This window comes from Dermochelys coriacea, chromosome 11, assembly GCF_009764565.3.
Source record: "Dermochelys coriacea isolate rDerCor1 chromosome 11, rDerCor1.pri.v4, whole genome shotgun sequence".
Classification (NCBI taxonomy): Eukaryota; Metazoa; Chordata; order Testudines; family Dermochelyidae; genus Dermochelys; species Dermochelys coriacea.
The window spans coordinates 1,267,969-1,385,977 of record NC_050078.2 but is presented as its reverse complement, the minus strand read 5'-3'; the positions used below and the strand labels follow the sequence as shown (position 1 = coordinate 1,385,977).

At 61.7% G+C, this 118,009-nt stretch overlaps 6 protein-coding genes and 1 long non-coding RNA gene across 16 annotated transcripts; 4 read left to right on the top strand and 3 right to left on the bottom strand.

Annotated features, from left to right (window-relative positions):
* The first annotated feature begins 318 nt into the window (after positions 1-318).
* On the top strand, positions 319-11,238 carry ZFAND2B (zinc finger AN1-type containing 2B). Of its 8 annotated transcripts, none has more exons than XM_043504765.1 (11): positions 1,319-1,434; positions 1,480-1,500; positions 2,528-2,607; positions 4,249-4,343; positions 5,474-5,605; positions 6,673-6,824; positions 7,508-7,627; positions 7,822-7,891; positions 8,591-8,667; positions 9,231-9,310; positions 9,677-11,238. In XM_043504765.1, exons 3-11 carry the CDS (start codon positions 2,553-2,555, stop codon positions 9,724-9,726), a joined length of 831 nt encoding a protein of 276 aa, XP_043360700.1. In that variant the 5' UTR covers positions 1,319-1,434; positions 1,480-1,500; positions 2,528-2,552; the 3' UTR covers positions 9,727-11,238. The 8 variants fall into 8 exon arrangements, with proteins under 8 accessions (XP_043360701.1, XP_038278502.1, XP_043360700.1 ...); XM_043504769.1 differs by having other exon boundaries at positions 1,357-1,435; positions 9,231-9,309; positions 9,682-11,238; XM_043504768.1 differs by having other exon boundaries at positions 1,359-1,435; positions 9,234-9,310.
* A 1,936-nt stretch (positions 11,239-13,174) lies between these two features.
* On the top strand, positions 13,175-19,055 carry LOC119863467. Its single transcript, XM_038421987.2, has 7 exons — positions 13,175-13,783; positions 14,951-15,160; positions 15,702-15,872; positions 16,478-16,609; positions 17,110-17,282; positions 17,878-18,132; positions 18,566-19,055. The coding sequence occupies exons 1-7, from the start codon at positions 13,393-13,395 to the stop codon at positions 18,758-18,760; spliced, it is 1,527 nt and encodes a 508-aa protein (XP_038277915.2). The 5' UTR covers positions 13,175-13,392; the 3' UTR covers positions 18,761-19,055.
* An 801-nt stretch (positions 19,056-19,856) lies between these two features.
* Positions 19,857-44,498, bottom strand: ABCB6 (ATP binding cassette subfamily B member 6 (Langereis blood group)). The gene is made up of 20 exons (XM_038422506.2): positions 44,464-44,498; positions 41,259-41,790; positions 39,052-39,189; positions 36,559-36,748; positions 33,603-33,695; positions 32,716-32,908; positions 32,151-32,272; positions 31,763-31,872; positions 31,423-31,488; positions 30,948-31,073; positions 30,696-30,772; positions 30,179-30,242; positions 28,008-28,093; positions 26,169-26,226; positions 25,783-25,887; positions 24,180-24,354; positions 23,579-23,691; positions 22,893-22,987; positions 20,712-20,780; positions 19,857-20,242 (listed from the first exon to the last, which is right to left on the bottom strand). The coding sequence occupies exons 2-20, from the start codon at positions 41,772-41,774 to the stop codon at positions 20,101-20,103; spliced, it is 2,538 nt and encodes an 845-aa protein (XP_038278434.1). The 5' UTR covers positions 41,775-41,790; positions 44,464-44,498; the 3' UTR covers positions 19,857-20,100.
* A 7,352-nt stretch (positions 44,499-51,850) lies between these two features.
* Positions 51,851-66,032, bottom strand: ATG9A (autophagy related 9A). Its single transcript, XM_038422298.2, is given in 16 exon segments — positions 51,851-54,870; positions 55,553-55,695; positions 56,253-56,475; positions 56,961-57,078; positions 57,784-58,001; positions 58,401-58,649; positions 59,278-59,457; positions 59,887-60,040; positions 60,567-61,315; positions 62,412-62,553; positions 64,230-64,391; positions 64,799-64,863; positions 65,498-65,541; positions 65,932-65,967; positions 65,970-66,002; positions 66,005-66,032. Coding segments are annotated over 16 exon segments (2,550 nt in total). The 3' UTR covers positions 51,851-54,864.
* Positions 66,033-67,401: 1,369 nt separating this feature from the next.
* ANKZF1 (ankyrin repeat and zinc finger peptidyl tRNA hydrolase 1) lies at positions 67,402-82,588 on the top strand. The gene is given in 28 exon segments (XM_043504762.1): positions 67,402-67,499; positions 70,025-70,171; positions 71,707-71,771; positions 71,773-71,802; positions 71,804-71,818; positions 72,508-72,556; positions 72,559-72,609; positions 74,120-74,169; positions 74,172-74,324; positions 74,900-74,957; positions 74,960-74,985; positions 74,988-75,016; positions 75,595-75,664; positions 75,666-75,749; positions 76,456-76,459; positions 77,652-77,845; positions 77,847-77,878; positions 78,229-78,329; positions 78,708-78,737; positions 78,740-78,784; positions 78,787-78,846; positions 79,139-79,264; positions 80,141-80,465; positions 80,871-80,986; positions 81,329-81,477; positions 81,599-81,669; positions 81,869-82,002; positions 82,041-82,588. Coding segments are annotated over 27 exon segments (2,298 nt in total). The 5' UTR covers position 67,402; the 3' UTR covers positions 81,990-82,002; positions 82,041-82,588.
* Positions 82,589-82,726: 138 nt separating this feature from the next.
* On the bottom strand, positions 82,727-105,688 carry GLB1L (galactosidase beta 1 like). 3 transcript variants are annotated; one of them, XM_038421701.2, is made up of 16 exons: positions 105,542-105,688; positions 104,819-104,991; positions 104,006-104,156; positions 102,687-102,747; positions 102,236-102,330; positions 89,023-89,203; positions 88,186-88,244; positions 87,707-87,828; positions 86,848-86,888; positions 85,611-85,729; positions 85,180-85,254; positions 85,014-85,103; positions 84,722-84,835; positions 84,203-84,334; positions 83,727-83,942; positions 82,727-83,460 (listed from the first exon to the last, which is right to left on the bottom strand). In XM_038421701.2, the coding sequence occupies exons 1-16, from the start codon at positions 105,593-105,595 to the stop codon at positions 83,233-83,235; spliced, it is 1,911 nt and encodes a 636-aa protein (XP_038277629.1). In that variant the 5' UTR covers positions 105,596-105,688; the 3' UTR covers positions 82,727-83,232. The 3 variants fall into 3 exon arrangements, with proteins under 3 accessions (XP_038277629.1, XP_043360696.1, XP_038277636.1); XM_043504761.1 differs by lacking the exon at positions 85,180-85,254; XM_038421708.2 differs by lacking the exon at positions 104,819-104,991 and having other exon boundaries at positions 105,542-105,631.
* Positions 91,334-102,189, top strand: LOC122457999. Its single transcript, XR_006277813.1, has 3 exons — positions 91,334-91,603; positions 100,740-100,742; positions 102,179-102,189. It is a non-coding gene; the product is annotated as an uncharacterized LOC122457999 (long non-coding RNA).
* Positions 105,689-118,009: the final 12,321 nt, after the last annotated feature.

Genomic DNA, 118,009 nt, shown 5'->3' with positions numbered 1-118,009 from the left:
TTGGAAACGTTGGCAGCCTCTACTCTGCAGTGGCCTAAGATGCTCTAGTGTCAAGTCTCTCCTTGACTGACACCTCCGCAGTCTTTTGACGTTCTGCTGGCCAGGAAATCCCCAGGACAGCCGCTACCAGCCTTGAGAAACTGCTGTCTGGAATCTGGGCCCTGTGCCTGCGGGGCCCGGGCAGGAGCAAGGCTAGAGCTGCTGAGATCTGACTCCAGTACTGCAGCCCTCTCCCCTTGCAGCTAAGGGAGCCTGGCGGGTACAAGTCTCCTGCTAGTTAATGTGCATCTCTGGGGGGTAGATAGAGCACTGGGCTGGGACCCAGGTGCCCTGGCTTCTACTGGCTCTGTCAGTGGCCTGCTGGGGCAAGAACAATTATCTTCAGGACTGGAGAAGAGCAGATATAGCCCCTATCTTTAAAAAGGGGAACAAAGAGGCCCTGGAGGTTATAGACCAGTCACCCTAAGGTTGATACCTGGAGAGAGACTGGAACAAATGATGAAACAGTCAACTTGTGTGCACCTTGAGGCTAACTGGTTTAGAAGGAAGAGCCAGCATGGCTTTGTCTAGAACAAATCATGCCAAACTACCTTGATTTCCTTCTTTGGGGGGGTACTGGCTTAGGGGAGGGGGGGAAGCAGCAGACATCATGTCTTGATGTCAGTAAGTCTTGACACAGTCCCACGTTCTTAGAAGCAAACAAGGGAAATGTGATCTAGATTAATTTACTGCCAGGGGAGCATAAGAACAGCAATACGGGGTCAGACCAATGGTCCATCTAGCCCCATGTCTTGTCTCTGACAGGGGCCAGTGTTGGATTCTTCAGAGGGAACAAACAGGGCATTTATCAAGTAACCCATCCCTTGTCAGGCAGAGCCAGCTTCTGGCAGTCAGAGGTTTAGGGACACCCGGAGCAGGGCGTTGGGTCCCTGCCCCTCCTGGCTAATAGCCGTTTCTGCACCATCCTCCATGAATTTAGTGAAACCAGTCATAGTTGTGGCCTTCACAGCATCCCCTGCCAGTGAGTTCTGCAGGTTATTAGCCCCAGGCTGGGGGAGCCCTGCCCTGGGCCTTATTTGCCCCGGGCTGGGTGTTCCTGGCGGGCGGGCGGGGGCTCAGGCTGGCCCCGCCCGGCTTTGGTCTCTGTGACAAGGGGTCACGACCCCTTCCGCTCCCCCAGCGGCTGGGCTCGGCGCCGGGCCGGGCAGCCGGCGGGGGAGATACGGCGGGCGCTAGGACCCGCGGCGACGCGAGGGAGCCCCGCTGCCCCTCGCCCCGCCCACTCGCTCAGCGCCGGCGCAGCCCCACCGCGGGGCGGAGCCGGGAGCGGACGCGCTGTGGCGTGTCACTGACGTCATCGCGTCCGCCCAGCGGAAGTCGGCGCGAGCCCGAGCTCAGGCGGGGACGGTTCCGTATCGGCCGCCGGGCGGGGTCCCCCCCCCCGGTGGGTGCCCCCTCCCCCCATAACTGGCCGCCCCTCCCCCCGAGCCTGCCCCCCCGGTGGGTGCCCCTCCCCCCATAACTGGCCGCCCCTCCCCCCGAGCCTGCCCCCCCGGTGGGTGCCCCTCCCCCCATAACTGGGCCCCCCCAGCCTGCCGCAATCCCCCCCATAACTGGGCGCCCCTCCCCCCGAGCCTGCCCCCCCGGTGGGTGCCCCTCCCCCCATAACTGGGCGCCCCTCCCCCCGAGCCTGCCCCCCCCGGTGGGTGCCCCTCCCCCCATAACTGGGCGCCCCTCCCCCCGAGCCTGCCCCCCCGGTGGGTGCCCCTCCCCCCATAACTGGCCGCCCCTCCCCCCGAGCCTGCCCCCCCGGTGGGTGCCCCTCCCCCCATAACTGGGCGCCCCTCCCCCCGAGCCTGCCCCCCCGGTGGGTGCCCCTCCCCCCATAACTGGGCGCCCCTCCCCCCGAGCCTGCCCCCCCCGGTGGGTGCCCCTCCCCCCATAACTGGGCCCCCCCAGCCTGCCGCAATCCCCCCCATAACTGGGCGCCCCTCCCCCCGAGCCTGCCCCCTCCCCCCATAACTGGGCCCCCCCAGCCTGCCGCAATCCCCCCCATAACTGGGCCCCCCTCCCGCCGAGCCTGCCTCCCTGGTGGGTGCCCCCTCCCCCCATAACTGGGTCTGCCCCCCTGCTGGGTGCCCCCTCCCCCCATAACTGGGTGCCCCTCCCCCCGAGCCTGCCCCCCCCGGTGGGTGCCCCCTCCCCCCATAACTGGGCCCCCCCAGCCTGCCGCAATCCCCCCCATAACTGGGCGCCCCTCCCCCCGAGCCTGCCCCCCCCGGTGGGTGCCCCCTCCCCCCATAACTGGGCGCCCCTCCCCCCGAGCCTGCCCCCCCCCGGTGGGTGCCCCTCCCCCCATAACTGGGCCCCCCCAGCCTGCCGCAATCCCCCCCATAACTGGGACCCCCTCCCCCCGAGCCTGCCTCCATGGTGAGTTCCCCTGTCCCCACCTGGGTGTCCCCCGCCCCCTGAGCCTGCTCCCCCTCCCCCACTCCCCTGCCCCTCTTACTCTCTCTCGCTGCCACAGGGCACCCGGCGCTGGCCCCCCCGCCATGGAGTTCCCGGATCTGGGCGCGCACTGCTCCGAGCCGACCTGCAAGCGCCTGGGTGAGGCCCCGACCTGGCTGGGGGGGGCAGAGCGTGGGACCACCTGCCCCCCCTTGGCTGCTTCTGACTCCGGTGGGGCCGCGCTGGCTTGGTCAAGTGGGGTTGTGGCTGTTTATTGCCCTGCCACAGCCCAGTGCCCTGCAGCATCGCGGCCAGGAGCCAGGACTCCTGGGTACTCTCCCCGGTTCTGGGAGGGGGGCAGGGTCTAGTGGGGGGCTGGGAGCTGCAGCGGAGGTGCACTCTCTGCAGGAGCGTTGGGGTCGTGTGCATGGTTGGTGGCGTAGTAGCCGTGACTTTCTAAATTTCGTGTCTTTGCTTACTTGGTTGCCTTAGTCCTTAAAACCTCCTGACAGAGGCTGTGGGCCCCGTGCTTTGTTACAGTGAGGGGGCGCAGTGCATTCTGGGATGGGAGCAAGGGGCAGCGACCTATGCGGTTCAGTCTGTCTGCAACCCCCTCGGGGAGCAGGGGGTGATTGGAGCCCTGCATGCCAAGGGCCTAGGGAGCTGGCGATGTTGGCATGCCCACCTCAAAGCAGGTTAACAAGTGCCTTTCTCAGAGGAGTGGTCTGGTGCTAACGAACTGGCCACAGCCCTTGTTTGTTACCCATGTGTGTCTCTTTTGGGCTGTGTCCCAAGTGTTCAGACCGTTGGGGGATGGCGGGGACCAGACAAATGATCAGTCTGACTCCTGGGCACAGAGCCCCGGTCCCTCGGGGGCTTGTTAACTGATGGTCGGAAAGCTTTGTAAGTGCTGAGCATCGTCACATGCCAGGGCAATTCAGCCACGCAGCTTGTGAAGTGCATGTGAGGAACAGAAATGCCACCTTAGTGTCTGGGGTCTCCATGCCAAGGAGAACATGAAATGGCTGTCAACAGGTGCTAACTGGCTAGTCCAGGGCTTGCTCCCGTGGCACCTGGCTGTGTCACAGAGCTCGCTTTGGGGTGGGGTAGCTCCTTTGTGGGATCGCTCGTGCTGTGGGAGCTTGCTCGGCTTTGCTCTCTTCTCTCACTCGTACTGCTCACGGGCCATTGAGGCTGCTTCTGAGTGCTGTGTATTGATTTCTTAATGGCTTGCCTTCTGCCGCAGAGACCTGCAGATCCCATTGCTGCTTCTGCTCAGTCTGTGCCCCCTTCGTATTTCAGTGACTGGCATCGTTCGTCTCCTCATTGGGAGGGGGAAGGGCGGGCGGGTGCTGAGGTTACAAACCCTTGTTGTCAAGAGCGTGTAGCTTTGACATTAAAACTGTCTCTCGCTGTCTCTCCTACCACGGTGACTGTTTCGGGGTCGAGTCCTTGGCATCCCTGAAGGAGCGTGAAGAAGCTGGGCCTTCGGCTTGCTAGGAAATATTCTGGCTCATTTAAACAACTTTGAAAAGCTACAAACATTTCCTGCAGGCCATAAATGTGGGGTTTGTTTTTAAACTGGAGCAGTGCATGCTGGGAGTTGTGGTCTCCGGGAGCTTTAGCTACATATGGAATGGCTCAGTCTGTGAGTTGCTGCAGGCCTGTGACCCTGCAGGCTGTCCCAGGCAATGCGTGGCTGGGTTGTGCCCTCAGGAGCTGGCTGGCCCCTGGGCTGTGCAGTGGGAAGCGCTGACTCTGTAGCCCCTGACCTGCCTGCTGTCTCTCCTGTCTTGCCAGACTTTCTCCCTCTGAAGTGCGACGCGTGCGAACAGATATTCTGTACTGACCACATCACCTACACTCAGCACCAGTGCACCTCTGCCTACAAGAAGGTAAGTGGGGAGGGATGGCTGGGGCCTGGCTCCATGCAGAGTAGATACTACCTGGCAGCCTCATTCTGAGACCTGCTGAGCAGCTCCCGGCGAAACCTCAGGATCAGGCCCCACACGTGCAAGTGAAGCCTCGGACGAGGAGCGATTGGAGCCAGGGGAACTGCCTGGTGTGTAGCTGTGCCTGGCTAGTCTGAGAGCGAGGCGAGCTCGGCCGGTGACAGAAGAGCGCTGGGCGTTCCCTGGAATCCATGTTGCAATCCTCCAGCAGCCGAGCCCAGCAGAGGTGGCGACGTCTGCCAGGCCAGCTGAATGGTTTCTAGAACCCCAACGCTAGGGGATGGAGGGATCCCAGCAGGGCTAATGCACGTGGACTAAGGAAAGTATCTAACGTCGTCTCTGCTGAACTAATTCCCATGGGCTTGGCTCAGAGCGCTGCCCGCGGAGTTAGACTCGGAGCAAAGGGACTGGCAACGAGCTGTTGCTTGGCTCCAGGGAGGCGCTGGTGTTAGGCTGGGGGCGGGGGGGTGTAAAGCTATGTGCCCCTATAGAGTAGATGCAGCATCCAGCTTCAGAAGGAGTTTTTCCATCCCCTCCAAGCAGCGATCTTTCCTTGACCCAGCTGGAGCTCCCTCAGGCGATGTGGCTGCGGTGTTTGGCTGTGGGTTTTTACACCCCTGAGCGTTTAGTGGCATTTCTCCGTGCAGCCCAGGCCCGAGTTGCGTTTCACAAGGGATGGGGTAGCAGCTCCGTTACTTGGGGTCTTTAACCCAAGCCTGGCAGCTGCTTTGCAGGCTCTGTCCTATCTCCGCTCACGTGGCTGGGTGAGGTTCTGTGGCCTGTGTTATGCAAGGGCTCGGGATGGATGGTCAGAACCATTCTTGGCACTTTAACACCTGTTTGTGGCCTGTTCCCTTCACGGATTAACAAGCTGCCAGCGTTCCCAAGGGTGTGGCTGTGCCCCGGGCCTGCCTGCTTAGCAAAGGCAGAAATAATCTGGAGGGTTAGAAAATACCACAGGAGAGAACCATCATCTGCAAGACAGCTCCTGCCCCTGGGGGGAACGGAACAGCACAGACTGGCCTGGGGTGGGGCTGGGGAGCGTGTTCAGCCTGGCCTCTGGTGTTTTGCAGGACGTGCAGGTCCCCGTGTGCCCTCTCTGCAACATCCCCATCCCTGTCAGAAAGGGGGAGATGCCTGATGCGGTGGTGGGGGAGCACATCGACCGAGACTGCAAATCTGACCCCGCCCAGCGCAAGCGCAAGGTAGGAGGCTGTGACCTCGCTGCTGCCTGGCCCTATGGGCCTGTATCTCCAGGGCGTGGAGGGGGGGTCTCTGGTCGGCACTCACCTAATGCTGGCTGGGCCCGTTGAGCCAAGTCTGCTGCTCTCAGCTGACTCCCCAATGGGCCTTGGGCTAAATCACATGAGCGGCATGGTTCAGCGTGGTCTGGATGGAAATGCTGGGGGCTGTAAATCAGGATGGAGGGGTGCGGGGGCGCTGGGGCCGGTGGTGTCCAGGCCTGGAATAGTTGGGGGGGCTGTGGGTAGGGTTTGGGGGGCAGCCAGAGAGCTGGGTGCGGGAAGCCTAGGCCTGGAACAGCGGAGGCGAGGGGCTGTGGGTAGGGATTGGGGGGCAGCTGGAGAGCTGGGTGCAGGAAGCCCAGGCCTGGAACAGCTGGGGCGGGGGACTGCTGCCCTGACAGGAACTGAGGGCCCTGGCGGAGCCATGAGGGAGGCGTCACAAGATCTAATGGAAGCTACAGTTAGAAAAATGGATCTTGTTCTGAAGCAGCAACTTCCCCCCTGGGAGGGCGACTTGTCCCCTGGAGGCCGTGACAGGAGCCTGGACCCAGCCCAGGACGGCCATGAGCTGCTGGGCTCCGCAGCGCCCCTTACGCAATGGCAGAGGACAGGTGCTCGCCGCAGGAGTGCCACGCCAGTCCGATGAGGGGAGCAAAGTAAGCCCTTCCGGCCTTACCGCCGTGAACCTACAAGCTGGCAAAGCCCCTTCACGCTGCAGCACTTGGTCTGTGCCAGCCACTCGCTGGCACTAGAACTGAATTCCCCAGAGAGCAGTGTAGCCGGGGGGGCCCAGGAGCTGGAGCTGGGACGCGGAGACCTGGGGTCTGATCCAGCCTTACTGCTAGCGTTAGAGCTCCTGGAATGTACATCGCCAGGGCTCCATCCACTTAGTGAACCCACAGCAGGATTGGAGGTGAGGGGCAGCCCAGACGCTGCTGCTGGGCTGCTCCGTACCAGTCGGGGACAGCTGCAGGGCCCTGTGTGCCGCGAGCTCACAGAGGGTCACTGAGTGCCTTGTCTCTGGTTAGATTTTCACCAATAAGTGTCTGAAGCCCGGCTGCAAGCAGAGGGAGATGATGAAGGTGATCTGTGACCAGTGCCACGGGAACTTCTGCCTCAAGCACCGGCACCCCCTGGATCATGACTGCAATGGGGTGGGGCGCCCCCTCTCCAGAGCCGGGTAACGGGAGCCGGAGAAGTGCTTCGCCAGGGCAGAGTCATGCTCACCACAGTGATGACAACGGGAGAACTGCATAAGCTGCACTCGCCCTGCCTCGTGTCTCAGCTCCCCCTGCCCCAAGCCAGTTGGGTCTGTGCCGGGCACCCCAGCCCTCCCCCCCGGTGCCCCATGCCGGCTGGGTCTGCCCCAGGCACCCCAGCTCTGCCCTGCGCCAGCTGGATCTGCCCCAACCCTTGCGCTTTCCCCCTACGCCTGCTGGGTCTCCACCGGGTGCTCCAGCCCTGCCCTGTGCTCTGCGTTCTGCTGCCAGGAGACCTCCTTGCAGACCTGCTGCCGCAAGGTGCAGAGGAGTACGTGCCCCTGCCCTTGATGCTGGTCTGCGGTGCAAGCTGCAAGCACGTCCGATGCGCCCGCTGTTCTCTCCAGCTCCTGTTCTTAGCAGGTCTGCTTGTGGGGCCTGACTGGCCTGGGGCACCACTGAGTGACTGCCCACAGAGCATCGGGATGAGGCTCCATGCGGGAGATGAGCACACAGGAAGGCAGGAAGGATGTAGGGCCTACGGCTGGGGCTGAGTACCTGAGGGAGGTGTGGGGAGAGAGAGGGCTCCAAACCCCCTCCCATGCTGCGCCCCCCCCACCCCCAGCATGGGGAAGCTGTTACTGATGGAGATTGTCTGTCACAGACATGCTGCAGTCGCGAGAGCCCAAGCCACCTCCTCTGTGGCAGCCGGGACATCGAGTAGAGGAGCTTCCAGACCGGTGACCCGGCCGGCAGCCGGCCCCCTTGCTCCAGCCTCAAGCAGGTACGGTGATGCCCACCCCTCCTCTCGCCCCCAGGGCCGGGCTGCGGTGGTTAGATCCAGCAGCCCCTCCAGAGAGCTGGTGTGTGGAAATCCCCCACCCCCGGGACTGGCACATCTCCTTGGCCTGTTGGGGGCATTGGCCCCCGTGCTGCTCCGCGTATTAGCATTAACCCTGCTCCTCATCTTGCACCCAGAGGCAGTGTGATGGTGGCACTGCCACCCAGCAGCACCTTGTCCCCGGCCGTTGCGCTGCAGAATGGACTGGTGAGTGGCCCAGCGCGAAGATCTCCCCGTGGGTGCCGTGGCACGGAGAACTGGGTGCCCAAGCTCCCAGGCTGTGCAGCCTCATCACCCCGTGTGTGAGGTACCCGGCAGAGCGCCAGGCTGGCGGTTCCCAGTCGTGTGTCGGGCACAGGAGCCCTGTTCTGGGCCAGCTCTGTCACCCACCTCCAAGATGGCAGAACCAAGCCCAGCGCTCCCTGTGTTGGCGCTCGGCTATGGGGCCCCCGTGTGCTCAGTGGGGCTATGATGGAGCTTGCTCCGCTGCCTGCACGTGAGAGCCAGGGCAGGCCTGGGCTCTGCTGGAGGCTCCTAGGGGGCCTGGCCCGGTCAAGGCAGCTCTCCCCGCCCACCATTGTCTCCCTCGCTCCGTTGTCTGAACGGGGAGCGTGTGAAAGCACCAGCCCCTTGCCACTGAAGTCAGGCCGGAAGAGTGCGAGGAGCTGCTTGGTGAGCCTGTTCCCCCACAGGGGGAGAATGGGGCGGGGGCTCTGAAGCCAGATGCCTTCCCTCTGACCTACAGCTGGGCCTAGGGTGGGAGGTGGGCCCGAGACACACCCCCCATGACTGAGGGTGAGGGTAGGGCTGTCCCCTGCAGCACAACCTGTGGAGCTTGGTCCTGCCCTGTCTCCAGGGTGTGGCTAAGCTGGGCAGTGCCATGGGCACACCCCACTCTCCTTTCAGAGTGAAGACGAGGCACTGCAGCAAGCCCTGGAGATGTCCCTGGCAGAATCGGCACCCGGCTCGGCACGGGCACTCAGGTACAGTATGGGGCTGGCGCAGCACCTGGGCCTGGCTGTGTTGCAGCTGGGTGTGCTGGCCCTGCAATAGGGTGCTTGCTGGGTGGGGCATGTGACATGCTGATGGTCACCTGAGAACTGCACCACACAGAGCCTGCATAGGGCACCATTGTGGGGGCGAACTTCCAGGAAGGGGCCAGAGGCTGGGGAGGGGCCGGGTGCATTAACTGGCCTGGGCTGTGATCCCTTCACATCTTGACAGCTAATAGGCAGGAGGAGAATGGGCCAGGACCTGAGAAAACCCAGGCTGCTGCAAGGAGTGGTGCAGTCCAGCAGGTGGCGCTCTTTTGAGCCTCGTTCTCGGGTCCGGTTCCAGGGGTTCTGTATGCGGGGGGCTGTCTCTGGGGCAGGCCTCGGCCTGGCTCCGTCCCAGCTGGGACACCTGCAGCCTGGCTCCCGAAGTCCCCTGTGCTGTGTTTGCTCGGGGATTGTCCCAAAGGCTCCCCCAGCCTCAGCTGCTGTGAGCTGTCCCTGGGGCGGCGCGGGGAGTGGTCTCCTGCCCCTGAACAAACCGCTGTCTCCAGCAGCCTGCAGGAGGAGGAGGACCTGGCCCTGGCGCGGGCGCTAGCCGCGAGCGAGGAGGAGCACCGGCGGCGGCAGCAGGTGAGCTGAGCTGAGCTTCTGGAGGCTCCGTGCTGAGGCCGGGCAGCTCAGCTCTCACCAGGTTCTTTCCCGCTTCTCGGCACTGGGGGCTGGAGCTCTGCAGCCCCGCTTCCAGGCTTAAGTGAGCCAAGGCAGGACTGTCCCCGGGGGGCAGCCTGACCTGGCTAGGGGGGCCGAGCCCCTGCCAGCTCCAAGGGGCAGCAAAGGGGAGGGCTCAGCCCTGCTGGGGCAAGCTGTGTTGATTGCAGCAGCCCCATCCCTGCCCTGGAGGCCCCTGAGTGCTGCTGGGGCCTGCGTGTGCCAGCCGTGCGGCGGGGCCTGGGGCGCTCGCTCACTCATGCTGTGTTCACATCCAGCGTTTTCACCTTGCAGGCCCAGAGCCGGAGTTCAAGGCCATCGGACTGCAGCATGTTCTAGGCTGGGAGCTCCACTATGCCTAGGGCCTGCCCGCAGCACTGGGTACCATCGCCCAGCTCTGCCAGGCAGGCCCTGTCCGAGTGCCACCTGCAGAGGGCCAGCAGGGGCTTCTCCTGCCTCTTCCACAGCTAGAAACAATCAACCCAACGCTGGCTGTGCCTGCTCCCTGTAGGATAGACCGTCGCTGAACAGCGAGCTACCGCCGTCACTTTGAGCTGCACTGGGCTGCCTCAGGCCACTGCCGGTTCCCACACACCAGAGCCAGCTGCAGCCGCGGGTGTGAGGTGCGCCCTGCAGCTGCCGTGGGCATTGTGCCTCAGTCCCTCACACACCTGCCACAGTGTCAAGAGTGGGGTGAAGTGGGGGGACTTCTGGCCTGGAGGTGGAGCATTACCCCTGGGGTGTCTCGACCCCAATACCTGCGCTCTGATCCAGGCTGGGTCATGTCGGCCCCCTGCCCCACACATTACAAAGGGGCCAGGGCAGCCCCTAGCTCAGGGCTGCCCTGCACCGCATGGGAGGGGCTGCTGGATGTTTTAAGGGACCTGGCTGCTCTGCACTCTTCTCACTTCCCGCCCGAGGCTGCCTGGGCCAGAATTGACCCCCACCTCTTCCCCCTCCCCAGGTGCGCCATGGAGGAGGGGTGGTCATAGCTGGGTAACACTAATTTCCCCCTCAGTGGGGACTCAGCCCTGTCCCTGTGGGTCCTGCAGCTGCGCTCACTGTGCTGGCCACGCTATGTAGCAGAGTCCCCTGCCCTGCAAGACCTGGCACCTTCCCTGCATTGACAGCCCCTGTGAGTGACTCCCTGCTGTCCTACAGGCAGGGCCCAGCTCTGGGGCCAGGCCAGCCTTTCTCAGCCCCTCTCCTTAACGCCTCAGATGCTGGATGTGGGGGAGGAAGCCAGGAAAAGCAGCTGCCCTATTTCCCATGGGAACACGGCCTCTCCAGGCCATGATCATGGACTGCCCCAATGCCACTGCTAAGAGCCGCCCCCTCCCCCCCCAACCCAGCCCTTGCCTTAGGACATCACCTGACCTTGAAGTGGAGCCCTGGTGGAGCATCTCCCCTGGCGATAGGGACCAGGCCTCTAGAGTCTTCCCCAGAGCAGCCCCTTCTAGTCCTGCTGACTGCAGGGCTGGGGCCGGCCTGGCATGAGGCCAAGGCCCTGCCAGCAGGCTGCTGGAGGGGGGGGCTCTCCTCAGCTCAGGCCTTTTGCCAGGCTTTGCTGCCTGAAGTGCTCAGTGCAGACACTTGGACATGCTGGAAGCTGCTCCCCTCCAGCTCTGTGTGCACAGGGCTTTGGGCGCCGCTGGGCCTTGCTGCAGCCATGGCCATGTGTGCTGTACGGGGTACCAGCTGCACCCTCTGCGGCCGGGCGTCTCGCCCTGAGCTTGTGGCTGGGCCGGCTGCGGCACTCAGGAGCAGGGGTGGCGAAAGGTTGCTCTCTGCAGGGCTGGAGCTGTCTGGCTGCTAAGTGCTGCCTGGAGGGAAATAAAGTCCTACCCAAAAGCAGGGTGTCCGTGGTCTCTTTCTGGGGGGAGGGACCCTGCCCTGGGCTGTGCTCACAGTCCAAGAGCCTGAATCCTCTGGTCCCAGCACACGTACCATACAAGGAGCGCCTGGCCTCCTGCCTGGGCCGACAGCACTTGGTAGGAGCCATGGGGGTGGTAGGAGCTGGCCTGAGGCCCCAGCTCTCTGCAGGCCGGCTGCCAGAGCAGCTGTGGGCCCTGCACTGGGGCACTGTCCCCCTCCTGCCACCCCAGCTCTGGGCTGGGCTGAGGTGTTGGCTGGGAACTGGGGTCTGACTCCAGGTGTCTGTGGGCGAGGCCAAGGAGCAGAGGCTGCGTCCTGGCCCATTCGAGCAAGGGAGGGGGCTGGGCTGGGCCCAGATCTCCCCTCCCTGGCCCTCAAGGCCTGGTCCCTTCTCTGCTCAGTAGGGGGTGCTGCTCCTGGCCTAGGCTGTAGCCTGATGCCCCAGCCCCTGCCCCTGAGCAGCCCCTGGCCTGGGGGTGCCATCCGTGGAGCCACTCCCACAAGGAGAGTCACTTTGTCTCCTTGGGCCTCAGCCTGCAGAAGCTGGGCTGGGCAGGCTCCAGTGGCTGGTGCTCAGGAAATGTCCCAGGGAGCGTTTCCGGCCCTGTGGGGAGGGAGGAGGGGACACCGGCAGCCCCTCTGAGCAGCTTGTTCCTGTTAGGGCTGCAGGGGCAAGCGCAGGCCTCCCCCCGCCCCCATGCAGGGCAGCCCTCGTTGTGCAGGGCTGGGGGCATCTGCTGTCACGGGCAGCCTGGCGGGCCCTCTCCAGGAGCAGGGTCACTGACCCTGGGGCAGGGCCTCTGCCCTCTTTCTCCTGAGCGCAGCTACTGCCTGGCGGTACCAGAGGATCTCCCCCAGGGCTGGGGCTAAGAGCGCTGGCTCCACCAGCTCCGCGCTGCGGCCTTGTTCCCTGCCCTGGGCCTGCGTTGTACGAGTCAGCGCTTGGCCCCACCAAGCTCCAGCCCTGGAGGAAGAGTCCCTGCCTGGGTACTCACACGGGCGTTTCTCAGGAAAGTGGGGCCAGGGCTCTGGACTGCCAGGCCCCGAGGTGCTGGCTACAGCCACCGCAACGGGCAGGGAGCACGGAGCTGGCCCCGTGGGAGGCCAGAGGCTGTGTGTAGCTAAAGCTGACAAAGCCAGAATCAGGTCTGAGGACGAGGCTGTGAGGATGGGCAGCCACGGGGCCCCTGGGTGGGCAGCCGGCCCCTCCAGGCCTCACCTGTTCCAGTCACCCCAGGGTGGCTGCTCCTGCCCCCATTGGTTAGTGATAGGCTGGTGTCGAACTGCCCCTGGTGGAGTGCGGTGCCCCTGGGGTCCCCAGCCAGCACTGGCAGGCCACGTACAGCCAGCTGCCCCTGGCACCCAGCGCTGGAGGGCAGAGAACCCCAGCAGCCAGACTGACTTGCTGCAATGGCGGATCCTGCCCCTCCAGAGCCTGGGGCTGCCACCTCCTGCAGCCCCTGCACGGGGCGTCCCAACACCTCCCACCCTTCCTGCCAGTGGCTGCTGGGTGCCGGGCTGGTTGGTGTCCAGCAGGGGGGAAGCCACTGCCAAGACTGCCCCCCCACACTCCTGGGCTCTCCTCCCCCCGACCAGTGCCCCTCTCACCCACCCGCACCCCCTGCTGCCCCAGCCCTGGGTTGAGCCCCCCCTCCCCCCCGCGCACCAGACCTGGCTCCCCATCCCCCCCCGCAGCCCCTTCCTACCCCAGCCCTGGGTTGAGCGAGCCCGCCCCCCCCCCGCGCACCAGCCCTGGGCTCTCCCCCCGCCGCTGCCAGCCCCGGGTCACTGGTGAGTCGCTCCCGGGGCGGGTCATCAGCATCCCGCTCATGACACGAGCAGGGACCGAGGCTGCCTCCACCCGACTCCTCCCCAACGCCCAGGGGGCCCTGACTCCGCCCGCTCCCCCCTCGCCTCCAGCCGGTCCGGCGCTGGCAGGGTCGGGGTAAGCAGCGGGGCTCCCGGGCCGCGCCGCAGCCCACGGTCCCTCCCGCCTCCAGGAGCGGCCGGGGCCCGGAAGGGCAGAGCCCGGGAGACCGCCCCGGCAGGGCGCTGAGGAGCCGGGGCAGAGCAGCCCCGGAGAGCGGGACGCGGCCCCGCACGGCTGCGCCCCGGGCACCGGTCCCCTCTATGGCCCCGCTGCTTCTGCTGCTCCTGGCCGCCCTGCCGCAGCCCCTGGGCGGCTCGGGCCGCTTCGCGCAGCCCCGGCTGCGGCGCTGGGGGGCGGCCGCCCTGCGGCACCTGCAGGCGGCTCCGCGGGGCGGCCCCGGGCCCGAGTGTCCCGCGCTCTACGTGTCGGAGCCCGCCCGGCCCGGCCACAAGGTGTGGGCGCTGCTCCCCGACGGCTCGGGCGCGGCGGGCGGCGCCAACCGCAGCGGCCCCGGGGCGCCCCCTGCGCACGACGCGCTGCTGCTGCTGGACCCCAGCCCCGGGGCCAGCTTCGGCCACCCGCTGCGGCTCTTCCACCTGGACTTCGGCGTCAGCCCGGGGCGCTGCCGGGGCCCGGACCGCGTCTACCTGGGTGAGCGCCCGGCCGCCCCGCGTCCGCCCCTCCGAGCCCGGACGGGCCCCGCGTCCGCCCCCCGGTCACCGGCCCCCTTCGTGCGCCGGAGCCCGGCTCCCCGCCCCGCTCCGAGCCCGACCGCGTCTGACCCCGGTCCCCGAACCAGCCCCACTCGTCCCCTCTGTGCCCCGCTCCCGTCCCCGTCCGAACCCGGCCCGGCCCGGCCCTCTCCGTGCCCGGCAGCGCCCGCGGCCCCTTCTCTGCCCCAGACTCGGAGCGATGGGGCCGATCGCGGGCGCGCCCCGGCTCGGGCAGGCGGCCCCGGGGAGCGTAGGTTCGCTAGAGCCGCCGGAGCAGCCCCCTTGCTCCGCCCCGCCTGTCTGGCATGGGGCAGCCGGGCCCCGTCCGGACACGTCCCGCCTTCGCAGAGGGGCTGGGGCCACGGCGAGAAATGGCCCCGTGTCCTGCCCTAGGAGCTGGCCCCGGCCAGTGGTGGGGCTGGTGCCTGTAGCCCAGGGCCTGGGTGTGCGCAGCCTGCGGCCGCTGCCTTCCCCTGGGGCTCAGTGGGGGGCTCTCCCCTGGCAGTCAGGGCGCGCCCCAATGCCGGTGGGGGGGGCCCTAGGGGGCGCTGTGCACAGGGAGCGGGAGGGGGCTCAGTGGGGGGCTCTCCCCTGGCAGTCAGGGCGCGCCCCAATGCCCGTGGGGGGCCCTAGGGGGCGCTGTGCACAGGGAGCGGGAGGGGGTTCAGTGGGGGGCTCTCCCCTGGCAGTCAGGGCGCGCCCCAATGCCCGTGGGGGGCCCTAGGGGGCGCTGTGCACAGGGAGCGGGAGGGGGCTCAGTGGGGGGTTCTCCCCTGGCAGTCAGGGCGCGCCCCAATGCCCGTGGGGGGCCCTAGGGGGCGCTGTGCACAGGGAGCGGGCGGGGGCTCAGTGGGGGGCTCTCCCCTGGCAGTCAGGGCGCGCCCCAATGCCCGTGGGGGGCCCTAGGGGGTGCTGTGCGCAGGGAGCGGGCGGGGGTTCAGTGGGGGGCTCCCCAGTGCTCAGTGTGACGTGGCCAGTTCTGCCCTGCGCAGTGACCGGCGCGATGCGTCCCGGGCTCTGGCTGCGTGGGTCAGTGTGCCCCTCAGCGCGGCCCCCCCGTCCTGGTGCGCTCAGCCCGGCCCCACAGCGTGCACTCGCCCCACAGGCAGCTACGAGTGCCTGAGCCTGGCCCTGCGGAGCCGCTGCGAGAACCGGACCAAGCGGCACGGGCGCGGCGGGCAGGGCAAGCGGGAGGCCGCCGGGGCCAGGCGCGCCCGCCGGGAGGAGCCGCTGGCGGGGCTCTGCGAGATTCACTTCCTGCCCTTGGTGGTGGCGGCGCTGGACCCCCGGCGCCAGCAGAGGCTGCACTGTGTAGGTGGGTGCGCAGGGACCCGGGGGCGGCAGCCAGGGGCCGCTCTGGCACCCCGAGACCGGGGCTCAGCTGGACTCCCCTGCACACGGCATGCAGCGCCCCACACTGCCCCAACCGGGGCCCTGGCCCCTGGGGCATGGGGCCCAGCCCAGGCACCCACCCCAACCCGGTTACTGGCCCGGGACCTTGCCCGCAGGTGACGGGCCCAGCTCTGCTAGTGGAGGAGGCTGTTCCCTGGGCCCCTCCACCACGCTGCCCCAATTGTTCCTCTGCCCCATTCTGACTCAGCCATTGCAGCTGCCATGAGCCTGTGGGTGCCCTGCCCCGCCTCTGTCTGTCTGTGGGCCCCGCCTCTGTCTGTCCATCTGAGGGCCCTGCCCCACCTCTGTCTGTCTGTCTGTGGGCCCCGCCTCTGTCTAGCCGTCCGTCTGTGGGCCCCATCTCTCTCTGTGGGCCCTGCCCCACCTCTGTCTGTCTGTGGGCCCCACGTCTGTCTGTCCGTCTGTGGGCCCTGCCACATATCACCTGTTGCTTTTCCTCGCAGAGCTGCAGGGGTTCAGCCCGTGCCCTCAGCTGCTCCCCATCGTCAGCCCCAGCCCCGCGGCTGCTCCCTGCGAGCTGGACAAGAACACTCGCCGGTGCCACCGGCAGCAGCTGCCCTCCCACAAGTCCTGCCGCATGTACCAGACCTGTGACCACGCCGTGCTCATCTCAGGTGTGGCCCCAGGGTGGGGAATGGGACATGCTCCTTCCGCTTTAGGGAGCTCTGATCCAGCCCCAGGGGGCAGGGAATGGGACCCTCTCCTTCCTCTGTAGGGGGCGCTGGCTCTGATCTGGCCCCAGGGCAGGGACTGGGCCATGGGGCCTTTCCCCCCTGGGTCGTCAGTCTGGCTCCAGCCCCATAGGCCGGGGGTGAAGGGCATTTCCCAGCTGGGGGCCCCAGGGGCCCTGTGGGAAGGGGGTAGGGCTGGGGTGTCTCCAGGCCAGTTCTCTATATCAGCCCCCACGGAGGCACAAGGCTGAGCTGGGCTCATTCCCCTGGCCATGCTGGAGGGTGGCTTGCCCCAGCTCTGGGGCTGAATGGGGGTGGGCCGGCCCAAGGGCCCTGAAACGGGGGCCCTTGCCCTCCCCTGGCGCCTAGGGGCTGAATCCTGCTGCTGTGACCTGGGTGCCCCGTCAGAGTCCCTGAACGTGCACTGTGCCACCCCACCCATTGGCAGGTGCTGCCAGGCTCTGGCCCCTCCCTTAGGAGGTGCCCTCTCCCCGGTTCCAGCCAGCCGAGCCCCATGCTGCCCCTAACTCTGCCCCCGCCCCCCGCAGGCGGCTGGCAGGAACAGATCACTTACCCCCACCACGCCCGCAACCTGCAGCTCTTCGCCCAGATGCTGCGGCAGAATGGCTTCCGGCAAGAGCACATCAAGGCCTTCTTCGCGGGCAACGGCCAGGCACCAGGTCAGGGTGCGGCCCTGGGGCCTCGAGTGACTCTCCGTCGGGGGGGGTACCATGCCATGCGGAGCCCCTGTGAATCACCCTCTGACCCCTCCAGACCTGGCCCCGACGCCGGGTCTCAGTGCAATGCCACAAGGGGCAGGGGTGGGGGCAGAGACCCTGTGGACTGGGCCCAAGTGAATCAAGGCTTAAGGCACTGATTGGCACAGACCCCCCCCGTGCCCTATGCTCTGCAGGTTGACCAGCTCCTGCGGTGGGCACCGGCCTTCTCCCTCCACCACTCAGCTCTAGACTGGGAAGAGAGGTGGGGCACGCGGAGCAGAGCTGCACCCAGTTGAAGGGGGTTGCACTTGGTGCCAAAGGAGGAGGCTCGGTGGGGACATGGGCCAGAGGGCAGGCCCCAGGGTGTGGTGACAGGGCTGGGGCTGTATCGGCAGGCAGGGTGGGAGGGGACTGGGGGCAGGCGCTGCCCGTGGTCTCACTGAAGGGTTCTCTGCCCCCAGGGGCCGCAGAGGTGGGCGACGTGTATCCGGCCACGGAGAAGCGGCTGATCCGCAGCCACCTGGCGCTGGTGTGCCGTACGCGGCTCTGCGCCGACTCGCTGGTGCTTTATCTGAACAGCCCCACCCGGAGCGACGGCACCATGCTCCTGTGGGACAGCAATGAGAACGGCATCGTGAGTGGGCACTGCGCGGGCATCCCCCAGCTGGGACCCCTGGGGCCAGGGGGTGTGGGCAGGGGAGGGCCTGAGGTTCCCGTCAGGCAGTGCCTGGGGGAGTCAGCCCGAGGGAGCCCTGAGCCCCGTATGGATCCCGCAGCAAGTGCTGCTTCCCATCACGCCACTATGCCCTCGCCCGGCCCCCCGGGGCAGTGGGGGCCTCTGAAGCCAAGGGACGCAGGGTGACTCCTCAGCTCTGTGCAGCTCCCTGGGCAGCCGGCTGCAGCGCTGTCCCTCCGCTGCCCCTGGGTCGGGGCTGAGAGAACTGGGCCCCCCCGGATCTCCAGATGGAGGTGAGCTCGCTGCCCCCTCGCCTCTGATCTGCTGCACTTCAAAAGCCCCAGTTTGGCGCTTTCATCTCGCTGACTGGGAGGGACCCCCCTGTCTAATCCCCCCTTTCAAGTGCTGGGCTACTGGAATTCCCTTGATCTCCTGCCTGGAGTCTTCAAGCAGCTGGGGTGTGTGTGTGGGGGGGGCAGCGTCGTCCCCCTCCCCTTTGTGCTGCGGGCAGGTGGGGGAAGGGCACTGACTGGCACACTCTGCCCCCCCGCAGGCCGACCCCAAGGAGCGCTACCCTGTGGCCGAGCTCCTGACGGACCTGGAGGGCTGCAACGCCCGCAGGGTCTTCCTCTTCCTCGACCAGAGCTACCCGGGCCCGCTGGCCAGGAAGCTGCTGGCGTCCGGGCGGCACGGGAACGTGGTGCTGGTGAGCAGCCAGAAGGGCTCCGACGTCACCCGGGGCTCAGCCTTCAGCGAGTTCTGGGCTGGGCTGCAGCCTGACCAGTGCCTGCTGCAGCACCTCCGGCAGGTGGGTCCGTGGGGCGGGATCCCGAGGGAGATGCCACCGCCGGGCAAGAGGCACCAAGCCCCACAGGAGATGTCTGTGTCACACCCTCTAGGCCCAGGCCCGCCTTCGAGCTGCCCCTTGGGCATGCCGGGGGGGTGGTACCAACCTCTAGCATGCGGGGGGACGGCTGGTGCAAGTCTGGGGCACTGACCCCAGGGGGTGCCCCCTCCATGGGGGCTTGGCACAAGGAGCAGGTGTCCGCGAGTAGCTTCTGGTTTCATGGCTGCAGAGGCAGGTGCCCAGACTGGGGCTCAGGAGAGCTGGGGGCTGCGCCGCGCTGACCCAGTGCAGCACCGGGGGGTAGCGCTGTTCTCCCAGCCTTTGGTCACTCACGCAGGCTCTGCCCCCCCAGGAGCCCCCCCTCGGCCCTGACACTGCCTCCCTTGCTCTCCAGGAGGGCCCGCAGGCAGCTGGCTCCTCTCCTGGGGCTACGCTGCAGCTGCTCAACGTGACCCTGGCTGGGGCGCCCTGCCACAGCACCCCACCGCTGACGGAGGACGAGCGCAGGCGGGAGTTCCTGGGCTGCCAGAACCTGCCCACCATGCTCTGGTACCAGGCCATGCACACGCAGCGGCAGGACGACGACTGAAGCCGGGTCCCCTCCCTGGTTCCTGTTCCCTGCTGGGCAGGACTGAGCCCCCCACGCCCGCCCAGAGCCAGCCGCAGGGGCTGTGGCCCCTCCCAGGCTGGCCGGGCATCAGCCACAGCCTCCCGCAGCGCCAGGGCCAGCTGGGATGAACAGGCAGGAGCGGGGTCTGGCTAAAGCTGCGATGGGGCAGGGCAGCGCTCGGGCTCTGAAAGGGCCCCCGGTGTGTGCCAGATGGGGGCAGACAGGGACCCACTGTCCATAACCTGCTCCCTCAATAAAGACTCAGTTCTGTCCAGCCATGTGGAGCTGTTTAACCCTCTCAGCGCCTGCCCCTGGACGCCGGGGTTCTGCCCATGCGGGCATTCCTCCTGCACAGCTGAGAAGTGGGGGGTGGGCAGGACTCCTGGGTTCCATTCTCCGCTCCCCCGAGGGCACTGTCCCTCACTTACTGGTTAACATCTGAAAAGCACTTTCAGGTACCGATTGTGGGGTGTGGGTTGCTTCTTCCACGCTGCTCCTGTGAGAACTGCACAGTCAGCTCTCGCTGGGCACCCCCAGAATGTCTGGGGCAGGGACCCTGAGCACGGCGCTGGGATGACATGCTGAACTCCCCCCGCGGGCTGAGTGCAGATTCTCCAGGAGCATGGTCTGAAGCTGGGCCTGGCCTCCCCCAACCCAATCCAGAGAGTTGGGCCTGCCCCCGCCCCAGACAACACAGAGCCGGAGCCCAGAGCTGGCCACAAACAGTTTACAAGATTCAGCAACAAAACGTCAAATCAAAACCTAAAAAACAACCAACCCCCTGCTCTGCCCCCCTGGTGCACTGCCCCTTAGTGCCCCACCTCCAGGGCTCTGTACTGGGTGACAGCACCACCTCCCACCCCAGTGCTGACGGGAGCCTCCCGTAATAGAGCGGTGCCCTGGGTCATGGCCAGCCGAAAGGGCTGCCCCCCTCCCCTGCCCATGGGCAGCCTGGCTGTGCCCATGTAGCCAGGGCCAGCTGTGGCAGCAATGCTGGGGGCGTGCAATCCCAGCATGCAATGCTCTGCCTGCTGCAACGTCACCACCCATGCCACGGGTGGCTGGAGGTCGGGCCGTGGGCTGCCTGTGTGCCCAGCAGGGATCACAGGGGGTCTCTGGGCCACGATGCGGCTCGTACAGCAGGAACAGTGGTGCAGCCCCCTCGCTGCAGGAAGATGCCACAACTTTGAAACAAGCCAAGATAACAGCCCGGGGGACCTGGCGTACAGACCAATGCCAGTGCAGCAAACTACAGCCACAGCGTGGGGGCAGCACTATGCCGCTGGCACTGCCCGAAGTCCCCTGGCTCCTGCCTGCGCTCACGGCCGCTTCCTGGGGGCCGCCGGCAACTTCTCAGTGCTGCAGTCCTTGCTCTCCGTGTCGGAGTTGGATGCGTCCCCAACCTGCTGCTGCTGCCACATGCCGGCGTAGACGCCTCCCTTCTGCAGCAGCTCCTCGTGCCTGTGGGGGAGTCGGGGCTCAGGGGGCTGCAGCTCCTGCCTGCCCTGCCCGGGCGCTGCCCGGCCCCTCCTCTGCCCACTGCAGCCTGCGCGGCCCCCAGCAGCTCCCGTCTGCCCTGCCCTGCCCTTCCCCCAGCTCCACCCCCTGCAGCTCCCGCCTGCCCTGCCCCGGGCGCTGCCCAGGCCCTCCTCTGCCCCAGCCCAGGGGCCAGCTACCCCCCTCTACACCGTGCCCTTCTCCCCGCTGAAGGGCTCTGCCCAGCCCAGGGCACATTGCAGCATCTGCATGGGACCCATTGGCAAAGGCCCCACCCCCTCCCATGCTGTGACCATCCCACCGGGCAGGAGCTGCCAGCTGCAGCCAGCATGGCACCCGGAAGGGAGCAGCCAGGCACCTGGAGCCAGCCCAGGGGCAGCTGCAGCTCCCAGGGTGGGAGAGGGACCCGCCTGCGGTTGCGATGGTACGTTACCTTCCACGCTCCACGACACGCCCATCCTTGAGAACCAGGATCTGGTCGGCATTGACAACCGTGGAGAGCCTGAGGGGGGGAGGGAGGAGGAGACAGTAGGTTACCAACGCACGAGCAGAGCCCCCCCGTGATCCTAGGCGCCACCAGCCACACCTGCCCCAAGATGCCCAAGCTCCAGGGCTGACAATGCTCCCATCCCGCGTGGCACAGACCGGGAGTCGCTGGCAGCGAGCCACGAGGCAGCCCCGGGGCCAGCAGCTGCTTGGGGGGGGCAGCCACGTGGAGCGAGTGGAAAGCTGGCCGCGAGCACCACCACAAACAAGCCACTCTCCTCGCAGGGTGACCGTGGGAGGGGATCCCTCCAGCCCTGCTGTCCCAAAGCCATGCGTAGCCCATGGGCCTGCAGCCACAGAGCCCCGCGCCCGCCCCGCTACAGAACCAGGGTCAGAGCTGGCACTTTGATTTCACAATGTGCCCAAGCGTGACAGAGCCAGAGCTGGCTGCCAGAGTCTGCCGAGAGCCTGAAACCGGGCCTGGTCGTGCGTGCCCAGGGCCGGGGGTGTAACCGCCCAGCGTCCACCCTGCTCCAGGCAGAGCAGTAACAGCTGCAGGTGCCCCCATGCTGTGGGGCTGGAAGCGCCGGGGTGCCCTGCACAGGTCATAGCCCCCAGCAGTGAGGTGCCAGCCAGTCCTGTGCCCCAGCCCATCTCGCCACCCAGAGCATTGCTGGCACTCCCCAGCCCATCACGCCTGTACTGCCCACCCCACCCAGTCTGCCCTTTCAGCCCTGCACCAGGTGCACCCCGCAGAACTCTCTGGTCCCTTCCTGCACCACCCCCTCCCCACACCGCCACCAGTGCCAGCCTTGCCCACCCCAGCTCCCAAAAATGGGCGCTGCGATACCACAGGAAGTGCAGACACCCCCACCCTCGTGTGGCCACGGGCACCAGCACCACCAGCTGCTCCGCCCCAGTGACACGGCCTCCTGCGGCCGGCACAGCCTCGCCGGCTCCAGGACCCAGTGCTGGTGCCCGGCAGCTGCTGGCTACAGCTTCCAGCCAGCCATGGCACAACGACGCCACCAGTCACCATCACCACGGACAGGGCACCCCCCGCCTCTCCCACCAAGGGCCAGGGCGGGACCCTGCCCCATGCTCTGGGCTGTGGCTCAGGGCTTCCTGCCCGCTGCTCCTACCTATTTCCTTTGTTCCCTCTCCACTGAGCCCCCCCACCCCACCCACCAGGGCACTGTGCCCCCCAGGGCAGACACTGCAGATGTACCCAGCACCCGCAGAAGGGCACCACTCCAGCCCGTGGCTCCCTGCTAACACGCCATGTCCCAGCTCCATGGGAGACCCCATGCAGCCAGGCCCAGCGGCTTGTGGGGTGACGCTCCCTCCCCTCCTCCCCTGGCCAGCACACGGCGTGGGGCCGGGCCCGGTGGAGAGGGAGGCCCTGGCAGGGTTATGGATCCAGGGACAGGATCAAAGGGGTCTGGCTCCTTCTCAGCGGGCAGCCAGGCACCGCCCAGCCCAGCTCACACCATGTGTTTCTCATAGGAGGTGGGGGTGGTGACAGCTGGGTTCTGTCCCCCCCCCACACACACACACGGGAGCCCCCAGCAGACACGGAGCTTTGGGCAATGCTGACCCCACCCAGGCTGCTTCCAGAAGAATGGGGGCTCCAAGCACCCCTCTTCTTCAGCTGCTCTCCATCCATTCACACCAGTGACAGCCGCGCATGGGAGACCCCTCCCCAGACAGACACCCGGGGGCAGGGGAAGCGCAATGCCAGCAGCAGAGCCCCAACCAAGGCACCGACCCGCCCCTGACTCACACTAGGTGCCCTGTTCCCCCAGCCTGGCGGGACCCGCTGACCCCTGCGCCACTCTCCACTCTACAGGGCTGTTCGGAGGCTGTGTGCTGCAGGGAGTGCCCCCCCCGCAGTCAGTGCTGGCCCCAGCGTGGTGCTAGGGGGGGCTGTACTGCAGGGAGGGGTCACTAGGGGGTGCACCCCCCGCCGTCAGTGCTGGCTGTGGCACAGCAAAACTCTCACTACACCCCCGGCGTGTGGTGACAGCCCCCCAGGGAATTCCCCCCCCCAGCCCTTGGGCCTGCTGAACTCCCCCCCCCGCCCCCCCCAGATCCCCACATCCCGCACAAAGTCCTGCCCCGCCCTCACCTGTGGGCGACGACAATGGTGGTGCGGTTGGCGCAGACCTTGGCCAGCGAACCCTGGATGTTCCTCTCCGTCTCGGTGTCCAGCGCCGACGTGGCCTGCATGCCAGGTACAGCGTGTGGCAGGGGCAGCGGTGCCAGGCTGGACCCACCCTGAGTCTCACTGCCCCACTCCCACACCGTGCTGCAGCCACCCTACCCTACCAGCCAGGGTGCCAGGCAGCTGGCAGAACCTGCCCACAGTGCTGCTGCTCAGCGCCGTGAGCAGGGCAGGCCCAGGCCAGCGGCTCGGGGGCCGGAGGGGTCGCCCCCCAGTAAGGACAGGTCGGCCGCCGGCCCCAGGCCTCGCTCAGAGCTGGTGCCCCGAGGAAGGCGAGTGGAGATGTGGGGAGTGCGAATGACATGGGAGGGCAGCGGGGCACTCGGGGGCCTGGCCTTTGCTGGTGGGGAAGGGGCGCGGTGGGGGGTAGCGTTTGCTGATGTGGGAAGGGGAGGGCCCTGGGGGATGAGGGCTTGTGTTTGCTGATGGAGGGATGCGGGGTAGGGAGGGGCAGTTGATTGGGGGTGGGGAGGAGGCCCCATGTTGGGAAGGGAGGGGGCAGGGAGGGGGGCTGATGAGGTGACGGGGGACAGGGGCCCGTGGGGGGCAGGGAAGGAGCCGATGGGGGACCGGAGGGGGTCCCAGGTTACCTCGTCCAGCAGGATGATCTGCGGGCCCTTGAGGATCGTGCGCGCGATGGCCACTCTCTGCTTTTCGCCCCCACTCAGCTTCAGGCCTCGTTCCCCCACCTGGGTCTCGTAACCTGTGGGGTGCAGAGCCAGACGTGTGGGACCCGGCTCCCCGCTGCCAGTGCCACGGGGTCGCCCAAGCCTCTCCTCCTCCCTCACTGTGAGTGCCTGGCCTGCCCCACGGGCCGCTGCGCACGCCTGCCCCTCGTGGCCCCCAATGCAGCGGCGCCATGCCCAGAGCCAAAGCTCGCCCAGGCCAGCCCCCCTGCTGCTCCCCTGGGCACTAGGTAGCCAGGCAGGGGCAGCGCCGCCCCCCAGGAGTGAGGAAGGGAGTCCTGCCCCCTGTCCTTGGGCTATGCCCCAGAGAAAGCAGCTGGCACCACTGTACCAAGCTGAGCACCCGGGAAGGGGGCAGGTTAATGGCATGTCCCAGCAGGCCCGCAGACCACGCAGCTCCCCTGGGCCGGGTCCAGGGGCTCCAGTCCTGGGAGGTGGCGAACCCACCCCGGGGGCCGGGCGTGCTGGGCAGGGCCCTGGGGAGGCCGCGGCGGGCCAGACTCACCCTCGGGGAAGGAGAGGATGCGGTCGTGGATGTCGGCGGCGCGGGCTGCCTGGCGCACCTCCTCGTCGGAGGCAGTGGTGCGCCCGTAGCGGATGTTGTTGCAGATGGAGTCGTTGAAGAGCACCGTGTCCTGGGGCACCACCCCGATGTGGGCACGCAGCGAGGCCTGTGTCACCTGCAGGGCAGCCCCGGCCGTGCCCCGTCACCGCGGGCACCAGGGCAGTGCCAGGCTCTCCTGGGAGCTGCCGAGTCAGCCTTTGCCCTGCTCCTCCCGCCGGCCTGGCCGAGCCCGGAGCCCTGGGAAGCCCCAAGGCACTTGGTCCCCCATCCCCTTGCTACAGTGTCAGGTCCCCCACAGGGAGGCCAAACTCGCCGAGGCCCCCCAGCCGGTCCCCCGGCTCCCAGCCCCCTGCCTTAGCCTGCCCACGGAGCACAAATGAAAGGAACCCCCTCCGCCCGCCGTGGGGGGCTGCAGTAACACGGGAAGTCTTTGATCTGGCCCCCGCAGCACTTCAAAGTGCTTTCCTTTGGTGCGTAATTGAAGCCAGGCTGGGAGCCGGGCTGCCCATTAGCCCAGGAGGGCTGGCCTCTGCCCCCGCCCCTGCTGGAAATGGGGGGAGGGTCCCACAAAGCAGGCCGAGTTCCTGGGGGAGCACATGGCCCCCGACCTGCCCTTGGCAGGAGAGGCTCAGACCCCCTCCTGGGGTCCCCGCGGTGCTGGCACCAGGGGCTGCGGGACAAACCCAGGGGCCGAGATGGGGAAGGCCTGGCAGGTCCCTCTCGTCTCTGGGCTGCCGCTCGTGGCAGGCTCCCTCCCTGCCAGCGCTGGGCATGGCTAGGCCTGGCTTGTCCTAAGCAGCCTGGGGGCCGGGGCTCCTGGCCGGATCCACCCCCTCGGGGAGCCAGGGGCTGTCTCACCCCCTGCAGGCCGGGGCTCCCTCCCTCCCATGCTGCCTGGCACAGGCCACTCTGGGGCCATGCCCAGGGCGCGTGTGGCCAGGGGCGGCTGCACCTCAGGGCTTGCGGGTGGGTGCGCGGACTCTCCCCTGGTGCCCGCGAGCGGCAGGGACCGTGCGCCAGCCCTGAGCCATTGGGGCGTCCCCGGCTCTGATCCCACCTCGGGCCCTGGGCATCCCACGAATCCAGCCCCGGGCAGGGCAGCCTCAGACCCCACCACGCTGGGGGAGCTTGGTCCAGCATTGCTGGATGATGGCAATTTCACACGAGAGAGCAGTGCCCTGCCTGCCCCCCAGGCACCCCCAGCGCTGCCCCCTCACGCCCTGCCAGGACCCTGCCCCCTAGGCACCCCCAGCGCTGCCCCCTCACGCCCTGCCAGGACCCTGCCCCCTAGGCACCCCCAGCGCTGCCCCCTCACGCCCTGCCAGGACCCTGCCCCCTAGGCACCCCCAGCACTGCCCCCTCACGCCCTCCCTGGACCCCGCCCCCCAGGCACCTCCAGCGCCCCTCATGCCCTGCCTGGACCCTGCCCTCCAGGCACCCCTCACGCCCTCCCTGGACTCTGTCCCCCAGGCACTCCCAGTGCTGCCCTCTCACGCCCTGCCGGGACCCCGCCCCCCAGGCACCCCCAGCGCTGCCCCCTCACCGTAGCAATGTCCTGCCCGTCGATGCGGATGCAGCCGCCCCACACATCATAGAACCGGAAGAGCAGGCGGATGATGGTGCTTTTCCCTGAGCCGGACGGACCCACCTGAGCGCGAAGAGCACAAGGGTCAGCAGGCCAAGGTGCCGCCCCATGCGCTGGGGGCCGGGGGCCCAGAGAAGGCACCGGACGGAGCAGGGCAAGTTCCTGAGTAAAGGGAATACGTCGTACGGAGACCCCCGTATTCCCGCTCACTCTGCAGACTGGCACGGAGGGCGCAGGGCAGGGGCAGAGGCAGGGGCAGGGTGGGCAGGCTCCAAACGGACCAGTCCCTACAGCCATCGGCCAACCCCACCCCACGGATCCCAGCGCGAGGGTCCCGTTCTCACCAGGGCAAGGGTCTGTCCGGGCATCGCCGAGAAGGAGACGTCCTGCAGGATTTCCCTCCTGCGGGCAGAGAGGGGTTCAGCTGCTTCCCCCCCAAATTCCCCCCCAGCCTTTGGCACGGGGCACCGTGACCTCACGCTGGGGCTGTACGGCCGCGTCCTGCCCCGCATAGCGGCCTCCACCCCGCACGCCCCAGCCCCGTACCCGCCCCACGGCTCATCCCCACTCCACCCCGCACACCCCAGCCCCGTACCCGCCCCACACCTTCCTCCTCCCTCCACCCCGCACGCCCCAGCCCCATACCCACCCCACACCTTCCTCCTCCCTCCACCCCGCACGCCCCAGCCCTGTACCCGCCCCACGGCCCATCCCCACTCCATCCTGCACACCTCAGCCCTGTACCCGCTCCACACCTTCCTCCTCCCTCCACCCCGCACGCCCCAGCCCCGTACCCGCCCCACACCTTCCTCCTCCCTCCACCCCGCACGCCCAGCCCCGTACCCACCCCACACCTTCCTCCTCCCTCCACCCCGCACGCCCCAGCCCCGTACCCGCCCCACGGCTCATCCCCACTCCACCCCGCACGCCCCAGCCCCGTACCCACCCCACACCTTCCTCCTCCCTCCACCCCGCACGCCCCAGCCCTGTACCCGCCCCACGGCCCATCCCCACTCCATCCTGCACACCTCAGCCCTGTACCCGCTCCACACCTTCCTCCTCCCTCCACCCCGCACGCCCCAGCCCCGTACCCACCCCACACCTTCCTCCTCCCTCCACCCCGCACGTCCCAGCCCCGTACCCACCCCACACCTTCCTCCTCCCTCCACCCTGCACACCCCAGCCCCGTACCCACCCCACACCTTCCTCCTCCCTCCACCCCGCACGCCCCAGCCCCGTACCCGCCCCACACCTTCCTCCTCCCTCCACCCCGCACGCCCCAGCCCCGTACCCACCCCACACCTTCCTCCTCCCTCCACCCCGCACGCCCCAGCCCCGTACCCGCCCCACGGCTCATCCCCACTCCACCCCGCACGCCCCAGCCCTGTACCCGCTCCACACCTTCCTCCTCCCTCCACCCCGCACGTCCCAGCCCCGTACCCACCCCACACCTTCCTCCTCCCTCCACCCTGCACACCCCAGCCCCGTACCCACCCCACACCTTCCTCCTCCCTCCACCCCGCACGCCCCAGCCCCGTACCCGCCCCACACCTTCCTCCTCCCTCCACCCCGCACGCCCCAGCCCCGTACCCGCCCCACGGCTCATCCCCACTCCACCCCGCACGCCCCAGCCCCGTACCCGCTCCACACCTTCCTCCTCCCTCCACCCCGCACGCCCCAGCCCCGTACCCACCCCACACCTTCCTCCTCCCTCCACCCCGCACGCCCCAGCCCCGTACCCACCCCACACCTTCCTCCTCCCTCCACCCCGCACGCCCCAGCCCTGTACCCGCCCCACACCTTCCTCCTCCCTCCACCCCGCACGCCCCAGCCCCGTACCCGCCCCACACCTTCCTCCTCCCTCCACCCTGCACACCCCAGCCCTGTACCCGCCCCACGGCCCGTCCCCACTCCATCCTGCACACCTCAGCCCTGTACCCGCTCCACACCTTCCTCCTCCCTCCACTCTGCACGCCCCAGCCCTGTACCCACCCCACACCTTCCTCCTCCCTCCACCCCGCACGCCCCAGCCCTGTACCCGCCCCACGGCCATCCCCACTCCACCCCTTACGCCCCCTCCTCCCTCCAGCTCTGATCCCTGTACCCATCCATCCCCACTGCACCCCGTAGTCCCCATCCCTGCCCCACCCCCGATCTCTGTGCTGGCTCCATGCCCCCCATACCCGTCCATGTAGCTGAAGTGCACGTTCTCGAACTCAATGAGCCCCGAGCGGAAGCGAAGGTCCCCTGCATTCACCTCGTCCTTCACCTGCAGGACAGAGACACGCGGCTCACAGCCCTGGCCCCCCTGGGGATGCTCCGTGCGCAGCCGCTCCCCGGACGCGGTGGGGGGAAGGGAGCGCAGAGCAGACCCCTCACTACAGCTCTGTTCCCTGCCCCCTGGGCCCCAGGCGGAGCAAACGGACCAGCGCAGGGGGATCAGAGCCCCCAGCCGAGCCAGAGGAGCTGCCTGAACGCGTGTGTGGGGGTGATGGCTGGGGGGAGTCACCCACATCTCCTGTGGACAGGAGCAGCTGATCTGCTGGGGGTGGGGCACCCACCTCCTGGGGGAGAAACTGGGGGCAGGGCAGGGGGTGTGGCCCTCCTGGGGGCGGAGCTGAGGGCAGGGGGCGGGGCACCCACCTCTGGGGGCAGGGCAGGGGGTGTGGCCCTCCTGGGGGCGGAGCTGAGGGCAGGGGGCAGGGCACCCACCTCCTGGGGGAAAAGCTGGGGGCAGGGCAGGGGTTTGGCCCTCCTGGGGGCGGAGCTGAGGGTAGGAGGCGGGGCACCCACCTTCTGGGGGAAAAGCTGGGGGCACGTCAGGGGGTGTGGCCCCTCCTGGAGGCGGAGCTGAGGGCAGGGGGCGGGGCACCCATCTCCTGGGGGAAAAGCTGGGGGCAGGGCAGGGGATGTGGCCCCTCCTGGGGGCGGAGCTGAGGGCAGGGGGCGGGGCACCCATCTCCTGGGGGAAAAGCTGGGGCAGGGCAGGGGATGTGGCCCCTCCTGGGGGCGGAGCTGAGGGCAGGGGGCGGGGCACCCACCTTCTGGGGGAAAAGCTGGGGGCAGGGCAGGGGTTTGGCCCTCCTGGGGGCGGAGCTGAGGGCAGGGGGCGGGGCACCCACCTCCTGGGGGAAAAGCTGGGGGCAGGGCAGGGGATGTGGCCCCTCCTGGTGGCGGAGCTGAGGGCAGGGGGCGGGGCACCCATCTCCTGGGGGAAAAGCTGGGGGCAGGGCAGGGGATGTGGCCCCTCCTGGGGGCGGAGCTGAGGGCAGGGGGCGGGGCACCCACCTTCTGGGGAAAAGCTGGGGGCAGGGCAGGGGTTTGGCCCTCCTGGGGGCGGAGCTGAGGCAGGGGGCGGGGCACCCACCTCCTGGGGGAAACGCTGGGGGCAGGGCAGGGGATGTGGCCCCTCCTGGGGGCGGAGCTGAGGGCAGGGGGCGGGGCACCCATCTCCTGGGGGAAAAGCTGGGGGCAGGGCAGGGGATGTGGCCCCTCCTGGGGGCGGAGCTGAGGGCAGGGGGCGGGGCACCCACCTTCTGGGGGAAAAGCTGGGGGCAGGGCAGGGGTTTGGCCCTCCTGGGGGCGGAGCTGAGGGCAGGGGGCGGGGCACCCATCTCCTGGGGGAAAAGCTGGGGGCAGGGCAGGGGTTTGGCCCTCCTGGGGGCGGAGCTGAGGGCAGGGGGCGGGGCACCCACCTCCTGGGGAAAAGCTGGGGGCAGGGCAGGGGATGTGGCCCCTCCTGGGGGCGGAGCTGAGGGCAGGGGGCGGGGCACCCATCTCCTGGGGGAAAAGCTGGGGGCAGGGCAGGGGATGTGGCCCCTCCTGGGGGCGGAGCTGAGGGCAGGGGGCGGGGCACCCACCTTCTGGGGGAAAAGCTGGGGGCAGGGCAGGGGTTTGGCCCTCCTGGGGGCGGAGCTGAGGGCAGGGGGCGGGGCACCCACCTCCTGGGGGAAAAGCTGGGGGCAGGGCAGGGGATGTGGCCCCTCCTGGGGGCGGAGCTGAGGGCAGGGGGCGGGGCACCCATCTCCTGGGGGAAAAGCTGGGGGCAGGGCAGGGGATGTGGCCCCTCCTGGGGGCGGAGCTGAGGGCAGGGGGCGGGGCACCCACCTTCTGGGGGAAAAGCTGGGGGCAGGGCAGGGGTTTGGCCCTCCTGGGGGCGGAGCTGAGGGCAGGGGGCGGGGCACCCATCTCCTGGGGGAAAAGCTGGGGGCAGGGCAGGGGATGTGGCCCCTCCTGGGGGCGGAGCTGAGGGCAGGGGGCGGGGCACCCACCTCCTGGGGGAAAAGCTGGGGGCAGGGCAGGGGATGTGGCCCCTCCTGGGGGCGGAGCTGAGGGCAGGGGGCGGGGCACCCACCTCTTGTTCCTCGTTGAAGAGCTCGAACATGTTTTCCATGTCGATGAAGGAGCTCTGGATCATCCTGCAGGCGGAGGACAGGGCAGGTAAAGATGGGACAGGGGGCCACTGCCCCACGCAGCCCAGACGTTCCCACCCCCATGGTGTGAACTGCCTTGGTCACACCTCGAGGGGGATTTCACCAGGGAAGTGCCGGCAGCAACAGGGTGGGCTGGGCAGACCAACGGCCTGACCCAGTGCAGCAAGAGGCGGGGCTAACAGGCCAGATGGACCAATGGGCTGATCTAGTGCAGCAGGAGGCGGGGCTAACAAGCTAGATGCAGCAATGGGCTGATCCAGTGCAGCAGGAGGCGGGGCTACTGGGCTATATGGACCAATGGGCTGATGCAGTGCAGCAGAAGGCGGGGCTACCAGGCTATATGGCCCAATGGCCTGGCCTAGTGCATCAAGGGGCGGGGCCACAGGCTAGCTGGCCCAATGGCCTGGCAGGGGTCGGTTTCTCCCACGCCAGCATTACCTGTAGTAGGTGCCGAACCAGTTGAGCGGCGTGTAGAGCTGGATGATGTAGGTGCCGAACAGGACGAAGTCCCCCACCTGGCAGAGACGGGGAGAGATGCCCATCAGAGCTGGAGCCAGGGCCCCCACCCCTGGCACCCAGTTGGGGGGCAGGGGTCGGGGGCACCCAGCCGACCAGGGGCATCTTGTCCGCGGGGGCTCGCAGCCCAGAAGATGCCAAGGCTCCGGGGGGCACAGGCTGGCCCAGGCTCACCTGGAACCTCTTCTCAGTCACAAAGTAGGCGCAGAGCAAGGACCCCGCCAGCAGCCCCAGGCCGATGGTCAGGTTCTGGGTCTGGTTCAGCAGGCCCAGCGAGGCGTTGACCTTCCACTCCGAGACCTGCCGGGGGGCGGTGGGAGGGAGCGTCAGGGACCCCCCAGCAGGCTCAGGGCCTCCCTTTCCCCCAGAGTCATGTCCCCAGCCATAGGAGTGCCCCAGGCTCAACCCAGTGCAACCCCCCAGGCCCGCCCCACCCCGCACCGCTGAGCTGCATTTGCCCCCTCCATGCATCTGCTGGAAACCCCATGGGGGTGCAGGCAGCTGGGGCTCCCCTTGCAGCGCTGGGGTCATGCTTAGCCCCCTGGGGCTGTCAACTGCCCCGTGCGAGGCCCCTCCTCAGCGCCCATCCCCCAGTGCAGGGCGGTGAGGGGAGCTAGGCACAGGGATGGGAGCCCCCCAGCCCCAGCACCTGGTACTTGAGGATGGCGTCATTGAATCGATTCACTTCATAGCTCTCCGCGTTGTAATATTTCACCTGAAACACATGGAGCCCGGGCTCAGTCCCAGCCCCTGGGCACAGCCTACCCCCTATGCCCCAGGGCTGAGAACCGACCCCCACCCGCCCCCAGGGCTCAGCACTTCCTTCCTCTGTCCCACCTGCCACTTCCCCATGCCCCCTCCCGGGAGAGCCTCCCCCCCAGAACCCGCACAGTCTGTTAGCACCTCCCCAGAGCTGAGCTTCCCCCCGCCCCAGGCCGGAGCTCGGCCCCCGGGGTGATCTCCCAAAGGCCCCACCCGCGCGTCGGTACCGTCTCGAAGTTGAGCAGAGAGTCCACGGCCCGGGCCTTGGCCTCGTTGTCGCGGGTGTTCATGTCCCGCCGGTACTTGGTTCTCCACTCCGTGATTATGATGGTCAGGGCTATGGGGGAAGCCACATGTCACCCCATCCTGCTGCCCACCCGGCCCCCCACGCCCAGCCCCTCGGCCACTGCTCCCCCAGATCTGCACCCCAGGGTCACCGAGTGCGGGTGGGGGAGGGATCCCAGCACAAGCCCCCTCAGGCAGTGCCCCCCCTGCCTTCCCGCCGGGACGAGCCAGTGCAGGGCCCCCCCCCGCTGCCCTCCCCCTCCCGCCAGGCCAAGCAGCGCAGGGCCCCCCCCCGCCGGGCCAAGCAGCACAGGGCCCCCCCGCACGCACTCAGGTAGAGGCTCATGCAGACGAAGATGATGAGGCCGAACCAGAGGCTGAAGGCCGAGCTGAAGTAGATGATGCCGATGACGATGTCAGCGATGGTGGGGAAGATGCTGAAGATGATGTAGCTGTGGGGGGGAGTGGGGGGGACACAGGAAGGGTCACGTCAACCCAGGGTCACCCCGCCCTCCCCACCCCTACCCCCTTCCTCCCGCTGTCCCATGGGCCTCTCCACCCCCCACCTCCTCTGCCCTCCCCATCCCCCCACCCCCATCCACCTCCCCCCACTGCCCCACAGCCCTGCCCATCCCTCACACCCTCATCCCCATCCCCTACCACCCCGTCTGCCCTGCCCATCTCCCTCTTCCCCTACCCTGACTCACCATCACCCACCACCTCTCCCTCTGTCCCATAGACCTGCCCCCACTTTATCCCCTTCTCACCCCCCACCCGGGTCAGCCCTGCTCCCCTCCCCTCCTCCAGGAGCCCTCCAAGGCTCAGCAGCCACTGGTGAGCCTGCCGGGCAAGACGGGGGCTTTGGGGGTGGCTGCAGGAGGCCCCCCCGCGGTACCTGAGCAGGCTGTTGACGCTGCTGGTGCCCCTGTCCACGCTGCGCAGCACCTCGCCTGTCTTGCGCCCCAGGTGCCAGCGCAGGGACAGGCCGTGCAGGTGGGCGAAGAGACGCACCTGCACCTGCCGGTTGGTGAACTGCTGCACCCGGATCCACAGGAAGGTGCGCAGGTTGCTGATGAAGCCAGTGGAGCCTGCGGTGGGGGGGGCACGAGATGGATCAGTGGAGACCTACCCCGCCCACTGCCCAGCACCGAGGGGCACGGCCAGGGCAGCAATGCAGTGGCACCCAGAACCACCCCCTGGGCGTAGGCCTGGAGCAGCTCCCCCCAGAGCCCTGAGCGCCAAGGGGCCCCTGGAAATGCCTAGACACCTGCCCCCAGTGCCCAAACCCCTGGCACCCAAGGGGAGCTGGGACCCACCCCAGGGCCCTGGCTGGCCAAAGCAGGGAGGGGCTGGGCCCGAGCTGGCTAATCTGCTCCCTCTGCTGGCCTGTTCCAGGGAATGCCCCCAGCCCCACTGCTGCCCTCCAGCATCCCCCCATCTCTATGCCCAGCACTGGGTCAGCAGAGCTGATGCCCACGCCCCTGCCAGGGCAGCCCCAGTCTCCACAGCAGCCTCCCGCCTGGCAGGGCAGCACCCGGAGAGGGCACGCGCAGAGCCTTGCTGCCCCCAGGATTGCCCAACGGTCTGCCCCCTGCCAGGTCCAGAGGGTTGAGGGGCCGAGCCGGGGATCGTCCGTGGCTGGGGGCTAAGGATGGCTTGTGTGCAGGGCACTGCCCGCTACCCTCCCACGGGACAGCATTTCACCATCTCCACCAGCCCCGCCCCCCCGGGCCTCAGCCCCTGCCTGGAGCCCCCCCTGCCCAGCCCCAAGGCGGGTCCTACCGGCGCCTCCACCCTGAAGAAACTTCAGGAACACGTAGGTGCAGATGGTCCAGGCGACTGTGTGCCAGGCAGTGCCGTCAGTCAGCTCGTTCACTGGGGAGACGGGAGACCCGGATCAGAGCGCTGGGGGCGGGGGCGGCTGGCACCACCTCCCTGCAGCTGCGGGAGGGAGCTGGGGCCTGCGTCGCACCCCAACCCCCCCCTTGCCGTCCCTCCCCCAGCTTCTCACAGTCCCACTCCCCCCTTACGTGCCAGGGTGCCACTGCCCAGCCGGCGCTCTCCTGCTACAGCCCCGCCAGCTCCCGGGGCAGGGGCCTGGGATCCATCTGCCCCTACCTCAGTGGTGCTAGAGATAACCCGCCCCATGCCGCGAACACCAGGCAGCAGCACCCAGGGCTGAAAAGCAGCCTCTTCTGGGGTGGGGCACGACAGCCACTGTGGGCTTAGAACAGGTGAAAGCAAATCCTGGGCTCCTTGGCACTGCGGCAGGCCGAAGGGGATTGCTCATGAGGGGACACCGGGGCCAACAGAGACCCTGGGGAAAGGGCCCCGGGCTGGGCCGTGAACACAGGGGGCTAGTGGGGCAGGAGGGGTCTGGCGTCTGTGGGCTCGTTATCATGGGGCAAAGCTAACACCACTGGGGCAGGGAGGACTCTCACCGGGGCAGCATCCTCCCAGTCGGGCACAGGTCAGGTCTTGCTGGGGGTGCCAGGCTCAGCCCCATGGCAAAGAGTCATTCGGGGGGAAGGGACCAGGATGGGAGAGCCGGCCGCTCACCCCACCCTGGGCAAGGGTGTTCCCGGTGCTCTGGGGCAGGATGGGGGCACTGAAGCATAGACCCACCGCAGACTGAGTCAGCAAGGCCCAAGCCCTGCTCCCCACAGGTATCCTGTCCTGGGACGCCCTTCCACACCCCACAGCCCTGGCACCAGCCCTGCCCCCCAACCCTGGCCTGGGCCCCAGCCAAGGCCCCAGCCCTGCCCCCCCCACCTTCTACCCAGGGTACTCGTTCCCCACCCATGAGAAACGTGTCAGTACATACCCAGCCCCCCTCCTGTCACTCCCCCCCTTTCCTTGCCCCCCCAGCAACACCCCCCCCCATTTTAAGGTAGCTGCAGAGCCTGGGGGTGGCAGGGGCCTGGAGCTCACACAAAGGTCCCTTGTTCCTGGCTTGGGCTTGGTCTGCCTGAGAAGGGGAGAGGGCTGCCCTAATCCTGACGGGGGGGACCCCTGTGGGGGGCGGCACTGCTTCCCACTGCTCAGAGACGGGTCCCTTGCCCCCAGCCGTTCCTCTCTCCAGCCACCTTGGACCGAACGGCTGTGGGGAGCCTGGGGACAGGCAGGGACACCACCTGCCGGCTCCAGGTGGGGAGAGGTCGGGGTGTCTACCCCACTGCATGTAACCCAGGGGCCTGGCAAGAACACAGGGGTGGCCAGAGGACACCTGCAGGGGGCAGCCAAGCGCCGGGTCTGGGCAACCTGGGGCCCAGCTCCCCCCAACACCCAGGGGAGCACCCGCAAGGTGGGCCTTGGGGCCCCGTCCAGCACAGTGCAGGGCTGGGATGCACCCCAGGGCCATGGTTGGGATGGGGAGCCAGGACTGCAGCCTCTGGCTTGGGGCTGATGGGAGCCCACTGCATAGCCCCTGAGGCTGGAGAGCAGCATCTCCTCCGGCCCCCCAGTAGTGGGGGGGAGGGGGGCAGGCGTTTTGTATGCAGGCCACGGGCCGTTCCCTCCATTCAGACCCCACATTATCCGCCCCGGAGCCTCCTGCCAGCACCGCTTAGCGACGCCTTTGTAAGTCTAAAAGTCAAGGCTGAAAGGCAGAGTCCAGGGCCGGCCTCTCCCATTCTCAGGGCCTGACCTAGCGCCGGGAGCTGGCACCCGCACCGCCCGCCAGGGCCTGAGAACCTGGCACACAGCAGCCCTAGCAGCTACAAAGGAAGGGGCCCCGCGCTCAGCCAGCCCCAGCCCCACAGCAAACGCAGGGACTGGGGCTGCCTGGCACCTTCCAGCCTGGCACAAATCGGAGCCACTCGGAGGGACTTGGGGCAGCACCAAGTGTGGAGCCTGGAGCCCATCAGCCAATCGAGTCAGGGCGTCGGGCCGAGCATCCTGCTTCCCTGAGCCCCCTGCAATCGCCACTGGACACAGACCTCTCCTTCACCTTCTGTCCCAGCCTGCTGTGCCCCACTCCAGAGCTGGCTGCAGTGGGGGATCCCTGTATAAACAGTGCCCTCGCCCCACCCCAGAGGTGGTGCAGCTCAGCGCTGGGGGAGGGATCCCTGTGTGACAAGGGCGTTGGGTGCCTGCGGGGTGAATGTACCAGAGAAGCAGCACCTGATGGATGGTGCAGGAAGGCAGGTCCCCTCTCCGCCCCAGGGCACACTCTCCTGCCAGGCCGGAGCTGCTGCCTCCGTCCCACAAGGCCCCTGCTAGGACACCCGCAGCGGGCTGGGCATACAGTGGTGCCAAGCTGGGCCCCAGGGGCCTGCCCCAAGCTGGATGCAGGGCAGGGATTGAGCAGCGCCTCCCCGTGCTGCACCGGATCCTGGCTGGCCCACGGCTGAGGGCAGCCTCCCCCCAACCCCGTCAGAGCAGGCACCAAACACTGGGCTCATCCCAGGCCCCCCATAAAACCCCATAGGAGAGCACCCCCTGGTGGAAAAGTCAAGGCACTGCCCAATACGTGCCGCAGCTCCCCTCCGCACAGGGCCTCTGCCCAGGGGGCGGCAAACAGAGCAGGGGCCACGGGAACCAGCGTGTATTGGAGCAACGGGGGGGGGAACCCCTGGGCCTGGCCACCAAACATCAGACACCCCTGCCACACCTGGTTCCCGGCAGCCCATAGCTCCACGCAGCTGTGTCTGCCAGAAGGGGACACTGGGCAGTGCCAGCCTGCCCTGTGCTGGGGGTGTGACCCCTTCCCCTCCCGGACCCCTGCCGCGGGCCTCACCGATGTTCTTGTAGTAGATGGGCACGAAGACGTTGATGACGCGCTCCAGCCCCATCAGCACCATGCAGAACAGCACGAGGCCCTGCAGCAGGGGGCTGCCCCGCGGCCACACATACTGCACCAGCAGCCGCAGCTTCCGGCCCAAACCCTTCCAGGTGGAGTGGCTGCTGCGGTCACCTGCCAGGAGGGGCTGAGATGGAGAAAGGGGGTGAGGAGGGGTGTACGCCCAGGGGGATCCGTCCCTTCACCCCCGGCCTCAGAGCACTAAGGGACTGGGCATACCTGGGCAGGGGGGCAAAAGCTCCCAGCCCTGGGGTGCTGATCCCATTGGGCTTGGGGTGAACCTGGCACAGGGTGAACCAGGCACTGGGGTGTGGGGTGAACCAGGCACTGGGGCGATCCTGGCACTGGGGTTGGGGTGAACCTGGCATTGGGGTGATCCTAGCACTGGGGTGTGGGGTGAACCAGGCACTGGGGCGATCCTGGCACTGGGGTGTGGGGCAAACCAGGCACTGGGGCGATCCTGGCACTGGGATGTGGGGCGATCCTGGCACTGGGGCAATCCTGGCACTGGGGTGTGGGGTGAACCAGGCACTGGGGTGTGGGGCGAACCTGGTACTGGGATGTGGGGTGAACCAGGCACTGGGGCGATCCTGGCACTGGGATGTGGGGTGAACCTGGCACTGGGGTGATCCTGGCACTGAGATGTGGGGCAATCCTGGCACTGGGGTGATCCTGGCACTGAGATGTGGGGCGATCCTGGCACTGGGGTGTGGGGTGAACCAGGCACTGGAGCAATCCTGGCACTGGGGTGTGGGGTGAACCAGGCACTGGGGCAATCCTGGCACTAGGATGTGGGGCGCAGATGCTCCTAGGCCTTGGAGGAGGAGGCCGAAGTGTGAGTCCTGCGGCTTATATGGGGCCACCCAAGGGGGGCAGTGGGAATGTGGAAGGAGGAACCCTGGCACTGGTGCACAGCGCCCCAGGTTTGTGGGAGGGGAGAGGACTGATGGGGGGCCCCCGACCCCAGGGGTACGGACTGTGCTATGCTCAGGCATGGGGGAGACTGGGGGCCTGACCCCTGACCCCAGGGTTCCGATCCCGCAGCACCAGGGCAGGGAGCCAGAGTCCGACTGCCCCCCTGCTGGCGATGCTGCAGTGAGCCAGGGGGTGCCCCGACCCTGGCAGCTCACATCCCCTGCCAAGGGACAGGCCAGCACTGGGGAGGGGGAGGCCGGCTGCGGGACACGGCAGAGCCAGCAGCACCATCTGCTGGCAAATTCACTCCTCGCTTAAACCCATTCTTTGCTGGGTCACGTTTACACACTCGATCCAGACCCTGCCAGGGCGAATGCTGGGGTGGGTGGGTCCCCACGCCCGGGCACTGCGGTGGCAGGATCAGGGCCACAGCTGCCTTCCCACCTTGCTGCTGGCTGCCGTGGTGGCCCCAGGGCAGGAGAGACGAGGTGGCTAGGGGAAGCCCTTCTCGGCCCAGGGCCTGTGGGTGGAAGGTGCCCGTTCTCGAGCGCCGCAGAGCGCCAGGCCCGGGACAGGACGGACCCTCTGCTTCCCTCTTCGGGCCGGAGGAAGAGCCCCGTGGAGCTCAGCAGCTGGGGCCAGCAGGCGCTGGGCCGAGGCAAGAGATTCCCTCCCCTGCCTTGTCGCTTGCTCTTTGCTCAGTTCTGCCCAGTGGGCTCCAGGGGCTGTGCGCGGGGCTGGGCATAGGGCAGCAGGAGTGGGGCTGGGGGCAGTGTGGATGGAGTGCGGGGCTAGGTGCAGGGCTGAGTGTGGGGCAGTGTGGATGGAGTGTGGGGCGGGGTGTGGGGCAGCAGGAGGGGAGTAAGTGTGGGGCTGGGCTAGAACACGGCATGTAGCCCTCCGGGCTCTGGGACGTGCTCGGTGCCTACACTGTGGTTTATAGCCCTGCAGCCGCAGCCCCTGACCTGGGCCAGCCGTGGGGTTGAGTGCCATGTGGAAGCACCCTACTAAGGGGTCAGCTGGCAGCTTGGCTGGGGGACATAAGCACCTGCTGTGCACTGAAGCTGGCAGGATTCACGCCCTCAGGAGGGAGCTGCAGCCAGATGGCAAGGCCGGGTGACCGGGACACACTCAGAACCATCAGAGCTGGCTGTCAGCAGCACCAATTCCCGTCCTGCAGGGTGCAACTGCCCCCAAAGCCTGGGGCTGGGTAGGGTTCAGCACCCAGGAAAAGTGCAACCTGTCCAGGCTGGGCTGGTGCAGGGCTCCTCCCTCTGGCCTGCTCAGTCCACACCCTAGATCCTCTCCAGCTCACAGAGCTGCTCCTATCTCCCTTGTGCCCAAGTGGGGCACTGAGCCACCACCCCAGGGAGCTGGCATGACCCACAGAACCCTTTCCCAGCAGGATCGACCCCTCACAAACCACTGTGATAACCCAACACTGCCTTGTCCTGGTGATGCCCCTCGCGCCCCTACAACCCACTCCGGACACCTGCGAGGGACTGGAGGACCCACCTGCCTGTTCTCCACATCGCGCTCATCCTCGTTCACCAGCAGCATGTAGGGCTTGTGCGGCAGCCCAGGCGCCTTCATCCCCAGCACGAAGAGGGCGAAGGTGCAGACGTACCGCAGCACCCACAGACTGAACTGCACCTGGATGGGAGCCACGGATCAGCCACCTGCACCCCCGAGATCCCAGCCCCCCGCAGGCCGGAGCCCTCAGCTTCGAGCCAGGTTCCTGGAGAGCAAGCCGGGGACTCAGAGACAAGCGGGCCCCCCGCAGCGCCGGGAGGGCCCAGGTATGTGGGCAAAGGCAGGACATTTAGCTGGGCTGGGTCGTGCCTGCGTAGATGGGCTCAGACTGGGGGGGGCGTCTCAGGGTGGCAGGCCCATGAACCAGGTGAGAGGAGGCTGTGATGCGAGCCGGGCTCTGGAGAGAGAGCAGCTCTCACCAGGGCCAGACAGAGAGGGGGAGACGGAGCCCAAACGGTCCTGCCGCTGGCCGGTCTGGCCTCGTCCGTGCCTCCACTCCCCTGTGCTGACCCACGGCCTCCCCAAGCTGGCTTCAGGGCACTAGGAAGGGCCTGGCGCTGCTGATGCCGGTGCACGGGTCCGGTGCAGGGCGAACGTCTCCGACCACAGTCTGCGCTCGCTGGGCAGAGCTGACTGGCCAAGCAGGAGGGCTGGGGCCAGCTGCATGCCCTGCCCTGAGGGGAGTGGGACCCGAGGCCTGGCACACTGACGGACCCTCCAGGGACTCTTCAACAGCCGGGGATCATGGGGATCCGGGACCAGGTCCCGGGGGGCACCAAGAGGTGGAGAAGGGGGGTTCATGTCATGTCCCGGCTGCTCCCCTTCTAGCTAGTCTCTCCACTCTGTGTCCGGTGAGGTCTGGGAGCTCCAGGATCTGGGGCGCTGGGCAGTCACCTCCCTCCCAGAGCGGAGAGGGGTCCACGGCCCAGGCTGGTAGGAGCCATCCTCCCAGGGGCGGGGGAGCTGGCCAGCCGGAGCTCTAGGACGTGGCTGGGGGCTCCCCTCACCTGGGAACTGTACCCCTAGCACCCCACAGCTGCCCCGATTAACCCCCCCATGGCTGCCGGGTGAGGCTCGGGGAGAGTAGCCGGGGTCCCATCCCTGGAGGAGCTGTGGTGAGTGAGGGGCGCCGAGATGAGGTATCGGGGCTGGGTTGAAGTGGGGCAGCTGCCTGGCTGGGGGGGATGAGTATCTAAAGCCCCCCCTTCCCCTCTGAGCTACCCCCATCTGCGCAGTGGGGCCAAAGAGGGATGAGACAAACATCCCGACCCACGGAGGGGGAGGCAGGGCCTGGGGGGTTCATACAGCACCACAGAGCCCCCCCACCAGCCTGCGCCACTGGCCCCCGGGGCAGGATGGGCTCCCTGAGTGACTCAGCAGGACACAGCCAGTGGGAGCCCGGCCCCGCCCCCCGGCCGGCTCCACCCCACCGTGACTCGGCAGAAATCCCAGGGCCAGGCAATAGAGGCCACGGGTGGGGCAGAGAAACAGGGGCTGCCTCTCCCCAGGGTCCGCAGGGTAAACGCCCTGGAGGAGGAGATTCCAGGGGGCTGAATTATGAACAATACGGACCGGAGAGCAGGACAAACTCCCCAGCCGGGAGGTGGCTCCCCTGGGACTGTCCCCACGGGAAGGGCCGGGGCCGGGGCCGGGGCCCTGGCATTCAGGGCTTTCCAGTCCGAGCTGTGGACAGCCCTCCCCGCAGCTGGATGCTGGCAGTGACTGGCCCAGTGCCACTGCAAACAGCTGCCCAGTGAACAGCCCTGGTAACGGGGAAGGGACATCTGGGACCAGCCCCCCAAGATCTCACTGCAGGGCTGCCTGGGGAAGGGGGTTCAGAGGCAGCCAGCCTGGCAGATGGGGGATCCTCCAGTGCCCTGGCATTAGGGGCTGGACCAGCCAGTACCAGTGACATCTATGGGGCCAGGTGGGGCTCCAGACCAGCAGGGCTCGGCTCTGCCCTGGGCTCAGGGGGTGCAATCGATGGGCTAACTGGACTCCACCTCCCCCCCGGGGCATGCTGCACCTGGCAGTGCTCCCAGGGCGTGGGGGCCCAAACCAGACCCTGCTCAGGCTGGGGGGAGGCTTCCTGTCTCTACCCAAAGAGGGACTGGGGTACAGCCCTGCAACAGCCCCAAGTCCCCCACTCCGGGCTCCATCAACCCTCCAGGACCTTGCCCCCCACCTACCTTCTGAGGGGCATCTCCCAGGGACCACCACCAGAGGGGGCTCCTCCAGGACACCAGGGCCAGGTTCTCGGCAGCAAAGGCCAGCGCCCAGAAGAGCAGCAGGACGGTGCCGTGGCCTCTGGTCCTGTCCTGCGCCAGCACCTGGGTGTGCTCCAGCCGCAGGAGGCCGAGGGAGCAGCCCCAGCCCACAGCCGAGAGGCAGCCGTACAGCACCGAGTAGCCGGAGAGCGGCCCCGCATCCAGCGCCTGCCACAGGAGGGCGCCGAGGGGCTGCACCGCCAGCAGCAGCGAGAGCAGCACCTGCCCGTGGTAGAGGCGTGAGCGGGGGATGTGCTTGGGCTCCATGGCGCGGCCAAACCGGGCGTAGCAGCCGTACTGCAGGGCGCCCAGCAGGAGGCAGACGCTCAGCAGCACCGTGGGCACCAGCGTGAAGTAAAAGCAGGGGGCGAGCCCCTGCTGCGTCCATGCCTGGGAGATGGTGCCGTTCCCCGGGCAGTAACTCCCCAGCACCACCATCCTGCCGGCCGAGAGGCTGCGGAGACACAACGGCACAAACACAACTGCTCAGCAGGGTCTGGCACCGACGCGAGCTGCCATGCACCAATGAATGCTGACACAGCTGTGCACAGACACACGTGTGAGCACCCATGCACCAAGGTGTGCAAATACACACTGACAGCTGCACACACACACACACACACACACACACACACACACACACACACACTGATGTTCTATTCTAGGTAGGTTCTCCGACCATGCTCCTCACCCCAGCAACTCAGCCCCCAGGAAGACAGGCTCCGTCAAGAGTGGGATGCAAACACAGGCATGCACAGCACAATGGATTACAGAGTAGCAGCCGTGTTAGTCTGTATTCGCAAAAAGAAAAGGAGTACTTGTGGAACCTTAGAGACTAACAAATTTATTTGAGCATAAGCTTTCGTGAGCTACAGCTCACTTCATCGGAAAATGAAATACCGTATTTGTATGTTGGCATCCGATGAAGTGAGCTGTAGCTCACGAAAGCTTATGCTCAAATAAATTTGTTAGTCTCTAAGGTGCCACAAATTCTCCTTTTCTTTTCACAATGGATTAGCAATCCAGGGCTGCAACCGCTCAGCCATCTTGTCTGAGGGGTGTGCAAACACACACAGACGTGCAAATACAGGGCCACAAGCCCATGCGTGTGTACAGACCCTTGCACTGTGTGTTCAAATCCCCAAGCCAGTGCCCAGCCACACCCCTGGAGGGATACAGTTCCCTGGATCTCCCTCCCCAGCAGCTTCCTGCAGAGATTATGGCCTGGGCCCATCTGAAGGCTGGGATTCCCAGCAGCCCGCCCTAGACACAGCACTGGTCTGGTCTGGCCCTGCACCAGCTCAAACCCTGCTGGGACACAGGCTGGGAGGGGCCTGGTAATCAGAGGGACGTGGTGCTCCGCACTGGTGCCGGGCATGCCCCTCAGGGGGCTATAAACCAACACGACCCCCCAGGAGATGAGCTCCAGAGGCGGGGCCTTGCACTTCTCCGAGGCCAAGGCTGAGTCGTGGCCATTCATCCAGTGACCCCAGCCGGGCAGCGTGCCCATGCTGGGTAGGGGCAGGGGGCTGTGTTCCCCCAGTGCAGCCGTACCGCCCTCTGGGTATGTACCCCATAATTCTCTGTCCAGTTCCCCAAAGCAATGGCTCCTGGGAGGCCTTGGAACTAGGGCTGCCCATTAATCACAGTTAACTCAAGCAATTATCTCAACACAAATTAACGCGATTGAAAAAATTAATTGCAATTCATCGCAGTGTTAAACAATAGAATACCCATCAAAACTGATTATAAATATTTGTGGATTTTTTCTACATTTTCAAGTATATTGAATGCAATGACAACGCAGAATACACAGCGTACAGGGCTCTCTTTACATTATTGGTTTTGATTACAAATATATGCACCATAATAAAGATAAACAAAAGAAATAATATTTTTCAGTTCACCTGGTACAAGTCCTGTTGCGCAATCTCTTTGTCCTGAAAGTGCAATTTACAAAGGTGGAATTATCTTTGTTACATAACCGCTCTCAAAACCAAAACCATGTAAAACTTCAGAGCCCGCAAGTCCACTCAGTCCAGCTTCTTGTTCAGCCAATCGCTCAGAGAAACAACTTTGGTTACATTTGCAGGAGAAAATGACTTGTGGACAATGTCACCTGACAGTGAGATCAGGTGTTCGCATGGCACAGTTGTAGCCGGCGTTGCGAGATATTTACGTGCCAGATGCGCTAAACGTTCCTCTGCCCCTTCGTGCTTCGACTTGCAGATTGCACAGTCTTCTGTTTAATGTTTTTTACAGTGCAACTATTTGTAATAAAAAACAACATAAAGTGAGCCCTGTACCCTTCATATCCTGCGTTGTCATTGAAATCAAGATATTGGAAAACATAGAAAAACATCCACAAATATTTATAATAATTCAATTAAAGCTGCGATTAATCACAATTCATTTTGTAATCGTTTGACAGCCCTAGTTGAAACAAATCAAAGCAAGCTGGCAGCGGGTGCAGGTCTCCAGCTGAGCTCCGAAGGGGGCACGGCCCTGAGCACCCACCCACCCACATGTGCGATTACACACTGCCCCGGCCATGCTGGCAGGCAGGGGGGGGTCCCTGCACGGGGGCGGGGGAGGAGCGGAGTGCAAGCTGCATACACCAGAGGTCCTGAACCCCCCGGCACCATGAGGTGCCCCACGACCACCTTGCCCCACGGGGGCACCTGTGCACCAAGCGTTCTGCAAGGGGCGAAGGGGAGCACAGGACCGGGGCCCACGGCTGCAGAGGGGCAGGGGGACCCGGGTGGGCAGAGGACCAATGTTGGGCAGCCAGGGGGGAGGGAGGTTCAGGCTCAGCCACCCCCAGTTCCCTCCGGCCCCTTCACACCCTGGAGCCCCGAGAGCTTCCATGGGGGAGACCGGCCTCCTCAACGGCCCCCCCATCTGTCCCACATGGGGGGGACCGGCCCCCCGGCCTCCTCAATCCCCCCTCCAGCCCCACGGGGGGGGACCGGCCTCCTCAATCCCCCCCCCAGCCCCACATGGGGGGACCGGCCCCCTGTCCTCCCCCGGCCTCCTCAGCCCCCCCACCAGCGGCACATGGGGGTCAGTCCCGTCACACACACCCCACCCCCGGCCCCACACGGGGGATCTGCCCGGCCCCTCTCACCTGCCCCGCTCCGGCTCTCGGCTCCCGGCTCCCAGCCCAGCTGCGCACACGCTGGGCCCTGCCGGCTCCCGCCGGGTCCTAGTGCCCGGACGGCCGCTGGCCTGGCGTATGGACCCCCCCAGGGACCCCCCGGGCTCCCCTGCACACTCTGCCCAGACACCCCGGGACCTGATCCCCCCGTGCCCCACCCCCCCATCCCCGGGACCCTCTGCCCAGACACCCGGGACCTGATCCCCCCTGTGCGCCACCCCCCATCCCCAGGACCCCCAATCCCCCTGCACCCTCTGCCCAGACACCCCGGGACCTGATCCCCCCGTGCCCCACCCCCCCATCCCCGGGACCCTCTGCCCAGACACCCAGTACCTGATCCCCCCTGTGTCCCACCCCCCCAACCCCAGGACCCACAATTCCCCTGCACCCTCTGCTCAGACACCCTGGGACCTGATCCCCCCGTGCCCCACCCCCCCATCCCTGGGACCCTCTGCCCAGACACCCGGGACCTGATCCCCCCTGTGCGCCACCCCCCATCCCCAGGACCCCCAATCCCCCTGCACCCTCTGCCCAGACACCCCGGGACCTGATCCCCCCGTGCCCCACCCCCCCATCCCCGGGACCCTCTGCCCAGACACCCAGTACCTGATCCCCCCTGTGTCCCACTCCCCCATCCCCAGGACCCACAATTCCCCTGCACCCTCTGCCCAGACACCCTGGGACCTGATCCCCCCGTGCCCCACCCCCCCATCCCTGGGACTCTCTGCCCAGACACCCGGGACCTGATCCCCCACGCCGAAGGCCGGGGGTGGGGTTGTACACAGTAATGCTTGGACAGAGCCCCCAGTGCAGGTCCCAGCTGTGCTTGGGATGGACTCCAGCGGTGCAGGGCCCCAGCTCCTCAGGCTTCTGCTGCCAAGGCCCCACAGCAATGGCTGGGGGACCCCAGGGCTGCTCTCTTGGGCCTAGGGGCAGGACGTTCTCCGGGAGCCCTGCGCAGGAACCAGCCTCTTCTCTGAGCCCATTTCCAGGGTGGTGGAGCCCGTGTGGGGTGTGTTTGTTCAGCCAGGCTGGGGCCCAGCACAGCGACCTCTCCCTCCCAGTGGCTGAGCTTTGGAGCTGCTTGCGAGCTGGGCGCTCAGCTGGCCTGACTCCTGGTGCTCTGTGGGTGTTTGAGCTGCAAGGGGGGCTTTTGGCCCCTCAGCTCTTTGCCCAAATGACTCCCAAATGCCTGAGCGAGGCTGAGGCAGCCCCCACCCAACCAGGAGAGCCAGGACCAGCCGTGGGGGGCAACACACAGAGCAGCCCTGGACCCTGCCCTAGTGCTGTCAGTGCAAGGTTCACAGCACCTCGGAACTACGAGTGAACTGAGCCTCACAACCCACTGGGTTGAGCCAGGATCTCCAGCCCATTGCACAGATGGGGAAACTGAGGCACAGAGTGGGGGAAGGGGGCCAAGCTCACCCAGGAAGCCAGTGGCAGAGCCAGGATTAGAACTCTGTGTCACGGAGTCCCCGGCCGATGCTCTGGAACTGCTCCCTATGAAGCCAGGCAGGACTCTGGGGGAGTCTCCTCTCTGGGAGCAGACTGTCTGCAGGGCAAACAGCTCATCCGGCTCCCCCCTTCCTGGGTCTGACCTCAGAGCATCCAGCATCTTCTGCGCTCCATGCGCTTCCCACAGCCAGTCCGCCCAGGCGGGGTCTTGGGGAAGCCAGAGGGTCCTGCCCCCCAACTTCGCAGTCAGAGGGAACTCTCAGCCAGCCAGTAAAACAGAAGGTTTATTAGATGACAGGAACATGGTCTAAACTGGAGCTTGTAGGTACAGAGAACAGGACCCCTCAGCCAGGTCCCTCTGGGGGGGGCAGGGAGGCCAGAGCCCCATCTGGGCCTCCCTCCATTTCCGCAGCCAGCTCCAAACTGAAACTCTCCTGTCCCTCCTCTGGCCTTTGCTCCTTTCCCGGGCCAGGAGGCCACCTGATCTCTTTGTTCTCCAACCTCTTCAGTTGGCACCTGGGGGGGCAGGCCATCAGTGTCCAGGAGACAGGGTGTCGGCCATTCTCTGTGCAGACACCATCACTCTGGCCCTCTAGGGCTCTGCCACAATTACACCCCCTGATCCCCCCACCTGGATACTTAAGAACTGCATAGGGGAAACTGAGGCACTCACACAGTATTCAGAGAAAACATTAAGAACATTCCCACTTTGTCACACCCTGATCTCCCAAATTCTAGTGTCCCCTGTCCCCACCCGGTGCTCTAACCATTTGAGACCCCTCCCTTCCCAAAGCTGGGAATAGAACCCAGGAATCCTGGCTTCAAGTCCCCAGCCCCCGCCACCCAACCTCAAGAGCTGTAGATGTGTGTGTGTGGGGAGGGAATGGGACTTACCCCCTTTGTGTGTCCATTCATACCAAGCCACCCACAACCAAGGTGTCTCATTGACACTGGTGCAGGGCCAGATTAGCGCACAAGGCAGCAAGAGACTCCCCTGGAGCGCATTGTAAACTGGTTAACACCACGGTGCAGCCTGCCTAGAGAAGCCCTGTCAGCTCCCTGCTAGCCAGCCCTGTGCTTCCCCCAGCCCCAGCTGACCCAGAGGGAGGCAGCGGCCCCAACTCGCTGCAGTCACAGCAGGGAACAGCTGCGATCGCCCTGTGTCATCTGAAGGGAGCAGGGTGCAGAGCATGTGGGGAGAATCCCTGGTGCCACCTCGCCAGCTCCTCAGCTGCAGCGCGACACCTCCAAGGCTGCATCATTGCGGCGCGGGACAGGGCCGGGCCATCACCCTGACCTTGTGACCAAGCATTGTAACAAGGGACTCCCAGGAGAACTCGGGATTCCCAGCTTCCAGGCCCCTGCTCTACCCACTAGACACCATTCCCTTCCTGCTCAGCCTGGCAAGCTTGCTGGACAGGAACTCACATGTAGGTAATTCACCCCCAGTTCAGGGGTGGGCTGAGGGAGGGCCCATGTGCTCACGCCTGTGGGCAGAGGGACAGAGCCAGGGACGGCAGTGGTGAGGGCATGGGCGAGCATAGCCAGCCGTCTGTCTGTCTGTCTGCTGGGGAGGGGCTGGTTTTGCTGCTCCACTCTGGAGGAAGTTCAAGGAAGGAACGCAAAAAGCCAGGGAACGGGGGGGGGGGCGGGGGGTGATAGGGTTAGGACTGGGCTTGGAGGATGGGTGAGCAGGGAGAGCACCACAGCGTGGGTGGCCCCCAGCCCTGTGCCCCTTCATGCATCTGGCCAGGGCATCAGCAGTCACCAGGGAAGTCACACCAAAGCAGAGAACTGGTCTGGGGGAAGGGCTCCTGGTTAAAGCAGATCCCAGCTCTGACCACCCTCCATTGATCCCAGCCAGTCAGCTGCAGCGCCTGCCCCACTGACACATCCTGCCCACCGCAGGGTGAGCCAGCGGGACCCACACACCCTCCTGCAGAAAGGTCACCTAGGGCAGGAGGCACCCAGCCCCTGCCGGGCTCTCTGCCAGGGTATATTTAGCTGCTCTGCTCCTAAATGGCAGGCCCAAGGCATTGCTGCAGTTTGTGTCTTGTTTAGAGACAAGGGACTTTGGTGTCAAGAGGGTTGTGTGCCAAGCAGCCATGCCTCGGACTTGGGAATCCTCCCGCATGGGGCCACGACAGCGTGTTGTGCCCTGCACCTGGAAACGAGGGAATCCCGATCGCATGGCATGGACACACCTTGGGCCACGTGGAGGCAAAGTCCAGGCTCTCCTCCCTAGGACCATGGGTAATCAGTAATGAGACCAGCCTGGAAACCAGACCCACCCCCTCCTCTCAGCCCCCTGAGGGCCTAGACCCCACCACGCGGCGTCCCCGCTGAATGCCCAAAATGTCCATCGTTGGGACATTGAGGCACGAAGGGTCTGATTTCCAAAGATGCTCAGTGACCTTAAGCAACCCGGCCCTCCCCTTCCGGGAGAGAGGAGAGCACAGAAACAAACCCCTCTCCTGGGGGGAACTGGAAATTGATGCTGACTAGATGTTGACTGGGACCACCGTGAAACTGACTCGTCTACTTCCACCCTTCAGCCCTGGTGGAAAGAGGTAAGCAGAGGTCACCCTGAACAGCAAGCACTGTCCTGGGCCTCCCCTGTCAGCAGGGTGCAGGGAGGGGATTTGGGTTTACTTAGCCCTTTGCAGGCATTATACGGCATCATCCCTATAGCCTCTGAGCAGCGATGAATATTAACAGAGCTGGCAGGATGTTATATTGGTGCCCAATCCTTTCCCTTACGGAGAAATGCCCTTGTGCAGAAGCATCAGGACATTGTCTAACGCCACCAGCAGTTCATATTTGGTCTGTAGGCCCCGCCCCATTCAGTGCACAGATGGGACACGCAAGGGGACTTACAACTGCGCGGGCAGCTGCTTCTCTGCCATCTCCCCACTTTCGAGTGCTTGACCTTGACACCCACCGAATGTGCTTTTCGTGGCGGCTTTGTGTGGGTGTGTTTTTAACCATGACGCTGCCCTTGCTGTGGCGGCTGAGGAGGCAGGGTGGAGAACACGGGTGGGTTAATGCCTCTGCATTGGCAGTGTAATGAAAACAAGAGAAAAGGAGGTGTGACGAAACGGGACTGTTCTTAATGTTTCCTCTGAATAGTGTGGGGTGCCTCAGTTTCCCCTCGGCAGTTCTTAAGTATCTAGATGGTGGGATAAGGGTGTATGATCGTTGCAGAGCCCTAGAGGGCAGGTGTGTGCAGAGGTCTGGACACAGAGAATGGCCAACACCCTGTTTCCTGGCACCTGATGGCCTGGCCCTTCCCCCCTGCAAGGTGAGAGCTAAAGGGTTGGAGAACAAAGGAATCTGGTTCCCACCTGGCCCGGGAAAGGGACAAAGCCCAGAGGAGGAGGGGCAGGAGGGGGAGGCAGTTGGGGGCTGGCTGGGGACGAGGAGTGAAGTGCAAATGTGGTTATCTGGCTCACTGCCCTCCAAAATGGACCCAGCTGAGGGGTCCTGTGCTCTGCACCTACAAGCTCTGTCTTAGACCATGTTCCTGTCATCTAATAAACCTTCTGTTTTACTGGCTGGCTGAGAGTCACGTCTGACTGTGGAGTTGGGGGGCAGGACCCTCTGGCTTCCCCAGGACCCCGCCTGGGCGGACTCGCGGTGGGAAGCGCAGGGAGGGGCAGAGGATGCTGGATGCTCCGAGGTCAGCCCCAGGAAGGGGGGAGCCGGGTGAGCTGTGTCCCCTGCAGACAGGCTGCGCCCAGAGTCCTGCCTGGCTTCGTAGGGAGCAGTTCCAGAGCATCGCCCGGGGACGCAGGGACGGGGGGCAGCAGCCGTGTGCCTCCTCGCAGGAGGGCAGGTCATTGGTATGTCTCTTAGTTAGCTGGCAGTTCCTGGCTGGTGCTTGTCACTCTGCAAGCTGAGCCCCCCAGACGCCTTGCCAGGGGCCCATTAGCACCGAGGGATCAAGGGACGGGCCCATCAGAGCAGAGACTAGAAGGCAGCTCTCTGGCCTCCCAGACCTGCTCCCATGAGCCCAGCCTCCTGCTCTCCAGCGCTTAATGGCCAGCGAGCACCTCAGTGCTGTCTCGTTATGAAGTAAAGAATCATTTTGTGTTGAAGCAGCTTAGCCTGCAAGAGATCTGGGTGCAGCACTGGCCCTCAGAGCTGGACAGACAGACAAAGACCCATCTCTCCTCCTTTGGAGATACAAAGCTCATGCTACTGGCCATAAAAATCACACTTACCTCTGAGGAAAGGGAGGAGGTTTAAAGACACCCACCTGTGAGAAAGTGGGAAGATTTGTACGAGTCCTGTTTGTGCCTCAGTTTCCCTCCTATGCTGCATTACTACTGTTTGCTCTGAGGGCAGGCTAAGAACCAGGGGTGTGGGTGTCTGGGGCTAGGTCCCCCCAGCAATGGAGCATTTGAAAAGACCATGGTAAGTCCAATTGCCCTGACATTGACACCTAGCAACCAAGGACCAGGGGGCAGGTTTCCCCACCGCTCCCCAGGGAGGCTGGGCAACATGCCCCAGCTGGAGAAGAGGCTGGGAGAGGCGGGAGATCAGAGCTGGCTGCTGGCAGGAGTCGGGACTCACCGGGTGTCTGGCCAAGGAGGTCAGACAGACAGAGACAGACGGAGCTTGAACAATGGGGTTCACTAGTGTGGCTGGGCTCTGGGCGACCAGCATGGACTCTGCTTTAGCCTTCATTCCAGGGGCTACCCAAGGCCTCCCTGAGCTGGGTCCGGGTAACGGCTGACCCACGTGTTCTGCCCACACCATGCGAGTGTCCCTGCAGACGCCAGGCGAGTGCATTAGGCCCTGAAGAGCAGACAAGTCTCCGGTGGGGCCTGTCGCTGTGGGACTCGATGCCCTGCCTGGAGCTCACAGGGGGGAGCAGGGGGCCTGCAGGCTCAGAGGTCCAGCCCCAGGAGGCGATGAAGCTGTGGGGCTTCCCCTGGAGACACCCCCAAAGGGTCTGGCCCACTGAATGGGGCCTCCCCGAGCCCTTCCAAAGCTGTGGCTGTGGCCCCACTTGTGCGGGTCGGTGACAACCTGCAATCCTCATGCATTGCTTCCCAAGGGAAGGGAGGCTGCTGGTACACAGATCTGTGCCTTCAAGAGCAGCTGGCTTGACGAACGAGAAAACAACCTACTCGAGAGCATCTCCGCCAGGCCAGGCCTTTGCAGGAGTCCAGCGGCAGCCCCCCCAGCCCCGCCCCACTGATTCGCCCTGGACCCAGCTCAGCCAGCCTGTGAGGGTGCCAACAGGGTTCTCCTGAGTACCCGGGTTCCCAAGAGCCTCCTGGGAGCGGCTCCCATCACCTCAGTGGGGCCGTTGTGCCCTGCACCCACTTCCAGTGCACCCAGCCCAGTACCTTGAGCTGCCAGGCTGGGCCCGGCCAGGCTTTCCTTCCCCACATGGCCTCCCTGAGGCTGCCCTTCCCCTTCCCCTTCCCCTTCCCCATAGCAGTGCTGCTCCCTGCAGGTGCTATATGCCTAGGCTGTCAGGGAGTGGAAGAGGAAGGGGGCTGCAGTTTTAATTGCCTGGCAGAGCGGCCTCAGCCTGCATACCGAGCACTGGCTGGGCCCCAGGAAGTGGTCCGGCCTGGCCCAGAGCCAGCGGCGAGCCAGGCCCCGCTGACCTTCCCTAAGCAGCAGGCTGAGAGAACGGGACGGGCCCCAGCCAAGCTGGGCTCCAGGGCACAGACTGGGCCAAGGTTTCTAGCTCTGCCACCCAGGGCAGCAGGTCAGAGCCCCCCTTTGCTCCCTGTTGCTGCAGCTCTTGGCTGTTCCTGCAGGGGCACAGAGGGCTTGATCAGGGCTCCAGCGCTGGGGGCACACACCCTGTGAGCACCCCGACTGGATTCCCAGTACCCAGGGTGAGCAGCTTCCCCTTGTAACACAGGTCCAGACACTGGCGTGAATGAAATGCCCCCTCTTTATTAAATAGCTCTACAGCGAGGGGCGCGAGCTTGTCTAGCCAGCACATTCCCAAAGCGCTCCGCGCCCGCACGCTCCCCGCTGGGGTCACAAGTGGAACGGGGGGTGGGGGTGGGCAACTTGCCATGCATATGGGCACACAGGAGACGGACAGATACAAGCACAGCACATGGCAAGGTTCTCTGGCTGCTCCAGGCCTTGCCTCCCTGCCCCCGCCTCTAGAAGCTGCAGCTGCCAGCCCCCCCCCCCCCCCGTTCAGAAAGGCCCCGCCTTCCCTGGGGCACAGAGCTCTCCGGGGGAGGGGGGGCTGCAGTTCAGGCTTGGAGATGCTCTAAGAACAGGAACTCTGGGCTGTGAGCATCGGTGGTGGTGGTGGTGGGGGGGACGACAAGCTCTGCCCAGCCAGTTTGTACAGAGCACGGCCGAAGGGGTGACCCATGGAGACAACATTTCCCAGAGTGCACAGCCCCAGCCAGGGCCACACTGGGCCGGAGCCAGAACTAACGGCCCAGCCCGCTGGGGGCTGCGCCCTGGCCATGCCAGCCGGGAGCCTGAGCTCTGTCTGTTCTAGACCCCAGGGCAGAGAGGGGCCTGGCACTGGTGTGCTGGAGACTTGCCCTGTTTCAAAGGCCACTGAAGCACTTTGTCCCTCATTAAACCTGTAAAGCACCAATAGGCTGGGCTAGTAAAGCTCAGGGCTTGCACCACAGAGAGGCAGGGGGTCCCAAGCCCCTTCAGAAGAACCGGGTGGGGGTATTAAAGGAACAGGTAGCAGAGTTCCCCCACTGCCGGAAGTCAGTGCACTGCCCCACAGGCAGGATGCCAGAGCAGGCTGGACTGCAGGGGAGCCTCCTCCTCAGCCCTGCTTTACAGAGTCAGCCAAGTGATCTGCCCCAACATCACACAGCAAGCCAGTGGCAGAGCTGGGGAGAGAACCCAGGAGTCCTGCCCCCCAGCTGTACAGTGCAGAGCACCATGGGGCCGAGCCCGAGCACTGGCTCGGGCGAGGGGGCGCAGCGGTTGGGCTCTTAGGAGGGGGCAGCGCTGTGGGAGCAGGGCGCCCCGGCCTGAGGAGCGGGGCTGGGGGGCCATGCGGGCGATTGTCAGTTGTGGATGCAGGGAGAAGGGGTTAGCAATCAGCCTGGAGCTGCGGCTGCGGCTCAGAAACCCTAGGAGAGCTGTACTCCGATGGCTGAAGGCTCCCACTCCCCTGTGCTGTGATTGGCCGCCCTAGTGCTAATAATTTATAACGAACTCCAGTAGCGGGGGGGAGGGGGGTCCCTGGACCTCCAAAGTCATGCAGGGAGGCAGCAGTACAGCCCACCCTTCCCACCAGCCACCTAAGGGGGGGGGTCTGGTTTGCCTCTCCCCCCTGGCCCCAGTTCTGCCATGGAAACTGGATGCCTGGTGTCTGCTGGCTCCCGCAGAGCCAGCTCCAGCTTGGGACAGCGGCTGCAGGGCCACTAGCCGGGAGGGCACCAGCAAGGGGGGAGGGGGTCAGAAGCCAGGAACCTGGGGCTGGAGAGCAGCCCTGAAACCACAGCACTGGCCCCACTGGGCAGACAGACCAGGTGTAGCAGAACCTCCCCTGAACCTGAAGGCCGAGTGCACTGGGCAGAGTCGGGGAAGGGGAGAAGGAACTGGAGTTGCCCCATGGGCTCAGGGGCTCTCGGGGCCGGGGAGGGGGGGACTAGCTGAAAAGCTGAGACGGCCTGGAGGAGATCCCCTGGCAGCAGGATGGGAGCTGCTGTTTGGCACTGCAACAGGGCCCTGCTAGTGGCCAGCAGCAGGGATAGGACTGCCGAGGGGACGTGATCCTGGCCCAGGGACCATTCAGAGGCACAGTGTGGCCCCAGCTAACCAGCAAGGGGTCCTGTCAGATGCTAGGAGCCCAGGCCAGACTTCCCCTGGGGCTGGGCTTCCCCATAGCACCAGGGAGGGGGAAAAAGGGGGGACAAAGCTACTTTAGTCACCTGATTCTTTCCTTTGACTTGCTAGGTTAGTGTTGACTGAGAGGAGTGTGCCTCTCCCCGCCCCGGAGGGGGGCTTGGTGTAGTTCCCAGAGGGCCAGGGCCAGTATCAGAAGCAGCCCACTGGCTGGCAGGTTCAGCAGAGAGGCCCTGGAGATGGAGCTCCCCTCTAGCCCCGAGAGAGCAGGGCTTTGGCATGCTGGAGGGGCAGCAGGGGGGTTCACTTTGCTGCTGGCCAAGCTGTCTGCGCTCTGAGGCTAGAGGAGTTCAGCTGCCAGGACTCACGGACAATAGCAGCAAATGGGGCATGGAATCACTTAGGGGGAGCACTGAGCCAGGAGCCGTGGCCCCCCTGCACCACAGACAGGACAGCTTGGGGCCAGAACACACGGAGCTGCATGGGCTTTGGGGGAGGGCACGGCCTTGTAAAGCCCGAGCCAGTCCCTCTCCCAGCAGGGCTCGGACCCCAGCCAGCTCGGCCTCAGGGGAAACCAACTCTCCACCCTTGTTACAAAAATAGATTTAGATGCGTCCCTCCCCCCGCAGGAACCCGGGCTGGGCCGGGCCGGCTGCAGCTCGAAGTGCGTCTTTATTTGGACTGTGGAAGAGGCGTCACGGGCTCTGCTCAGGGACTCCACAGTAGCCTCTCCTGCCGGCAGCCGAAAATCGCGGAGCTCCCCCCGCCAGCTGCCGGTTGCTGGCCTCTCGCAGGCTCTGCGGTGCTCCGTGCAGCTCTTGCCGATTCCGACACGGACAACACATATGCGGACATGGACACACGTATGTACTCACACACGCATTCACCCAACAAGAGTCAGAGTGACGTTGGCTCGACACACGTCTGTACAGAAGCTTCCACTGCAAGGCGCTGACGTGGTGGTTCTGTCCCTTCGGCATGAATGCCAGCGCTAGGCACCTCTGCCCGCCCCACCTCTGGGGGACAGGGGAGGGGATCGGGACCCCGGGTCCTGCTGCCCAGGCTGCTCCAGAGTCCAGAATCCCATGAGATCCTCAGCCCCCAGAGCTACACCTGGAGGAGAGAGTCATGCTGGGTCAGGCCAGTGGCCATCCAGCCCTGCGCCCTGCCTCTGACAGGGGCCGGGGCCAGGTGCTTCAGAGAGAATGAACAGAACACAGCAACTATCGAATGATCCAGCCTGTCACCCACTCCCAACTTCTGGTAATTAGAGGCCAGGGACACCCAGAGCAGGGGGTTGCATCTCTGCCCATCCTGGCTAATAGCCATTGCTGGACCTATTCTCCAGGAACTTATCTAGCTCTTTTTTGAACCCAGTTATACTTTAGGCCTTCACAACATCCCCTGGCAAGGAGTTCCACAGGTTGTCTGTGTGTTGTGTGAAGAAACGCTTCTTTTTGTTTGTTTTAAACCTGCTCCCTGTTAATGTCACTGGGTGACCCCTGGCTCTAGTGTTACGAGAAGGGGTAAACAACACTTCCCTATTCACCTTCTTCACACCAGTCATGATCTTATAGACCTCTACCAGAGCCACCCTTAGCTGGCTCTTTTTCAGGCTGAAAAGTCCCCGTCTTTTTAATTTCTCCTGGGGAGAGAGTTACTGCCACTGGCCCGCCAGCAGTCCCAGCCCCACCCCACCCCATCAGGGCAGCACTCACTACCCGGGTAAGCAATGCCCTGCACACACCGCTCCCCCGCAGCAGAGCTGGGCACAGGGCAGACGCCTGGGCTGTACCTTGTGTATCTGAGGCGGAAGCTCATCCTCCGAGCTCTCCTCTGGAACTGGCTCTGGGTGTCGCACCGACTGTCCGTCCTCAGCCCAGCCCCCGAGAGGCAGGCGGGAGAAGTGCGATGGGGCTCTGTGCACTGTGCCCGGATCTGCGGCACGGGCACAGAAGAGTCAGCAGAACGTGTAGATGCAGGTGAGACAGGCTCTGGTGCCAGCAGGGCACACCAGTCTGGGGGCTCTAGGCCAATCTCTCCAACCCCCCGAGTGAGGGAGGGACTGTTACTGGATGGGAGCCAACATCTCTCCGGTAGGGGCTCCTCCCCACAGCACGCAGGGCGACATGGGAACATCACGGCAGGAGCCTGTGCCACTCTCCTCAACACATGCACTGCCAGCCAGGGATAAGCAGGACTCAGGGCTACCGCGCAGTGGCACCTGCCAGCCACCAGCCCCAGCCGATCTCCTGGCATGTGGGGGGGAATCTCCAACACTTCGCTGGCATTTAAACAATGACCCAGCGCCCCGACGATGACAAGCCAGCACGTGGACCCATGGCATGTTCCGAAGGCAGCGCTGCCAGCGCCCCTTGGCCAGGGAATACGTTGAGCGGTTCCCAGGCTCCACCTGGAGTGGGGGACCCGTCTGGAGGGGAGTCCCACAGCACGAGGCTGCCCCAGCCGTGGCGCCCAGTGGCCCCAGCACGTACCTGTGATGCCGCCGTATCGGCGCTGGAAGCCCGTCTGCAGGGTGGCCGACTCCTCCACAGCCTGGCGCGGCGAGGAGAAAGGGTAGCTGGCAGAACGGGGGATGGCGGTGGGGCCACCCTTCTGAGCATCCGGCTCCTCCGGGGCACTCTCCCCGCTCTCGTCGCTATCCCGCCGGTGCCACACGTGCCGCTCGGGCTCTGTATGGGTGTGCTGCTTGTGCAACTGCGCACAACACAATGGGGCAGGTCAGACAAGCACGGAGAGGGACAGAGCCATGGCCCCACCCCACATCCAGCCTGCAGGAGCCCAGGGCGAAGCGGCTCAGCTGCCACGGCCCCATGGCAGCCCCACAGTAGTTCTGGCTCCTTCCCTCTCCCCCTGCACGGCCAGATACCGGCACCGCTGCTCCCTCTGCAACTCCAGTGCAGGATGGGGGCCATTCTGTACTAGCCCTAGCCCTCCCGCGCTCCGGGGTGGCGCATGGGGCCCTGCAGAGCCAGCCAGCACCGCAGAGAAGGATATGTGCCTGGCTGTCTCTGCAGGACCTCCCTTACCCCCCGGGTACAGCACACCTCTCTTCAGCTGTCAGGCCGCCCTGCATCCCCAGTGCTGCAAGCTTGCCTCGGCAGGCAGACCCCCACACGAGCTGCCCTCTCCCGCCCTGGCCCCCGGTGACTGAGCCCTGGCCTGGGGCACAGGCTGCTCACCTCGTGCATGTAGAGCGCATGGAGGCTCATCTCCGTGGAGGCGTATTCCGACAGGATCAGGCTCTGTAGCTGGGCCTCCCAGGCACTGCTCCCTGAGCTCGCTGTTCTGGCATCTGTGCTGCAGCCGGGACACAGAGAAGGGCTGTGGGAGGTCTGCTGCCCGGGGCGAGGCCCTAGCAGGCCCATGGGATCCAGCACAGCCCTTCTCGAGCCAATCGGGGATGTGCCCCTGTCCAGCCCCACTGCACTGCTGGGCTACGGGGTGTCCCATGGTGCCACCTCACCCACTCCCTGCACTGGTTCAGAAAGGGCCCCCTCTGCCCAGGCATGTAGGCTTTGCTCAGTGGGGTCCAGCCCCAACACAGGCACCCCCCAAGGGCCACAGATCCCCAAGCAGGGGACTGACAGCCAGGGCCCGAGGCGGCGGCAGTGTCCCATTGCAGGGGGTCAGGAGCGCTCCAGCACCCCGTCCTGGGGTGGAGAAGTCACTTACGGAGCCAGCCCTCGGGGCAATTCCTGTTCTAGTCATCTGTGTAACCTGCTCCATTGCAGGGGAGGGCTCAGAGCAGCCCAGCTTCCCCGCCCCTGCAGGGACTCATCCCCAGGCACGTGGGTGAGGAATGAACCGCAAAGCGTGGCAGCAGAAGGCGTTGTGAGCTGCTCTCAGCAGTGCCCAGGGGCAGCATGGGCCCAGGGAACCAGGGGAGCAATCCCTTCAGTCTCAGACTCACGAGGGGCACCCAGCACCTCAGGAGCAGGGCCTGGGCTTCGCAAGGTCCCTGATCACTGAGCAGGTGCCTGGCGCAGCTCAGCAGACTCTTACCCAGAAGCTGTCATGGTGCTGTGGGTCCGGGGTGGTGCCCCCTCCACATGGGACCCGGACGTCTGGAAGCCGCTGTGACTTTGCTGGGCTGACTGCAGTGGGGAGAAAGAGCGTAGGGCAGAAGCCACCTCGGAGAGCTGGCGGGAGGCCTGCAGCTCGTGGCTTGCGTACCCCAGTGCCGAGGAGCCCGCGATCACGTTGGCAATCAGGCTGTGAGGCTGCAATGAGAAGTGGGGGAGTCACAGCCCTGGACAGGCAGCCACCAGGACAGGGCCCCTCCCCAACCCAGCTCCCTGGGGGCACTCCAGATCCTATAGCCCCCCATGCTGCAGGACAGAACCCCAGAACACCTGACCCTGCACGGCAGCCCCTCCTGCCTGATCACGGGCCAGAACATGCCGACACCCTCAGAGACGGGCCCAGCCCTCCCTGGAAACCCAACCCCCAGCCCAACCCCAGTTCAGACCCAGCAAACTCACTGGTCTGGCCACCTGAGCCAGCCCCGCTGGGCTAGCTAGACAATGCTGGGCAACTGCAAGACCCCTGTCCTCCAGGCAGCCTTGGAGCACCAGAACCCTTCCTCTCCCGCCCACCCGCGACCGCTGCAGCTAGGGCACCTCGGACTCTGACTGCAGGGACTGGATGGAGGTGAAGAGGGTGTTGTTGTCAGGCAGCACGGCCTGCTGGGCCAGTGCCACGCTGCTGTCGCGCAGCACGCGCTCCTTGAGGAAGCCGATGAAGGCCGTGCTCTCGCGCGGCGGCTGCCACTTGGGGTTGGTGATGGCGAAGTGCATGAGGGACAGCTCAGTCTTGCCATCCTCGGCCTGCTGGTAGATGGAGGCCTCGGTCTTCCCCGCTGACATCCACTGCAAAGCAGACAGGCAAGATGAGGGGGTCCACTCCACACCCAGCCTTGGACCCGCCCAGGGCCTGCTATATACCCACTGGGGGACCTGGGGAGCCCCAAAGGCCCAGGCTGCACAAAACCCATCAACACACAAAACCAGGAACCCCCCAGCAGCTGCAGCTCGGCCTCACGCAGACGGCTGGGACACGGGTCGCTGGAGGAGATGAGCACCATAGCCAAGCATGCCCAGCTTCAGGGCTTTCCAAGGCCCAGGGGCAGCATCACGTGCCCCCGCTCCAGGGCACGAGCCCTCACCTGGCCAGTTGGGCTCATGCACCCAAGGGACGGGGCACCCCACGGAGCGTGCCCGGATGTTAGATACGAGATCGCAACAACACAGCCCACTACAGATCCCAGCACACAACACTTCAGCTTGATTGGTGCAGCCTGGCCACAAGTATTCTGGGACTGGCAGCCGCTGCAGAGGTGCAGCGTGTAAGATCTCTCTCACTACAGGCTGCTTGGCAGAACTCCATGGGTGATGTCAGCCCACGCCTTGGTTCCAGCCACAGGCAGGATCCCCCCCATGTGCAGGGGGAGGGGGAAGGGAACACGCCAGCACACGCCATGCTGCAGGCGGGCCCTACCGCCGGATGCCCATGCTGGCGCACGTCCATCTGTGCGAAGGAGCAGGTGTCTCCCACACCCACCACCTCCACGGTGAAGTTCCGGAAGAAGTCGATGATTTCCAGGGACTTGGGCCGCAGGCAGAAGATGAGGATCAAGGGGGTAACGATGGGGCTCAGCAGCTCCTCCAGGATGAACACCTGGGAAGGGAGAGGTGGGCACTCAGCAGGCAGGGACCAGAGCAGCCCGGGCAGGCCGAGGAGGCTGCTGCACTGTGACTGGGAAGGGCCGCCCAGGGAACGTTCCTGGAACAGCAGCCCCACGTCAGCATCGCCCCGCAGTGCTTTGCCCCCAGCTGACCAACGATCCTCCACCCACGTCCCTTGCTCTGCGGAACCACACAGGAGCTGCTGAGCCATCACACACACAGCCCACGTCTCCAGCCCAGACCCTTCGCGTGCACCAGCTTCTCTCTGGGCATCACAGCCCAACAGACAGCGGCCCTGAGGTGGCACCCATGTGTCAGAGACCCCAGCCCTGCCCCCCTGGGCACAGCGAGTGCCCCAGCTGAGTGTCGGAGCCAGTCCAATCCCGCCCCGGTTCCGAGCTAGCCAGAGGGCCGGGCTCACCGCTTTGTACTGGAAGAGCTGAGAAAACTCGTCCCGGGTCTCGTAGCGGTGGGCGTTGGCCTGCCAGTGGTCAGGCATGTAGTGGATGTGTGCCAGGATCACCCGCAGCAGCTGCTCTGGGCAGAACACCAGGTGCTGGTCGGGGATGAAAGACCTATAGGGGGAGCAGGACAAGGATAGGAAGGACAGCACTTCCCAGAGAACCCCAGCCTGGAGTCTCGTGCTGGGGGGAGATCACGCCTAGAGAAGGGCTGCGAGAGCTTCTCCCACAGCCCTGCTGGTGCCCCTCAGTCCTGATCTGCAGCCCCCTGCTACCCCAGCCCTAACCTGCAGCCTCCTGCTACTCCAGCCCTGCCAGTGCCCCTCAGTCCCAACCTGCATCCCCCTGCCACTCCAGACGCATCCCACATTAGCTCTGCCAATGCCCCTCAGTCCTGATATGCAACCCTCCCCTCCCCCCGCCAGGATTTTGGCCCCAGCCTCTTCGTCCCCCCGCAAAGATTTTTGCCAGTGCCCCTCACTCCTGGCCTGACCCACTGCTCCCCATTTCCAGTCCTGGGCCTCCCTAAGCAGACTCATGTTCACTTGTGGCGCAGGACAGATCTGCAGCCTCGGGGAGCTGGGAGCAGAGGGTCTCTCCCTTCCCCCCAGGGCAGGCGGGCCGCACCAGCCCGTCTCACCTGCAGATGGTGACGCCCACACCCAGCAGGGTGACGGTGGTGAGGACGTGCTCCACGGCCAGCACGTCCTCATCATAGATGGTGAGGGCGATGAGCACGGCCAGGATGGAGCCGGCGAAGAAGGCCACATTCTTGGCCACGATGGTGAGCAGCGGGGAGATGAAGCAGTTCATGTACTTGGAGGCTGGCTTGTAGCCCTTGCTGAGGCGCGAGTGCAGCTCGTGGTCCAGCTCGTTGAAGTGGCGCAGGTAGCAGCGGCCATAGAGTGACCAGCAGCGGGCGCCCAGGCTGCCTGGCTCCCGCTTCAGGATCTCGGTGTAGCTGAAGAAGGCATAGAGGATCTGCCAGATGAGGATGAGGGGGCAGAGGATGAAGTTGGCGATGCCGATCCAGAGGATGCGGGCGCTCAGCTTGTCGGCCAGCTCCAGGCGGTTGCCGCCCCGCTTGTACTCCGCCTTGAGGCTCCACTCGTTCTCGAAGAGCGAGCCGGGACCCCAGAAGAAGATGAGCTCAAAGTTGTACTTGAGGCCGCGGGTGTAGAAGACAGTGTCACCCAGCCCGGGTAGGTGGAAGCGGATGGGCAGCAGTGACTTGTTCACCATGGCCACCATGTAGTTCTTGAAGCGCAAGATGCGGTGGTAGATGTCCAGCTCGGTCAGCTCCTTCTTGTGGATGCAGATCTGATGCTCCTTCTGGATCTGCACAATGCGAGCCTGCACCTCCTGCCAGGTGTAATAGGGCAGGTTGGACTGGCCGGGAGGAGAGGAGGCAGTGTTAGAACCTGGGGGAGACCAACGGGGGCCCACAGGGCAAGTGCTGCATGGGGAGCGCTACAAAGCGGCCAACAGAAACTACAGATCCCAGCGTGCACTGCTCCAACGTGCCACAGACATGGGCCATGCTGCATGCTGGGTGTTTCAGTCTCACATCAATGCTGCACCCTGCTCAGCATGATGCTTGCTGTGTGCTGCTCTGGGCTTCCCAGTGAGGGATAAACGCAGTCCTTGGGGGGGGACGGGGAGCCTCATTCACTCCACCCGGGCTGGCAGGAAAGAGCTAGAGAACTACACAAAGGGTGGCGCTCCGATGTCTCCGTTCCCGCAGAGGCACTCGTCCCACTGAGCGCTCCGAGCCCTTCATAGCTTCCCCCTTCCCAGACGGAGAAGTGATGGGACGTGCCAGTGCCCCATGGGGAGTTTGCAGCTGTCTGGGAGGAGAACCCAAGCATTCGAGTCCCAGGCCCTTGCCTATTCCACAGGCTCGTGGTCTTGCAAAAATTAATGTAAAGGATCCTGCTGTTACTCGACTTATCCAAGTTCTCGCCGAGGGAGACCCTGGGCTGGGACTTGGGGCTCAGTACCCAGTTCTTCCAGACTCCCCCATGGCCTTGGGCAACACCTAGCTGCTCCATGCCTCAGTTTCCCTACCTGTACATGGGGAGAGAGATCCTGCCCCACTTCCTGGGGAAGACATGAGAATAAACTGCTTTACACCTCTGAGGCTGTGACACTGCTGTGAGCATGGCAAAGAAAAGCCTAAAAGGTTATAAAGCAAAGTGATTGGCTGGCAGATAGTCAGCAGAACAGAGCTGTCCCACGACACACCCAGACACACACAGCATGCAGGGGCAGGTTTGCCTGAAAACAAGCTGTAAGGAGATACACAGGATTACTTAACTCCCAAGGGAGGTCCAAAAGAAGGAGAGACCAGAACCCTTGAGGGCAATGGGTGGGTGAACCCCTCTCCTACAGCTTCAGCAAGGCAGCCCTGAGCTGGGGTGCAAAGGCAGCAGGAGCTCCCTGCTTAGCCACAACAGCCCACTTCTCCAGCCCCAGGATCACTCACCATGGGGATTTTGAGAGCGTTGATGTAGAAGGAGTGAATCTCCCAGTAGCAGCAAATGTTGTAGATAAATTTGATGAGTCGATGGATCCAGAAAACCCCCGCTATCACGAGGATGGAAATGAGAAATCCATTCTGCTGGATTCTGCAAGGGAGAAGAGACTCACAGCAATGCTTGCCCTTTGGCATGGAATCATAGAATATCAGGATTGGAAGGGACCTCAGGAGGTTCTAGTCCAACCTCCTGCTCAAAGCAGGACCAACCCCAACTAAATCATCCCAGCCAGGGCTTTGTCAAGCCTGACCTTAAAAAACTTCTAAGGATGGGATTCCGCCACCTCCCTAGGTAACCCATACTAGTGCGTCACCACCCTCCTAGTGAAAAAGTTTTTCCTAATATCCAACCTAAACCTCCCCCACTGCAACTTGAGACCATGACTCCTCGTTCTGTCATCTGCCACCACTGAGAACGGTTTAGATCCATCCTCTTTGGAACCCCCTTTCAGGTAGTTGAAAGCAGCTATCAAATCCCCCCTCATTCTTCTCTTCCGCAGACTAAACAATCCCAGCTCCCTCAGCCTCTCCTCATAAATCATGTGCTCCAGCCCCCTAATCATTTTTGTTGCCCTCCGCTGGACGTTTTTCAATTTTTCCACATCCTTCTTGAGCGTGGGGCCCAAAACTGGACACAGTACTCCAGATGAGGCCTCACCAATGTCGAATAGAGGGGAATGATCACGTCCCACGATCTGCTGGCAATGCTCCTACTAATACAGCCCAAAATGCCATTGGCCTTCTTGGCAACAAGGGCGCACTGTTGACTCATATCCAGCTTCTCGTCCACTGTCACCCCTAGGTGCTTTTCTGCAGAATTGCTGCTGAGCCATTCGGTCCCTAGTCTGTAGCGGTGCATGGGATTCTTCTATCCTAAGTGCAGGACTCTGCACTTGTCCTTGTTGAACCTCATCAGATTTCTTTTGGCCCAATCCTCTAATTTGTCTAGGTCCCTCTGTATCCTATCCCTACCCTCCAGCGTATCTGCCTCTCCTCCCAGTTTAGTGTCATCTGCAAACTTGCTGAGGGTGCAATCCACGCCATCCTCCAGATCATTAATGAAGATATTGAACAAAACTAGCCCCAGGACCGACTCTTGGGGCACTCCACTTGATACTGGCTGCCAACTAGACATGGAGCCATTGATCACTACCTGTTGAGTCCGATGATCTAGCTAGCTTTCTATCCACCTTATAGTCCATTCATCCAGCCCATACTTCTTTAACTTGCTGGCAAGAATACTGTGGGAGACCGTGTCAAAAGCTTTTCTAAAGTCAAGGAATAACATGTCCACTGCTTTACCCTCATCCACAGAGCCACTTATCTCTTCATAGAAGGCAATTAGGCATAGAAGGCAATTAGAAGGCATGCCCCACAGCAGACCCTCATCCCACAGGAGCCCAAGCTATACGCACTGTCAAGGATCGCTTCACACCCACCACCAGAATGTAGCCACATCTGAGGAGGGATGCACCAGCTGTGTAACAGCACACAGCAACACTGCCATTAAGCACATACCCAGAAACACAACTCCTGGTGATTACATGACCCAAAATACAATGCAGCTTGGCCACTCAGACCAAGACAAACCAGTGACTTGCAATTTTGGCAGGCTACATGCCTCTGCCATGGGTGAGGTTTGGCCACTCCCACTTGATCTTTAGCTCCCATCTGGAGACAGGCAAAGAGGGAGCTCGCACTAACATGACCTTTGGAGGGTGGCAGGCTGCCAGGGCTGGGGGCAGAGGGGGTGGTTGCTGCCCTTACCTTGCGCTGCACATGCTGGGAGGCAGAAAGGCATCTGGCAGCGTCACCTTGACAAGCTCACTGGAGAGCTGGCTGTGATTCACCATCTTGTTGGCAAACAGGATGTCGTAGTCAACGCAGCTGACGAGAAAGGTGGTGAAGGCCACCACGAAAATGAACTGCCTGTGGGAAAGGCAGCAGCTATGAGGGGCAGTCCAGAGGGGAATGCTCCTTCTGCCCCCAACTCCTAATATACCACAGCCAGGAGTGGCTACTGGGTTACACCCCACTGTCTGTGGCATGACGGGGGCAGATTCTGAAGAACGGGAGACAAATTCCTGGGGATGGAGATGGCCAAAAAAAAGAGTGGAAGGAGAGAAGGAGACAGATCCTGACTGAAAGGGGAATGGCCTGACCACCTTCCACCTCACCCCCTGAAACGCAACTCTCAGCCGTGGCTGTGCAGAGATAGCGGGAATGCTGGGGCCCAAGGGAACAAGGCCCTTCACTCCAACGGCAGCGAGAGCATGGAGAGAAACTGCCCCCTCCCCGGCAACCCCAGCCCCAGAGCAGGGGGACTCCAGACGTACATGAGCTCAAAGATCTCGCCAATCAGCATGCAGGTGAAGCCGTTCTTCTGATGCAGATTATAGACGTGGGAGCTGCAGTCAAGGAGAACAGCCTGGCAACCCCTTCTCTCCGGCCACCAGCCGAAAGAAAACCTCTCCCATGCCAAGCCACCCCCTAGCCACCAGTCAGGACGGAGGCTGCCAAGCAAGCGTACTCTCTGCTTAGCTACAAAATGCTGGTGGGTCCGGCCTCCATGCCCGTCCCAGGCTGAGGGTAATGCTAGCCTGTCACAGAAACCCAACCCCCCAGCACACCCCAGCAGAGGATTGTGAACACTCCAGTCACAGACCACCCCCCGTAACCCTCTCCAAAGTCTGCAAGGGCAGGACCAGGCCAGCACAGAGGGAGGTAAAGACATATCCAGAGCCTAACAATCAGAGCGACAAAGAATGGCCAGGAGGCCATCATCAAAGGGCTGGAGAGACCCGTTTCTGTCCCCCTACAACCCTCTCCCCCATGGGAAAGGGTGGCAACGCCTCTGCTTGGCCCGTTTGGACTCCACAGGGCAGGGAGCAATCTAGCCCCGGAGGAGACAGGACCGGCGCCGGCTATTCCAACTAACCGATCTGTGGCAGACAGACAAGTTATGTCAAGTTGATACTGGTCTGACCATCCTGCTAGGGCTGGAGCAGCCACCCCCCAGCATGCAGCAAGGATATGCGAGAGAAGAAGAGGTCCAGGTTCTCTATGTGATGCCAAGGAGCTGCAGGAGAGAGAGGAGGCAAAGGGGGTGACTGGGGCTCGCTACGCGGCAGTTTGCCCAGCGAGGGGGATCAGTTGGTTGCCGCTGGCTAGTTATTCTCGTGACACAACCCAGGGCATAGAGCGGGATGGGGCCCCGCAGTCGCCCCTGACTGAGGCCAGGCTCAAAAGGGCAGCTACTGCGTTTACACAGGGCAAGGAATAGGAGTCCCCACTCCGGACCAGACCTGGCGTCTGGCCTGCAGCAGTGGCCAATAGCTAAGGGCATTGAGAGGATCCCCTACCCCATGGAAGGACTTGGGAGACGGGGGTTCCGCCCTGCCCCTCGCCTCGGCCCAGGGGAGCTGCCCCGCCGGGCGTGTCCGACACCAGGCCCCAGGCCCCCGCTCACATTTGCTGCCCTCGGGACGTGCCACCAGCAGATCCCCTCCCCCGGCGGCGAGTCGCTGTAGGAGGCCTCCAGCGCTGGTACTCTGTGTCGAAGTGCGCCATGGCGCCGGGCCCTGTGGGGGGAGGCAGGGTCAGAGCGGGGGGGGGGCAGCCGGACCAGCCCCCCCCGTCCGGGGCCGCCCCTCGGGGGGGGGAGGCAGGGTCAGAGTGTGGGGGGAGCTGGACCAGCCCCCCCGGCCCGGGGCCGCCCGTCGGGGGGGAGGCAGGGTCAGAGCGGGGGGGGGGCAGCCGGACCAGCCCCCCAGTCCGGGGCCAGCCCCTCGGGGGGAGGCAGGGGTCAGAGCGGGGGGGGGGCATCCGGACCAGCCCCCCAGTCCGGGGGGCAGCCCCTCTGGGGGGGAGGCAGGGTCAGAGCGGGGGGGGGGGGGCAGCCGGACCACCCCCCCAGTCCGGGGCCGCCCCTCGGGGGGGGATGCATGGTCAGAGCGGGGGGGGGCAGCCGGACCAGCCCCCCAGTCCGGGGCCGCCCCTCGGGGGGGGAGGCAGGTCAGAGCGGGGGGGGGGCAGCCGACCAGCCCCCCCAGTCCGGGCCGCCCCTTGGGGGGGGAGGCAGGGTCAGAGCGGGGGGTGCAGCCGGACCAGCCCCCCCAGTCCGGGCCGCCCCTCGGGGGGGGAGGCAGGGTCAGATCGGGGGGGGGGGAGCCGGACCAGCCCCCCCGGCCCGGGGCCGCCCCTCGGGGGGGGAGGCAGGGTCAGAGCGGGGGGGGGCAGCCAGACCAGCCCCCCCAGTCCGGGGCCGCCCCTCGGGGGGGGAGGCAGGGTCAGAGCGGGGGGGGAGCTGGACCAGCCCCCCCGGCCCGGGGCCGCCCCTCGGCGGGGAGGCAGGGTCAGAGCGGGGGGGGGCAGCCAGACTAGCCCCCCAGTCCGGGGCCGCCCCTCGGGGGGGAGGCAGGTCAGAGCGGGGGGGGGGCAGCCAGACCAGCCCCCCCAGTCCGGGGCCGCCCCTCGGGGGGGAGCAGGGTCAGAGCGGGGGGGGCGGCAGCCGACCACCCCCCCAGTCCGGGGCCGCCCCTCGGGGTGGGAGGCAGTGTCAGAGCGGGGGGGGGAGCTGGACCAGCCCCCCCGCCCGGGCCGCCCCTCGGGGGGGGAGGCAGGGTCGAGAGCGGGGAGGGGGGCTCGGGCCGGGACCCTCCTGCCCGGGCCGCGGTCTCCCAAGGGCCCTAGGACCGAGCGGCCCCAGCCGAGCCCGGCCGGACTCCTTGGGTTCTCGGCGGACGGGGACCGCCCCCCCCCTCACCTGCCCGGTCTCCCGGTAACCGGCCCCAGCCACCCCCTCCCTGCAGCAGGCCGGGCCGCCGCCTCCTGTGTCACTACCTCTGAACGGGCGGCTCCGGCGGCCAATCGGCGCCTGTGGGCGGGGCCGCGGGGGCAATCCGAGGGAGGGTGAGAGTCGGTAGGGGCGGGGCTACAGGATGTCCCCGACGGCGCTCCGTCGTGGGGCGGATGTGACGTACTGCGCGTCTGTCGTTGGCTTCCGGGTGAGGCGCTACCCGCTTCGTTCCCCCCCGGGACCGGTGAGCGCCGCCCTCGCGGCCTGGGGGGAGCAGGGCCCCTCTGGCCCCGTGCGGGGCACGGTCGGAAAGTGCTGCCCAACGGGGGGCGGCAGCCCCTGGGTGCCCCGGACAATGGGGGGGTGGGAGCCCCTGGGTGCCCCGGACAATGGGGGGGGTGGGAGCCCCTGGGTCCCCCTGGACAATGGGGGGGGCGGGAGCCCCTGGGTGCCCCGGACAATGGGGGGGGCGGGATCCCCCTGCCAACGGGGGGGCGGGAGCCCCTGGGTGCCCCTGGCCAACGGGGGGGGCGGGAGCCCCTGGGTGCCCCGGACAATGGTGGGGGGCGGGAGCCCCTGGGTCCCCCTGGACAATGGGGGGGGCGGGATCCCCCTGGCCAACGGGGGGGCGGGAGCCCCTGGGTCCCCCTGGCCAACGGGGGGGCGGGAGCCCCTGGGTGCCCTGGCCAACGGGGGGGCGGGAGCCCCTGGGTGCCCCGGACAATGGTGGGGGCGGGAGCCCCTGGGTCCCCCTGGACAATGGTGGGGGGTGGGAGCCCCTGGGTCCCCCTGGACAATGGGGGGGGTGGGAGCCCCCTGGCCAACGGGGGGGCGGGAGCCCCTGGGTCCCCCTGGACAATGGGGGGGGCGGGATCCCCCTGCCAACGGGGGGGCGGGACCCCTGGTGCCCCTGGCCACGGGGGGCGGGAGCCCCTGGGTGCCCCGGACAATGGTGGGGGGCGGGAGCCCAGGGTCCCCCTGGACAATGGGGGGGGCGGGATCCCCCTGGCCAACGGGGGGCGGGAGCCCCTGGGTCCCCCTGGCCAACGGGGGGGCGGGAGCCCCTGGGTGCCCTGGCCAACGGGGGGGGCAGGGAGCCCCTGGGTGCCCCGGACAATGGTGGGGGGCGGGAGCCCCTGGGTCCCCCTGGACAATGGGGGGGGCGGGATCCCCCTGGCCAACGGGGGGGGCGGGAGCCCCTGGGTCCCCCTGGCCAACGGGGGGGCGGGAGCCCCTGGGTGCCCTGGCCAACGGGGGGGCGGGAGCCCCTGGGGTGCCCCGGACAATGTGGGGGTGGGAGCCCCTGGGTCCCCCTGGACAATGGGGGCGGGTGTGGAGCCCCTGGCCAACGGGGGGGGCGGGAGCCCTGGGTGCCCCTGGACAGTGGTGTGTGTGGGATCCCCTAGGCTCTGCTGGGCAGTCAGGACACAAAGTCCCCATGGCCCGTCCCTGGCCTGCGCTGACCCCTCTAACCACATTGCCGCCTCCAGGAGATCGACAGTCCCTGCGTCAGACCCTCAGGAGCCCGGAGATTGGTCCCAAATCGCGACATTTAACCCCAGATTTAATGTGTGATTTTTGGGCCAGTCTTTTGGCGTTTGAAACCCCCCCCACCCCTTTCCAAGGGTGCGTGTCTGGACATTAGTGTCGCCCACATCCCCCACACGGGCTGATATGGCCACTGGACTCCTTATGTTTTTGTAGATACAAAACTGACACAGCTCGCCCCGAAACCCAGCTGCAGGAGCTCTCACCCCACACATCTGCAGTGTCCTGCCCAGCACTTTATCCTGTCCCCCAGCCCCCCACCAGTTCTCCTCCTCATCCAACCCCCCTTCAGTGCCCTCAGTTCAGTCCCCCTCTCCCCATTGCCTCCCACTACCTCAGTTCACCCTCCCAGCACTCACCCCATCTGCCCAGAACACCCTATCATACAGCCCTCCCGCCCATCAGCCTCCCCCCTCCTCACGGCAAGCCCCCAGCCTCACCTCTGCTCCTTAGGGGTTCTTCACCCTTTCCAGACCTTTGGAAGGGGGGCAGGGCTGCAGTGGGTCCCCTCTCCCACTTCCCAGGCTAGCAGGGGGAGCAGCCACCTGGGCTGACAGCTGAAGCCCCGCTCAGGCCCAGGGTGGCTGACAGGATTTCTAAGGAAAATTAAGCCTCACTTTTAGAACTCTCATTTTTTTCTAGTTGATTCAATTGCTTATTTGAGGGTTGTGGGGGGCCCCCCCAGGTGAATTTTCTCTTCCCTGCTGGAGTGTAGGCTCCTGTCTCTTGTTAGCTTGGCAGCTTTGTTTATCAGAGGTGTAAATGAATTCTCATTGTCTTTCAAAGTACTTTGTAATTAGCTGCCTGGTGGAGAAACCGCATTCCTTTGTTCAGGGCGGGTAACTCCTGTTTGACTGGAAAGAACCATCCTGCCATGTGAGCGTTCTCTTACCCAAGAGTTGGCACATCTGCGGCGGAGTGCTGGCCTCGCCATGCGGATGGTGCCTGGTGTCCGTGGTGCAGCCTGGGGCGGGCTCCCCAGGCACTCGGCGGTCACATGGCCGCAGTGATAGAACTTGGGACCTTTCACTCCAAAGCCAGCAGCCCTGTCCTGGAGGGGAAACTCCATTGCCAAGAGCAGCACTGCGGGCTCTTTGCCCCGTGTCCCCCAGCTAATGGGGGGCATGGCTGCCCATTCCCTGCCAGGTCACGGGTGCCAAGTCACAGGACATGGGAGCCTATCGATGGCTCTCTCTACCTCACTCTCATTCCTTCTTCAGATTCCTGCTGGAAACAATGCAGCCCCTCGAGGTCAGGTCTGTGTTTGAGGCTGCCCAGGACCCCAACTTCCTGCATGGACTCTCCCTCGTCAGTGGCTTTTCAGAGGACGTGCGGTCCACAGACTCTAATGCCATAATGCAAGGTAGTGGCTAAAAGCCAGTGAGCTGGCTAGAGGGGCAGTGGAGCCAGCTGAGGGGCTTTCTGAGCAGAGGGTGGGAGAGTGTCCAGTGGGGGGATTTTTCTGCAATCCAATGCTAAGAGGTATACCACTCTCTGGGGCTTGGTGGGGTGATGGGCTCTGGTTTGAGCTGCTTTACCCCAGTCAAGAGCCTCAGCCTGAGGAGCGCAAAACACTTCACACACACACACTGAAACTGGTGGATAGAAAGTTGGCAAGATTGTCGGGCTCAACGGGTAGTGATCAATGGCTCCATGTCTAGTTGGCAGCCGGTAGCAAGTGGAGGGCCCCAAGGGTCGGGTCCTGGGGCCGGTTTTTGTTCATATTTTCATTAATAATCTGGAGGATGGCGTGGATTGCACCCTCAGCAAGTTTAGCAGATGACACTATCTGGGGGGAGAGGTAGATACGCTGGAGGGTAGGGATAGGATACAGAGGGACCTAGACAAATTAGAGGATTGGGCCAAAAGGAATCTGATGAATTTCAACAAGGACAAGTGCAGAGTCCTGCACTTAGGATTGAAGAATCCATGCACTGCTACAGACTAGGGACCGAAATGGCTCGGCAGCTGTTCTGCAGAAAAGGACCTGGGGTTACAGTGGACGAGAAGCTGATATGAGTCAACAGTGTGCTGTTGTTGCCAATAAGGCCAATGGCATTTTGGGCTGTGTAAGTTGGTGCATTGCCAGCAGATCGAGGGACGTGCTCTCTATTCCCCTCTATTCAGCATTGGTGAGGCCTCATCTGGAGTACTGTGTCCAGTTTTGTGCCCCACACTACAAGAAGGACGTGGAAAAATTGGAAAACGTCCAGTGGAGGGCAACAATAATGATTAAGGGACTGGAACCACATGACTTATGAGGAAGCAGCTGAGGGAACTGGGGTTGTTGTAGTTCTGCGGAAGAGAAGCATGAGGGGGGGATTTGATAGCTGCTTTCAACTACCTGAAAGGGGGTCCAAAGAGGATGGATCTAGACTGATCTCAGTGGTAGCAGATGACAGAACAAGGAGTCATGGTCTCAAGTTGCAGTGGGGGAGGTCTAGGTTGGATATTAGGAAAAACTTTTTCACTAAGAGGGTGGTGAAACACTGGAATGGGTTCCCTAGGGAGGTGGTGGAATCTCATTCCTTAGAGGTTTCAAGTTCAGGCTTGACAAAGCCTGGCTGGGATGATCAGTTGGGGATTGGTCCTGCTTTGAGCAGGGGGTTGGCTAGATACCTCCTGAGGTCCCTTCCAACCCTGAGATTCTATGATTCTGAACTAATTCTGTTCGGTGGTTAGGTATCATCCCTGTGTTACAGGTGGGGAAACTGAGGCACAGAGGTGCAGTAGCTTGCCCAGGGCCATGCATCAAGGAGTGCAGAGTCAGGAAACAGTCAAACTGTCTCTTCACCCTGTGCTCTAGCCACTCTTTGGAGTGATCTGTCTGACCTGTAGCCCTCTGTCCCTCTCCAATGGAAGTGGCATATCTTTCCTGAGCTCCTCTCCCTCTTTCAGAGAAGCTAGTGGCAGCCAATGGGGAGGAGAGAGCCCGAGGGGTCCCAGAGATATCGGACCGGATCGTGCTGCTCAGCCTGCTCCCGGGTGTTTGAACAGCAGGGAGGAGCAGGTAGGCAGCAGCCTGTGGGGTGGGAGGGCGGAGGGATGGTGTGTTTTCCATTGCCCCCAGCAGGCAGTGCTGTGAGCGAGCAGGACAGCTGGGGAAGCAGGGTTGTGAGAAAGGGGTATGTGAATGGCCGAAATGTGGACCATGGAGATCCGCAGTTGTGGCCTGGGTACGTGGAGATGCAGCCCAGAGACTACTGGTCCTGAAATGCAGTGCTCCATTTTGGGCTTACCCACTTGGCACAAGGTGGAGTATTTCATGCTGGGATTTGTAGTCTCCATCCAGAACGAGGGAGGCTGCAATTGATTCTATTTTAGCCAGTCAAGTGCATTCCTCAGGCCCCTGGTAATTGCGGCTTCATCTCTCAGCTGGGCAGGGTCTGGGAGCTCTGGCATAGCCACATTACCAGCTTCCACACGCTGCAAGCCCTGGGCCAGAAAGCTGGTGCCCAGTCTCTGCAACCCTGAGGCAGGATGGGAACTTGGCCCTAAGGGCATTCGCTAACCAAGTGACCATGACGTGCCAATAAAGCAGGCAGCTTCTGCTGATTCCCAAGTCCCCGGCAGGCTGGCATCTGGCTGAGGGGGCCTCCACACTGTCCAGTCCCGGGGCATGGGTTGGTGCGCTTTCATTCATCCGACCTGGGGGATCATCAGTATGGGAGGCCCCTTCTCACTCCGTTTCCTTCCCAGACTGAGCATTACCGCCTGGACGGCAACCGCTTTAACCTGAAGCAGCGTTTGCTGGGCGCCGGGCACTTGCAGCAGAGGAGTTTGAGGAGAAGACCCGTGCAGGTGAGGGGGGACCGACAGGAAGGCTGCTGTCATGGGCTTGCTTGAGCACCACACGAAGCAAGTATCCTTTAATTATCAGTTGATAATCCAACTCGAGGTGTCCCTGCGCTGCAATTCTGCAACATAAAACAATCTGTCACTGGCTCAATCCAAGGTGCGGCTGGAGTTAGGCCCCTGACCAGACTGCTTTTGGGATCAGCTGGAGCAATCCTTCCTCCCCATCCTAGCTTCACCTGAACTGGCCACTGGAGGAGGCAGCTTAGCTGTTTTATCTTGGCTGCTGGGCCTGATTGGGTTTGCCCACTTCTGGCCTTTCTACCTGCGGAGGATCAATTCTGTTAGTTCCACTAAGCAGCTGATCCTAGGGGTGGCCTTTCTAGGCAGTTCTTGGAGGTCTAACTCGCTACTTTTTTCTCCCCAGAGAGCGTGCCTTCTTTGGATGGAGAGGTGACAATGTGGCAGGGGCATCAAATGTCTGGTATACCCCATCACAGCAACCTTTCAGCAGGGCCCATAGGCAGCAGGGCCCATAGGCCGCAGGAAGCCTCTCTGCTGGCACCTGACTGGGTGGAGAAGCTCTGAGCACCAGTCCCACTTACCTTCTCCCTAGTAGCTGCCTGCTTCCTGGATCCCTTTGTTTTCCTGCCCCATGTGGGAGGCTCCTCTGAGATGAGTTCAGGTCCTGTCATGTCATGTCATGTCATGTCATACATTACCGCTATATAAATCCATAGTATGCCCCACATCTTGAATACTGCATGTAGGACATGGTTGCCCCATCTCAAAAAAAGATTTGCCAGAAGCTGGGAGTGGACAACGGGATGGGTCACTTGATGATCCCTGTTCTGGTCATTCCCTCTGGGGCACCTGGCATTGGCCACTGTCCGGAAGACAGGTTTCAGAGTCGCAGCCGTGTTAGTCTGTAGGCCACAAAAAGAATAAGGTGCCACAAGTACTCCTGTTGTTTTTGTCGGCAGACAGGAGACTGGTTTGGATGGACCTTGGTCTGACCCAGTCTGGCCTCTCTTATGCTCTTTGTGGTGAGGTTGTTCTAGCCCCTCCTCTGCCCCCTGGAGCTGGCTGGCTCTGACCTGTCAAGTGGGACCAGGCCATGGGTGGGTATCTCAGTGAGGACTGTATGTTCTGGCAGATGCCTCCCCTCCTCAAACACTCACTCCTCCCCCACCCCGGGATCCTGTGCACCCAGAATGTGGCGCACTCCTTCCACAGCGTCTGCCTGGTTCGCTACCCCAGGAGCGTCGGATGGGCTGTCCTCCACACTGTTCACATTGGCTGGGCTGTGAGAGGCCATCGCACATGACCTAGAAGGCTGGGGGAAGGGCAAGTGGACATTCAACGGGATCTCTAGGTCTCCAGGTGGGACATGGAGGAGGTGGCTCTGTGATCCTAGTGGACTGGGAATTGTTCCCTCCTCTTCATTTTAGGACTTGTGCCTTCCTCGGGCACCTTAGCATCTGACAGCCCTGTCCCCCTCCTGCTCGGTTTGCAGGTGATGTCTCCAGCATCTCTGGGTCAGATTCTGACGACATCCGATTTGGGCAGCGAGACCGGACCTGCTCCCTCCCCGAGGCCACGCAGACTCAGGGAGCGGCCCGCAGAGCCACCACCCAGACACCCCCTCGGCTAAGGTTCTGTTCCGCAACTCCCAGGGCCAGCTGCTCTCCACCTACCGCTGTGTGCTGGGCAGTAAGAAGGCAAGCGACGGCCCGGCAGTGCTGAGACCGCATCCCCAGTGACCTGCCAGAGGTCCTAGAGCAGGTCATGGTCCGGGATAGCCCTGACGGACCAGCAAGCGGGGTTTGGCTGGGACCCTTGACCCCTCTTTGCCCCCTGTGATCCCGCGGGCAGCTGGACGCATGTGCAGGGGAGCCGAGCGCCAGCTCTGTCGGGATCTGGCTGTTCCAATATACAAGTGGTCGGGGTTTAGCTGGAGCGGTGCTTGCCAGAGGATCCTTGCCCAGGTGCGGGGGGGTGGCCAGGCCCAGCTCATCCGGATGGAACCAAGGCTTTACTTGGTGCATGATGAGCCCTGTTCAGATGGGAGCTGCTGCTGCTATGATCATCTGTCTGGCCTCAGCAGGAAGGGGGCAACCCCTGCTCCCTACTAAGCCCCTGCCACATGCGTCAGCCCCCAGACTGCCCCTTCCCCCACTGCCTGCAGAGCCCCTGGCTAATGGCTCCTAGCTGGCAAACCCCGCTGGGTCATCGGCTCCAACAGGGGGAGGGCCTGTGTCACCAGGCTGCTAACAGGAGGGTTTCCTTGTGCCAGGGTGGTGGTGAGCAGCAGGCGGAGCTGGTGGCATCTCTGCAGAGCCTGGGCGCAGGCACCTGTGGGTTATTCTGATGACAGGCGGTTTGTACACTTTGCAGGAGCCGTCTTCAGGGGGTGAGTGTCCCAGGCTGGCCCTGAGCATGGGGCTGGGGCAGGGGCTGCTGCTCCAGCGGGCAGAATCCTGTGAGGGCCTGGAGTTGGAAGGAGAGCTCTGTGGCTTGTGGGTGGTTTGGGGCTATTTTCCCCTGGCAGAGGGGATCAGAGGGGATGTAGTGGAGATGGCCTCTTGCCCGTCTGCTTGTGGGGCTGGCCCAGAAGGCGTCTCTCCTCTCCCCGGGGACATGTGGCACTCCCAGAGCCTTCACGGGCCCCTGGCAGCAGCAGCAGCTCCTGGGATACCCTTCTTGTGCCCGTCTGTCCCCAGTGTGGCAGTGTGCTCTGGCTGCAAGAGGCGTGTTCATTTCCCTTCTGTATGGAGGCCCCAACAGGGGCAGGAGTTCACCCAGGTCCCAGAGTGAGTCAGTGCCAGAGCGGGGAAGAAAACCCAGGAGTCCTGACACCACCCAGTGTGTGCCATGCAGACCCATGGCCAGGCCTGCCCTCATGGAGTAGGGCTTAGGCCCTGTTCCCCCATGGCAACAAGGGTCCGGGTCCTGCTGCCCCGGCCCACTCTGAGGTTTTCTCTCCCCCAGGCCTGAGGTGCTGGTCACAAGACCTTCCCATCGGTACACGGTGCGTGCCCGCCGTGGCATGGCACAGGGATAGTGCGCGATGCCAGGGCCAGGCCTCCATGCCCAAATCGTCCGGCGCCTCGCTGCGGCGTTACAACGAGGCGGCTCTGCTTAAGGTAGGGCGAGCGCACAGGCCCAGTTCAGGATTGGGGCCCTCGCTGCTGGCCACACACCATTCTGGGGCAGCTCTCTGGGTGGGGCTGCCTAGGCTCTGTGGGCAGAGGCGGGACAGGGTGTGTGCTATGGCGGGAAGTGCCCGGGAGTTGGGATAGAGGGGGCACGTGGGGCCTGGGCAGGGAGGCTAGGACAAGTGCCATGCTCCCCACTGGGATGCCCCCTTGGGATTCCAGTCCCCTGCTAGGGGCTGGGAGGCATGAGAGAGGCGCCTCTGGTGCTTTGGGATGCCCTGTCTCCTACCCCAGGGTGCAGGCCTTGGGCTCCCTCCCCAGGGTGGGGGCTGCCTAGGCTCTGTGGGCAGAGGCCTGGACAGGGTGGTGTGCTATGGCGGGAGTGCCCGGAGAGTGGGGAATAGAGGGGGCACGTGGGGCCTGGCAGGGAGGCTAGGACAGGTGCCATGCTCCCCCACTGGGATGCCACCCTGGATTCCAGTCCCCCTGCTTAGGGGCTGGGGCATGAGAGCAGGCGCCTCTGTGCCTTGGGATGCCCTGTCTCCTACCCCAGGGCCAGGACTGTTGGCTCCCTCACCAGGGTGGGGGCTGCCTAGGCTCTGTGGGCACGAGGGCTGGACAGGGTGGTGGTGCTATGGCAGGGAGTGCCCGGGAGTGGGATAGAGGGGGCACGTGGGGCCTGCAGGGAGGCTAGGACAGTGCCATGCTCCCCACTGGGATGCCACCCTGGATTCCAGTCCCCCTGCTTAGGGGCTGGGGCATGAGAGAGGCGCCTCTGTGCTTGGGATGCCCTGTCTCCTACCCCAGGGCCAGGCCTTTGGGCTCCCTCCCCAGGCTCTCTGGGAAGTGCCTGAGAGAGGCATTAGTGGATAACGCCCCCCGCATCCCAGGATCCCAGGCCAGCTGCCGGCGCCCTGTCAGATCTAGCTGAGCGCTCCTTATTGGCTGGCATCTGAACAGTCCAGGCCGTGCCCTGGCTTGGGGTGTCCGCGGCAGCACAGTGGAAATGCAGACCCCTCTCTATCTCCCTCTCCCGAGAGCCGAGACCTCACGTGCCCCTGCTCAAACCCCAGGGGACTGCTGCTGGGCCCCTCGGACGGGCCCCATCGCTTAAACTCAGCCCCTGGCTTGACCTCCACCAGCCGGGCGCTTGGGGTCACATTCACACAGGCCCCGCACAGGATCCTACCCACCACTGCTCTTCACTTCACAGCACGAGCAATGCCCAGATCTAGACCTAACCGATAATCCCTACACGTATCTCCCTACCCCAGCTTCCTCTCCACTGCAGCGAGGCTCTGCAGGGCCCTGGTCCTCGGGGTGTCCATGGTCCTCCTGCTGCAGAGCTTGGCTTGACTTCCAGGCTGGCGCCCTCTCTCCACCATGGCCCACTTGCTTTCTCAGTCCTCAGGTGGTCCCATCGCTGCACCGGGCCCCCCTGCTGCGAAGCCTGCCTGTCCCTGTGCCCCTCAAGCCCGGTCCTTCCAGGGTCTCGCTCCAAAGCTTCTCCCCAGGAGTCCTTTAACCCTGCTTTGTCACTGCTGCCTCTGGGAAGTGCCCACTCTCCAACCAGCTGTGGCAAAACCTGCGCCTTCAGCCAAGCCCCTTCACATACCCACTAGGCATCAGAGCAGTCGTTAAGGTAACGAGTCCCCATTGTCCCTAGGCTGGGGGGGCGGCCGGCAGGCAGAACACGGGGGATCTGCAGCGAGCACCATACTAATGCCTTGATAATAACAGAACACTAAGCTGTACGGCCACAACCCTGAGTCCCCGTCCCCCCCCCCACCCTGGCAGGGCTGGGTGTGCTTGGCCATACCCAGTCCAGAGGAGGACTGGCAGGTGGGGCCAGGAGCTAGCGGTGATCCTCCCCTTCCACCCCCAGGACAGCCCGGGACCTACTGGCTGGCTGGGCGCAGCATCTGCAGGGAGCCCAGCGCATCTTCCTGCGGGCCCCCCGTGCCAACCGGGGCACTGCTCTTCGGTGGCAGGAACCCCCTCTGCACAAGGACGAACCCCGCGTCTACAACATCCCTTTAGCACCGCAGAGCCACCTTCAGGAGGTGCTGCGGGTGCACATGGCCCCTGGCCACCCTGCAGGTGTATGTGAGAACTGGGTGCGGGGACAGTGGGTGCTAGGGGGCCAGGGGTGAGGTGGTCTGCTTCCCTGCTGCCTGTTCCCCTGGCCACCAGGCTGGGATGACTCTAGGGGCTTCTAGACTCTGCCCAGGCCAGGGTGGCAGTGCCAAGCTGCCTACTTCAGAGGAATCCTCCTGGGTGGGGGCAGTGGGTTTCTCCCCCAGGGATGGTGGTTGGTTGCGATGCCCATCCTGCCTGTCTGCAGCACCTGCCCTGCCCCACGCTCTGTGGAAGGGGGGTGGGCTGGCTCCCTGCTCTGCCCTCTGTCTGGGGATGGTCTCTGTGGGGCCCGGCTGGTGGCCACGGACCCAAGGCTCCTGTCCCGCAGGGAAGGACCGGCGGTGGCGGATCTCGCTGGCTCCCCCCGGAAAGGTTGGAGGAAAGTGCCGTGTGCGCCGGTGGAAGAGCCCCAGCAGGGTGATGCCAGCAGTGAGTGAGGAGGAAGGGCGCCAGCACGTGGGGAGGGCACCGGCTGACTCCCCCCCCACCCCCAGGGGTGTTTCCTGAATGGGGGAGGGAGGGTGCCCAGCACTGGACCCTGTGTTGCAGCAGCTGCCTCTTGTTTGTGCCCCAGCCTTGTGGTCCCCTTGGGACAGCAGGTTCCAGGCGTCTGGGCACCCCGTAAGAGCGCGCTGCCGCAGGGCACGGTCTGGGCGTGGGGGGCGCTCGTGGACTGCTCTAATCCAGGCACAGTCCTTCCCAGCGGGCCCTTCCCCCAACTCACCTGCAGAGAAGGGGTGGGGCCTCCTCTGGCAGAGCGCACTGGGCGGGCCCGCCATGCCCCAATCCCACCTGTCTTCCCCAAAGCCCCGTCGGAGGAGGAGGAGAGCCAGGCTGGGAGCTGTAGATGGTGGAGGTGACGCTGAGCACGCTGCAGCTCCAGGAGTTGAGGTGATGCCTAAGCGAAGCCGCAAGAGGAGGAAGAAGAAAAACAAAGTGGGGAGAGGTGAGAACGGGGGTTCCCCTGGGACGGGCGCTGCGGTGGCCCTGCCAGCCCCACTCAAGGGCAAACCCCTTGCGGCACAGGGGCTAACATGGGGTCCTTTGGTGTGTGTGTTGGGGGGTGTGCTGAGCGGGTGGAAGCTGCTGGCTTCCCTGCCTTTGCCTCTGGCACTGGGAGCAGCTGGCACCTGGCCTTTGCTGGCAGGGGCTGTGGGAAGCTGCATGCCCCCGGGATGGGGGGAAGGTGTTGGACCCGGACTGCGTTTCTATCCCTGTCCTGGTCCTTCCCGGAGCAGGGGCCTGCGCTGAGGGACCACGAGGCCACGAAGAGCCCGAGGGCTCAGCACCGCAGCCAGGAGCAGGGACGGTGGGGGAGCCCCAGAACAGGCCTGGGGCAGAGCCTGCTCCCTGGGAGAACGAAGGTAAGTCAGGCTGGGCCATGCTGCCATCTCTGCCCTGCCCACGTGTGCCACATCGGGGCTCTGTGGGCTCAGGCTGCTCCTCCCCTGCACCGTTTGCCCTGTCAGACCCCCCCAGCTCACCCCTCCCATGTGCTGCTGTGTGCGAGCAGGGGCCGGGGCAAAGAGGCAGATCGGCAGAGTGGTGGCCGTACGGAGCGATCCGGATCGCCCAGTCTGCGCTGTAATATGGGCAGGTGGAAGGGCCCACCCCAAGAGCGAGGCTGCAGGCCACGCCGTGGAGTGGGGGCCTCTGGAAAGGACTCGGGGGTCAGTGGTAAATGGCTGAGCATGAGCTCCCAGGGTGATGCTGTGGTGAAGGGCTAACGTGAGCTGTGGGGTGTGAACGGGGGATTTTACCTCTGTACACAGCCCTGGGGAGACCGACCCTGGTCCTGCGTCCAGTTCTGGACTCCACGGTTTAAGTAGGATGTTTGAAAAACCAGAGAGGTGCAGAGAAGAGCCCCAGAAATGATCGCTGGCCCCTTACACTGAGACCTGTGGGGAGCACCGTCTGCATCCCTTCTGGAGCGGTGGTGATCGCGGTGCGTCACTCCTTGCAGGAGAGCCCAGCGGGGGCTAACGGCTCCTCAGGCCAGCCGAGCCAGGCAGAGCCAGAGCCAGTGGTCGGACAAACGAGAAGTTGGTGCGCCTCGCTAACCCTGCGGGTCGTTAACCATGGCATCTCCTCTCTTGCTGGCTTTGCATCTGGCCGGGTGCCATCCTAGCCCACGCTTTAGCCACAGGCAGGGTGACGGGCCGGGGGCGCGCTCCGGTGCGTGCTGCACAGGCTGGGGGGCCCCGGGGCTGGCTCTGAGCTGCTCTGTCCTTCCCTGCCAGAAACGCTGCTGGGCCAGCTCCGTGACGCCCTGTTCACGGCCTGCAAGACTGGGGACGTGGGGACGCTGCGGTGCCTCCTGGGTGCGGCGGAGAGCGGAGCACCCCCCGCAGGCAGCGAGGATGGTGCTGTGGGGCAGCCCCAAGGCCACCCTGGCAGGGTGCAGAGTGAGGGATCAGAGCCCATCTGTGCGGCCCCTGGGCTCCTCTCACTGCTCAGCGAGCCCATCGACAGGACTGGCTTCACCCTGCTGCACGTGGCAGCTGCGGCAGGGAAGGGGGCAGCCGTACGACTGCTGCTGGAGGCTGGTGCCGACCCTGCACTCAGGTACAGCGACCCCCTGAGGCCAGGGCTCTGGGCAGTCGCCCCCCGCCAAGGCTGTCCCTGCCTGTGGGCCCGGGGGTCTGCAGCTTCCTTGTTCGCCCTTCAATGCCCTGTCTGGTCTGGTCCCGGGGGCCTGCGGGAAGGTGCCCTCTGCCTGCACTTCTCCAGCTTCTGGGGCCCCCCCCCCCAGCCTGCTCCCTCTCCCCTGCCCCAGGACATCTAGCCAGCTGGGTGGGTGGGCTAGCCAGGGGGTGGGGTGGGGCGGGGTCCCCTTCCCAGTTCTCCCCGGGGCCTGGCTGGGTCGTGGGCCTGCCCGTCCTGCAGGGGCTGGGGGAGGGCAGCCTGCCAAAGGGAAGCAGCAAGCCCTGGCCTATCCTGGCCCTGAGCCGCTCTCTGCTTGGCTCCCAGGGACTGGCAGGAGCGACCCCCGTATTGCGTCTCTGCCGACAAGTCGACACGCAACGTCTTCCGCAGGTTCATGGTGGATCACCCAGCCAAGTACGACTACAGGCGGGCCAAGGTGGGTGCCTCCCGCTGCCCTTCCAGCCCCGAGATCCCTCCCTGGCGCCCTTGGACAGCTGGGGGAGCTCAAATCCCCCCACCCCGGGGTGCCTGAGCCCTCGCTGGGGAGCACCAATCCGGCTCCAGGCTGCTGGCCCCCTCACCCACACTGGGGGGCTCTGCCCCTAGGCTGCACCTGCCATGCTCTGAGTTGGGGGGAGGGAGCCGTGCGAGGAGCCAGGAGGGGCCGTAGGGTTAAGGCCCCTGCGTACAATCGAGGAACCCAACCCCCAGCCCACCGCGAGCCAGCTGTGGGGGCTGTTAGCAGAGACAGGCAGGGCAGCCAGGCCCCCCCCGGGTGACAGAGCTCGTCCTCCCAGGTGCCCGGCCCCTGACGGCGGAGATGGAGGCCGGGCGGCTGGAGAAGCAGCGGGCGCAGAAAGCACAGCGGAAGCAGCGGGTGCAGGAGCAGGAGGAGAAGCGACGCTTTGCGGCCCTGCCAGACCAGGAGAAGGTGAGGCCTGGGGGACCCAGACACCCTGTCCCCGTTGGCGTCTCCCTGTCCCGGCTCTCAGGGGCTGCTGGGGGGGGCAGGGCTCACCCCCTCACTGAAGCTCCGGCTCTCTGCTCCTCAGAGGGCCCTCGCTGCCAAGCAGAGACTGGCTGCCCAGCTGCCGGACACGGGCACTGCTCTCACCAACACCAGGTAACGGGGCCCTGGGCACTGAACCTGCTGCGGGGCCGGGGGTGCACCAGGGTGGTACTGCGGGGGCAGGAGGTACTGGGGGGCTCCGGGGAGGCAACCGTTCCCCTGCGGGGCTGCCAGCTCCCCTCTCCAGTTGCTGGCAGGGAGCAGGCCTGGGCCCCCAGACTCCGGCCCACACTGTACCTTCTGGTTTGTGCAGGCGCTGCTGGCAGTGCGGCGAGTCCCTGCTGGGCCGGATCCCCTTCCACTACCTCGACTTCTCCTTCTGCTCCACGGGCTGCCTGCAGGCTCATCGCCGGGGCCGCGCCGGCCCCACCTAGCGCCCACGCCGCCGGGAAGGCAGGCAGCTGCCGAGTGCAACGGGGGTTGTGTGGAAACGGACAGTCGCCTGCTGGGTGCTGGGGGGAGGCGCTGGGAGCTCCCAGGGGGCTGAGCCCGAGTGTAAATCCCTGTCACAGCTCAAGGCCTCCTTCCCAGCACGGGGGGCAGCCCCCTGCACACGCCCCTGCCTCAAGGGGAAGGGGATCATGGCACAGGATGGGCTGGGTGGGGGGCGAGCACCGACCCCTGGGCAGGAGCATCACCGTAACACAGGGGTCAGGGTCCTGTTTTGGGGCAGGGGGAGCAGGCTGCAGCTGGGGGCAGCGTGGCTGGTGGATTGAGGGAGGAGGGACTAGAGGGCACAACGCTGGTGCTGTGCGATCCACCTGAGTGTGCCCCACAAGCCGGGCTGTGGGTGGTTAATGACGGGCAGCTTGGCTCAGGGCAGCAGCCCCTTGCCTTGGGCGGGAGCTCCCTGCAGCACCCTGGGCCCTGCCCGGCACCGGACGGGTGCCCGGTTTTTCCCCAGGGTGCAGTACCTTGACCCCAGTACCCTGAGCAAGCCCCCAATGGCCCTTGAGTGCCCCCTGGGGCTCTGAACCCGGGCTCTGGCTTAGGGTGTCTCAGCTGGTGCCCCCATGATCACTCAGAGCTGTTCACAGCCCGTGAGGTTTGCAGTGAACCACGCTGGGGTGGGCACGGCGCCAGGGTGACAGAACACACCAGACACGGCAGGGAAGGCACAAGATTTTCTTTGCTTTAGCAGGTAATAAAATGTAACCCCTGGTACCCAGCCTGGGGGGGCGAGTCGGCAGACCAGCGCCACAGGTAGCGCTGCCTCCGGCCCCCCCCCCCGGCATGTGGCCGCAATGCACCCCGCACTGGGCAACAGAGGGCAAGCCACAGCCGCAGGCAGTGAACGCTGTGTCTCCATTTTGTGGGGCACGGGGGGGCCCTCGGCTCGTCCTGCTGCAGGCAGCTGGGCTGGACGCCTGCCTGTCCCAAAGGGCGGCACTCGGGGTCTGCTGCTGGTGGAGGGACAGACTCTGCCCGCTGGGGGCCAGCCCAGCCGTGGGGCGCCATGATGAGGTTCTGGGCATCCCTGCCCCAGCCAGTACCTGCTATTTCACTGGGAGCAATGCTGTCCCCGTCCTCTGTGGCTGCAAGGGGCCCCCAGGCCCTGCCCTCCGCGCAGCTGGGCCAGGGCGAGCCCTCTGGGGCCCAGGAGACACGGGGGCTGCGTTAGGGAGTCAGCAGCTTGGCCCCAGCGCCGGGGCTGGCGGTCCGGTTGAGCAGGGGCCGGTCCAGGAACAGCAGGAAGGGCCTGGAGGGGGCCCCCTCCAGTTCCAGCAGGGTGATGTTGTTGGGGGCCGAGGCGCGCAGCAGGGAGCCGGGCACGAAGAGCGTCTGCTGGGGCCCCCATGCCGGCCAGTACCGGCCCAGGTTGAAGCCATTTATCCAGAGCTGGCCCTGGAGGGGCAGAGAGAGGGCCTGAGAGTGAGTGAGTGTGTGTGTGTGTGTGTGTTGGGGGGGCATTCTAAGCCTGGCACACTGCTGCCCGGCACACTGTCCCCCCGCACCCTGCCTGCCTGCCCACTGCCTCCACCCCACACCCCTGCCCGGTGCCCTCTCCCCTGACCCCCCCAGCAGTGGACAGAGGGGAGTGAGCAGCTGTGCCATGGCAGCCAGGCCCCCAGCCAGCCCCCTTACCCCCAGTTCTCCCTCTGCCTCGGTACCTTGCTCCAGCCTGGGAACTTCACGAAGGTGTCCCAGGCGATGCCAGGAGTCTGGAAGGTCCCCGTGTAGAGAGCTGGCCTCAGCATGGCCCTGCTCCCCTCAGCCTGGGGGGTGGGCAGGGGCCAGCCCCGTGCCACGGCTGCGTCCACATCCAGGGGGTAAATCAGCCAGTCGCTGAGCAGAATCGAGTCCAGGGAGAGATTCCGAAGCAGGCCCTGCCAACACGGGGACGGGAGACCGGTGGGGAGGAGCAACATCCCGGGCACTGACGGCTCCACCCGTGGGCTCCCCACACAGGGCGAACCCTGCTGCTTCCGCCTGGGGGGGCTGCCCAGCCCTGCTCCGTGCCCCGGCTCCACCAGCTGCTGCCCCGTCCCTGCCCAGCCCCTCCCCTATGTCTGCAGGGGCAGCAGGTATTGAGGGTGCCCGGCCCAGCGGGCACCTGGCAGCAGCGCGCCCACCTCCCGCCCCTCACCTTGAAGTCGCTGGTGTTCACACCAAAGTTGATCCTGCCCATGTTCTCCACCAGCAGGTCCAGCGTGGCGCCAGCCTGGCCCGTGAGGTTCAGTGTTGTCTGCCCGTCGCGCTCCAGCTTCCCCTGGTACTCCTGGCGCCAGGCCGGCATGGGGAATTGGGTCAGCACCAGCCTCCCCTCCCCAGAGGCCCCTTGGTGCCAGGCCTTCCAGGTCTGGTCTGGGTCTCCCTCCCATATGGATACCCCGGGGGGGGGGGGGGGTGAACGCCAAAGCAAACCTCCCCCCACCCCCTACAGATCCGCCCCACAGCGGAGACGGGGACCAGGGCAAAGGCTCACACACAAGCAAGCGCCGCAGATGTGCCCAGAAGCAGGGACCCCTGCATGGCCCCCACCCCAGGCTGTCTCCAGCACTGCCTGCCCCTCTGCCCCATGGGCACTAACCCCCCTTCTGCTGCACAGAGAGGGGCTCGGCATCACCCCACAGAGCACAGGGCCCCGGAGCGGGCCGGTACGCACCCCATCGAGCAGCACGTAGGCGCGGTCGCAGATGCTGTTGGGAGGGGAGCTCAGAGGGGCTGGATCCCAGACGTCCCGGGGCAGGCGAGTCCGGTAGAGGACGAAGCCGTGAGCCTGCAGCAGAGTGGAGGGTGAGAGCCCCGTGGGAGCAGGGGGCCGAGGCGCTGCCCATGGGAAACCCTCCCCAGAGCCTCCTGGCTGCAGCAGGACCAGCTCCTTCCTTCCCAGGTAGAGCCTTGGCAGAGGCGAGGAGCCTGGCGCCAGGACCCCGTACCCACCCCTGCCCCCTCACCTGTTTCATAGCCTCGAAGGTGAGGGGGAACCGGCTCCGGATGGGCCCGCTGGGGCACAGCACGTCCAGCAGCTCCAGCACCTCGCCCTGCTGCAAGAGAGGAGAGAGGCAGGGTGGGTGGGAGCCTCCTGGGGCCAGGGGGGGAGCTCCCAGGGCATTCACTCACCTTCCGCAGGGGCACGGAGCCATAGGCGTACTTGGGGGTGGCAGGCGGCATCGGACCCTCAGGTAGGGGCTGGAACTGAACAGCAAACCCCCATTAGGAGCCGGCCAGGCTGGGTCAGGGGCACGGTGCCCCCTGCTGATGCCATGGAAGTGGGGCAGGGGGCCGGAGCCATGCCTGGCTCTTTGGGCTCTGGGTCATCAACCCAGGGTGCGTGCCAGGGGCGCCCCCCTCCCTCTGCCCTGCGAGCCGCCCTCGCCCCCAGCTGTCCCCGTGGAGTGCAGGGTGTGACGGTGCTGGCACCACTGGCGCTGGCAGGACAGCGCCCTGCCCCCCCGACAGGCAGCAGCACCGGCTTTGCGCTGTGCCCGGGGCTCTGCCAGGTGCCCGGCGGAGGCGAGGGCTGGTTCCCCCCGGCCTGCTGAGCTCGGTACCTTGCTGATGACTGTCCGGATGGCAAACAGCTTCTCGGTGGGGTCGCCGGCCTCCGAGAGCGGCGCATCGTAGTCGTAGCTGGTGGTGACTGGCTTGTATTGGCCCTTGTAGTCGGCACCTGGCCAAGGCAGGCGCAGTGAGCCATGGCTGGGCCCCAACGGTGCCCCTTCCTAGGCCCTACGGTGCCCCCCCACTGGCTCAGAGCCTGGCAAGCCGAGGGAGACGGGGGCAAGGGCCAGGGGCTGCTGGGCTCTGGGAGCCCCATGGAAACGGGGCCTGGCCCGCAGCACGGAAACTACACGGACTGTAGCCTGGCGTGTTACTAGAGGATGGGGGCCGGTGCCAGCATGGGCCACAGGTGCAGAGAGCACCCCAGGGATGGGCAGAGAAAGGGCTCGCTGGACCAGGCCCCAGTAGGATGGGCCAATGCCCAGGTACCACAGCCCTGCAGGGACGCACCAGGAAGCCGCTGTGACGAAGTGGGACTGTTCTTAATGTTTCCTCTGAATACTGTAGGGGTGCCTCAGTTTCCCCTAGGCATTTAAGTCTCTAGTGGGTGGGATAAGGGGGTGTAATTGTTGCAGAGCAAAGGGCCAGGTACATAAATGGCCGACACTCTCCTGGCCACTGATGGCCTGGGCCCTTCCCCTGCAAGGTGAGAGCTAAAGGGTTGGAGAACAAAGGAATCCGGTGCCCTCCTGGCCCGGGAAAGGGACAAAGCCCAGAGGAGGGGGGCTGGGGAGAGTTTCAGTTTGGGGCTGGGTGCGGACACGGAGTGAAGGGCAGACGGGGTTGTCTGGCTCACTGCCCCCCAAAATGGACCCAGCTGAGGGGTCCTGTTCTCTGCACCTACAAGCTCTGTGTTAGACCATGTTCCTGTCGTCTAATAAACCTTCTGTGTTCCCGGCTGGCTGAGAGTCGCGTCTGACTGCGGAGTTGGGGGGCAGGACCCTCTGGCCCCCCAGGACCCCGCCTGGGCGGACTCGCTGTGGGAAGCGCAGGGAGGGGCAGAGGATGCTGGATGCTCCGAGGTCAGACCCAGGAAGAGGGGAGCCGGGTGAGCTGTGTGTCCTGGGGACAGGCTGTGCCCAGAGAGGAGACTCCCCCAGAGTCCTGCCTGGCTTCGTAGGGAGCAGCTCCAGAGCGTCGCCCGGGGACGCTGTGACACCCATCACCAGCTCTGTGCCCTCCCTGGCTCCTCTGCTCCCCAGGGGCTGGGGGAGTGGGGGGACTCACCGCTCCAGTAGCCGAAGTTGGTGCCTCCCTGGAACATGTACCTACGTGATAACCCAGAGGGGGCCATCAGCGCCCAGCGCGGCCACATCAACCCCCAGCAGCTACCGCAGACAGGCCTGAGGGCTGGGCCACCACCCTCCCTTCAGCTGTGCCCCTTCACCTCCCTCCTTCCTGACCCCCCCAGTTCCTAAAGAGGGACCCAGCCAGCACCATGGGCTGGAAATCACCAAATGCAGCCAGCCGTGTAAACTGGCTACTGCCCAAGGGAAAGGACCAGACCCCTGGGTGCGTGGGACAGAGAGACCCCCAGGAGGGGGGGCAGGGACCGAGAGAGACCCAGGTGGGAGGGGAGGCAGGAAGGAGAGGACAGGTTGCACTGACCCAGGGCTACACTGGGGCCTCCTGCCTGGAGCGGGGAAGGGGAAGCCCCTGGGGCCCTTTGCTACCAGTCCCCATGCAGGGTGGGCAGCGTGGCCCAGAATCGTGCCAGGGCTGTGGCACCGACCTGCATGGCAGGGCTGACACCTGGCTCAGCCAGGGGACCCCTTGGTGCTGGGGGGTGGCATGGAGATGGGGAACCAGGGACAAAGGAACCGGCTGCACGGGGCTCCCTGGGGCACCCCAGCTGGCCTTGGCCCTCCAGCGCTGGCAGCACCACTTCCCCCCTCCCTCCAGCACGACACAGTCCTGGGGCTGGACCCGGCAGCCTGGGGCAGAGGAACCCCCGGGGCCTTGGGGGCCTGGTACCCGCTGGGATCCGGCAGCAGGCGCCCCATGGCCAGGGGGTTCCTCTGCCCCGCCCAGGGCCACCCCCCCGGCCCGGCCCAGCTCCCCCCACCCCCCGCGGCCGGACAGTCACATGTTGACGTTGGCTCCCAGCTGCAGCATGTCCTGGAGACCCTGAGCCACCTGTGCGGGGCTGCTGCTGGCATGCGGCTCTCCCCAGTAGTCCAGCCAGCCCGTGTAGTACTCCGAGTTCACCTGGGGCAGACAGGCCGTTACCCACAGCCCCGGCAGCCAGCCAGGGCCCCCCCAGCCCCCAGCTCCCCAGGGGGGGCAGCTCCCAGCAGCCACCAGAGGGAGTCGCTCCAGGCACCGGGCAGTGCCCCCCCAGCACTGAGCCTGCAGGAGTCGCTTCTGAGACAAGGGAGTCCAGAGCCCCCTGCCCAGGTCCCCTGTGCCCCACAGAGCCCCCCCATGCCCCACACCCCACAGAACCACCCCATGACCCAGAGCCCTTCTGAGCACACAGCTCCTGCCACAACCAACCCCCAACTCCTACAACCCACAAAGGCTGAGGCAGCACCCGCCCCCTATGCCCACGGGGCCCACGCTCACCAGAGGCCCCTTGGGTTCATAGAGTCGCTGAGGGGCAAACGCAGCCGTGACGTTGGGGCCTGGGGGACAGAAGGGGGCAGGTCAGTGCAGGGCTCTGGGCCCCCATGGGGCTTGTCTGCCAGCCCCCCTCCCTTATGCCCCCAGCCATCCTGCCCCACATCCGAGCCAGCTCCCCCCGCCGTCCTGCCCCCATCTGAGCCAGCTCCCCCCACCGTCCTGCCCCCGAGCCGAGCCAGCTCCCCCCACCGTCCTGCCCCCACTCCATCCTGCCCACCATCCGAGCCAGCTCCCCCCCACCGTCCTTCCCCCACTCCGTCCTGCCCCCCATCCGAGCCAGCTCCCCACACCGTCCTGCCCCCACTCTGTCCTGCCCCCATCCGAGCCAGCTCCCCCCGCCATCCTTCCCCCACTCCATCCTGCCCCCCATCCGAGCCAGCTCCCCCCGCTGTCCTTCCCCCACTCCGTCCTGCCCCCCATCCGAGCCAGCTCCCCCCACCGTCCTGCCCCCACTCTGTCCTGCCCCCCATCCGAGCGAGCTCCCCCCACCGTCCTGCCCCCGTCTGAGCCAGCTCCCCCGCCGTCCTGTCCCCACTCCGTCCTGCCCACCATCTGAGCCAGCTCCCCCCACCGTCCTTCCCCCACTCTGTCCTGCCCCCATCCAAGCCAGCTCCCCCCACCGTCCTGCCCCCACTCCATCCTGCCCCCCATCTGAGCCAGCTCCCCCCACAGTCCTGCCCCCGTCTGAGCCAGCTCCCCGGCCGTCCTGCCCCCACTCCATCCTGCCCCCCATCCGAGCCAGCCCCCCACTGTCCTGCCCCCAGCCCCGCCCAGGGGCACCTGGCCCGAAGTCCACGGTGGCGTAGAGCCCCTGCAGGGTGCCGCAGCGCAGCTCGGGGGCGCTGTTGCCATCGGTGGTGAAGAGCAGCACGTCGGGCCCCAGCCGGGCGCGGAAGGCGGCCAGCAGGTGACGCAGGTAGTCGTAGTCGCAGGTGGGGTAGCTCCCGTATTCGTTCTCCACCTGCGGGGCCGGGCAGCTGTGATGGGGGGGCACTGTGGGACCCTGGGCTGCCTCCCCCTACATGCTGGGGGGAGGGGTGACCCGCATGGCCCCAGCCAAGAGACGGGATGGGTCCCCTCCGCTCAGCCCCACAATTCCAACCCCGAGTGCCGCTGCTCAGCCAGCCCCAGGGCACCGCACGCACTTCGCCTGCTGCCCCAGATCCTGGCCTTCCATGGCCTCCCTGCTAGCCCAGCCCTGGGCTCCCCCCAGCTCTGCCGGTGCCCCTCACTCCCGACCCGCAGCCCCCTGCTAGCCCAGCCCTGGGCTCCCCCCCACACCCAGCTGTGCCGGTGCCCCTCACTCCCGACCCGCAGCCCCCTGCTATCCCAGCCCTGGACTCCATCCTGCCAGCTCTGCTGGTGCCCCTCAATCCTGACCTACAGCCCCCTGTATCCCTCCTGCTATTTCAGTCCCTCCCTCACTTATTCTGAGGGGCTCAGTGCCCGTGACCCTTGCACCCTATGGCTGGGGGATGGTTCCTGCCTCCACCCCCTAGAGGTGAATCCAGGTCTCAGAGATGGACAGATGTGGGGAGGGGCAGATTTAGCTAATAGCTCCAGTTCATGCCCCCATCTCAGTGGCCCCCACATATGGCTCCTCCTGCACAGCCCCAGCCTCTGGGTCTCATTTACTGCGACTTGCAGCTGGAGGGCTCAGCTCAGCACAACTGAGGGGGCATTTGTCTCTGAAGTGAGACGCAGCCTCTGGTGGTGGTGATGGTGGGGAGGGTTACAGGGGCAGGGGGCTCCAGAGCGATGGGGGTTACAGTGTAAGGATCAGGCCTTTTCTTGTAGCCATATTGTGAGGCCTGAGGCCTTTGTCTGCAGCCATATTAGGAGAGCAGAGTAGCAGCCGTGTTAGTCTGTATTCGCAAAAAGAAAAGGAGTACTTGTGGCACCTTAGAGACTAACAAATTTATTTGAGCATAAGCTTTCATGCATCCGATGAAGTGAGCTGTAGCTCACGAAAGCTTATGCTCTAATAAATTTGTTAGTCTCTAAGGTGCCACAAGTACTGCTTTTCTTTTTATTAGGAGAGCAGCAGCCGTTAGCAGAGAAGCAGGAAGTCACAGTCTCACATTCCATCTAATTACATTAAAACAATGTAATATCCGGCTGTTAAGTAGAAGACCATGTCCTAATGGTCCCCACTATCACCAGATAAAGAAACAGATCTTAAGCTGGTTAAAGAAAACTTAGTTCAATAGCATCCTGTCTGGCAAGAAACCACTTCTCAATAGTTGGGGTTGTGAAATCCTCATTTCTTTATTGTTTTGTCATTATGGTCCCCACTTCCCTACTGTTTGTCTGTATGGTCTCTGTCTGGTTCTTTGATTGTTTCTGTCTGCTGTATAATTAATTTGGCTGGGTGTAAATTAATTAAGGTGGTGGGATAGGACTGGTTAGAGAATTTTGTTACACGTTAGGATTGGTTAGTAAAATTTTAGTATAATGATTGGTTAAGGTACAGCTAAACAGGACTCAAGTTTCACTGTATAAACTGGGGTCCAAAAGGAAGTTCTTGGGAACCAACTCCAGGGCACAGCCCCACGATCAAAGCTGCCAGACCTCAACACTCTGCCAATGACACTGGGCAGAAACTGGAGTCCGATGATCTGATCCTGACTGGCCATCAAGAAAAGTTCATCTGTCTTATTGGGAGTGGTGAGCACTGTATGTGTAGCATGTGAATTCTGTTTTTGTGATTGTTAATAAATAGAGGTTAAAGATATTACTGTGTGAGGCTCTTTCATCGGTAAGAGATCCTGTAAACCCACAAAGGATTAACCCCAGTGTCCACAGGATATGGGTGTTTGCCCGGAGGGATAGAGCCCAGAGCCCATTGAGGAGTAAAGTTAAGTGCCTTTCGCCTCGAACACTAGGAACTGGGAAAGGGTGGGGGTGTCTAAATCAACCGGGTTATGCCTTGAGCCCTAGGAACTAGGCAGAGGTGGGATGTCCTAGAGTGTGTGAGTAACAGAGAATTTTGTGTAGGTAACAAATCTGGTGGAGAATGCGGGCAGCCTAAAGTCTTTTGGGCCGAACTGATAAGATTCTAACATGGTAAATGATAGCAGAGTACCTGTGCCTGCTGTCAGAAAGGGTCGCTACCTACCTGGCAGAATGACCCCCCCAGAGCAACAAGAGAGAAAGAGAACAAAGAAAAGGGACCAGGAGGAGTGGGGTCTAGTTGAGGAGCCCACCCTCCTTGCTAAATGATAGTGGGACAAAGCCTGTGCCCATGGGAAGGGGCAGTTCAGCAAGGAAAGCAGAATCAGGCCCAGTCAAGCAGGCAGGCAACAGATAAAGAGACTGGAAAACAGGTTAGGAGCCCTGAGGGGCATAGTGGAAGGAGTAAGTAAGTCCAGGCATGGGGACTTCAGATCCCTGGGACAATACTTGGAATGGTGAAAACTGAGTTGATGAAGGTGTCATTTTGGGAGATAAACAAGTGATTTAAGGACAGAGAGTGAGAAGTTAACTATGCTATTAACTATGTTAATTCTGGCTGGTGAATCTTGCCCATATGCTCAGGATTTAGCTGATTGCCATATTTGGGGTCGGGAAGGAATTTTCCTCCAGGGCAGATTGGAGAGGCCCTGGAGGTTTTTCGCCTTCCTCTGTAGCATGGGGCATGGTTGACTTGAGGGAGGCTTCTCTGCTCCTTGAAGTCTTTGAACCATGATTTAAGGACTTCAATAGCTCAGACATGGGTGAGGTTTTTCATAGGAGTGGGTGGGTGAGATTCTGTGGCCTGCGCTGTGCAGGAGGTCGGACTAGATGATCAGAATGGTCCCTTCTGACCTTAGTATCTATGAATCTATGAATCTATGCAGAGGCTGGAGGGAACTGAACAGTTGAAAGATGGGAAAGTGTTACAGAAAGAAAAGGAGTACTTGTGGCACCTTAGAGACTAACAAATTTATTAGAGCATAAGCTTTCGTGAGCTACAGCTCCCTTCATTGGATGCATTCAGTGGAAAATACAGTGGGGAGATTTATATACCGTGACGGGGCAAGGCCAGATGGCTATAGAAAAGTAGTGGGAGATAGATATATTAGCTCCAGGCTAAACAAATCCCTGGTACCAGGATAAGTGAAATGGCAGCTGCTCCAGGTCAATTAAGACACCTGGGGCCAATTAAGAACTTTCCAGAAGGCAGGGAGAAGGCTAGGTTGATTGGGACACCTGAAGCCAATCAGGGGCTGGCTGAAACTAGTTAAAAGCCTCCCAGCCAGTCAGGTGGGTGCATGTCAGGAGCTGTGGGAGGAAGTTGCGTGGTTGGAGAGGCTGAGTAGTACACACCATATCAGGTACAAGGAAGGAGGCCCTGAGGTAAGGGTGAAGTGGAGCTTGAGGAAGTGAGGGCTGCTGTGGGGGAAGTAGCCCAGGGAATTGTACATTTCATGTTTTTAAAAGATCAGCTACCATAGCTGCTACTATTAGGGTCCCTGGGCTGGAGCCTGGAGTAGAGGGTGGGCCTGGGCTTCCCCCCACCCCACCTTTGCCCCCTGATTAATCCCAGAGATTGGGAGACAACAGAGACTGTGCAAGGAAGGATAACTTCTCACCTCCCTCATTGGCTTATGATGAAAATGGCTCAGTAGACTGTGACCCTGGTCTCTAGAGAAAGAAGGGTTATGTGGAGGGTCACAGTGAGCCGCTGAGGCTAGCGAAACCGTCAGGAAAGGTGGGATCCACGGAGGCAAGGACAGAGCTTTGTCACCATACATAGAGAAGATTAAACAATGTGTGTTACCATACACACTGTAACAAGAGGGATCACTTAAGGTGAGCTATTACCAGCGGGGAGGGGGGGAAGGGGACCTTTTGTGGTGATAATCAAGGTGGGCCATTTCCAGCAGTTGACAAGAACATCTGAGGAACAGTGAGGGGTGGAGTGGGGGAATAAACATGGGGAAATAGTTTTACTTTGTGTAATGACCCATCCACTCCCAGTCTCTATTCAAGCCTAAGTTAATTGTATCCAGTTTGCAAAAAGAAAAGGAGTACTTGTGGCACCTTAAAGACTAACAAACTTATTTGAGCATAAGCTTTTGTGAGCTACAGCTCATTTCATCAGATGCATTCAGTGGAAAATACAGTGGGGAGATTTATATACACACACAGAGAACATGAAACAATGGGTTTTATCATACACACTGTAGGGAGAGTGATCACTTAAGATGAGTTATTACCAGCAGGTGGAGGGGGGGATGAAGAAAACCTTTTGTGGTGATAATCAAGGTGGGCCATTTCCAGCAGTTGACAAGAATGTCTGAGGAACAGTGGGGGGGAGGGGTGGGGGGAGAAATAACATGGGGAAATAGTTTTACTTTGTGTAATGACCCATCCACTCCCAGTCTCTATTCAAGCCTAAGTTAATTGTATCCAGTTTGCAAATTAATTCCAATTCAGCAGTCTCTCGTTGTAGTCTGTTTTTGAAGTTTTTTTGTTGAAGAATAGCCGCTCTCAGGTCTGTAATCGAGTGACCAGAGAGATTGAAGTGTTCTCCAACTGGTTTTTGAAAGTTTTGAAAGTTATAATTCTTGACATCTGATTTGTGTCCATTTATTCTTTTACATAGAGACTGTCCAGTTTGACCAATGTACATGGCAGAGGGGCATTGCTGGCACATGATGGCATATATCACATTGGTAGATGTGCAGGTGAACGAGCCTCTGATAGTGTGGCTGATGTGATTAGGCCTTCCTACCAACACTACAAAAAGAAGGATTCTGGGTGGACTCCTCCTGAAGGTCGAAGCAACAGACTGGACTTCTACATAGAGTGCTTCCACTGACGTGCACGGGCTGAAATTGAGGAAAAGCAGCATCACTTGCCCCATAACCTCAGCCGTGCAGAACACAATGCCATCCACAGCCTCAGAAACAACTCTGACATCATAATCATAAAGGCTGACAAAGGAGGTGCTGTCGTCATCATGAATAGGTCGGAATATGAACAAGAGGCTACTAGGCAGCTCTCCAACACCACTTTCTACAAGCCATTACCCTCTGATCCTACTGAGAGTTACCAAAAGAAACTACAGCATTTGCTCAAGAAACTCCCTGAAAAAGCACAAGAACAAATCCGCACAGACACACCCCTAGAACCCCGACCTGGAGTATTCTATCTGCTACCCAAGATCCATAAACCTGGAAATCCTGGACGCCCCATCATCTCAGGTATTGGCACCCTGACAGCAGGATTGTCTGGCTATGTAGACTCCCTCCTCAGGCCCTATGCTACCAGCACTCCCAGCTATCTTCGAGACACCACTGACTTCCTGAGGAAACTACAGTCCATTGGTGATCTTCCTAAAAACACCATCCTGGCCACTATGGATGTAGAAGCCTCTACACCAACATTCCACACAAAGATGGACTACAAGCCGTCAGGAACAGTATCCCCGATACTGTCACGGCTAACCTGGTGGCTGAACTTTGTGACTTTGTCCTCACCCATAACTATTTCACATTTGGTGACAATGTATACCTTCAAATCAGCGGCACTGCGATGGGTACCCGCATGGCCCCACTGTATGCCAACATTTTTATGGCCGACTTAGAACAACGCTTCCTCAGCTCTCGTCCCCTAATGCCCCTACTCTACTTGCGCTACATTGATGACATCTTCATCATCTGGACCCACGGAAAAGAAGCTCTTGAGGAATTCCACCATGATTTCAACAATTTCCATCCCACCATCAACCTCAGCCTGGACCAGTCCACACAAGAGATCCACTTCCTGGACACTACGGTGCTAATAAGCAATGGTCACATAAACACCACCCTATACCGGAAACCTACTGACCGCTATTCCTACCTACATGCCTCCAGCTTTCACCAAGATCATACCACATGATCCATTGTCTACAATCAAGCTCTACAATATAACCGCATTTGCTCCAACCCCTCAGACAGACAAATACCTACAAGATCTCTATCAAGCATTCTTACAACTACAATTCCCACCTGCTGAAGTGAAGAAACAGATTGACAGAGCCAGAAGAGTACCCAGAAGTCACCTACTACAGGACAGGCCCAACAAAGAAAATAACAGAACGCCACTAGCCGTCACCTTCAGCCCCCAACTGAAACCTCTCCAACACATCATCAAGGATCTACAACCCATCCTGAAGGACAACCCATCACTCTCACAGATCTTGGGAGACAGGCCAGTCCTTGCTTACAGACAGCCCCCCAACCTGAAGCAAATACTCACCAGCAACCACACACCACACAACAGAACCACTAACCCAGGAACCTATCCTTGCAACAAAGCCCGTTGCCAACTCTGTCCACATATCTATTCAGGGGATACCATCATAGGGCCTAATCACATCAGCCACACTATCAGAGGCTCGTTCACTGCGCATCTACCAATGTGATATATGCCATCATGTGCCAGCAATGCCCCTCTGCCATGTACATTGGCCAAACTGGACAGTCTCTACGTAAAAGAATAAATGGACACAAATCAGATGTCAAGAATTATAACATTCAAAAACCAGTTGGAGAACACTTCAATCTCTCTGGTCAATCGATTACAGACCTGAGAGTGGCTATTCTTCAACAAAAAAACTTCAGACACAGACTCCAACGAGAGACTGCTGAATTGGAAGGGTTAGCATTTAACCCTTAAGATACCTCAATGCTTTATAAAGTTCAATATTTTTTTATAGACCAAAGTTGTGGCTGTCGTAAGGGGCAGCTAGAACCAGGAGAATGGAGAGAGATTCTGTAACCTTTTTTTGTTAACAAAAAGACAATGCCCTCTGGAGCAACAGCAGAGGTGAGGTGCACAAAGAAGCAATGTTAGAAACACTGATAAGGTGGCTCTGCGTAATCAGACTGTCACTGTGATAAGTGTACACAAACTCTGGGAGCTCAAAAGAAACAGTTACACCATATGTAAAAATTGATATGGCTAATGTTATAGAAGTTAAACTATGGAAGGAATGTGCATTTTTCCCAAGACATGTGCAGTGTATATTGTAGAAGGGGTAAAAGAAATACAAACAAAACATGCTACTTAATTAAAATCCTATTAGGGCTCCAAAAGGAGCCACAATAGGTTGTTGTGAAGGAGGGGGATAGCTTCCTCTTATGGACACCCAGCCAGCCAGTTAGCTAAAAAGTCCCTCTTGGTGGCTGTTCTCTGCTTGCTTTACCTGTAAAGTGTTCACAAAGTTCCCCAGGTAAAGGAAAAGGAGAGAGCACCTGACCAAAAGAGCCAATGGGAGGGCTAGAACTTTTTTAAATGGGGCAGGGGAAATCTTTCCTTGATCTGTGTGTTGTCTCTCTGGGAAAGAGGGGAACAGAGGGCAGCAGGAATGCTGTGTAAGGCTTGAACCAGGTATAAAAATGCATCTTCCATACGTAGAAGAAATTATTGGACTGGGCATGTTTAAATAGCCGTGATTAGGTTTTGGTTTTTTTTATTATTTTGGCTTGTGGATCTCCTCTGTGCTAACCCCAGAAGCGTTAGTTTGCTTGTAACCTTTAAGGTGAACCCCCAAGAAAGTTATTTTGGGTGCTTAATTTTTGTAATTGTTTCTTTTAAGATCTAGCAAAAAGCCTAAGTTCCAGATGTGTTTTTTTTTTCCTTTTGGTTTCTAATAAAATTTACCTTTTTAAGAACTGTGTTGGATTTTTGGTGTCCTAAGAGGTTTGTGCCTATGCTGTTTGATTAGCTGATAGCCACAGCTAATTTCCTTTGTTTTCTTTCTCAGCTCTTCCCTGGAGGGGGGTGAAAGGGCTTGAGGGTACCCCATAGGGAGGAATTCCCAAGTGCTCCTTCCTGGGTTCAAAGGGGTTTTTTTGCATTTGGGTGGTGGCAGCATTTACCAAGCCAAGGCCAGAGAGAAGCTGTAACCTTGGGAGTTAATACAAGCCAGGAGCTGCAAGTATTAATTTTTAGAATCCTTGCAGGACCCCACTTCTGCACTCAAAGTGCCAGAGTGTGGAATCAGCCTTGACAGTTTTCTTTTTCAGATCACTGTGTTTGTTTTGGAAGCAGAGTTGAAAGTGGAAAGTAATCAAAATTCTGGTGGAAGTTAATTGTCTCTTTTAAGACAGAGTCTCTGAGCTGCTGATGGCTTTGGATCCAAAAGCAAGCCAGAAAGCGTCTGTGTTGATGCAAATTACCTAACTGATAGAGGAAGGAGAGAACTGCCCATAAATGGCAGCACAAAGGAGCCACAGATAAAGGACATACCTGGTCAGCAAACAAACTACCTGAAACCAAAAGGCTCAAATTATGACCCTTCGGAAAGGAAGGAAGGAAAAAGGAGTCAAGCCCGAGAATAAGAGGGACAGGTTAACCCTAAGTAGAATTTTTTTTTTTGTGTGTGTGTGTGTGTGTGTGTGTGTGTGTGCAGTGCTGAAATATAAAGACAGATACAAAAGGAGTCTGCTGACATGCATGATCCCCCTATCGTGTAATTCCCCTAAATCCCAAGGATATAATTAAATTAAAGCCTATGCAAAAATTCAAAAGGACATTGAACACACTGGTCTCACTGACAAATTGTCTAAGTAAGAGGCATGGTATAACAAGATATCTTTAAATGCCCACTTGTAATACATTTGATGCAAATGTTATTGTTAATATTAAACACTGGGATAAATGTAATGTTAATAGTAACCCTGTAACAATGTATATGATTTTTTGGGGAAAAAACTTTTAAGTCTGCTAGAAATGGTAATTGGAAACACACCTCATTTTTTTTTTTTTTTAAAAGAAAGAAAAAAGCATTATGATAATGATGCTTCTCAGCTATTACCTGGGAATAAACTTAAAGCTTAGCACAGCAAAAAAGCAACCTAACAAAAAAACAATAAACTTGGTTTGCTGTATGGAAAGGGAAACTGAGGTAAACCACCTCATGAATTTAATGACTGAACAGTGAGATAATTCACCCTTAAAAGGTAGAAGCCATTAAATCCTGGCCTGCCTATAGAACAAAACCAAAGGAAAGAGTGTGGGGGTAATTCCTCTGTTTTGCCTGCACTCAGCAAGGAGATTTGTAAAAGGAAGGGATATTTTAAGCAATAATCTGCTGCCCCCCCAAAGGCGGTAGAAAAATGTTCTCTTTGTCTTTCAGAACTTCAGGAAAAGCTGCTACCAGCTGAAGAGCAACCCAGAATACCGTGGATCTACTGTCACAACAGATATTGTGATTTGTGTTTTTATATTTTGTGTTGTGGTGTTTGTCTTGTGCTTGCATTGTTGTGTATTGTGTTTTGTGTTTTTGTTTTTTTTTTAAATACTGCATTAGGCAGAAAAGGATTAATAAGCATTTTAACTGTATTCCCAGAAACCAATATTGCAGAATGGCAGAGGTCAAAGGCAGAGGTTAACAGGGAAACATCCACAGGTCGTAAAGGCACGTTTAAAGGCAGAATATTCCTGGGACACAAGGTTTATCTGTTGGTGGGAATGGAAGGATGAACATAAAAAATTTTAAGCTCAAAGTGAAATTACCAAGGGAAAGAAAAGTATATGAAACCACTGGTTACCGGGGGCAAAAAAAGAGGGAAAATCAGCACGGGTGGCATATAAACCCCCAGCGGGGGAGGCAGACAGCGCGTGGCCCCAGCCCCACCACTGGAGTACTGGGGGGCTCAAGGAGCCGGAGAACTGGAGCCCAGGGAGCGGTCACGGCAAGGGGTGGGGTCAGTAATAAATTGGCAAGTGAAAATGAGTAATAACTGGCAAGCCTTAATCAACTTCCAGCATGCAAGCCTAGCTGAATGCACCTAGGTGTTGTACAAAGTGGGAAGGAAGGCCATTGCCACACCTTCCATGATTAGTATAAGGGGCAGTACTATAAAGGCCCAGTGAAGGTAGAACTGCCCCAACATTACCTCAGTGTGAACCACTGAAGGTTATTGGATCTGCCTGGCAGCCAGGAGGGGTGGGTAGCCTAGGCTCCCAAGGGGTATACTGGAAACTGCTTTGGGTGGAACTGGATTAGGAGTTGGAGTACTGGATGCTACTAACCTAGAGGAATGGGGCAACAATTATTTTCTAAAATACTGCCAGCGTGGCAACAGCAAGGTGAAAAGAATTTGTTATTGTTGGCAGGGACTATGGACTCAGTACAAGAAAATGTGTCCTTAGCATTAGCCTGTACACGGACCCAGGAAATAAGTCAGCAATTGGTCATTCAAATAATCCGGGAAGTCATACAAGGAAATTTGCCTTTGGAAACAAAAAAGTTGTTATGGGAAAATGTTACAGAAGGGGAGAGTCAATTAATGGCATGATGGAAATTGGTGAATTTTACCCTAAATAAAGATCAAATGGTTCTATGAGCACATATAGTAACTCTACACCCCTCTCACTACTGGTATATATCCAGTGGTACCTGTGGGAACCCGACTAACAAAAAATCATCATCCCTGAGCATATAAAGAAATCCATCAGCGGAAAACCATTGACATGTTTCAGCGAGTAGCCCATGAAAATCTGGGATATGTGTGTGAGGATCAAAATTTACAAGAAAGAGATGGTTTCAGAGTAGCAGCCGTGTTAGTCCGTATTCGCAAAAAAGAAAAGGAGTACTTGTGGCACCTTAGAGACTAACACATTTATTTGAGCATAAGCTTTCGTGAGCTACAGCTCACTTCATCGGTTGCACCTTTTTCCACCAAATGCATCCGATGAAGTGAGCTGTAGCTCACGAAAGCTTATGCTCAAATAAATTTGTTAGTCTCTAAGGTGCCACAAGTACTCCTTTTCTTTTTAAGAAAGAGATGGATGTTTCTATGTTAAAGACAAAGGAACCCAAGCTGTATGTCTGATATATTCACCGAACAAAAGCCAGCTGTTGTATATGCAGGAAGGGGATGTGTTTGTGTTAGAAGTCATTGTCCAATGGCAGTAGTAGACAATAATGAATTGTATTTTTTGACTTATTTAGTTAAGAGATGTTTTTGTAACATTACAAAGGTTAAAAATTGTGACTTTGAATACTACGTACCAGTATGGACTGTGAACTACTTGAAGTTTAAACCACAATTGTAACGCCTGTAACCTCAGGCATGAATATGACCATAAGAAAATTGTTAATCCATCCTGTGTTACATTCGCATTTACAATGTATTGCACAGACAGGAGAATAATATGTATTGATATAGAACATGATAATACAGAAATCACATATGTACTGAAAACTATTGCAGATGCAGGACATCACTCCTGGTGGGGAACTAGGGTGGTCGCCTTGTGCAACTGGTATGCTAAATATCATGGTTTGCTGGTATGCTAAATATCATGACAGAACAAGGAGTAATGGTCTCAAGTTGCAGGGGGGAGGTCTAGGTTGGATAGTAGGAAACACTATTTTACTAGGAGGGTCGTGAAGCACTGGAATGGGTTACCTAGGGAAGTGGTGGAATCTCATTCCTTAGAGGTTTTTAAGGTCTGGCTTGACAAAGCCCTGGCTGGGATGATTTAGTTGGGGTTGGCCCTGCTTTGAGCAGGGGGTTGGACTAGATACCTCCTGAGGTCCCTTCCAACCCTGATATTCTATGGTTCACCCCATTGTGGTGATCATTGGAATCCAATTGGCTTTATTAGTGAGCATAGTAGCTTTGGCTTGCTGGAGGAGGAGAACTGTTGGAAGAACACAGGAGCCTGGCCTGCAATGTCAGACTCCTGGGATAATAACAGCAGCTTTGGTAAAAGCGTCATTAAGAAAGGGACTGTAAGGATCAGGCCTTTTCCTGTAGCCATATTGTGAGGCCTGAGGCCTTTGTCTGCAGCCATATTAGGAGAGCAGCAGCTGTTAGCAGAGAAGCAGGAAGTCACAGTCTCACATTCCATCTAATTACATTAAAACAATGTAGTATCGGGCTGATAAGGAGACCCTGTCCGAATAGCACTCACCATCACCGGATAAAGAAACAGATCTTAAGCTGGTTAAAGAAAACTTAGTTTGACAGTGTCCTGTCTGGCAAGAAACCACTTCTCAATAGTTGGGTTGTGAAATCCTCATTTCTTGTTTTATCTGTATGGTCCCCACTTCCCTATTGTCTCTGGTTCTTTGATTCTTTCTGTCTGTTACATAATTAATTTTACTACTTGTAAATTAATTAAGGTAGTGAGGTAGGACTGGTTAGAGAATTTTGTTACAATGTTAGGCTTGGTTAGTAAAATTTTAGTAAAATGATTGGTTAAGGTACAGCTACGCAAGTCTCAAGTTTCACTATATAAACTGGGGTCCAAAAGGAAGTTCTTGGGAAACAACTCCAGGACAGAGCCCCAGAGCTGCCAGACCTCAAAACTCTGCCATTGACACCAGGCAGAAACTGGAGTCCCCCAGATGGACCTGATCCTGACTGGCCATCAAGAAAAGTTCATCTATCTTATTGGGAGTGGTGGGCATTGTATGTGTAGTGTGTGCAGTCTGTTTTGGTGACTGTTAATAAATAGAGGTTAAGAGGCTATTACTGTGTGAGACTCTTTCACTGGTAAAAGACCCCGTAAACGCACAAAAGATTAAGCCCTGAGTCCACAGGGAATGGATGTTTGCTCTGAGCCTGGAGTAGAGCCTGGAGCCCCTAGAAGGGTAAAGTTAGGTGCCTTTCGCCGGAAGCCCTAGGAACTGGGAAAGGGTTGGGGTGCTAAAATCAACTGGATTACACCTTGAGCCCTAGGAACTAGGTAGAGGTGGGATGTCCTAGAGAGTGCAAGTAACAGAGAATTTTGTGCGGGTAACAACTGGGTCAGGGGGCTCTTTGGGGTGAGGGTTACAGGGGCGTGTCAGGGAGCTCTGTGGGGGACAGGAGTTATGGGAAGAGGGGGCTCCAGGGAAATGGGGGTTGCAGGGGTAGGAGACTCTAGTGGGAGGGTTATGGGGTAGGGGACTCCGGGGGGGACAGCACAGAGGGCTCGGGGGTGCTGGGATAGGCTTGGAAAGAAGCAGTGAGCCAGGGAAGGGACCCTGAGCCCCCCACCCCACCCCACCCCACCCCACCTGGATGCTGATGATGTTCCCTCCGTTCTGGTACAACCGGGGCTTGATCCTGGGCAGCAGGACATCCAGCCAGGAATCCACGGCCTGCAGGTAATCTGGGAGTGGAGACAGCAACTGGGCTCAGCCCCCATCTCTAACTGCACTGGCAGGTGCAGGGTTCGTGTGAGAGCCAGGAACCCACTGTGGTTTGTGGGGAGGGCACAGGGCACTGGCAGAGCCTGCTAGCCTTTCCTGGCTTGCTCAGGGGTGAGAAGCTGACCCCTGTCTCCAGTGGGAGGGAGAGGGAGAGGGAAGAGAAGGAGCCCAGCTGCTCTGCATTCGGGGCTCCAAGGATGGGGAGAGGCCTAGCAGGTAAATGCCAGAGCCCCACAGCCTCCTGGCACCAACTAAGTGGCCCTGCGTGGCTGAGCGCAGGAGCCCGGTGGGCTGGTCCCCGAGGGACTCCCCTTACCTGGGTCAGAGGAGCGAAGGACAATGTCTGGTTTCCACAACAGCCAGGCAGGGAGGCCACCCTAGAGAAACAGCCCGGAGGAGAAAGAGACTCGTCAGTCCCCAGACACATGGCGGTTCTGGGTCAAGGGGAAGGTGCAGGAAGGTCTCAGTGGCTTGCGTCACAGACCCACCACAAAGGGGTCAGAATTCACGGGCAGCAGCAGAGCTAGCAGGGGGCTGAGCTAGCAGGGGGCTGCGGGTCGGGAGTGAGGGGCACCAGCAGAGATGTGGGGGGGAGCCCAGGGCAGGGAATAGCAGAGCCATGTGTGGGGCACTTGTGCAGCACACAGATGGAAGGGGTTGCTCTGATGTCCCTGGCTCCAGCTACCCTGTCTGGTATCTATGCCGCGTATTCTCTGCTCCCAGACATTTGCTGGTCGGCCCCTGCGGGTCTCCGAGGTGTCCCTGTGATGAGCTTCCCCCCATTGGCCTGAATTCAGCTCAAGCAGGGGTCTGGGCCGGACCGGGGTGGGGCGCTGGGGGCTGGGCCGGATTGGGGGGAGGGGTCTGGGCCGGACCAGGATGGGGTGGGAGGCTGGGCCGGACAGGGGTGGGGGGCTGGGCTGGATGGGTTGGGAGGCTGGGCCGGGCCGGACCGGGGTGGGGGCTGGGCCGGATGGGTTGGGAGGCTGGGCTGGACCGGGGTGGGGGGCTGGGGGCTGGGCCAGGGTGGGGTGGGAGGCTGGGCCGAACAGGGGTGGGGGGCTGGGGTCTGGGCCGGACCGGGGTGGGGCGCTGGGGGCTGGGCCGGATTGGGGGGAGGGGTCTGGGCCGGACCAGGATGGGGTGGGAGGCTGGGCCGGACAGGGGTGGGGGGCTGGGCTGGATGGGTTGGGAGGCTGGGCCGGGCCGGACCGGGGTGGGGGCTGGGCCGGATGGGTTGGGAGGCTGGGCTGGACCGGGGTGGGGGGCTGGGGGCTGGACCGGGGTGGGGGGCTGGGGGCTGGGCCAGGGTGGGGTGGGAGGCTGGGCCGAACAGGGGTGGGGGGCTGGGGGCTGGGCCAGACCGGGGTGGGGGCTGGGCTGGATGGGTTGGGAGGCTGGGCCGGGCTGGGGTGGGGCGGGCGGTTGGGCCAGATGGGGCGGGAGGCTGGGCCGGGCCGGACCGGGGTGGGGCGGGAGGCTGGGCCGGGCCGGACCGGGGTGGGGGGCTGGGGGCTGGGCCGGATGGGGCGGGAGGCTGGGCCAGGCTGGACCGGGGTGGGGGGCTGGGGGCTGGGCCGGACAGACGGGGCTGGGGTCAGACTCAGGGCGGAGCAGCCCCTGCCCAGCCCTCACCATCTCCCACTCGGCGCAGATGTAGGGCCCGGGCCGCAGGATCACCAGGAGGCCCAGCTCTGCCGTCAGGTCCAGGAAGCTGCCCAGGTCTCGGTCCCCGGAGAAGTCATAGACCCCGGGCCGTGGCTCGTGGTAATTCCAGGGGACGTAGCTGGGGAAGAGAGTCAGGATCAGTGAGGGGAGCGGCTGCCGGGGTCTGCTCGCCCTCGGTGGGGGGGTTGGCACAACCACTGGGGTCTGCTCGTCCTCGGGGGGGGGCATAGCCGCTGGGGTGTGTTTGCTCTCAGGGTGGGGTGGCACAACCACTGGGGTCTGCTCGCCCTCGGGCGGGGGCGGCTCGGCCCATGGCAGAAGGCCAAGCACCGCAGCATGGCAGGGAGACCCCTAAGGACACATGTGGGTCCCGGGCGTGGCACAGGACCGAGGGCCCTGACCCAGTTATCGGTGCATTAACTCTTCGGATGCCAGAGGGCCGACTGGCCGCACTGGGGGGGACACGTGTCTCCTGTGAGCCGGCCTGGCCATCACACCAGCCAGCGCAGAGCCACTGTCACCAGCCGCAAGGCGCCACGGCTGCTCTGCCGGACGGTGCAGGGGCGGGACTGGGCTCAAAGCCCCAGACTCAGGGACCGGAGATCACATCGGCCCCACACGAGGCTCCGGTTTTGGGGCAGGATCCGGGGACCCCAGGGCGAGAGCCGTGACCTGGAGAGACCGTGTGCATGATGCCCTGCGGGCGAGTGGCCCTGGCAGGCCCGGCCCTGGGGGCAGCCCTCCCCGTGGGAGCCCCGTCGGCCCGCGTGGGTCACCTACACCTGCACGGCGTTGAGGCCGCTCATGTACATCTTCCAGAGCCGGTCGCGCCAGGCGGGGCGCAGGATGCGGGCGTAGTGGACGCTGCCCGAGACGTAGCGGAAGGGGGCGCCGTCCTTGCGGAAGCAGTTGTGGGTGTAATCCACCTGGAAGGAGCGGGCGCCGGCGCAGGCCTGGCCCCACGGGGGCTGTGAGCACACGCTGCGCTACCGGGGTGCTGGTGTTACCGTGGGGGGTGCCCTGGATGGGAGGATCGAAGGGAAGGTGCAGACGTCTCCTGCTGCCCCATGGCTGGGGGGGGTGCGGGGGGAAGGGGGGGCTGCTCTCCGCGACGCCTGGCAGGATAGTCTGTGGGGCGCAGCCAGATGCCAGATCAGGGCGATGGCCATGGGTCACCCCCCGCCCCACACTGTGGCTCCAGGGCTGCTGCTCTCCCCCCAGCTCGGGCGGGTTGGGGGCCGAGTGGCAGGGGGCGCGGAGTGCTCCGAGTCCTGGAGCCCCCAAGGACCCCCCAGCGGGGGCGGGGCCGAGCCCCAAGGGGGGCGGGGGGGCGCGACAGCCGCAGGGGGGGGGGAGCGGGGAGACAGACCCAGGCTCGGGTCTCAGGATTTTTAGCTGCTCTGTCAAAGGGGAGCCAGCGCCAGCGCCAGCGCCAGCGCCCCGCCCCGGGGCTCTCGGCCCGGCCCGGCCCGGCTCGGCTCGGCTCGGCCCGGCCCGACTCACCTCCAGCTGCAGGAGCGCCGCGGCCAGCAGCAGGAGGCGGCGCCCGGGCCCCATGGTCACGGCTCCCAGCAGCTGGGAACGAAGCAGGAGCCGTCACATGACCGGCCTCGGCAGCTCCCGGCCCCCTCCAGGCCCTAGACAGGCGCCTTCCCAGGGTCACCAGCCCCACGGGGCATAGGGAGCCCCCCGAACCCGCCCCGTCCTGGGCTCTGTGCGGCGCACGGCCCCAGCATCGCAGCCCCAAGAGCCTGGACCCCAGCGACCCCCACAGCAGCCCCCCTCGGTGCCAGCCGGGCCAGACCCTGGCCCCCTGGCAGGAGGCGGATGAGTCTTGCGGACCCCACGTTTCGCCTCCCTTAGAAACGACTTGCTGACAAAAGCAGACAGGAGGACCCCAGTGCCCGGCCCCGCTCTCAGTGCCCCGGGGCAATGAATCGATTGGAACCGGGCGATGGTCCTCCCGTGGCCGGGGGTCCGTCCTACCCGGAGCCCTGTGAACCAGCCATTGGCGGCAGGAAGGGTCCGTTCGCCCCAACTTCGCTAGGGCTTGTCTGGAGCCTGCTGTGAAACTCGGCAAATCCCCAGCGGAGTTGGTGTCCCCCCGGAAGGCCCCTGTGCACCCCGGGCTGAGAACCACTGGATGGGAGGCCTCCCGCGGGCAGCCCCTGGCCGTTGCTTGTCCTCGCACCGCACCAGAGCCAGGCCGCTGGGCTCAGCCGGGCGATCACACCCGCAGCCAGGGCAGTCACTGAGCAGCTGGGGCCGTGCCCTGCGTGTGCGGACGGAGCCGGGCTCGGCCCAGGCACCGCTGGAGTTCTGCCTCCAGCGAGCCCCGCAGTGCGGACAGCGCCCGAGGGTCCCATCTGCGCACCGCACTGACCAGGCCAGAGCTGGGGACACCCCCCGCCCGCAGCTGTGGCACCGGGGCCCCCGGTAACTCCCACCGAGGGAATGGCCCCAGCATCAGGGTCTGTGCTGGGGGCTAATGGGGGGCCCAGAGATCTCTGGAGGGGAGGGGGGGGTCTGTGCTGGCAGCAGATGGGCACCCAGGGATCATAGAATCTCAGGATTGGAAGGGACTGCAGGAGTCATCTAGTCCAACCCCCTGCTCAAAGCAGGACCAATCCCCAATTTTTGCCCCAGATCCCTAAATGGCCCCCTCAAGGATTGAACTCACAACCCTGGGTTTAGTAGGCCAATGCTCAAATCACTGAGCTATCCCTGCCCCCTGATCTCTGGGGGGGCCTGTGCTGGGGGCAGACTGGGGCCCAGGGGAGTAGCAATCTCTAGGGGATTGGTGCTGGAGGTTAATGGGGGGCCCAGGGGAGCAGCAATCTCTAGGGGATCAGCAGACAGGGGGCCCAGGGGAGCAGAGATCTTGGGGGGGTCTGTTCTGGGGCCAGACGGGGGCCCAGGGGAGCAGCGATTTCTAGGGGGGTCTGTGCTGGGGGCAGACAGGGGCCCAGGGGAGCAGTGATCTTGGGGGGGTGTCTGTTCTGGGGGTAGATGGGGGGACAGGGGAGCAGAGATCTCTGGGAGGATGGTGCTGGGGGCAGACGGGGGCTCAGGGGAGCAGCGATCTTGGGGGGGTCTGTGCTGGGGGCAGACGGGGCCCCCGGGGAGCAGCAATTTCTAGGGGGGTCTGTGCTGGTGGCAGATGGGGGGACAGGGGAGCAGAGATCTCTGGGGAGGGGTCTGTGCTGGGGGAAGACAGGGGCCCAGAAGAACAGTGATCTTATGGGGGGGGTGTCTGTTCTGGGAGCAGACGGGGGGAACAGGGGGAGCAGAAGTCTCTGGGGGGTCGGTGCTAGGGGCAGATGGGGGGCCCAGGGGAGCAGTGATCTCTAGAGGGTCAGTGACAGGGACTAATGGGGGGCACAGGGGAGCAGTGATCACTACAGGGGTCTGTGCTGGAGGCCGATGGGGGGACAGGGGAGCAGCGATCTCTGGGCGGTCAGTGCTGGGGGCAGACGGGGGGTCCAGGGGAGCAGCGAACACTCTGGGGGGTCTATGCTGGTGGCAGATGGGGGGACAGGGGAGCAGCAATCTCTAGAGGGGTCTGTGCTGGGGGCTAATGGGGGGCCCCGGGGAGCAGAGATCTCTGGGGAGGGGTCTGTGCCGGGGGCAGATAGGGGGCCCAGGGGAGCAGTGATCTCGGGGGGGGTCTGTTCTGGGGGAGATGGGGGGACAGGGGAGCAGCAATCTTGGGGGGGTCTGTGCTGGGGGCAGACGGGGCCCCCGGGGAGCAGAGATTTCTAGGGGGGGTCTGTTCTGGGGGCAGACGGGGTGGACAGGGGAGCAGCAATCTCTAGGGGGGTCTGTGCTGGGGACTAATGGGAGGCCCAGGGGAGCAGAGATCTCTGGGGAGGGGTCTGTGCTGGGGAAGACAGGGGCCCAGAAGAGCAGCGATCTTGTGGGGGGTGTCTGTTCTGGGGGCAGACAGGGGGGGATAGGGGGAGCAGAGGTCTCTGGGAGGTCAGTGATGGGGGCAGACGGGGGGCCCAGGGGAGCAGCGATCACTGTGGGGGGTCTGTGCTGGTGGCAGATGGGGGGACAGGGGAGCAGCAATCTCTACGGGGGTCTGTGCTGGGGGCAGACAGGGAGGGGGGTCCCTCCGCTGGGCATCCCCCGGGACAGTCCCAAGGAGCAGGGCTGCTGACCGGGGTGCCAGCCACAGGCAGTGCCCGCTGGGCACACTCCTCCCTCTGGGGCAGTGGCAGGTGAAGCCCAGCTGCCCGGTGAAGGGGTTTGTGCCCGCGCTGGAGTCCTGTGTCCCAGCGGCTGGGGCAGGGCAGCCCCTTGGCCAGCTGAGCTGCCCTGTTACTCACCAGGTCGAGGCCAGCTCCCTGGAGAGCGGGAGGCCCATGACTCCAGGGGACGCTGCCCGCTGCCTTGGCCCCGGCGCCCCCCAGAGCAGGACATCACCACGTTCCATGACAGCTCACAATGCGGGTGCAGCCGGGGCAGCTTCCCATCCCCCCAGGACATTGCTCTGTGCCCGTCTCAGCCCCCCTTTCCTCCCTCTCTCTTCCCTCCCTTCCCTCGTGCTCCCTTTGCGACCAGCTCCGCGGCAAGGCCAGGGGGCAGCTGGCGACCGAGCACAACGCACTCCTGGTGGTTGTGCGGGCGCTACCGCAGCGCCGATCGCCTGTGGGGCCCATGGCCAGGACTGCCCGCTCTGCCAGCCTCGCCCTTCTACGCGCCTGGGTCGTTTGCCTGGAACGTGCTGCTGTCTGGGACGCGGTTACCCACGGCGCCAAAACCGGCCCCAAGAGCTGGCTCTCACCAGCAAGTAACCCACCATTCTGCTTCCAGGGCCCCAGCGCCTCGGGGCGGGCTGGCAAAAGGCTTGGGCTCCAGACCGAATTTACACTCCCTTCAGGAGACATGCACAGCCAGAGTGGGGCGCAGTGCCACTGTGAGGGGTCTGCCCTGCGATGAAGCACAGGCTGGCTGCTCACTGAACTGTAAGGGACAGGAAGGGGCTGGGGGAGCAGGGTCCTTCTGGAGCAGAGACCAGAGATGCTGAAGGTTGATGCAATATGCATTCTCCTTGCATCGCGGTAGCCCACCCTTCACACCCTCCCGGCAGCTGCCCCCTCCCAGCCTCACACACAGCTCTCCTGCCGTCATGAAGCCACAGCAGAGAGTGGCTCCCCACATAGGGCCACCCCGGGGGGAGCATCTTTGGCTGATGCACAGCCCTGATTGTGCAGAGCCAGGCTGCTGCCCACCCCCACTCCTACCCCTCCATTAGCAAACAGCTCTCTGCCCAGCCAGGGAAGTGCGGGTGCACAGCTGGAATGGGCAGCTGCAGGATGCCGCTGAAAGCAGCCAATTGGTGATGTTCAGAAGGCCACTGGCTGCAGCCCCATGGGGGGCAAGAGCGGAGCCTGGCTGAAATAGGCACCTGGGGCTGTGACCATCCCCAGCGAGGAGAAGAGAATCCCAGCTCAACTGGAACAGGCCCGTCCACACACGAGCAGCCCCTGCGGGGCTCTCAGGACCTCCCCAGCACAGATGGGTGTAATTCCATTCTCACTAATGGGAGCTCATGTGAGAGCCAGGCCCTTTAGGTGCCATAGGCTTGATAGGTGCTGCCGTATTCACACAGAGGGTTCTACGCTGGGGCCTTCGGTGCCATCCACTCTCACTAGCTGGCCTCAATCATGCAACGAGTCCCCCGAGCAAATCTGGGCAGGAGGTGACACTTGCAGGCTGCCAACTCTCCTGATTTTAGCAGGAGCCTTGTGACAGTCCATGTTTTTCTTAAAGCCCCAGCTCTCAGAGTCATAAAATCATAGAATATCAGGGTTGGAAGGGACCTCAGGAGGTCATCTAGTCCAACCCTCTGCTCAAAGCAAGACCAATCCCCTACTAAATCATCCCAGCCAGGGCTTTGTCAAGCCTGACCTTAAAAACTTCTAAGGAAGGAGATTCCACCACCTCCCTAGGGAACCCATTCCAGTGCGTCACCAGCCTCCTAGCGAAAAAGTTTTTCCTAATATCCAACCTAAACCTCCCCCAGTGCAACTTGAGACAATTACTCCTCATTCTATCATCCACTACCACTGAGAACAGCCGAGCTCCATCCTCTTTGGAACCCCCATTTCAGGCAGTTGAAAGCAGCTATCAATTCCCCCCTCATTCTTCTCTTCTGCAGACTAAACAATCCTAGTTCCCTCAGCCTCTCCTCATAAGTCATGTGCTCCAGCCCCCTAATCATTTTTGTTGCCCTCCGCTGGACTCTTTCCAATTTTTCCACATCCTTCTTGTAGTGTGGGGCCCAAAACTGGACACAGTACTCCAGATGAGGCCTCACCAATGTCGAATAGAGGGGAACGATCACATCCCTTGGTCTGCTGGCAATGCCCCTACTTATACAGCCCAAAATGCCGTTAGACTTCTTCGCAACAAGGGCACACTGTTGACTCATATCCAACTTCTCATCCACTGTAACCCCTAGGTCCTTTTCTGCAGAACTGCAGCTGAGCCATTCGGTCCCTAGTCTGTAGCGGTGTATGGGATTCTTCCGTCCGAAGTGCTGGACTCTGCACTTGTCCTTGTTGAACCTCATCAGATTTCTTTTGGCCCAGTCTTCTAATTTGTCAGGTGATGATGGTAGAATCTCAGCTTCCATTTGAAAAATAAGTATGTTTCTAGCCCTCCTGAATGGGGAGAAAAGCTTAAAAACATGCCCCCCCACACACACAGTGGCTCACAAACCAGGAGATAAACAGAAAGAACCCAAGGTTGATCGTTGTTAACAACAATCTCACGATCTTTAAGCCATGCTCCAGATTTTGGGGGCCTGACTGAAGATTTTGTCAGAGCTAGGGGCTGGTGACCCTGCATTGGCTCAGATCCCACTGTCTTCTAGCTTATTTTGCTGCAGGTAAATGATTCCTCGGCAGCATGGGGGAATTTCCCTTCCCAGGGGAGGGAACTGAGTCCATAGAAAAGAGATCTGAATTCAAAAGGGCTAACACCTACCTCCCCGAAAGGCCTCTCTGATGTTTGGAGCCAAAGGCAGACAGGGAGGTTTCTGCATCCTCTCTGCCTCCTTTTCGTTAACTATAAGAACACCTGGGACTGGGTGGGACGACAGGGGTCATGGAAGAGAGGGAGCCGATGGTCATCGGCAATCCCTCGAGGTCGAGGATGGTCTCTTTCACAGGTTTTATTTTTCATGGGTCCTTTGATGACAGAGAAGTCCGATCCCTGGGCCATAGGCTCGTTGGCAGGCACTGCAGGTGGTGTTAGAAGACAAGGTTGGGCCGTGATTGCTGTGTTGTCTTTCCTTTCTTTTCTGGCATTTTTCTGGCATGACCAGGGCAAGGCGATTTTCCTCAAAGATGGACATTCCCTCTCTGACAAGTCTTTGCGAGTTATCCCTCTCCTGGGCTGTTGTCTCCCAGTGTGTGATGTCAATGCCACGTATCTTGATGTTTATCTTGAGGGTGTCTTTATAGCGGTTTTTTTGGCCTCCTCGTTTTCTTTCTCCTTTGGTGAGCTGGGCATACAGCAGTTGTTCTGGTAAGTGTACATCAGGCATGCGCACACAGTGCCTGCTCCACCTCAGATGGTGCTGGCTAGTCAGGGCCTCAACACTGAAGATGTTGGTCTCTGTGAGGACACTGACATCAGGCCGGATTAATGCAGGGGCTTTAGGGGCTGCAGCCCAGGGCCTCAGGCTAAGGGGGGCCCTGGCCCCACAAAAATAAATCCAATTATATATTTTTGAAAAAAATGGGGTCTGCAACAACTTTTGGCACGTGGCCTGTCAGGTAAATAAACTGTCTTGCGGCCCGCCAGCGGATTACCCTGACGGGTCATGGGCCAAAGGCTGTTGCTGACCCCATATATATAAAAAAAAGTATGATCTATGGTTTGGGGTAGCCAGACCAGACTGGGCCTATGTAATGTATTATTAGGTCCTCATAGCAGACTGAAATTCTGCCAAATTCCAGATTTTATTTAAAAACAAAACACACAAACTTTCTGGCTCTTATGGTCACTAAGAAAACCTAACAAACATCAAACAATGTAGCATGGTCTTAGAGTGAAGCTATAGCGTTGAGATATGTGAAAACCCTTACCTCTCATTTATCTAAATGACATGTTAACCTTGAAGCCAGGGCCTTGATTTCTAAAAACATAGATGGGACCATTCTGCATGCAAAAAGAATGTGTCCTTCCATACCCAATTTACATGGGCAGTTATTGCAATTACATGTGCAAATAGTCAAAGAAACAAGAGCATAGAATAAATCTATTTTACTAACATGTCCTATTAAAACAACTTCCTTCCAGATCATAATTATCATGTGATAAAATCCAATCATGTGCCATTTTTTATTGCTTGGATTTGTGCGTCTGTGCAGGGGTTTCATAAAACTGTCGGATGATGGTGCAAGTGCACCAAGAAAATGCAACAGTTGAGCTCAAAAGAGGAAAGTGCAGAAGTTAAAAATGAATCATGAGGAACAGCTGTTAAACAAAATACCAATATTGACAAGCTATTTCAGTCAACCACCAACAAATGCACCAGATATCAGTGATTTGGAAAATAAGTCAACGAGCGTCACAAATCCGTGCGAGGGAGCGACAGCAGCCACAACTGTCAGCCCGCCAGTTTCGGATGAGAGTGAAAGAGCTGTATGTGATAAAGGTAAAAACACAGCTAACTTTGACCCATACAGCACTGATGCAGCCCGCTGGGGCCCAGTAAATGAAACGGGGCAATCTTATTGGATCACAAAATCAAAACAAAAATTGTGATTTTTTCAGTGTCTGAAAAACCACACAAACAGCAGAAAAGGTGTTTCTCGAAAACCCTCTTCTCACGTACTTTTCAAAATGGGGATCTGTTCCTCGGGAGTGACTTCTTTATTCTCCATCGGCAGGGTCTGGTTTTTGTTTTGTGTGTTGACCGTTTGGGGATTTGTCCTCTCATACAAGGGCATTCAGTGCTTGTGGCTTTAATGACTGGAAACGTGCTGCAGTTCCTGTTGTTCACCACGAGTCACAGAGGTGCAATGCTTACCTGGATTTTTTGGACACAAGCCAAAGGGCAAAGAACTGACTCAGAACTGAAAAAGGAGTTTGAAACTGACTTTGCTTATTGGAAAGAGGTCCTCAGACGGGTTGTTAAGTTTCTGGCAGAGCGTGGGCTTTCTTTCAGAGCAGACAGTGAAACTGTTGGATTCCCCAGTAATGGGAATTACTTGGTGTGATGAAGTGGGAATGTTCTTAATGTTTTCTCTGAATACTGTGTGGGCGCCTCAGTTTCCCCTAGGCAGTTCTTAAGTATCTAGCTGGGGGGATCAGGCGGTGTGATTGTTGCAGAGCCCTAGAGGGCCAGTGTGATGGTGTCTGCACAGAGTGTCTGTGATGGCCCCTCCCCTGAAAGGTGCCAACTGAAGGGGTTGGAGAACAAAGAGATCAGGTGGCCTCCTGGCCCGGGAAAGGGACAAAGCCCAGAGGAGGGGCTAGAGGAGCTTTCAGTTCAGAGCTGGCTGGGGAAAAGGAGGGAAGCCCAGACTGGGGTCTGGCCTCCCTGGCCCCCAAGATGGACCTGACTGAGGGGTCCTGTTCTCTGTACCTACAAGCTCTGTTTTGGGCTGTGTTCTGGTCATCTAATAAACCTTCTGTTTTACTGGCTGGCTGAGAGTCCCGTCTGACTGCGGAGTTGGGGGGCAGGATCCTCTGGCTTCCCCAGGAGCCCCGCCCGGGCAGACTAGTTGTGGGAAGCGCACAGAGGGGCAGAGGATGCTGAAGGCTCCAAGGTCAGCTCCAGGAAGGTGGAAACTCTGGAAGCTTCTTGCCCTGGAGACAGTTTGCTCAGGGAGAGGAGGCTCCCCCAGAGTCCTGACTGGCTTCATAGTTCAGAGCATTACCCAGTGACTCCGTGACACTTGGGCACCTTGGAATTATTGAGTCACTTTGAACCTTTTTTAAATGAACATATAAAAAAATATGGGAACCTCGGTAAAGGAAGGCCTTCATACCTTTCTTCAGAGATTTGTGAGGAATTTATAACTTTAATGGGACAATAAATAGAAAATAAACAGTCAGTTTCAGATTGCAAAGTACTTTTCAATTATTGTAGATTCCACTCCTGACATATCCCACGTAGATCAACTTATATTCATTGTCCGCTATGTGTCGCAAGAGAGGGGCAGATTCAAGAGCATTTTCTTAAACTTCTCACAATGATAAGTCATACTGGAGAATCACTTTGTCATTCAGGTTTCAGAGTAGCAGCTGTGTTAGTCAGTTTTCACAGTTTTGCAGAAGATGGACATTGACATAGCAAACTGCAGAGGTCAGTGTTATGACAATGCTAGTAACATTGTGACAGGTTGGATCACAGAAACCCCCTGGGAGCTGCCACCTGATGTGCCAAGACTACTTCTGCTCCTGCTTTCCTGCCATCAGCTTAGGACTTCAGGGCCCTGCCTGGTTTGAGCCAGACCTACTAGCCTGCTGCAAACCCAGACCCAGGTCTGAACCACGGCTTAATTGAAAGCAGCTTACAGGAGTGTTCCCGTCTTTAACACTCAGATGCCCAACTCCCAGTCGGGTCCAAACCCCAAATAAATCCGTTTTACCCTGTATAAAGTTTATACAGGGTAAACTCATAAATTGTTCGCCCTCTATAACACTGATGAAGTGAGCTGTAGCTCACGGAAGCTTATGCTCAAATAAATTTGTTAGTCTCTAAGGTGCCACAAGTCCTCCTTTTCTTTTTTACTGATAGAGATATGCATGGCTGTTTCCCCCCCCCCCCAAGTATTAATACATACTCTGGGTTAATTAATAAGTAAAAAGTGATTTTATTAAATACAGAAAGTAGGATTTATGTGGTTACAAGTAGTAACAGACAGAACAAAGTAAATTACCAAGCAAAATAAAATCAAATCCGCAAGTCTATGTGTAATAAAACTGAATACAGACTAAACCTCACCAGTTCCAGTAAGCTTCCTTTTACAGACTAGAGACTAACAAATTTATCTGAGCATAAGCTTTCGTGAGCTACAGCTCACTTCACTGGATGCATTCAGTGGAAAATACAGTGGGGAGATTTATAGAGAACATGAAACAATGGGTGTTACCATACACACCGTAACCAGAGTGATCACTTAAGGTGAGCTATTACCAGCAGAAGAGTGGGGGGGGGGAGGGACGACCTTTTGTAGTGATAATCAAGGTGGGCCATTTCCAGCAGTTGACAACAACATCTGAGGAACAGTGTAGATGTAACAGGTTTCAGAGTAGCAGCCGTGTTAGTCTGTATTCACAAAAAAAGAAAAGGAGGACTTGTGGCACCTTAGAGACTAACAAATTTAATTGAGCATAAGCTTTCGTGAGCTACAGCTCACTTCATCGGATGCATTCAATGTAAGTTCAAATAAATTTGTTAGTCTCTAGTGTGTAAAAGGAAGCTTACTGGAACTGGTGAGGTTTAGTCCATATTCAGTTTTTTACACACAGACTTGCGGATTTGATTTTATTTTGCTTGGTAATTTACTTTGTTCTGTCTGTTACTACTTGTAACCATATAAATCCTACTTTCTGTAAGTGTAGTTGTAAGAATGCTTGATAGAGATCTTGTAGGTGTTTGTCTCTGTCTCCAACTCCTCAGACAGGTGAACGAGCCTCCGATGGTGTGGCTCGTTCATCTGCGCATCTACCAATGTGATATATGCCATCATGTGCCAGCAATGCCCCTCTGCCATGTACATTGGTCAAACTGGACAGTCTCTACGTAAAAGAATAAATGGACACAAATCAGACGTCAAGAATTATAACATTCAAAAACCAGTCAGAGAACACTTCAATCTCTCCGGTCACTCGATTACAGACCTAAAAGTGGCAATACTTCAACTTCAAAAACAGATTCCAATGAGAGACTGCTGAATTGGAATTAATTTTCAAACTGGATACAATTAACTTAGGCTTGAATAGAGACTGGGAGTGGATGGGTCATTACACAAAGTAAAACTATTTTCCCATGTTTATCCCCCCCACCCACCCCTCACTGATCCTCAGATGTTCTTGTCAACTGCTGGAAATGGCCCACCTTGATTCAGAGTAGCAGCCGTGAGCTACAGCTCACTTCATCGGATGCATTTATTATCACTATAAAAGGTTCCCCCCCACACACTCTCCTGCTGGTAATAGCTCACCTTAAGTGATCACTCTGGTTACGGTGTGTATGGTAAGTTTCATGTTCTCTATAAATCTCCCCACTGTATTTTCTACTGCATGCATCCGATGAAGTGAGCTGTAGCTCACGAAAGCTTATGCTCAAATAAATTTGTTAGTCTCTAAGGTGCCACAAGTACTCCTTTTCTTTTTGCGAATACAGACTCACACGGCTGCTACTCTGAAACCTATATTTCCATAGAGCTTTATGGGGTGCACTGTCACACACATCGGGGCATACAAAGGTCTGCAATCACGAATTCAGGAGATAAACCCTTTAGTAGAGTGGGTACCTTGCGCAGCTCACACTCTGAGCTGTAGCTCATGAAAGCTTATGCTCTAATAAATTTGTTAGTCTCTAAGGTGCCACAAGTACTCCTTTTCTTTTTACTCTCCATTTAGTTGCAGTTATGAGCGTAAACTGCTATTTGGAGGCAAACATGTTTTTTTCCTTTGTTCAGCCACTTTTTAATTTCTGCTTGAAATCAACCACTCGCTGGCAAATTGTTACTGCAGGATTAGAGCCAAATGACAATAGTGAATTGAGATGCTGAAAGCTCTTTCAGATAAAAGGTGGTCTGCACATCCCCAGGCTACAAGAGCACTTCAGCTGAATTATGAAAATATTCAGGAATCTCTCTGAAAACTAGCCAACGATCCAAATCAGAACCCAAACAGTGTGCAACGATGTTCGATCACTGGCCATGAAAATGGACAAGCTGGAAATTGCTTTTCTTTGCAACCTCTGGAACACAGTTCTGCAGAGATTTCAAGCCACAAACACTTCAGGCTGCTGAACTTGACTTGCCTAATGCTGTAAAGTTGGTGGGTTCTTTAAATGATTTTGTGGCTGATCTACAAGTTCAGTTTGACAGCTTTGAAACTACCGCTAAACAAATGACACTTTGAGTTTCTCAACAGCATAAATCGGAAAAGCACCAACAGGACGAGTCTGGGGAGCCGGACTGTAAGTTGTCAGGTCGAGAGAAATTTTGCATGGAGGTTTTCAACGTTGTTATTGATAAACTTGTTGCAGAGTTGCATTGCAGGTGTGAAGCATACAAAGAGGTATGCGGCTACTTTGGATTTATGAACAATCTTCATCTACTTTCTGCATCAGAACTACATGATTAAACTACAAAACAAATATAGTACCGACTTACAAGAGGATTTTGCAGATGAACTGGTTCAATTTAGGGACTTCACAAAAAACAAGGAAAACAAAACAGCAAACACACTACTTCACGTTTTAAGACAACAGTGTCTGCAGTCTGTGTTTCCCAATGTAGACATTGCCTTACAGATTTTTTTGACACTGCCAGTAACTAACGCTGGAGGGGAAAGATTGTTTTCAAAACTGGCGCTAATGAAAAACAAGCTGAGGTCAAGCATGGATCAGATGAGACTGAATAATTTGGCTCTAATGTCAATAGAGTATGACTTGCTTCGTCAACTGGATTTCAGTGACATCATCAAGGATTTCTCAGCCCTGAAGACCAGAAAGAAACTAATATAACAGCTGTTTAAGGTAAGAAGTAGGCTATTTTGAACTAACTTAACCACTATTCTATATGTTTTAAGATGGAAATGTAACCACGGAATGACTTTATGTTAATTTAAAGGCAAGTTTGGTATAGCGTTAATAGCCTCGATGCCATAATTGTGATCATTTTGTTTTAAATTAGGAAAAAGACTTGTATACGGGGGGGGGGGGCACAAAATCTAATAGCCTCAGGCCCACAGGAGAGTTAATCAGGC

Excerpts from the sequence above, each read along its gene's own strand:
- ZFAND2B (XM_043504766.1), top strand. The coding sequence starts at position 2,553 with ATGGAGTTCCCGGATCTGGGCGCGCACTGCTCCGAGCCGACCTGCAAG. Across the intron at positions 5,606-6,672 it reads CCGCCCAGCGCAAGCGCAAG|ATTTTCACCAATAAGTGTCT; the intron begins GTAGGAGGCTGT and ends GTCTCTGGTTAG. Across the intron at positions 8,668-9,230 it reads GGCTCGGCACGGGCACTCAG|CAGCCTGCAGGAGGAGGAGG; the intron begins GTACAGTATGGG and ends CGCTGTCTCCAG.
- LOC119863467 (XM_038421987.2), top strand. The coding sequence starts at position 13,393 with ATGGCCCCGCTGCTTCTGCTGCTCCTGGCCGCCCTGCCGCAGCCCCTG. Across the intron at positions 15,161-15,701 it reads GCAGAGGCTGCACTGTGTAG|AGCTGCAGGGGTTCAGCCCG; the intron begins GTGGGTGCGCAG and ends TTTTCCTCGCAG. Across the intron at positions 18,133-18,565 it reads TGCTGCAGCACCTCCGGCAG|GAGGGCCCGCAGGCAGCTGG; the intron begins GTGGGTCCGTGG and ends CTTGCTCTCCAG.
- ABCB6 (XM_038422506.2), bottom strand. The coding sequence starts at position 41,774 with ATGGTGGTGCTGGGGAGTTACTGCCCGGGGAACGGCACCATCTCCCAG. Across the intron at positions 33,696-36,558 it reads CATCTACTACAAGAACATCG|TGAACGAGCTGACTGACGGC; the intron begins GTGAGGCCCGCG and ends CCGTCTCCCCAG. Across the intron at positions 25,888-26,168 it reads CCGGACAGACCCTTGCCCTG|GTGGGTCCGTCCGGCTCAGG; the intron begins GTGAGAACGGGA and ends CTTCGCGCTCAG.
- GLB1L (XM_038421701.2), bottom strand. The coding sequence starts at position 105,595 with ATGGGGCCCGGGCGCCGCCTCCTGCTGCTGGCCGCGGCGCTCCTGCAG. Across the intron at positions 89,204-102,235 it reads GGAACATCATCAGCATCCAG|GTGGAGAACGAATACGGGAG; the intron begins GTGGGGTGGGGT and ends CCGGCCCCGCAG. Across the intron at positions 84,335-84,721 it reads CCTACGTGCTGCTCGATGGG|GAGTACCAGGGGAAGCTGGA; the intron begins GTGCGTACCGGC and ends GCCTGGCGCCAG.